This window comes from Anoplopoma fimbria, chromosome 5, assembly GCF_027596085.1.
Source record: "Anoplopoma fimbria isolate UVic2021 breed Golden Eagle Sablefish chromosome 5, Afim_UVic_2022, whole genome shotgun sequence".
NCBI classification, from domain to species: domain Eukaryota; kingdom Metazoa; phylum Chordata; class Actinopteri; order Perciformes; family Anoplopomatidae; genus Anoplopoma; species Anoplopoma fimbria.
The window spans coordinates 16,832,522-16,976,700 of record NC_072453.1 but is presented as its reverse complement, the minus strand read 5'-3'; the positions used below and the strand labels follow the sequence as shown (position 1 = coordinate 16,976,700).

Sequence of the window (144,179 nt, the reverse complement as noted above, 5' to 3'; positions counted from 1 at the left end):
GCTCCGTTGTAGCTCCTCCCTCCAGAAAGCAAAGTCTGCTCTGATTGGTCAGCTAGCCCGCTCTGTTGTGATTGGTCAACGTTTCGCATTTCAAAAAATTCTTCCTCCGGAGCTTCAGCTCCGTCCCTCTCTTTTGTTGTTTGAGAGCCAAACTAGCCGGAAGCAGTTTTACGTAACTTCCGTAACATTAGGACCTCATACAGTTACATTATGACCTCAAAAACTTACAAAAGTGAAGGAGAGAATTCAATGGAGCCGTTTCTGGAGCTCAGGAGCTTCTGACGGGGAGGGTAACTCCTTTTAGGCGTGGACTTCAGGTTTTACACTCTACGGACCTTTGTACAAAAATATATATAACACACTGAAGAAGAGGGAAAAAGTGGAAAAGCATAATAGGGCCACTTTAAAAAGACCCAAGCTTGAGCATTATTTTCCCCTTAAAATGAAGGGTTTTTTTCTCTACAGAGTTCAAGCTGGGACAAACATGGAGTCCAGCTCCCCGTGTTCGGTGCAGAGACTTATGCGTTGCCCCCTCTTTGCCCCTGCAGTGGATTAACACAAGAGTTGACACTATCATATGATCCACGTGGTGCACATTTCTCAATGGCTTTATTCCTAAAGCGATCGAGCGGCCTGGGTCAGAGCTAAGCCAGGTAACGTTCAGACTAATTGGACAGGAATGACCAGCTATCAGGCTGATTACTGCCACTCCTCATCAGGTAATGGCGACTCAACGGGGGACCGACTCTGTCTGACGTGCAGCACATGATTGAGAGTGCAGTCGCTGGAGCAGGGGGGGAGGTGAAGTTGCAGTGCCTGCTGGCAGGGGCTGTTCTGGGGTCAGCCAGCGAACAGGGACTTTACTTCTCATCACTGTCAGAGATTTGGATGGACCCCTCCCATTCGGAGTGTGTAGGCCTCTTGACCGAGCGGCCCAGACTCCTGACAGCCTGGCACATCAAGACGGTTGGAAGGAGATGTTTGTATATTTTGTGTGCGCTTGTTGGAGAGACGGAGACCGTGCAGGTTCAGCGCAAAGTTCCTTCCACTGACTCGCCCTTTGAATAGTAAAGCTATGGGCGCAAACAGATGAAGATAAATTAAAAGATCGGGTTTCACCGCCCCCGTCCCCCCCACCACCACCACTCCGCGGACCCCAGGGCTGACCCGGTGCTCTGAAGACGCTTTGAAGCCTGATACATCTGGCTGCCTTTGACTGAGGGGCTCACGGAGAGGCAGAGGTGCTCAGGTTGGACTAAGCAAACCCCCTCACTGTTCTCGGCCTTCTCTTTAACCTGTGTTGACCCCGCTGCTGTTTGCTCATCAAGACTGATCCACTTGTTTCGCCAAAGGCCAGAGACCTGAGGACCCCAGGGTACCAGACCATACTCGGAGTCGGCCAATCACGGCCGTGGTTTGGATCATGAAGTCGGGGCATGCTGGATGGGAAATTGGACTTGACAGCCTCATGCTTCTGATCAGATTGGACACTTATATGTTGGTTGGACCTGCTCTGAGCAGAAACAAACAAAGTGTTGGTTACCTATGAAGTGCATCAGTTATGGTTATGGTTTAATGTAGACCAAGTGATTATAACAAAGAGGAATGTCGGGCTTTGTTAAGCCCAAAATAAGTCATCCACAAACCATAAAAGGTCCTTTATACTTCTGTTACTGCCTTTTGACTCAGCCTTCTCTCTTAAACTCGTATTTATATCAATATCATGCATGATGAGATGAGCCTTAATATTTCACACAATGATATATCTCTTGCCCTTTCAGTCCACCCAAATCAGAACATTTGATAGCCTACTTTTAAATACTGATCGTACTTTATGTGGCCTGTAAAATGATAAACCAAGATATGAAAAGAAATCAAAGAAACAGGAGGACTCGGTATTCGGTGTTATATTTCCCGGCTCCATCTCTTCACATTCTCAGCTCTGTCAGACAATAACCAAGCCTTACCTTTTTGCGCACCAACTTCCCATTACAATAAATGATTCAGCTGCACTCAGAAATAACTCACTTAGTGGCAGAAATTGGACTCAGAGCTGACCTAGATTTACGCCGACCTTTCCTTCTCCATTTCTCCCCCCCTTTTTTCTTCAGGAAGAAGCATGGGGGAATGTGAACAAGGTGGAATGTGATGTTAGCTCAGCACCAGAGCTGTGCGTGAGGTGAGAAGTGAAGATCTGCCAGGAGGAAACTAGTGTCTGGACTGGGACGGATGGAACGTGGGAAATTTGTTTTGTGGCCTGCAGCCTCAAAAGACGGCCTTTGATCATATCTCATCATCTACTTCCTTTAAAGGGGAATTCTGGGACATTTACCAGTTGTCGAAAGCTGGTATGAATCCATCCATCTGCTATTATATGTATTGCCTGATCTGTCATCTGTTATATAGAGGGGCTTGATGCAATGATCATTCAAAATGATGATAACAATGCAAACTTTTGAACACGTTTTTTCTCAAAATGAATAATAGAGTTGCACTTATTTGTAGACACAACACAGATGGAAGTCATTGTGTTGATTATGAAAATAGATAGAGAACTTAGGATTTGGCCTACTTTATTACCCTTTGCACATCTGGTTTTGCATTAAGTTGGCATGAATGTTTGCTTTTGGGGGTTTCCACTTCTCCGTTTCTGAGTCTGACAATCCAGATTGGTCCGAATTCCTGAAATGTTCTGCTGAAATCAACCTCGCCACTATCAGCTAATTCCAGCAAGTTTGCAGGGTCAGCAATTCTGCTCCCAGCCCAAAGCAGATGATACTAGTACTCTTTATACAATCAACACTTCCTCCACTGCTCACCACTGTGACTAACCCTTATCACAGAGGGCAGAGAGGAATAGCAGGAGGAACCTTTGAATGTCCGGTTTATGGGTTGTGTTGGGTTCACTTTCATGGCTCTACTGTCTCCGTCTCTCGGGCTCAATATTGACTCCTGTAGCCTGCAGGCGGGAGGGGGGGGTGTAGTTGTCTAGCTGGGAATGGCAGGAGGTGATTTGGGGACAGAGTGTGAAATAGCATCCATGCATGAAGCAGATAAAATAGGAAGCTTGTGATAATTCAGATAATAAAATGATCCTCCTTTCAGCCTCACTTGTTTAATTTAGTGTAAAATTATTCAAATGAGTCAGATCCCTTTACTGGTGCTGAAACCGTAGATTAATGGATTAGTCAATTAGTTCAAATTTGGTAATGGATTAATCATAAAAGTCATTTACAAACCAAATATGTGTAGCTTTTCTGTGTTTTATATCACTTTATATTAGATAAATAATTGGGTTTTGGACTATTAGTTGGGAAAAAAGCAAACTGAAGACGTCCTCTTGGGCTCTGGGATTTATTGACTAATTAATGAACTGTTTAATCAAAAAGACAGAAAACTGACTGATAAATTTATCAAATTATGGTTAGCTGCAACCCTACACTGTACATAAGGATAGTTACAAATTAAAATGTCAAATTCTGAGACTCAACACCATTCAAAAACCTCAAATAAACATGTTTTTAATCCATTTTTTTTGCATGTGTGAGAGGGCAAATTAAAGGGGGTTAGTGTTTGTGAGTGTGAACGCTTAAATGTCAAATTGCTCTTGCAGACATGGGACCAGAGAATAGCGTAGCTTGTCTGTTCAGGCCTGTGTGAGCATATAAAGCGGGGGCGATGCTTGGTTCTCTGCAGACCTCTGGGACCAGGGAGGCTGGAGATAAGCCGCCCGGCATCAGCACCCCTCATTCTGTCTCTGCCTGCTCATGTCAAACCACCGGGGTCCCCTGTACTGATAACCCCCGGCAGGAAAAGAACCTTTAATGTCGCCTGTCTGAGCTGTTTACCATACCACACACACACACACACACACACACAGACACAGACACACATCTATGCATATATAAATATAGGGAACACATCCCATGCTGCCACCTCAGAGAGTTGTTTCCTGCACAACACACAGGCTCAGTGCATAAATCCTTAAAGACAGACAGCACGGATAATAGAGGGAAGACACTAGCTAGGTGGTGTGAAACAGCAGCTAAACAGCGAGCGTTGGCCCGAGGCTGTGGGTCAGAGTTCTCTCGAGGTCATTCACAGCCAAATTGACTAGCGGAGACAGAGAGAGCGAGGGAGAGGGAGAGGGAGGGAGAGAGCAGCAGTCTGGGAGGATGAGAATGAGCGGGGGAGACAGGGAGACAGGGAGACAACCTCCGGAGCCATTGATACGGCCCCCAGGTCCCTTTGATCTATCGCCGCCAGCTTCCTGAGGTAAACACAGGCTAATTGTCTGGATCAGGTTGAGATGCTTATCTGCGTTCGACTGTCTGTTACCGCGACAACGCTTCGATACGTTTCTTCAGCGACACGGGCGGAAAGCCAAGGCTTGTCAGTCCCAATCAGATTCCTGGAGGTACTAATGGTTACAACCATCATTTAACGGCCTCAAACCGCCGTGCACGGCTCAGTCCAGCGTTGACCCCCCCGCCTGCGTATCTCTTGACCTTTTAATCCAACAAGCGCCTCACAATTAATGCTTACCTGATAAAGAACAAGTTAGAGAGGCTTTTTAAAAACCCATTTAATTGTGCTCTAAACTTATCTTTTAATTGCCTGGTTACTTTGCTTATAAAAAGGAGTTGGCTTTGTTCCTAAAGTTTTGATTACAGTTAAGAATCAACCTTTATCTTTTATCGTATTTTTACTTTTTTGTGAAGGGTGTCACATTTGCTTAAAGTTGGTTTTTTTGCTATTCCATTACAGCTTTTTTTGCAATTTAATGGTGAAAAGAGAAGAAGAAGGGCAGGAAGATCAAGAAACAGACATAAAGGCAGAAATAGGAATATATGTATTTTCAGAGCTTTGAAGTTGAACTTTTGGACAGGAGGTACTGACAGGGAGGCGGGGATGACAATATCCTCCTTTTGAACTCCCTAGCATAAATATCGGCGCTGATGTTGTAATGGGGGTTTTCCTCATGACCCTCCTACACCACAGACCTTCCAGAAATCCCTTCATGTGGATTCTGTTTCCCCTCCCCTGCACCTTGAACCCACAGGGATCAGACACTGGGGGTCTCCGGGGGGAAATAGCTCATCCAGTGATGACGCTACTCATCGCAGGCCTGATTGGGTTTAGTGATGCCTGGGGGGGGCGGCTGAGGCCAGATAGTAAAGATATATCAATATACCATGGCTACTGGGGCTACTGGAAACACAGCATTGCCTTGATCTTGGGAGAATTGGTTTCACGCAGATGGTCGGTGAGGGTTGTGTCGCTGAACCTGAATAAAGATACATATCTTCTTTTTTTAAGACATTTTTTGGACACATTTTGAGCCCTTTCTTCTTTACTTTATATTATATATTTTTTAAATAACCAGCATCTATCTGTCCCTCCGATTCCGATATGCAGCAAAGGTAACAGCCCCACAATGATGGTGGGTATGTTCTGTGTGTGTGCAATTAAGAGAAATGGAAAAAAGCCAATGTGATTTACACAGCTGAGAGAGGGATTTGTTTGTGTTTTGATGTGGTGTGTCCAAATCAGATTGATCTGAAATCCAATCAAGCTGTATTTGTAAAAGCTTGTTTTATATATAGATTTATTTTACAGTCCCACATAAAATCTAATTTACATCTTCATCATACGCCTTTAACAGAGCCAGAAAAATGAGTTTCATTATCCATTTAGTATTTTCTCTTTCAAATTTGTTTCCACTTTGTTCCGCACCAGAAAGAGCACATACAGTAAGGAAACAGTTCTGTCTGTTTGCAGATACATGTGTGTTGATGTGTACAACATGTTCATATGAGCATGCATTTAACTGTGTGCATTTTTGTTCATTTGTATGCATGTGGGTGTGCGAGACAGAGATACAGGCCTGCCGCATCACGGACCGGTCCTCTATCAAGAAGCAGCATCGTTCTCACCCCGGGCTCAGGACTCCACTCTGTCACTCAGGGTGACACATGGTGAGGCAGCCCCCTGCCCGCGGCGTTCAGAGGGGATCACCGCCCTGTCACTGTCTGTCACTCCGGCTTTGTCCCCTGTCATGCCCCCACGCTGGCAGGTTGAGGGGAGAGAGAGGGGAGGGGGAGAGAGAGAGGGAGAGAGAAGGGGGGATGGCATCATGAACAGTGACAGACTGACAGGTGACAGGTGAAGCAGGCCAGACAGCAAGTGCCACAGACACTCAAACCTTCATACATTACCCAGTGTGTGTGTGTGTGTGTGTGTGTGTGTGTGTGTGTGTGTGTGTGTGTGTGTGTGTGTGTGTGTGTGTGTGTGTGTGTGTGTGTGTGTGTGTGTGTGTGTGTCTGTGTCTGTGCCTGCATACAAACGCGTACAGCTGCTTTGTTTAACACCACTGGGATGAGATTACAAGGTCCTTTTGGGTTTGAAATGACAGGATGAGACCTGTTGTATGACTGCTTAAACTGCAGAGGTATCAATCTGGATGTCAGAGATTCTACAAAGGAGATACTAAGGGGGAAATCTTAATAGTTTTAAAATTCAACATGGCTCTGCTCTGCCTTGTCTTGTCTTCTAGAATCCCAGTTCTGTAATGATCTTCACCTCCAGGCAGAATTGCGGTTTCTCCCTGGACTGAAAATCTGTCTCCAGTGACTGCACTTCACCTCCAGCAATTCAGCCAACAAACAAGGGTCTATATATTTTAAACCTTTGCACACACACACATATTCTAACTGAATCCTCATCTGACATTCACTTCTTTTTTTTACTGATTTTACTTGATTAGCATTTTCATAGGACTATGTGGCTACTTTAAAAGGAAAAAGGTTAGCTTAACTTAGAATAAAGACTGTAAGTAGGGGGAAACAATGAGACTTGCTTCATCCGGAGGTATAACCAGTATCTCTGCATCTCAATAATGAAAGCATAACATCTCTTTTGTCTGTTCTGTACAAAAAACAAAGTTTAAAAACAATATGTTTTGGTTTTATGAGAAGTTATGTGCTGGAGTGTTTCTTTGCCAGGTGAAGTGACTTCTTAAGCCTCGGTTATACTCTCCACAAGGACGGTCACACACACATGAGCAGACGTGGAATCGTGACAAGGAGAGCTTTGGATCTTTTATGCTGCATGCTTTTTTCTCCTTCCATCCAACATTCTTAAAGCTTCTGAAAATTCTCCATTTTCTTCACCCATCAACGTCCACAAAAACCCTGGCGATGTGTTGTGTGTGTCTTTTTCGACGTCACTTGCATGAATCATGCTTTGTCATCACTATAAGGTATCTAGGCAACCATCTCCTTGCACCATATGCATATTTGTCACACAGATATGAGATTGGTATCAATCTTCTCCTAACTCTTGGTAGAAGTTCATTTTCCCGAATGTCAGTCAAACTTGTCTTTTAAAACAAATATGCTCAATAATGGCTGGAAACTGTCCAAATTTTACACTGTGACTGTACTGAACTGTACATTGTAAGGTCACCATTATACTGTATGTACTCAAACACTGTAACCATACAGTACAGATCAAGTTACATAGAGAAACACATTCAAACTTTGCTTATGAAGAATGCTCACACTAATACCGATGCCTCAACTGTATGTCAACAGGGGCGGCTGTGGCGTAGTGGAGACACTTAACCCCAAGTTGCTCCTGAAGGCTTGCCATCGGTGTGGACTGGATGATGAATGTTAGTTAGAGTCTGATGGTGGCACCTTGCATGGTAGCCTGTCATCAGTGTGTGAATGGGTGAATGATATGTAATATACTACTGACTGTAAGTCGCTTTGGATAAAAGCGTCTGCTAAATGACTGTAATGTAATGTAATGTAAAAGTACCAGCACATACACACTCAAAGAGTCCAGCATGCAGGCATATTTTCAAAAACATATACACACGCAGCAGCATATCATCTTTTGATCGCAGTCTGCCCTGCTTGAGTTAAAACATACCCACTGCAGTGATGCTGTTGATGCTGTCAGATCTAAGCAAGGACCAAAAGTGTGTGTATACCTTTGATGATGGAATACGCTTTGGCTTATATTCAATATTTCATGCTAGAAAAGTCAAACACAAAAACTACATGAGCTGAGCTAAATATCTGGTTTCATTTTGGGTATTTATTAGCCCAGCTACTGTTCCGATGAATCTTCTGTTCTCTTTCGAAATCAGTTTTGTGATGGTGTTGAATAATTGCTGAGAAAATGCAATGAGACGTCAAGTTATTTATGTGTAACCGAATTACAGCCAACATATGTGCTCGGCCCAATATGGGATTAGATTTACGGCTCTCTTTGTCACTCGATGGACTTTTAATGACCATTATTGCTGCTGGTCGACGTCCCAAACCGAGCACCAGACCTTCGCTGTGGCTTGAATGTAACCCGGTGCCAGAGGTTGCACCCAAATCATTCCATTTGACCTGAATCTCCCATTCCATTACCCAGCATTCCCCTGTGGGCACAGTAGTGGTCCCTCAACACTTGAACCCCGACCCCGGCCCCCATCAGGAGAAGAGCCAATAACAGTGAGGGAGGTTTTATAGGCACCCAGGCTATCTGAATTGTCTCGCCTCGCGTCTCAGAGGACACATGCAGTCATAACGATGCCCTATGAGGTTTCACTCTGAAATGTGATTTAGTTCTTATTACCTACAGTCATATTGTGTGAGGCAGCGTTCTGGAACATTAAAAAGAATATAAAGAATATTGATAGTAGACTTTACATTAGAAATATAGATATAACATTGTTTTTCTGATAATGCTCTGGGCTTCAAAGGGTGTTCATACCTCAGTTGTTGGGTTTACAGCATCACAACTGTTCAAATGGAGGTCAAGGCAGGTCAGTGTGTCACAGACCAGTTTAATGATGTATAATTTAGAGTCCCATCACTCAGTATGCTCCTGTCTCCGCCCAAGGAATATGACTTATTGGGGCTTCCATGCAAGTTTCTGCTCTTGGTTTAGGAGTTTTCATTTTATAAATCATGAGTCAATATTGAGAATTCTGTTGTGTCTGTAATTTATCTGCAATCAAAAGCTAAACAAATATATTTACTTAATTACATTTAATTACAGGAAGTTATTAGATATTTGCACAATACTTGGTTGTGATATTTGATAGAAAATAATTTCAAAACAACTTCGGGTTAAATATATAGGGCAGCCATGCTGTATAGAAAACAAAAACTGACTTAAGTATACAACAGTCAACACGTACACAGCCGTTGTTCCCACAGGGCTTTCAGAGAAGCAGCGGTTGTAAACTCAGTCACAGTGGCACAGTTTCATCGCAGCCTCAAAGAAGGGCTTTGTTGGTTTGGTAAATAGCAAGATATGTATAAATAAAAACAGCACAATAAGAGTGACAGCAGCCTTGTGTCAAAGTATGTCAGAGAGAGAGGCAGAAAGTGGGCAATCTCATCACTCACTTGTGATGCAGTTGTGCTTTGGTTGAAACGCACTGGCACTTTCCGTTTCCTCTCCCTGGCCAGGCACAACGGTAGGTAAAGGAATGTTATGCAGGCAGATTTAGGAGACTGTTGAAAAGACTTTACCTTAATTGTGTTATTTAATAACCTTACTTATAGAGCGCTGCAAGGATGATGTGTTTTTATAGCCCAACCCGGAAGTTCCATCGAAAAAAATGATAATATTTTATATTGGATTTTGGATTTTTGTAGAAAATAAACTCTGTGGCAAACAAAAGAATTGTGATGCGTACAATTATGCTCATCAAGATAATCTTCACGAATGAACACCACTTTTATGATTTGATAGCGTAAATACAATAGCCAGAAGTAAAACACATAGTTGCGCTTTAAACAAACTAAACCACTGTTGCATGACTTCATGTCACCAACACGAAGCCAAAGGCGGACAAGTGTTCGTCGTGATGACAATTAGTAATCTCATTTAGCAACCATAAGGCTTCAGAATTCACGAGTGGGGTATTACTGACGTATTTTATGTCGTATAACAAAAATGGTAAAATCTCTTTAGCTTCTGTTAACCAATGACCTTGTTCCGGGCATCTAAAAACCCTCCAAAAACCCATTGACTTCCAGACGGAGGAACAGGAAATGCAGAAAATGCTGACTCGTTTCCAGGTTTTAGAGCAACAGCTGCGACTGTTTCAGGAACAATCTCCGCTATCATCCACTGTAGGTTAAAACAGCCATGCAGCTTTAAATGTATTCTATGATGGTGACATTGACGCAGAGAAGGTTTACATGAGGGTCCCAAGAGTTAAAGATACTACCATATCCCATATCATATACCAATACCCGAATGCACCATCACAGGTCAGTCTGTTTGAAGAAAAGTTCCTAAAATGCCTAACAACATCCCAAATGAATCCATTATTTGATTGGGTGGGAATAAATCTAAACCCTGGCATTGTCAACAACACGGCACCAGTCTCCATTTACTCTGCTTCTTCGTGCAGTGTGGATGTCAATGTGAATTTCATTAACAGAAACTTATCCGTGGCTAGAGGAGGACAGCAAAGACATGTCTCATGCGGTGGTGCCTCAGTGGAGATTGACAGACTGATTACCTCCGCTGATCCACAGTTTGGGACCGTCCCGCCTCATGCTCATACTCTGACATTAATATCTGGCAACCAGAAGTAATCCTCTCCAAAGTTTAGTTTCCTGATAAATTAGTTCAGGAGAAGGGGGAAATGGAAAACTGACACAAGCATATTCAGACACACGACTTCAGAAAGCACTTAACAAACAACACGCTCACTGATGCACACGGTCACATCCCACCCTTTAATGAAGAATGAGTTGTTTTTAGTACGATGGCTGGCTGGTGTAAAGAGGGAATAAAAGGCCAGCTACAAAGGAACGGAGGGAAGTTTAGAAGAAAAGGGAGAGAGGAGTCAAAAGAGATATGTTTCCACCGTTCACCGAGTCCATGGCGGGCCTGTGGGACTGGCAGAGATCGGTGGGGATATGAGAGGAGAAGCACTTGAAAGCCCAGACAGGAGTTTAAGATGTTCAGAGGGAGTTATTGGTCGCAAGCTCTTCCTCTCCCCTCCTCCACCTCCCCCGAGTCGTTTCAAGCTACAGGCCGACAGACTCTTTCTTCTTCTCTCATCCCTTAGAGCCTCAACATGCATGACAGGTACAAGAGGAAAAAGAGAGACCGCAGAGGTGTAACGAGAGGAAGTGGACGGGAGAAACGGAGAAGGGGAGGAATACAGGTGAAGGATTACAGACAAAAGGAGGGGGAGGGAAAGAAAGTAGGAGTGAAGATGAGAAGTAGATGGTGAGTAGGATAAACATTCCCTTATTCATCTTATTTGGTGGCATTTCTGGGTAGGCAGTTTCAGCCCACAAAGCTGTCTCGTACAAAAGGAAACATAAGAAGCGTTTAACACCCTTCCATAACCATATCCTCCACTCTTCTGGGAAGCACTTCCAAAAGATTGACGGGTGAAGTAGAAAGGTCCTAGCACACACATTTTGGGCTGTAGTCCTTCTTTTGGCAACAAAGTGTACCCTTTTTAGGATGTAAAAAAGTAATGACAAACCAAAGTCCCTGAAAAAAGAAACTCTAAAAACAAGCTGAAAACGGCAAATATGTAAACCAGGCATCATTATACAATACTCGTGAAACATAGCTGTGTAATAAAGCAATTCTCAGAAGATAAGATTCAGTTTCTGAAAGGGCTTGTTAAATAGAAAATATGAATCCATATATCAAGCAGAGCAAGTATGTGGTGACGTACAGGTGAAAAGTATTCTTTTCCAGACTTATGATTCTTTCATCCTTAAAGGCATCCTCCTGTGAACCCCACTCAGATTTATTAGCTCTTTGAAAAGTGGTTTATCTCAAAGAGTGATGTCATTTTCATTCCCACCACTCCCGATCCCAGTATCAATGAAGTTCAGGTGTGCAGTGGAAAGGAAGACACAGGAGTGCTGTTTTTAGTTTGTAAGGATGAGTTATCACTGCCATTTTTTAGCCGTATAGCAATGATTTGCAAGACAGGCTTGTAATGGTCGATGAGGTCACTGGAAGGGGGTTTAAAGCAACAGTGCTTATGGTTAAAGATAATAAATATTGCTATGACAAGATGAGAGTAGAAATGACAGATGGTAAGAGGGCTTTTTTCCCCTTCACAATGCCATGTGTGTCTTCTATCAAATAAAAAAAACTTCTTCCAAAAGGGTGAACGATGAAAGTAAAGAGGTTCAACTCTGGCTCAGAGACGAAAAGGGGAAGAAAAAAGTTTCGCTCTTTCTCTCACAGGGCTCTTTCATAACCATTAACTGTGTGGTGACACCAGCGGATATTCAGATTGATTTACCATCATCTGGGGATCACTTGGCTCCGCGCAGAAGTCTCCCATACCAAAGATTCATTCGTGTCCTTAATGAAAGGCTTCCTGCCCCATCGTTTCTTCAAAACCAAAATCCGACTATTTTATACTTGACTTTGATTGCTGTAATGGCCTTATTTATGAGGCCACTGTGGAAACGTCGGTAGTTCTTTAGCCACAGAATGGGCAGGGAATTCATCTTAAATCCCCTGATCCGACCCTCATTTTTCAAAAAATGTAGCAGTGCCCCTCAAAATCAATGAAGGAGTTAAGGAACGCCAAACTTCGAGATAAAGGACAAATTGTCTGGAAAGTCTTGGCAAAACCCTCCTGTGTAATATAGAAGAAGAGTACCTCAGGCAACAGATGAGAAGGCAAAATACCACTTATACCATCAGGACCGTGTGTTAAGCAATTACTGTCCCATAATACCATTATTGATGCTGACATATTCGCCTTGTGGAGTAGCCTGAGAGGTAACATCAAAGAAGTCATCGGCGCTGACCCTGACCAGGCCTCCGGAGTGGAGGAGGCATCAAAGCCGTAGAGTCGCTGTGTGTCAAAAGTAAGTCCACAACACTGGCCTGATTAACACGTCACAGGAAGGTGGGGGGTGTGGGGGGGTCCTCTATAATCAGCCTGCAAAAGGTGATTAGGCCCCAAAGTCCCAAATCTCCCGGAGCTGAGGTAGCCGAAAGTCTCAGTTCGACAAACGGGTCATTTAGCTCTCCTGGCGAAATGAATGTAGACACAGTGTGACAGTGAAGCATGAGGTTATGGTTTCTAATCATAGCCGGAGAGGAAGCTGACGGGCACAGGCTGAGTGGTTGAGAGAGGGAGCTGAGACTGGGGGTCGTTTTACAGGGAATCAGTGGGTTCCCCAGTCTCTGTTCACCTTTGACCCTGTGGGGACGGTGACCTGTATATTTCCCAACGGTGATTCATTTCCTCTTTTCAACTCCCAAGACCGCCGTATGTACACAAAACACATGCCTGTTGCTATGGAGACAGCTGAGGATCTGGATGGGGTTGGGGAAGAGGAATTCTTGGACCAGTGGCTGGACTGGTTCCAGAGGAGAGGCCTCTAAGGGCGTGTCATTAACCCTCGGGGCAAGAGCAGCACGGAGTGAGGCCGATACTTACCGCTAAGAGTCGAGTCAATCGAGGGTATCGACACCGTTATGGATTGGGTGTCGGGAGGGTAATCACTCGCATCTTGGCCAATAGTAACAGAGAATGGCCTTGAGCTGCAACTAAACGTAGCATCGCCTGCACTAAGGCATGAAAGGAAACAGTCAAGGGGGTTGATACTGCATTAAAAAGAGATCTATTGTCAGTGGTGCTCATCAGTGTTGATCATGGATGGGATTAAACTAAAACATTTAGGCATGACCCGCAGAGGGACTATCCGAGCTGTAGATGTGAGACTTGATACCTATATTAGATAAAGCCATAAAAATGAGGATTTCAGACTCGACTTGGACCCAAAAATCAATCAATCAGTCACCTAATTGGCTGTTTGGAAATTTAGTTTTCTAAGATTTCTTTGGTCGATACATTAATTTCTTAATGCATTTTGAATGCTGAGTAACTTGTTTGATTAAAACTTGTACACCATGAAACTTCTAAGAACATCTCTGGTTAACACAAAATTTAAAGCGAGATTCATTGTAGAGAATCTCTGTTAAAGAAATTCTTAGTTGTCTAGCACTCATACAATTTAATCCACTAACTGATTAGTTGATTTAATTAACAGAGTTCCAAAAACCTGTAGTATATTTGCACGGTTCAGTGTTCTTGAATAAATTCAACATCATTTGACTGACACATTCTTCAGTTGGTGATGGTCCATTCCCTCTGAAAGCTCCATGAGGCTGTACTCCAAATAATGAGTCATCCATTAATGGAGCCTCCATTCCAGCTACAATCAGGACCAGAGAATCCCAAGGCCATGTGGTGGAGTTGCGCTGAGGAAGGTCTGCCCAGTCTAAGCCCCCAGAGTTACAAGAAACGGCCACAATGAATCCCTTCACCCTCATTCTAGACATGCATTATCCTCCGCTGTCATGAACTTGGCTGTGGTGAAGATTTACAGCTGCCTCGTGCTATCGCTCGCATGGCTTTCCATCCTAATTGTCTGTGTGGCCAAGACCTTGACCGGTGCTTTTTCTCATTTGAAGAGTCTGAGATCTACAGATTGATTGCCAACATTTGCTAATAATAACACAATCTCTTCACCCTTGGTTTACTGAGGGAAGACAAGACTGTACTCCTGATGGCGGCTTTGCAGGAAAGCCAAAGTAATTAAATGATTTTCCACTAAATTAGGATGTCTGTCGAGGAGCGTATGCCAAACTGAAGTTAAGCAACCTGGGATTAAATTGGAATTTGCTGCCAATGAGCTGCCAAAGTTACACTAATACATTCCTTAAGTGGAGATAGTCACAATGATTTGTTTAACATGCACATCATTAACTGATAATCTGTTTTCAATCTGAAGAACAGACATGAAATACCAAAGATATTTGCAGAATAATCTCCTAGAGTATATAATGTATGATTTGGCTAAACAATATGCCATCAGTTGAATAGTTTCCGTGTTGTTATGATGTTTTCTCTACTGATGGTAATGTTGTTGCTGCTGCTGCTTCTCCAGCACATTGATCACATCACTGAAAAGCCCGGCTTCAGCGCCAATTCAGTTAGTGGGAAGCAGCAGCAGATATGTGCCAAGGTCATGAACCGGAGGACATCAGCCCTTCTGATAACGTCCGGCTGTTGCGCGTCCTTGGCCAAGTCCTGCTTAACCTCCGCGGATGCGATAAAGCACAATGACCTCCGCTGACCTCGTCATGGATGAAACACTATGTCCATAACAAGAGCCTTCATGACCAAAAGAATGGAGCGAACAAGAAAAGCAATCAAAGAAAAAGCTTAGGACCCTGTTTTTTCATAAAGACAGTCACGTTTTTTTGCGAAGAGTCATTAGGTAGAAAGACTGCAGACAATGCTGTGGCTTCTTGGAATAGATTTTATTTCCTTCTTTTTTTATTCTGAATGGTTCAGTGAAATTTCATTTTGGCTCACGAATAATGGAAAGTGGGTGAAGAGCCGGAATTGTGGAGGGAGGGGAGGGGAGGGAGATTGGCTTCTCGAGTGGTGATTTCAGTTCCAAGCTCACCTCTCATGTACTCACTCGCTTTAGCGCATATACGGTGCTATGTATGGTTTAGTCTGTGGAGGATTTACAGAGTAATAAAATTAAGTCCATACATGAAACAGAGGATGAAAAGCAGCAAAACATTTTTTTTTAGAAATTTTTCATTTTTTACTTTTCAATGGTGTGTTTTTCACTCATTATTTTTCAGAATTTCAGTGACTTTTTTTTAAGGATTTTTGATTTAAATGATTACACATAATGAAAAGTTATATAAAGGAATATATTCAAGCTGCAAACCTCTCAAACTTTGTTCACAAGCCCTGCCATTTCCTTTTTTCCAACCTTAACTTTGCTGGAAGACAAACGTGAGCTCAGGTGTCGTAAGCTAGGGGCTTAAACAAAACAAAAAAAGAGACACCCATTTCTTAACAATGCTCTCAGTGGCTGATTTGATGCCATTAAGTAATGTTTCCCAGTAAAGAAAGACCGCTCCCCTCAGGCACAGCGCTCTGCCGCAATTTGGCTGATTAGATGAACTGGTCTGGTATTTATGGGGGGATTTTGTTTGATCTGTTGGCTTCAATACATGAGGACGGTGGTGGGGGGGGGGTGGAGGTGGACTGGAGGGGGAGGAGTGGACAGAGGGCAGATGAAGGGACTGGAGTCCATTTCTGCAAGACAAACACATGAAACCCTTTAAGAGAGAAAGAGAGAGAACAAAGTAGAAGAAGAGGTCTGCTGGAGATAAAAAAAAAAAAAAAGAGGATGGAGGGGAGATGGTGAGAGAATGAAAATAATCAGGAGACAACGAGAGAAAAGGAAGATAGAGTGACGGAGTGCGAGAGAGAAAAGAGGGTGAGGAGAGCTCAGGCTTCGTTCTCATTACAAGTGAGCGAGGCACAGGGCAGCTGAGGCTCCTGTTACTGCTGTGCCATGTGTCTGATTGCACGTTATTACAGAGAGGCCACACCCACCATCGCCATCATCATTCACTGCTTCTCCGAGTCTGTCTACCTTTCACTATTTTTCCTAGATCCTAGTCCTTGTCCCTCCTTGACCTCGCTTTAACTCCCCCCCCATTTCTTCCTTTTCCACTATTTCTCCCCTCATTTCTATTCTGTTATAGTAGGGTGGGATCCAGGATATCGATATGATGTTATGATTCATTACTCATCTTTCCTTTTCTTTCCCCATCTCTCCTTTCCTGCGGATGGGACATATTTCCGTACCTCCCGCCCGCTCAGACCGCTACCTCTGGTGGTCTCGTCAGCGTGTGTCAGCCCTGTGCGACCACCTCCATTGCTTAAGAGCGATCCAAGTAAAACCACAGCCTTTTTTTTTTATCACAGACCCTCACTGCGCTTTGCACCCCTAACCCCTCTAGACAACATATTTTTCCACCTTAACTGCGGGGAAGGCCTTGCATAAAACAGCATGCTCTTAAAAAGCCAGACATTTGATAAACAACATGCTTCTAATACGGCCCCCTTAGCCATTTATGATGTATAAATAAGTTGCACAACACTATTAATTAATCAGCAGCAGCCTTTGCTGCTGGGTAATAGGTTAAGGGGAGGAGGCTGTTAAAACAGTGCCACCAACAGAGAAGACCAAAGACACAAAGGGAGCCCACACAGGCTGCAGGTTGTCTCTCCGTCTGCCCCGAGGACAGAGAAGCCCATCACCAAGCAGTGTTTACATGCATTCCAGACCGGGATGCAGCCACTGCACTGTTGGAGCCACTATGTAGAAACCCAGTGGGAATCAACATGTGACCAATGCAGACTGCCTTACAACAAAACCAGGCCAAGTACAATATGGAATAGTGGATCACCTCAAACGTTCAGTACAATAAAGATATAAGATTCAAATTTCATTCCTTTCTATTCCACCATCTTCACTCTTTTCCTTTAGTCAGCATTCTTAAACCACCAGTGTTGGTCAAGTAAATTTAAGAATATACTCACTAAATTATAATTATTCATGTAAAAATAAATATGTCACTATCTTAGTTTTAGTCACATTGCTTTTTACATTATTGTCCTGCTTGTTGCATTGACTTACATTATGATGTGTTCAAGCTAAATTAAGTAAGAATGAGTATAAGGTAAAGGTAAATTACAATATAATCATGATCTGTTCAAGTCTTGTTTTTGTGAAACCTGAATAAACACAGTTGATTGAAGGAGATGTTTTCACAGCAAAATGAAATAGATTAAAGTGGGAATTACAATCCTTTTATCTTCTTAACAAATAATTAAATCTACTAATAAGTTTAAATATAATATAGATATAAATATTACAACAATGTATTTTCTCCTTTGTATTAAGTAGGCTTTTTGCAGGGAATCACTAAATATGACAGTAGCAGTGTAAAAGGAGAATATACTTTTTTTTTTTTTTTTACATTTGTTTTGATCCAATTCTCCAAATCCTTGTTGATTTTACTTATTTTATAGTGAGTACATTTTCTATTTTGGACAAATAAGTTTGGCTATAAGTTTGGTATAGATTTGTTGTTGTGCCTTTCGGGCGTGTAGCTATGACGTTCACCTGTTAGAAGCCTGTAGACTGGAATTAAATGTAGTTTTACTTCAAATCACTGGATACTACAGTTACACTAGTTATAAGTAACTGCAATGTATTTACTGAAATTTACTGAATTGTAATTTCTTACACATTGAATTCACCAACACCACTACGTACCATCTCTCGCCCTCATTTTCTCTCTCTAACACACACACACACACACACACACACACACACACACACACACACACACACACACACACACACACACACACACACACACACACACACACACAGCAGTGAAACCAAATCTGCAGCAGAGCTCATATGGTTTGCAGGTTTGTCAGATTGTTAGGAGACATAACACTTATTTCTTCCCCACATCTGAAGCATGGTTAGCGGTGAGTGCCTGCTCATCTCCAAAATAGCCTCCAACAGGGCCACGGTTAGAAGAGAAAGGATACCAGCCCGGCCACAGCTAATCATCATGTGATGAATCATTTGAGCCGAAGCCCTTAGCTGTGGCTAAAGGATCACAGATTGCAGCTCTTGTCTCTAAGGGGCCTCTGAATCTTCCTGATTTATTTGGACTGTGCTTTTTTTGATCTACCATACTGTCTTTCCAAAGCCATATGTGCAACTGAAGGTGGGGTTGAGATGGCATGAAGAAGATTACAATATGCAACTCTTCAGGAGCAAAAATAGAGAAAGGAGATGTATGAAATGCGACAATGAGCTTCTTAAGTGGTCAGCGGCACCATCAGCCCAAATCTGTCTTTCAGCAAGCCTTTGAAGAAGGAACACAAACAGTAAGAGCAGATCATGAATTAAACAGGACGTGGGAAGTTTCAGTATGCAGGATTATCCATAGGTCTTCTTTATTCTTTGCTTCTGATGTACAGTCGACTTAATTGTCGGTATTGAGTTATATGAACATGTAACATTGTGTACTATACATAAGGTCTCTTTGGATCTGACTGTAATTCTACATACAGAAATAGCTGCTTGAATTAGATCAGTTTTTAATGTAATATACTCTGACGTAAGCATCTCCCCCATGAGACGCTAGCTTTACCAAACGATGGCAGAAAACAAACAGAATCTGTGTAATTTGCAATTTTCTTTTCTCCGTTAATGATTCAGGGACCCTGCGACACATGCACACTACCCCCATTAATTCAAAAAATGAGGTAATGTAGCGAGATAAGGTAAACAGCAGCTGGAGACGAGCTTACGCAAAGCCAATGTCATGAGGCGCTCTGGCGACAAACGGACCTTTGCTGCCGTACCTTCAGTCCGCGCCGGCTGAGAGACGGTAGCGCTGACAGAACTGAAACCTACGAACCACTAAGTGGTAAGGTGATGCTGGGCCGCCGGCTGAAATGGAAACTGTGTGCAGGGTAAACATTTACACAGGCTTGATGAGACCTCTAGCATCCGGCAAACCGCCTGAGCCATATATTCCAATCACATGCTCCACGCCTGCACGCTCCCCCGTGCTGTGAGCTGACACCCACTTTGGCTCAGCGTACCCCATTTATTTAACTGCAAATGGAGCAAAACACTTCAATTGCAGCTTTGGCCACACTTTGGCTGCGACGGGCCCCGCAGTAAAACAAAAAAATCTTGACTCTGTTGATTGCCTGAAATAAAAAATATAATAGGCAGGAGTCGGAGGGGAAGAATATTTTTCCAAATTCTACAAATGAGTGCCTGTGTACTTGAGAGAAGGTTAGATTGTGGTAATTGTTTAATTGCATGGAGGAGGGAGGCTTGAGGCTACCTGGCAGCCACTGACGGACAGATGTTGTGACGGCAGGTGGTAGAATTTGAAGCAACATGTAGGCCTATTTATTTCCCCCCCTTAAGCTTTTTGGAAGATTAATTAGATAGATTTGCCTCTCATAATCTAGGTCAGAGTTGTCAGTGTGTTTTAAGTTGTTGGTTAACTTTTTGTGGTGAGGGATCAGTAGAAAAGTGATGTCTGTTTATGTCTTTATTTCCTCAGAATAAAAAGGAAGCATCTCGATAAGAAGGGTTGGGTCTTATTCGTATTTTTTCAACATGCAATGTGCACTGTGCCCTTCATGCGGATTTCCAGCTTCATGTTCTGAGCTCCCAAATACAGAGACCAAACCACATTAGTAGATTTAATCAGGGACACAGAAAATTGGACAGGCACTTAACATCTCCCCTCCCCAAAGTAAGACGGCTAAATACATAATCTTAGTGTTGAAAAAAAGCAACAAACTGCCATCAAAATGAATATTACTGTGGACATATTAGCCAGAATATTACAGCATTTTTTTTATCAGCCTTAAAATCTCCATCTCTGTGATTAAAATGTAACTCATCTGCAAAACTCAAGTGGGTTCGAAAAGCTACACGGGCCTGAGTAACTCATGAAAAGAGACATTAAATCGTATTTTAATATTCCTATTGGCTGGAAAAAGGCTCCTGTTGAAAATATACTGCACATCAGTGGAAAGAGAGCATGGGCGATGCCTTTGTTCTGCACAATGAGCTCTCTCAGAATTACTCACTATCTGATGACTGGATACTGGCTCAGGCTTTTGTTGGCAGGAATCACGTAAATGGAAGTACGTTGAAAAAACGCAGGAGTCTGGAGGAGCTAATCCATCATAGAGCTATATTGCACTGTAAGGCAGAATCTTATAAGGAACACACCGCTGAGGTGTTGCAAGAGAGCCATGTGAAGGCTCACCATGATTATGCAAAGATTCAATAGATGAGAGTATCAGAGGCAATGAGATAAATGGAATTATGCACGTGTATGCATGTTAAAGTAGATGCATGGGTGTGCAAAAGGTGTGTGTTTACATGTCTGTGGGCTGAATAAGTAGCGTTTTTGTGTGCTTGTGCACAAAAGCATGCATAGAAATGTTAAAATGTTGAAGGTCGTTTCCGAATTTTTAGAAAAAAACAATTGAATATTCTTCGTGTATTTAGCTTTCTGACCTCTAACATGCTGCTCAAGTCTTGGTGGATGGAGTTACAGCACAGATCTGTGATGAGGAGGCGGAGGTATAAAAAAAAAAAAAAAAAAAAAAAAAAAGCTATTAAACCTGGGCATCAGCACAAAAAGAAGGGGGTTGGAGGGCAATCTGATACGGGGCTTCCTCCAATCAGCCAGAGGCTCCACACTCCCTCAGGCTAACAGGATGCTAAAAAGTCTTAGAAATCACTCCTTGTTCACTCAAAAAAGAAGCAAGAAAGAGCAAGAGAGGGACGGAAAATGTGTGTGTGTGTGGGGCGGGGGGTTAGACAGCCAGGGGCATCTAAATAAACACAAACCAGATGCAGAACACATAGAACATGTGTGTGAACATGAAACAGGAGTGTGTGGATAAGTGCTTTTAGTAATATGTTTACTGCACATGGGGCTGACAGGTCTGATGATATGGGCCGGGTGGACTGTGCGTGAGTGTTGTTGTTCTTTTACCTTTGGAAGAGACCAATTTGACTTTGAGACACTGAGAGTGAGGACATTTTGTTTGGTCCCATTTCAGGGTTAAGAGTTAGTTTCATGGTTCAAGGTAGAGTTATGTTCAGGCTCATGTTCAAAGTCTTCTCCTGTATTGTCCGTCTGTGGTCGAACGAGTAACCAAACTCGATTCACTCAGTAGAATTCCTTTCCGTCTTCAAAATGAGCATGAAGAACTACCTCTTCCAAGAGTATTTACCCAGCCAATATGCTTTTTCTTTGTCTCTCTCTCTCCCTCTCTCTCTCGCTCCTTCTCGTCACCCATAGGTCACCCCTAGGTCTGTACCTAATTTGAAGCCTTGACTTTGGCATTTTGGACGTCGCCATCTTGTTTTTGTGACAATATTTGCATGAAAGGCTGGCTAAAAAAGGTGCATCCGTACTTCACGTTAACTGTGATATCAATTGGGTTGAGAGTTTGGCCTAGAGAAAACTGTGGGAAAACAGAATAACCATAAAAAATAACGGGGGACTTTGATATAGCTTTCCGATCAGGCAGGTTGTGAAAAAACAGCTGAATTCCGATCTGAATCACAAAAAAATTGCATTGAAAAGACAAACGAAACCACGGCCTAAGTCTCTGCAGTATGTGTCTACTTCCTGTACATCTCCTCAACCCTGAGAGACTGTAAAGCTTTCCATAGTTTTCAGAGTTTTTCTAAATCTCAAATCCCCCGTGGCTGTTTGAGTGGCACAAGGCCTCGTGTGGCACAAAGGAGCCAACGGTTTATTCTAATGTGATGTTTAAGCCTAATCCCCATCTGCCCTTTGATATGTGATAGAATAATTCTTTTTTACCGAGTGATCTACTGCAGCAATGGAGGCCATGAGGGCAACTGCTCCTCACTGCTGCTGCTTCAGTCCTTGTTGTGGTTCCTGACACTGGACCAGAGAAGATCTGAGGCCGGCTGACGGAGAAAAAGACACAGACAGATGAGCGAAGTCCAAAGATGTCTCTTATTTTCGGTCTCTTCTTCCTTGAACCGTTTCTGCTCTCCCTTTTTTCCTCGGAGGCTAGCTGACAGCTAATAATGATGTCACCGGTAAAGTCATGGCTACCGAGCAAAGGCAAATCTCCCGATGAGTGCTGCGACGACGAAGGAGAACGTGCAGCGCTTTGAACGTAGGGTGTGGCGGTGTATGTTTTAAGACATGTGTTTTCTACCAACCAGTCAGCCAAGCAAACAGCCGGCCCCGCCCTTCAGCCCTCCTGAGAGGCCCACGGTAATGGCTCTCAAAAGTGTTTGAAATAGTTGGAAGGATGACACACACGAAAGAAAAAGAATGGCGGAGCCAAAGTAGCATGAAATAAACTGGCCTCGAGGAGAGACAGAGACCAGAGTGCAATTTGTTCCCCCTTCTGCGAATTACAGACCGGAGCCAGCCACTGTCTCTAAATGGGAACCAGCTCGGTTCTGCCCAGACACCACTATTTGGGCACAGTAAGTGATTTGAGTAGAGAGAAGCACCAGCCAAAACCCCACGTCTCCTCTGGGCTACGAAGCCTGCCGAAAAATTCTTGGGTGTTCCTTTTAAAACAATCTCTGAAAAGACTTACATAAGTGTACAGTGGAAATATCTAATATGGTGTCAGACATCTTAGGCGTCTGCTTTGTTTTATCGGTATTGTGTTTGTATAAGTGGCCACGTGTCGTCCTCAGGCTTCTTTTTGCACAGAAGAGGCAAGAGCAGCAAACAAGAGGTTTAGCTACATACACATACAGTGCTTTTGCCCACACGCATAAGCTCCTCAAGTTTCCTTTATTTCTTTTCTTACTAATATGTTGATTAAAAACAACTGAGGAACTTTTCTCTTGGCCCTTGCTGATTGAAATCAAATTGTGCGGATAAACAGTTCCCGTCTCTGGATGATTAGATGTCTACAAGATTTTCAGCAACAACTCCACAGATGAGGGAACTTTCAGTCCGTTGCAACAAACTCAAACTCAATGCAGAAATGGCATGGGAGAGTTAAATCCCTTCATTAGCCGAGCCCACTGATTTCTCCAGACATGAGCCAACACACGGGACCTCGGGATCGAATACAAAAATGTTCTTATCCCGAACCTATCCGACATTTCTCTGTGAGGTTGGCTCGTACATGTGTTGCAAGTCAGATTCACCAAACACTCTTGGCTGCACAAACTTGTTGTAAATTGCTTGTTTCAACTTGATGAAGGCCACATGAATCAAGTAACATTGTAAGATGATATGACAGAGGATGTTCCTCCAAACTTGCATTAAAGGTATTGGAGAAATAGAATTTTCTAAACGAATATCAAATGGCATAAGTTTAGTTAACATTGCAGAATTTTGCGAATAAAATCATTAAATCTCATTAAGAAACAATATTTCCACCATGAGAAGAAATCTGTCTGACTGGTCCTAGCCCAGAATTCGGAAAGCATTTGTTTATAGTGCCTGTCATGACACTGGGCACAATTGGAGAAAAAGATTAAATCAAAAATGTTCCCCCCATATAGTAGGCCTTCAGGCCTTCTTCCACTTTTATTATGTAACCTGATCCTGCAAATTTAACCCCAAAAAACATTAATATTATTTGAATGTTGCAGAGTTGAGTTGGTTTTTAATTCCCTAACTCCCTAGGATGGACTTTCAGTCTGTCTTGAAGCCATTTCCATGAAAAGTTGAATTCATGCAGGGATGGCGAATGCGACGATGTCCTGCATCTCGTCTCTGAGGTTAAAAACCTCCCTGCATGAAAGCGACATTAATGTTGTTCCCTATGAGGTTATTAGACGTTAGACGCTGCTTTCTATCATTTCCCACATGCATGACTAAACGTGTTTGCTGTGGCTAATGGCACACGGGTATTAGATGAGTCATCGGCTGGACGGACCAACTCCAGTTCTGCTGAGTTAGCATGTCAATCAGCGCATGTATTACATACGAAGAAAGCACGCGCACACGTGCAAACACACACATACACGTAATGACGTTGTGCTGCGTCTGGTCACCGATGTCAACGAAGCATAAGCATGAAATCAAAAGTATTAAAATGGGTCCGTTGAGTCTGTTCTTTCAACTGTACGGGTGTTTGTTCTGCATGTGGATGTGAGAGAAACGACCAGCGTTGCTACTTCGGGCGGATTTCGCCCAATGGCAGCCAGTTGGTTCGGTTTTTCCCCTCACATCCCGCGCCCCTGTGGCCACTTAGCTCATCTTGTCCTCTGGAAAGAGATGCTTATTCAAATGGATTGATCACCAGAGGGGTCCACTTTGAAGACGCGCACAGAGACCAAATTGAAGGGGGGTACAGTAGGAAGACGGTTGGAGGGAAGTGGATGTGAGGGGGACGTCGTAGCCAAGGCAGCAGGGAGGACTTCAATAGCAAACTGTTGGCACGACGACGTGGCTTAAGATTCCTGGCTTTGCCTGCATGTCTTCAGGGGGCCGTCTTTGCGTGCCCACCATACTAAGGTGGGCCAAGACCCCTCAGAATCCAGCCCATATGCTCCCCCTCTCCCTACCCAGCAGCACTCTGTGCCTCAGCCAAAGCACACAATCTGTCCCGATTACCGGCCTCCCCCGGCCCCCCCCACCTCATCTTTGATACTGGCCTCATCTAAAACATGCATGTGTCTGGTTGTCTCTGCTCTATAATAACTCAGCTGCACCACAAACAGCAGAGACCCCAGCTGCCTTTACCGCTGCCTTAATGCCGCCTTTACTGCCGGCTTCCTTGATCTTTGACAAATTATGCCGAACGTGTCCAGCAGCTCTGATGTCATATCAACAAAGTCACCTTGTGATGTTGCATTTTTATTTATTTTTTAAATCAGATTACAAGAAAAGAGAATTCCATCACGGAGCTTTACTATGGTTGAGTCGCAGCACTGAAACTTTTTTCCATGTCCTTAAATCTGGTGTTACATCCATCCTTCAGCAGGGGTGTGACATCACCACGCAGGGCCGTGCTGTTCCATGCCAGGCCTGAAGCCAGGGCCAGGCAGACAGTAGCTGCTGTTTTCATGGTGCCTAGTCGCTATATTGGACATTCTTGGCTGGTTGTTGGGATGAGTGCAGCTGCAGACGACCCAGTCCACAGCGTGCTGCTGATGGCTGTTTATTCAGTCAGAGTGCCCCACTAATGGCCTGCCACATGTAACCAGGACGAGCCAGACTCGCACTGCGGTGGCCACATGTCTCTGAAAATACTGATGGTCCATATTCGGCCAAATGCTACTCACACTTGGGCTGCAAGTATGGATTATTTCATCGTCAATTCAACCGTCCATTATATTTCAGTCAACCTTTAAGTCTATAAAATGTCAAAAAAGTATCAAAAAAAATCTTGACATTTTCAAATTGCTTGTTTTCCGACCAACAATCCAGAATGTAAAAAGATATGTATTTAACAATGATAAAAACAGACAAAAGCAGCAAAAGGTCACATTTGAGAAGCTGGAACAAGAAATATTTGGCATTTTGGCTTGATGAATGACTTGAAAATGGTCAAAACAACTAATAGTTTTTCTCATTCCACAATCACGCTCATTCAAACAAACATATGCCCATGCATTTAGGCACCAAAGTACACTAGGGCACAGATATATGAAAATAGAGTATTTTCCTTACTTCCTCATATTAGGCTATAAATGGGTTTATTGATCACATTTCAAAGCAACACAACAACCAAGTAAGAAACTATAGTGACGTGTTTACTCATAATTAAATTCAACCACAGTGCAAACAGCCAAAGTAATGCAAAAGAAAAGTATGACAAATGCACCTTGTCCAACAAACCTAATGCCAGTTCTCTGTTCCTTGGATTGTTGTTTACCTCTGCTGAACATAGCAACGCAAGACGTGTTTGTCTTGCGTTGGAGATGATGATGATGATGATGATGATGGTCGCATAATAGACTCCAAGGACAACAAACAGCCTCACAAAAGTGAGTTGAAAAGGGGCTAATGAGTAACTGCAGGTCAAACATTGGGGAAATATGGGCCCGGTCCTGACTGCTGCCTTGTGCTGTGCCATGTTGAAATACTTGCTGTGCTCTAACATGCTTTCATTAGACCCAGAGTGGTCATTAATCACAGCACCCCTGTTGGACAAGCCTCAGTGAAACAGAGGGAGAGACTTTAACGATGGTTTATAGCGAAAAGAACTCCACCTGCATTGCAGAAGAGGCAGGCATACAAATGTGTGCAGAGACCCAGGCCGTGGTCACACGTGTCTTTTCAGTGCGACTTTCATCAACGATCATGCCAGGACGCATTAACCGTCAAGTCGAGATCGAGATCGGATCTTGCCTGCCTTGAGATCCGATCAGCCAGACCACATGCCCAAGTAGCCTGGCTCGCATTGAGATCAGATCTCAGCGAAATATGGACAGCCTGTGGCACAATATGGACGATTTATCAAACGTAGATCTCACTGGTTTCTCTCCCGAAGAAGAGGAAAGAGAAGAGAGGAGGAGAACCAGGGCTGGAGCACAGCTGAGACTCACTGTCTGAGTTGTGTTATGTTAGGGAGATTTCCTAATGTTGCTGCTTCAAAATAAAAAGCTTTTTAATAACCAGGGGAATTTTATTGTGAGGAATTTATAGAACCAGGCTAAAAGAATAGGCATTATGCTGTGTTGCTAGCCGGCTAACGTTAACGCTGTGGTCTTGTTGCTCCCGGTTGTTGAGGTTTTCTCTGGCAAGATATTCTTTACATATGAACACCACGCATTTGTTTTCTGAAGCGTTAATGCAAACTCCAGAAGTAAGAAGCTAAATTCAAAGCCAACTCGTTCCTGCAGCCGTCTATAACCGATCACTATTCGATCCGACAGGTCACGTTGAAGTGTAAGGCTTGCACACACAAATGCTGACATAGCCGAGTTCAAATCTGGCACATTTGATCACAAAAGTCACATTGACAAGGCAAGTGCAGCCACAACAACAGATAAATACATCGCAAAAACACAGAGTCAAAATTTCCACCTTTGCATATGCTTCCAAGTGCAAAATCGTATGTCGGAGGAAAGAGCTATCTATCTGTGACAGACATCTAACCACCATAATTGATGTGAAAGGTTCAGGTTTCTTCCTTTTGGGGAAGTTCCTCCAACTCCTCCAACAAAACTCAAACGATGCTTCAAAGTCCACCCGTTCTATGAGACGTGATCGGTCGTGACGCAAGCTAAGACAACATCTAGAAAGACATGGCAAGCCTTTAGAGAGGCTGATGGCAAAGCTTGTTTTGAAAGCTTTTTTCTTTTGGGAAAGAATATAAAATGAGCTCATCTGTGCATCTGCATAACAAGTCGGTGCTCATGCCGACACACCACGCTATTTCAATTTCAAACAGAGTGTTCATTCTGACGTCAGCAGCGGACAAACTTGGATTTTTTTCTCTACTACACCCTTGTCCAACGCATCATTTAATGTTAAATCGTCAATTAAACTTTTTTAGGCCCTGACGGTAGAGAAAGCCACAAATCTTCAGCTCCATCTTTTATTCATCTGGCCTAGTTTGTGAGATACCTAAAGACTTGTGGTATACAGACAGACTGAGCTATCTATTTCTTTTTCTGAATTTTTAACAGTCTGAGGTAATATCTTAATGTCCCCTGATTGGATGACCTCTTTTAAGGTGGGGTGCTACATCTAGGTCACCTTGGGCGTACTCTATATGTGTGTGTGTGGGTGTTTTGTGTGTGTGTGGGAGTGCTCCAGTGAAATGGAACAGAACCAGTTAAAGACTCCAGAGATGGAAGTTTGGGAGAGGGTCCAAAAAAAAAAAAAAATCCCGATGTAGGTTTAGGAGTCACACCACATCAATTCAGAGAGGAATCTGCTTCAAAGCTGATACCTCACAGCTCATTTACCTCCTCAGTCATTTTTCATTCAAGGAATCCGTGACAGGCAGCGAGGAACAGGCACGATACAAACTCACAGATGGACACCCTTTGACATTAAAGAGGGATCTAGATGCACTCTTAAGAGCATTCATTTTATATTTTACAAACATTTAATAGCTACCAGCTGTCCGATACCACTTTACAATTTGAAAAGATTCTATTCAGATTTAACCGACCGTTGCACTGATAGTGAAAAATGTGTACGAAAACCATGTAAGAATCTTTGGGGCTTTCTACTGTATGAGCTGTAAAGTACGAGTGGAAAGAATTTCAGTCCGCGAAAACCTCTAGAAAACGAAAACACATTTGGAACTTTGGAGGGTAGAATCTTTGAAAAAAAAAAAAAAAGAGAAAAGTTTGTTCATACTTATTGGCACAGTAGGCCACGGGAAACAGAAACAGAGAAGTTCACATTCCCCGTTTGGAATCCACCCGAAAGCCTATATCCATCCGTTATATTGTACAGCCATAAAAGTCAGACTGGGAAATAAAATCCAGAAGCACTTTTTGAGAGACATTTGAGAGCAGAGCTGATAAAAAAACCAAATGTCCCATTTTACTCTTTTTTTTATTTCCAGGAAAATAAAATCTTTATCACACTTTAAATAGAAAGACATGCACAACATTGTACGAGTGTGGTTAAATACCTCAGGGAGCTGCTGTCACCTCTCAACCTGTATAAGATGACAAGAAAAACCTGTCTACTGTTAGCATAAGTGAAAGTATATAGGTTTTCCTCCATCTGGAAGTTTTTCTCAGTTAATATCAGATTAAGTTTTCAATCAAAAAAACTGTTAAATAAATAGATTTTCCAGAGAAAAAAAGTACTACCTTCTGGCACAGTCATTTGTAGCGAACCCCTTTTTTCCAAACAGGTTAAACCGAAATCCATGAATTTGTCTGCAAATACCATTTTCCTCGGCTCAAACTCATGGCTATATAGCACATTAGTGAAAAGTCTCCAATGGGACGGATCAAAAAGAAACCATAAAACATAACGGCTCATGTTAAATGCAAGGTGCATTAAATTATCTTTTTTTAATTTTTTTCCTTTGTCCATCCACGGTCAATGTTACTTAGCTTATGCGTCACACTTTTAGTGTATTGTATGTGTGTGCTTTTCAAAGGTGAGTGTGTGTGCCATGACATTTCTTCCTCTAAAACTGTGGGCCGTATATTACCAGCACCATTAAAACCTGTAATGTAACTCAGGAGATGATCCAACAGCATTACATCCAGGCCACCCAGCAGAAATACCCCCTTTAACGATGGAAATGGAAGAAAAGGACTGATCAAACCGCCATTGGGTTTTAGAGCATGCAGCGCCTTTGATACAGGCCAGCCAACTGTAGCAACGACTGAAAGATCCCATTTTGCTCTAAGGAGAAAATAATGCAAACCAGTCACGGGGAGGGGAGGGGAGGGAGTGAGGGGAGGGATGGGAGTTCACATACGTACGTGGAGATCTGCCACAGCGGAGAGAACTGTCCATGCTTCAGTGTGATGAAGACATGAAGACGTGGTGCCGAATCTGGGGAGCGTCAGTGATGACGAGCAGCCGCAGCCGAGGACGCCACCCAATTCATCTCTATTAACTCCTATCCACCTCGCCTTTGATACGTCATCTGACTGGATGGAGCCTGTGCATGTGTTGCCAAGCACCATGGGTCTGTGTTTACAGTACATCTACTGTCTGTGTGTGTGTGTGTGTGTGTGTGTGTGTGTGTGTGTGTGTGTGTGTGTGTGTGTGTGTGTGTGTGTGTGTGTGTGTGTGTGTAACTTTATGCTCTGTTAGTATACCCAGCCATCTGAATTTCATTTGATAATGACTACATCGTTCTTAAAAATAATGCTGTCACTGGTTTTTGTTTCTGTTGTTACCTAATAACTGCCTCGATATTTCTTTTGCAATAATTGATATTTTTAAAATATTTCTATAGTAATATAATAAATAATCACAATATAACTTAGTCAAATTAACCAATTATAATTTTCACTGGAGCTACTGCAGTCAATTGACAAAAAAATATAATAAATGACAGAAATGTAATGATAGATTAAACTTAAAGTGAGTCGCCCAAGTATTAATTTAATAGTTTACGTCAAAATGGCAAATATTTCCTACTTCCAGCTTCACACCGTGTTTTTTTTTTAAACTATTTTGTTTTTGTCAAGCTTTTGAAACTCATGCTTTTTTGTTCAGTTTATGCTTTACAGGCTAAGTTATACGTTTTGCAATTACTGTTCCCATAATGCTTTGGTGGATGAAGATAGGAAGTATATATCATCATGGATTCAGCAAGAAATGCCGTGGCCAACAAAGATTATTTGTAATAGATGTCTTTGGAGAGTCACACTGAATCAAAGTATGTGTGTGATCAGATTTGAGTTTCATTTTGGGGAAATGGTTGAATAATTAATTGAGTACTAGGGAAAATAACATATAAATGATAATGGAATTAATCATTAGTTGCGTCAGTTTCCCCCCATTATTGGTTACTTAAAATATTAAAATTCAGTGTGTAAAATACTTCTGTCTCCATTGCTTGAAATACTTGCAACCGTTCTGCTCAATCGAGTCCCTCTAGAGTAAAACTCAACTCAACACCTAAAATGCACCACTCTAATGTAGTGGTGCAGAATGTCTGAACAACAGCGTCTGCTGCCAGAGGGATGATGATGTGTTAGTTGGATCAGTAGCGAGGGCGAGTGATGATCCCTGTGAACCATAATGGCCTGTTTTTTCCCCCATGGACCCACTGAACAGGAGCCTAATGATCTCTGAGACCAGATGAGACACATCAGGCTCAAGCCTCCTGTGTCTGAACGCACAAACACACACATCAGCAGACACACCAGCAAAACACACAATTAGAAACATATGTACACGAGAACACAAAGCATATATATACAAAGGGATGCGAGTACTTGGATTCTGATATTTTGCACCAGTTTAAGTTAAATAACTCAGATCTGACAGCCGCTGGTCCCACTTTGTGTCGCTGAAATGATCAGCATCAGTGCTGAGCAGAGGTCTGCGGTGCCAGTGAGATGGATTTGTTTTTTAAAGGGGTCCAGTGGGCAGACGAGTGCCCCGACTCCAGACATCCACCGTCTGTCCCCTCATCCACTCCCCAGGATGTCACTCCATTCATCATCCCACCGCACGCCACACAGCTCCGCTTAGCCGCATTCTTCAGTTACAATCAGGCTTTCATACTCATCCTCTGATGACTAAGCCAGACACTAGAAACAGACAGAAGCTCCTCAGTTGGCTCTCTGTGGCAGGAGATTTCAGCAGGCTGATACGTCTTTCCTGCTAGCAACCGCCCAATCCATGCGTGTAAAACTATATCTACAGAGATCTGTGAAGTTCTTATCAGGTATAATCTGGAGGGAATCTAAAATGACTGTGAACAAGCTCTAATGATACAATAGTCTGGGCAAGAGAGTGAAGATCGTTTGATAAAGTACATGAGAAATCGGTTTTGCCAGACAGGGGGCAAAAAAAAGATTCCAAAAGCCCATTTATGACTCAACATTTATGGAAGTTGGATTGATTTCCAGCTGAGAGAAGCTATACAATACAATGAAGAAAAAAAAAGGTAATGCCATAAAGGAAGATGGACGTTTAGTCCGTCTTTGGGGTGTATTTAGTCTATTTAACTGAACGGTTCTCAGCAGTGAGCCCACATGGCCTGGACAGCTTAAGGGTGTGTGTGTGATAAGTTTCTTATCAAATCCTCCACAGAAAGTAATGTATTTGTATTTGACAAATACACAGAAAAAGTAAGTAATTGTTCTGCTGCAATACATAACGATTTAACTATTGGTACTTGAAAAAGTCAGATGATTTCTATGCCCAAATGTCCATCCTGTCCTCCCCTCTCCACTCTGTAGTCAAACAGTAGAGAAAGCTAATTCTAGATGTGATGGCATTCTACCATAGACTGTATACAATAAGTGGACGTGGTCATCGTGACGTCACCCATTGTTTTGTGGCCTGCTGTTTTGAAGCCTCTAGTTCGGCAATTTGGTCGTCACCATCTTGGATTATGGCCGCGGCCATGTTGGCTTTTTGCAACCGTTGAATGGAAGTGACCATATTTGGACCGTTGTTTATCTGATGAAGAAAAATATAATGCTTCATTGCTGGCAATATACAGACACATAGGTTGAGGAAATATTTTGTCATATTATGATATTGATATAATATTAATATATTGCCCAGCGCTATGCCATTGGTTGCTTGGTCTATAGAATGTCAGAATATACAAGGATATGTATTCGCTATTCTATAGAGTAAAGAAAAGTGTATATTCTCAATAAAAGAAGTTTGAGCCATCTGTTTTTTGGCAATTTTGCAAAACAAACAACAACAACTTTAAATGCTATTCAGTATTTATAACTGTTTCAGCTCTAAACACTTTGTTTGTGCTACCATCCAGTGCTGCGGTCTACAATGCAAAGTGGTCTTTATCATCTCGCTCAGCAGTGCTGCTTCCTGATGGCTCAGTCAGACTTCAGCCTCTACTTTGTTTTTGTTTCCTCAGTGGTGGACTGTGGTTGCAACATGTACAGCATGACATATGGCGCAATGCAAAGTAATTAATAATGTCCCATATGGATATACACTGGGAGGCTATTTTAGCAGAACAAAAACCTGATTATTGACTGAGCTCTCCAAGGAGCAGAGAAGAAAACCAGACAAACTCTTCTTGTACTCTTTCCCGCCATAACTCGACAGGAAAGATGACATCAGTCGATGGCCAAGGTGCAGAAAATGTACAGAAGAGAGCATTGTTGAATTTCTTTGGACGCTGAACACATCCCCCCTGTGATTAATAGATGTTATAAAGATGAAAATCAGCAGTGCTCCTGTAAGTAGCACTGTAGCACACTGATCCCTAGTAGCTCTGAAAACCAAAACCAGAGTCGTAAAAATCCTTCCTTGGACGGTTCATTTTTAAATACTTGTCATCTGAAGTTATTGTGAAAGCATTCTAATGACAGCCTGTGTAAGAAAATCCTTTCATGAAAAACCTGCTGTGGTTCCAGCTCTTTCACACAGTAAATGGAGAAGGTAGCCGGATCCCCCTACCTGTCATATTAAGAACCCTTTAAAGCTCTCACGATGTGTTCCTCTGAAGGTGATTCAAAGTTGCAGAGCCAAAGAGCCTCCCGCAGACAAACCCAAACAAGAAGAAGATTTACGGATACCCCCGTAGCTCGGGTGAAGTTTCACATGAGGGACGAGAATAAAGAGGCTGGAGAGGAGATTATTTCTCTCAACACAGATCGAGAGATTAGAGAAAGAGAGGTCTGCTATGCTGCTTTTCTCAGCATCACCTCCACATGACAGCGTGCGGAAAAATATCTGTGTTGGATCACCGAAAAAAGAGAACCAATACGAACTCTGACATTTCCTATCAAGAGGCGTAATGGATTGATTCTTCTGGAAGACAGGCGCAGAGTTTCACAAAAGGTGCACATGTTGAGTTTATTCTATGCAGTGACAAAAGACTTGTGCTGAATGTGGAAAAAAAACAAAAAAGACATTCAGTGCAGAGTAGGTCAACAGCTCCATGGTATCACCTCAGGAGTTCTTTTTACAAAGTAAGATTTTCCTTCCCAGTCTTATTTACCTATGATTATTCATAGAACTTGGGTGGTTGGGAGGCGGTGTACAGGGAGTTGGGTAGAAGGTGAAAAACAAGAGTAGAAATGGCCGAGGGAAATAATTACCAGCTTTGACTTGACAAGGGGAAAAAGGGAAATCCACAGTAGGATTCCTCAACTGGAAACTTTGCTAAAGGGGATGTTTCCGTAATTAAGGAATTTACAGGAGAGGACTCGTCTCCAAGAACATGAAAAAAGAAAACACCATTTCCTAAACTTACTTCTACTACGATACTTTGAATAATAATAATAATAATAACCCAAGCAAGATGGACTTTTGAGGCAAACATCAATATCAAATATAAACTTGATAACCATTAATAACAAATGTTCTTTTTTTAACAAAAACACAGAACTTAAAACAAATATTTTTGTAATGGAACCTATGAATTTAGCCACTAAATGCACCTTATAAAAATGTATTCTGAATCAGAACTATATTAAATTATACTAATAAACTTTAGATGAAATAGTGTGTGGTAGGGGCGAGCCTATCAAAGGCAAAAGGGGCTTCCACCAAACTTCATGTTTTCATTTAGTCTTCATATTATAATCATTATTATTATTATTAATATTATTATTTACAGCAAAGTTTTGTTTCTGTCTATGTAGGGTGGGTTATAAAATCTAAAACATTTTCACAGTAAAATCTTTCACAATAACTACGATCAATTTATGAGATTTACTGTAAAAACCTGATGATTTGTTTCATTATTAGAATTCGATCAGTTTGGTCCAATAGCATTTGGAAAGTCTAAAAGAGACGCACAATTTAATTATTTTATCCCCATTCAAGTAAGTAATGGGCTTACTGGTTGTTAGTTATTTATACATTTTCAAAATACTCAAATACTGTGCAGATATTCCAATAGTTGTATTTTTAATACAGTTTCCATCACAGTCTGTGGTGCACATTCTCAAAAGTAGCATGCAGCAGTGAGATGGCCAACTAGAAGAGAAGTTTATACCGTAATCAACCTTTATGTTATGAAAATAAATCATTCCTAGTTATAAACCATAATTAACCTTCAAAAATATTTAGTGTTTTTTCCTAGGGATAAAATTGTAAATTGAACATTATTAATATTAATTATATATTGTGATTATTATCGGAATCGATGACAATATTGTCATAACATTTTGGGCCACATCGTCCATTCATATGTCAATGTGTCGCTACTAGAAATATTTTCCCACCAGTATTTATGTCAACAGATTGAACTCCGACCAGAAGCATCTTTGGAGGGAAAGCTTTGGACGGCGATTTGAAAGGAAGGAGTGTGTACGTGAATACAAGCCAACAGCATGACAGCCTCACAGAGCGAGGCCTGTGACAGGTGGAAACAGTGGAAAGCACTTAGCCTCCGTCGTCATAGCGATGTGCTGCTGCAGTAGCTGTTGACATCTCCTGCTCAAAACTGAATAACAGCAAAAGAGCAGACTTCCAGACGCAGCCTTTTTACTCTTATGCAGCTACAATACGAACAGAATCTAGGATCAATTACAAACTCTCATATCTGCTCATTTACTCAGACACTTTCTCTTTCTCTTCGCCCAAAACAATGTTTCACCTGTCCGTCTTTTATTTTCTTTACTTCGCAAATACTCTGACCACTTTTTCCCTCTTCACCGACAAAAAGTATCTGGCTCTAATTCCAAATGTCATAAGAGTGGATAAATGCTTCGTAAAAGTGATGTTAACTCCATGACAACTTCTAATATGATGATTTATCGCAGCCAAATGTGTGCATGGGCATACGAGCATGTGCTATTGGCCTGGCTCGGAGTCAGTGTCAGCTCTGATTACCATTTCCTTTTGCTGATGAAAAAAAGATTCCCATACCTTATCGATTACACCGCTGTTGATGGCATGCATGTGTGCGGAAGAAATACCTAGTCTGAAAGGATCCACAACAACTGCAGACAAAATCAGTATCAATCACTTGAAGGAAAAATCCACATCATGTCTGTGGGTTTTGGCTGTCCGAGCTGCAAGAACCCCAAAGATCTGAATACACACATTGATTCTTGCTCTGCTCGACAACGCTGGCACATGTTGGGATCGCCGTTCATTTTCTCCAAGAATCCTCACCATTTATTTGCAGTTTATGAGAAGGAGTAAATAGAAAATGGCAAAGGGAATTTGGAGTTTTGCTACTGTTGATCTATTAGGTATCTAAGGTATTGTGGTTGGTTTTTAAGTTCTACTGAAATGACTCAGAGCAGGCATGGAGATGTGTGGTGAGTTTGGAGCCTTTTCCACACAGAAATTAAATAACTTAAGATAAGATAAGATAAGATAATCCTTTATTAGTCCCGCAGCGGGGAAATTTGCAACTTCATTGGAAATATATATTTTATAACCATAGTGACTTAATATATCTAAAAAGTGAAAATCAAAGTCCTGCAAATCCAATAATGCCATTGAGTTTTTTCTCAGTTGAGTTTTTGGAGTTTGTCATGTGTTGATTTATGGACATAGAATGCTAATCCTCCTCTGATATTTCTACCTGTCGAGCCCTGTATGAAGGACCAGATCAGACCAGCTGACCCTCTGTCTTCCTGTTCAATCCGGGTCCAAAGAAGCCACCGGCTCCTGCGTGGGCTTATCGGGCTGATAAGCACCGCGGCCTCCTTCCTGTGGAACTCTGGTGCTGTCGGGCCCCGAGGGCTCTGGAGGCGGATAGAGGCTGCCTCTCAGGTCTTATCTCCCCCTTCACCCGGCAGCACAGAGCCAGAGCCAAGGCCAGCCAGGTGGGCATCCCTGTGAGGCATGTCAGCCGCATGCAAAAACCCACCCACACACAAACACACACACACACACACACACACACACACACACACACACACCGCTAGCACTAGCCTGGGCTTCTTGCCCTGTTCCCTTCCATCACTATCTCCACTTGGCAGTCAGGGTCAGAGCCAAACATGGAGCGGATATTACTGATATGTGGGAGGCTACCGACGAGCCATGGCACCACAAATGTTTACTCCTCGACAATTTCTCATTGTCTGTGTCAAAACTGCTACTGACTATTCTGATGCCGCTACAATTCCTCAAGGTCCGGTTCATCCAAATCACAGAAAAACATATTTTCTCAATCACCAATAATGTATAAAGTATTTCACATTGTTTTCGTTTTATTTTCTGAGATGCTGTGAATGTAATTTAATATATGGTGCCGAAAGCTTTGAAGACAAACAGACTTTCAAACTCTGCTTTCAAACCCTGTTTTCATATGGGGACAGTGTTTTTTGGTAGAAAGTAGTAGAAAACAGGAAAAAAAAACAAAGATGCAATTTTAAATCCTTTCAGCTCCATAAACAAAATTCCATTCATCTCCATTGTATTGCTGTGGTGGCAAAAATACTGTAATAATATCTGAAAACCCGGGCAAATGACCGAGCCCTTAAATATAAACATATTCAATATTTCTCCTGCTATTTTACAAGATGCGCTGTCATCTCGTCTGCACTATAAAGTCCTGTTTCAAGTGTGTGAATCCTGTATGTGTGATGTGCAGTCACAGCTGTCTTTGCACAGTGATTCTAATTTGGAGTTTCCTCGAAGCAACTTTATTAAAACGAATGAATGCACGTTCAGATGACGCCTGAAAATCACAACAATGTGTGGCAGAGCAATAACGAGCGGACAAGAAGAAGATGCAGCCATTCCTCTGTATATGCACAATCAGCAAAACCTAACCTCCACACTGAAACTTCTCCAGTGCTACTTTTTCCCTCCGGGCTTCTCCTCAAACTTACTTATTTCCATGGAAATTTCCCTGAAAGTCTTTCCCTAATCAGATAATGTGCTGAATATTGGATTTTAGAGTACGGTGAATGTTTACACACGTGGTAGCGCTGATTGGCCCCCTGGAGTGGCTATTTGTGATTAGGAATGAAAGAGGTTCATTAGTGATCGGAGCCAGTTGTTAGCCTTTAGGGCCGAAGATGTTTTGCAGTGGCGTCGACTCAGCGGATCACCTGAGGTAGCTATGAGGAGCAGATACATAAAATATGAAATGTTGGTTTTGGGTTTTGCTTAAAGGGATAGGAAGAGACACGAGAGCTTTTGTATCAAAGAAAGATTCATATAAAAAAAACAACAGAATCAAGGAAAGAATCCACTCCAACAAAGACCTGATGAATCCAACTTCAACATCCACAACCACAACACTTAAAGAAACCGATGTATGAAATCCAGAAAACATATCAGGGAAAAATGTCCACTTTGTCAGCAAAAATTCCAACATTTTGAATTCAAAATTATTAATTTCGCTGCAAAGAGCATGTCTCTGTGTCCTGCTGGGTCAACGCCTCACAGAGTAAACAGCTGTTTAATGATCTGCCAACAAATCAACAATAGTGTCTCCATATAAGTATATTCTGTATGTAGATTCTATACACATTTTAGTATTTTACATTTTCCCTCTGAATCATTTATTGAGCTTGAAATAAAAATAAATAAATAATAATAATACATATTCTTTCCCCATTATCGATTCCTTTGCGGATTAATTGCTCAATTAAATTTACTGTTTTATCTTTTAAATAAATGAAAAATGTCCATGGTGACATCTTGAAATTGATTATTTGGTCTGATAAACCGTCCAAAATAGAAGAATACAGTTTGCAATGACAGAAGAAGACAAGCAGGAAATGCTTACACTCAAAAAGATGGAACCAGCAAATTTGATTTATCGATCATCAAAATAATTGATGATGGAAAACACCCATCATTTAAAATAAGGCATATAGGAATTTAAGACAAATAGAGAGTTGTCTCGGTGACTTGTGTGCACATTTTTAGTAGATACTGGTTTAATTTGGTTACCACCAGTAGGAGGAGCATCATTCATGCAGTTCCATCAAATACTTTTAACACACAAGCAATCTGTCTCTTCCCTGTGATCCTACAAACCAAGCACATGAAGTCGCACATGCGAGCCTGCACAATGACCATGACCATAGCTCCTCGTGCCTTTGCAGCTGTACACTCGCCATGTGCCACGAAACATAAAATGCAGCCAGGCAGAAAGCGTTCCCGCTGCCGTTTCAACCTGTGTTTACTTTGCTGCAGATCACATTTCCACTCGGCGGAGGAACAGAAAGCACACAAACCTGAGGAAAAGCTCAGGAGACATAATAAATCATAATGAAGTGGCCTGCTGGTTTGCATATTTTATTGTCGGCAATGTGCATCACGCAAACTTTCAAACATCAAATTGATTTGGTTTGATTTACTTCAAGTAAAACAAATATACATATTGGAAAGTATGCATATGTAAGCTGGGAATAACACATGAAAGTAATAAAAAAAATACTTATTTCCAGTGTCAACTTCAAACCTTGAACACATTACACTCCTGGCCAAGTTTATTGGAGCTACTTCGAATATCGTGGTTGTACTTTCTTCGAGTGTGAGTTTCAAACAAACGTGTGTTTTGGCTGCTTTACTCTGCGTCTCGGTGACCGTTCAGAATCTGTTTGTTTATCACGAATGCTGCCAGGCTCCTTACATGCATCTGACCAATGACCATTTTCCATCACAAACAACCGGAGGTAATAGGACATTTTTATGGTTTTGTGTGCCACAATATAAAAAATAAAACAGAAACCTAGGATTTTTCAGTGGCATTCAATGGCACTCTTTTTATGACATTCCCGCAGAGTAGTGATCCACAGTAATCATTGGGGGAAAAAACAACATTATTGTGCTGGGAAAGAGCCGGGGGAGGATCTGGGCGTGTGCACGCAAAGGGATTTAATCACATGACAATCAATCACTGCATTTTCTTTGCCTTCTTTTTAAGCATGCGCCCTTTTCTTTTTTAAAAATAACATTTTCTTATTATCTATTGCACGGCACTGACCAAAGACAAGTTTAAAAAAACCCTTAGGGGTCCTCGTTGGCTTGTTAAGATAGCTGCCCTTGCACCTGCCTGAGCATTTCATCAGGTGTCAGTCAAGGAGACGGGTGCGAGGGCCCCACGGTGGAGGTGGAGTTAAAGGGGGGTGGGTCGGGGGCGTCGGAATGATGTAGAGGGTGGTGGGAGTGGGCGGTGCTTTTGGGGGGGGTGCACACTGTGACACCTCAGGGAGTTTGATTGACAGGTGCAGACAGGGATCGCGGCAACAAGTGGACTGCAGTTACTTCAGCTGCACCGTGGAGGGTGGTGGTGGTGGTGGGGGGGGAGAAAGCAACCTCAGCTGTGACGAATCCGTGGGCCCTCATGAGTTCAAAGGCGCCAACTCATAAAGGGGAATGAGGAGGTTGTGTGTGTGTGTGTGTGTGTGTGTGTGTGTGTGTGTGTGTGTGTGTGTGTGTGTGTGTGTGTGTGTGTGTGTGTGTGTGTGTCGGGGCAGAGGTGTTTTGAGCTGAAGAATGCGTGTAAGGCAGATAGTGATCTATAAGGAAAGTCTGAGTGTTTCCTTACAAAATGTATTCATGCAGACGTAACACAGAAACAGCTTTTCTGCACTTAGACTGAGGACAATTTAAAAAAAGTCAGACAATGTGCTTTTGGTTCAGAGTTTCACTGATGACTATGCTTGCACCGTAGATTCTATTACGGCTCCAAATAACGATTATTTTCAATATCTACTAACTTGAATATTCCTTCAGTGTCTAATTCCATTCATAACTAGCATCAAAATGTGTTCCGAACTCATGAAAATCTTAAGGATTGTAACTTTGAAGCTCTGAACAGCCGACAGCGTGTTGGAAATAATCTTGAACTGAGCTAACCCGCCAAGCGGCGTGCACTATCAAGACCTGTTTTCTTTGTAAGCTCATCTCCAGCAGGCGTTCAGATACTGTATATGTTCAGCTGTCCTCCATTTGTTTTACATTCGCGAACCTCGAGTTTAATAAAGACGTCATGTTTTCTTGTCATTTTTCTCAGACGTGTAAAAAAAAAAAAAAAAAAGAGGTGGGAGAGGTAAAATCAATTTATTTTAATTAAAGAAAATCTCACATTTCTCAGCAGACATGCTCACTTGCCTCTGATAGGATCAAAGAATAGCATACCAGTCTCCCACCGCATACTTCTCTGACACAGTAGGCTACTCCGACGGGAAAAAAACACCAAATAACTCTTGAAACAAATGGGAATTTGAATTATCTGTTCAGACAGTAAAATTTGGATTAGGGTTTTCCCCATTGTTTTGTTTGGCCGGAGTGCCGCGATCCTATTACAGAACCGCACATACCACTCTGTGCGGTGGGACGGAGAGAACCAGCATTTGGAGGTGGGGGGGAAGCCAAAGCCCCCAGAGGAGAGACACCTGAGCAGGGGGAGGTGGGCACCCCTGAGGTCTCTCCCGTTCCAGCTAAAACACAGACTATTTAAGAAGGAATAATAAAAACGCCTAACCTTGTTAAGTATAAAGGGCAAGTATTCTCATAACATTCCCATCCAGAGAGGCATGGGGGGGGGTTCAGTCATTGAATTGGTTATCGGGGGCTGAGCTCCCATCACGGCCGGTTTGACTCTCCACGTAGCCTGCAGCAAGGCCAGATTGCATTTCCTAAGCTTCCCAAATAATATAGGCTAGGCGGTGCGAAATGGCAAGAATGTTCCAATATGATTTGACATAAGGGGAGGATTGTTTCATTTCAATCTTTTCTTTCTTGCTCTCTCTCTTTCTGTCACACACACACACACACACACACACACACACACACACACACACACACACACACACACACATACAGTCAGACATGGTGCCGGTCCTCTGAGACAGGCAGTAAAAATGGCTGGCAGTTGTTTCTTTTTTTTCATTGGTTTGGAGAGTTGTGTGGCGTGTAATTGGCAACTCTGGTCTCAGGATCTCTGAGCAGATAATAACTGTCTGTCTGAGAGAGGGTGTCTCGGACCAAATGTGCTAAATTCATTACCTGGGACCATTATTCAATTACTCCACTCTATTAGGGCATCAATTATTTGCTGTAGGTCGGCGCTGGAGCCAAGATAAAGATGAGCAGCCGGCTCACGGGTAGAATCTGTCTTCCATGAAGGCAGATTAGTGTGTGAAAGACTAATAAGGTAGGACAAAGTGAAAAGGTTAAAAAAGCAAGGTTTTTCTGAGTTGACGTCACTTATTCTTTCCACGTTTTGGGATGTTAATTGTGCAACGGCTAAAGCAGCACTACACAATGTTGTTTGAGGAAATCACAAATGGAAAAAAACAACACAAAAGGGTGAGTGAGAATTTCCTAGAAAAAAGTTTAAGTTTTGATTTTCGTGACTTTATAATGTATTAACTCTATAAACATATTCACTTTAAAGCCAAGTGTAGGATAAGAAGATTGCTGCCATCCCATGTCAGTGCTTTAGGTAAGGAGCTCGAGACTATTAGCCTAGCTTAGCATAAAGACTGGAAGCGAGGGGGAACGGTTAGCTTGGGTCACTCCGAAGTTCAAAACTAGAATTCTCTAGATCCAGTAAAATACTGAATTGACTTTGAAGATGGACATTGTAACTTCTGAACTAATAATAATAATAAATAATTCATTATTTGATCCTCTTACAATTAAATCAATGAATTCCTAAGCAATAAGCTCCGCCCCTGCTCTATAAAACACACTCACGGGTTTTGTCGCAGTAAATAATGGTGTCTAATGTGACTCATTTGACTCATTGAACGTTTCAGAGAGATCTTTCTGTCCGAGTCAATCCACTCACTTTACGACTCTTATCTGCTTGTGCTATTGTTAAAATAATGTTTCTGCGTTTATCTTTTTCCCATAATTACCACTCTACAGCAGCACTGTTCGAAAAAAGTTACAAAGACTTGATTTCAGTTAATAATTATTTTGGGATTCAAGACTAAAACTTAAAATACTCTTTACTTTCTGAGACTCATGGACTGCTGTGCCCAGGTGGCGGTTTTCACCGGCTGGCATGGATATGAAAAACTAGCTAATGGAAGCGAGAGGCGGCCTACTGGGTAAAGCTGGCTCACTGTCACGGAGCCCCAGCGGACTGCGGGAGGGAAGGCTAAGGCGGGTGGGTGTGGGCTGTGTGGGGTGGGGTGGGGAGGGGGGGGGGGCAGATGGTCACGATGGTGCAGGAGCCACACAATTTCATGGCGTATTTTCTGCAGATGTGTCTGTGGTAACTCATGCGAGGGTGCAGTTTGGCCACTGACAGGGGTGATGGATAGACCCCGAGTCCCACTGTGGCAAAAAAATAAATAATACTTTGTCTGCTCTTCACGCTTTCTTTCGTCTTTGGCAAAGAAATACTTTGTTTTATGAAAACAAAAACTGTAATCCTATCTTTAATGTTCTGTCATAAGAAAAAGACAAAACGCAAACCAAACGAGACTAATCAGCATTAAAGGATCAGACAGTGTTGAGGACGAGTTGACCATAACAATGCGCAGACAGCTGCCTGGGGAAATGTTTCACTCTCCCTCAGCTGGGAGCTCCATGGACAGACTAAATTGCCTAATCAGTGCATTGATCACTTTTTAAACAAGACCTAAATTAGATCCAGGCCACTCACTAAATAATCCATAAAGGCTGTTGTAAACCGGGGAAGTTTGATGGATGGACACTCTTTGTGACATTAAAGAAGTAATGTTTGTCCTCTGAACCTACCGAGCAGCTAAGGAAACATTTATAGAACAAAATGACAGTTTTACGTTCTCCAGCGTGTGATTTTAATAAAGCTGGCTGTGTTTTAGAAGTTTTGAAAAATGACCAAAAGGAGATCAGGTATGGGGGAGGGCTGGTGGGATAATAAGGTACATGTGAATGATTTCCCCATTCACCTGAAAGGCGCTGTGCAATTTCCCCCTAAAAAGATGGGAATTTCCCTCAGGACGAGCCAATAACATGCTTGTGATCCATGATCGATGTGATTCAATGGCTGATGAAAATGAAGCAGATGCTTTGAAACGGAAACATTCATCATGCCAGATATCACGCAGCTCGCTCGGAAAGGAGCGTTTTGAAGGAATGAATGAAATTGCGTCATACAACATGAAGGTAATTGCTCCCAGGAATGGGATGAATATTTTTTTATGGAATCAGACTCCAACCCTGCTGATCTGATTAATGGTCACAGTATGAGGCTTTTAACATGTCTGCAGGGAGTCGCTCATGCAGTGCATTTTCTGATTAACTCGTGGAATTGTGTCTGCAGTGTAATGTGACACACGTTTACATCCGATTGTATGCAATCACACAATATGCAGATGTGTGATTTAGTTGTATATTTCACCTGTAGAAACCCTCATGTCGTGCTCTCTGCCTGCTAAAACAAAGTCTGGGATTTCCCCACATTCCCAGCGCTACCTCTTTATTTCCGTTCAACATTCCCTCAGGCAAAAGTGGGACGATACTCCTGTGTGCTCGCTTCCAGATTGCCTTTATGATCACATCTCCACAGGGAAAATCTCCAAGACCACATACAGATAGAAACAAACCTCACATATTAACTGTTTGTTACCTTTCTAGAACAATTTGAAGGGGAGGTGATCTGAAAAGTGAAGCCAAGGCAGAAGTGCCCTGAACTTGCATTCTCTCTCATGGCCTAGCCTAACCCAAATTCCCAGATTCAAAAGTTCTTTAATAACATAAGGCCGTGCATTGGTGAACTCCATTCTATGTTTCAGATACATTTGACAATATCCTCTTCAGAAACATCCCTTTGCTCCTCTGACCGAGGTGTATTGACTATTTCTAAAACCAGGCAGAAATCCAACTGTAATGTTTGCAGCGAGCGTCTGCAATGTTCCCACCAATCTGTCGTGTCCATCCATCCTCTGTTGTAAACCTTCCTGCTCCTCTTTTACTTTTGGCAGAGCTCAGACCACCGTACTCTGGACACCCTGCTGTTTGTAATCTATCACTGTGGACAGATATATAGATATTTTGTGGTCTTTGTTTTTATGCCCCGCTGCTGCACATCACCTGACTGATTCGACCGTCTCCTAGAGAGGCACAGATCAATATGAAGTCTCCCTGCTCCTTAAATCAGACACATCCTTATTCTTTATCGAACATATAACGACATGAGAGAGTTAACATCTGGTAAAAGCCAGCAAGATTAGATTTACAAATGAAGCTTGTCGTTAAAGTATTTTCTTTCATAAATCTGATGTTTTTGCTCTTTTATCTCAGTCTCAAAATGAAATTGTGGCTGCTTGTGCCCTCTTCTTCACATGCATGTCAGATTAAAAAACATCTTTGACAAATGACGCGTCAAAATTTCATTCGGTGTGCAGTTAAAAGAGCTCAACACTGCATCATTGCATTAGCTGAACCTTACGCCATCAAGTCGGCACGCATGCATCCTGCAGGGCAATTCTCCAACTCAACCAAAACCCATCTGCCCCCGTCAGCCAGGACCCACTAAGGCCCATGCAATCTGTTGCCTGCCACTCAGAGAACTGGTCAGTAATCTCCATGAACCTTACTGGTACAGAAGCAGCCCTCAGCTTTTCTCAGTGTGGCTTCTTTGTGATGATAAGACTGAATAGTCCCCCATAAACTGCCCCCCCCCCCCCCCATAAACCCACAACCCTGCCCTCCCTTCGGCAGGGGGCTAATCAGCCAGACCAGGGGAGCTGAGGTAAGAGTCTGGGGCTGGAGGGGTGAGGAGACGGGAGGTCGGCTGGGGAGAGGTAGCAGCCAGACAGCAGCCAGAGACCCCGCTGTAATCACCAAGAGAAGGAGATGACGACTGTACAGCAGACGAGGAGAGAAGGGGGGAAATAGAAGGGGGAGGAAGATGGGAGTGTGACAAATTTCACTGCTGACCCGAGTTGACGGATAAGAGAATGAGTGACTGCGTAGGATAAGAAATGTGCAGAAAAGGTAGAGCATTACAGGAAAAGAGGATATAATGCCAATCAGCGAGCCAAAGGGCCCTGGGCTACGAAGACGAATTTCCTCCAGTGTTTATCGTAATGCCTGGATTTGAGGTTCAGGGGGCTGGGAAGAGTTAAGACTACTTGGGGTTCATAAAAGGACAGCCTGGGAGGATTAGACAGCTCAAAAAAAGTCCCTGTTGCTGCTTTACGTAAATCTCAAAATACAAAACTAACTTCAGATTATATCGGATCAAACTGTACGTCTCCAGCCTCAAACCAAGCATATCCATTACCACTGATCCAACAGAAGAAGAGAAAGCGTGAGAGGAATATTGATTAATATTTAACATAAAAAAACCACCCGCAGTTTTGCTGCTTAATTCAGTAGCTGTTGGTCCACATATTGGAGCACATGGGGGAATTTGTGGGAGGGAGAGATTAACATTTGTCCCTCTGCTTGTCCATCTGTACATCCATCTCCGCTCCTACATGTGCTGGCAGGTCGAGAGTCCAACCTGTTCACCCTCGCGGAGATATTCAGCGTTGGAATTAAATAGCATCGCATAAAGTCTGAGAAAAGCTGCATTTACTTTTTTGTGTGTAAAGGAAACAATCACCTGGATTGCTTTTATCTCTGGTGTCTACATTCTTTTGATGCAAGATCTGTTTAAAGAAATATCAATAATCCAATTTTAGTGACTTATTTGCACAATTTTCGATGCATTTTGCACCAAAAAGGTACAAAAGATAACAAAAATATCTGGGTTTCAGAGTGTTGGTAGGACAAATTAGGCAATTAGAAAGATGATGCCTTGTGGTTTGGGAACAAGAGGAAGCCACTCAGTATAATTTGGTCCGGTAAGCCCGCGGGTGTCTGCAGGCCTGGCCAGATGGCCGTCCACCTCTCAGCACTTCCAGCTTGTGACAGGAAATTTTCTGCCCGCGGCCAGGATGTGATCAGTGTCAGCACCCGGGCTTCGCTAGCCGCTCATCAGGCCAGCGGCATGCCAGGAAACGCTGAACCCAAACGGGCTGTGTGAACTCCGCTTTAGCCACATCGGCGCTGATGCTTCACCCTCTGTTTGTTCTCATGGTTACTTTTTAATGACTAATGCACCGCCAGAAGGGATGAAGAAAGTTGGAAAAACCCAAAAATTCATTTCAAATAAGTCAGGAAAGATGTCAAATATCTGTTATCTGCTGATGAGTGCAAAAAAATGACTGCTCGCTAATTTATGATCTATTTCTATGAAGAATACTGGGAGGATACTGAAGGGACTTTCCACTCCACTGTCGAGTGTACAGGACAGTGTTACAGGGAAGATGGGACGATGTGAACTTTGCCGCTGGCTGGAGATGGATTCAATTAAAAGTCCAGTTCAGTGTGGAAGCCACCTGCTCTGATTTCCGTGTGTGTGTGTGTGTGTGTGTCTTGGTTTGTGTTCCTTCCTGACTGTAATATGTTACAGATGTTGTATTTGTTGTTTTGTGTGTCTCGTCCCTGTGTCAGTGGAGGTGACTGAGCACGGTTTTAATTTGTTCTGTGTTTTTATTCTTGTTCTGGTGCCACACGCACAGGAAGTGCACATCGAAAGTATCTTTCCTGATCGGCAGACATCGGTGGAACGTCTGCTTCGTTCAGATTGGGGTGATACATTCACAAATTAATACTAAAATAAAAACCTATAAAACAAACTAAAATCATCCTTGCTTACACTTTCTTTGCATTCTTCATATAGTACACATTAAAATAATTTGTTGCATTTTAAGGATGACGTGTGAAGTGCATTTTGTCATTTAGGCTTATTCTATGTGTATTTTTTTGCACAGTTTTACCACAAAATACCAATTTCTTAAGGAAGCTGATTGATTTAAACAGAGTTTTCACAAAATCTCATCATGTTTCAGTTTACATCCATGTCCGTTCAAAATGTCATCACTTTTTTTTCCTATTAGACGCTTGTGTGAAATTGCCATAGGCAGCATATGAATTCTTGAGGTTTGGCAAAAAAACATGTTTTGTCAGAGCACAGTGACCTTTTACTTTCAAAATCTAATAAGTTCCAAGTGGACGTTTGTGCCATATTTGAAAAAAGTCCCTCCAGGCATTCCTGAGATATCGCTTTATAAGAATGGGACATTGTTGAGACGAAATTGTGTTTATTGATTTATTTTAAAATGGGATTTGTTTATAATAATCACAATAAATACCTATAAATTCATGGATTTGGATGAAATCAAATTTCTTCTACTTATTTAAAATAGGTAAACACATTTATAACAAATGATATCAGTGCATATAATAATGTAATATGTGTAAGTACCATGTGTTGGTCAATATCTCACACAGCGTACCTCTTAATATTCAATAATTTGTAACCTTTTCTCATTTCAAAGACAATATTTTTGGCAGCAGCTTCTTTTCATATGGAAGTCCTGTGCAGCACACAAAGCCAATAATTGTAAGAATCTGCACCACACTGCCTTGCCTCCACTAAACAGTAACATACTGTATAATAAGGATTTATCTTACAGGAACTGGTAACATATTAATGGGAAATGCTTTAACTGGCCCTTAAATCAAGAGGATTAGGAGCCATATGTGAGGTTCTCTAATCTCCTCTGGGAGGGCCCTCGGCTCACTGTGCTGGTGTGTTTTACATTAGCTGCATCAAATGCTTCATGCCACTGAGAGAGAATACAGGACAAGGGGTTAGTTTATAGGAAGCACGGAGAGCGTCGCCAAAGTGTCAGATGAGAAACTGGTTGCATAGATAGAAGTGAGGGGGCTTCCTTTACTGGTGTACAGTGTCTCGTATTCCACCATTCCTGTTATGCTTACATCACCTGTCCCCAGCGTCAGACACAACCGAGAGAAGCATTTAAATATTCATAGTATACACGTATTAATAGACTGTGTTTTTTCTGCCTAAATTAACCGTATCTCATCTTGAAGGGTTTGCTCATGCAGAAGTTATAGCATGCTCTATATGAATATTTCAGTGAGCTTCACCTTCTCGGCAAGTTCTGAAAGTATCAAAAAGTTACCGAGAGGTTTTGTTGACTGAATGCAGATAAGCTGGGATCCATTAAAGTTAAAGCCATTTACATGAATCTCAGATGAAAATGTATTCAATTTTCCATCAATAAAAGCAATACAAAAATAGTAATCCCCTTCTTTAGAATACTGCTCTGAGCTGAAAAGCTTTCATTTTAAAATAAAGTTACCCTGAAATTAAAAAAGTTGGATGTATCATTGCTGCCTAGAATAATATAACAACTGATGTATTCCAGCAGCAGTTATTGTTTGTTCAGACCAAACATGAAGCAAGCTTTTGGTTGAGCAAAATGCACTTTTACAAGTCAATGCAAAGATGCGAGTTATGGAACTATTTCTGCATATTTTTAACCTGTTTATTGCAATTCAATCAGAGCAAAATCTGGGCATCTAGCGTGAATAAAGCAAATAAAGAAAAATGATCACTGGGTCGAACTAGCAGGGGTAATGCAAGGCGAAAAATGTCCTTTGCGGTAAGTGTGAACACATTTAGCCTTGCGTCTTTGTTATAATTTATCCATGCAGGTGCATTTTGCAGCTGTGTATGAGCTGACTGGCCTATGGATGAGATGTGGGAACGTTTTACTGATGGGAAAGTTATATAAAATTCTAGAGTTAAACCTTTGGCATCTTTAATTCAATGAACTCAGAGGGGAACAAAGCGAAGGTCAGCGTTTTGACATCATAACCGAGTACCATTTCTCCACTTCCTCTTCAAAATGAGCTTGTGAGACAATGAGCCTGTGGTGAGATTTGTTGGAAACTTGAACGCCGACGAAGCAACGAGATCTTCAGAAAGGAACAGATTAGAGTTCAGGTCTGTCTATCGACACACTAATAAATCTGAAAATGTATTACTCTTGAAGAAGAACAGCCAACTCTGTTAGCTCCAAGTTTGGAAATGAGCTGGAAAATCAGAGCCACGTTAAAAAACTATTCTGGGATGTGTCTTTACTTTTATTGGTCAGGAATAATTAGCTGAGGGCAGACAAAAATGACCAGATGATTCCAAAGTCTGTTACGGCAAACTAGTTTGTGTATGGAAAAAAATCAAAGCGTAGCCAATTCCCATTCCCATAAAACAACTCTTTGTGTAACTCTCACTCACGCAGCCGGCTGTTAAAGTGCCACATAAAAGTCACCCTCACACTAGATGAAGGGGCTGATTTTAGCTGCTGAAAATACTGTATAAAAAAAGTATAAAAAGGAACGCTGTCTGCAGACGGGCCATATTTTTAGGAACATTTCCCCTTTCTACCTTCATCTTGTTGAAACATATAAGATTAGATTCCAGTGAAGTTCACATCAAACTGTAATGATGCCTGTGGGGGAATTGGACAACAGAAAAAAAAGAATTTGATACAGATAAAAATAGAGCAAATAGAGCCACCATAGATCAAAACAACTGATCACTGCAATAACAGAAGACAAAACTATGCAAAGGACAAAAAAAGAAGCAGAATTTACATATATCTTATTTTCCATTATCAAATCGCTCACTTCCTATATTTCTTACTGGGAAGACACAGGAAACAGGGTAAGATCAGCTAAACAAGGCTCAGAATACGGACATAAGGAAAAGTATTTTACCAGAAAATAAAAAGCGTTGTCTGGATGACATTAAGGACATTAAGTTTGATTGGACAGAACAGGAAACACAGATTTAAAGGATGCAAAGAACACAAAGGACGTACAGTGAAAGGTTGGGCTGTGACCAAAAAATCGTCTGGGGCCCCAGAGAGCGAGGATTTGGGGGCTCCTCAGGTGTTTTATCCATTATGGGAGCCGGAAGAGTGGAAAGGTGAAAAGGCAGGAATTATAGCATGACTTGCAAATCGGTCTGTATTCCCATCGGGAGTGACAGACACAATGTGGGAGAGAGTCCAGTGAGGCGGATTGTATTTTGGTTCCCACTTTTGAGTGAAGGAACACAATCACAAAGACACAGCATTCGCAGTTTTTTACCAGCTACTAGCACCAAAGGAGGTATTGTTTTTTTACCTTGTGAGTCTGTGTGTGTGTGTTTGTGTGTCATCGTGGCAAAATGTGGTCCAGAAGACACCCACTGTAACAGGAACTACCACAGAGGCCATTTTGAGTGCTTTTCCAGGTGTCCATAAGTCTGTGGAAAGATTTAGTCACCACGGTAGCATCACAACTGGACAAGACGCATTCACACAACTTTACAGGTGTGTAGTTGGGATCGGAACGAAGGCGTAGTTTGAAGATGGGTGTGGTCCGAGCAAGATGGGCGGAAGTAGGGGGGGTAGAAATTGTCGAAGGCGCCACTGTGAAGCCCCTGGCCCAATATGGGCCGCGCTCGAATCGTCTTGTTTGCTTAAGAAGGTTCCTAAATGAGTGAAATGACTCGGAAGTATCAAGTAGCAGAACTGGTGGAGTTCCCTTAATGCTTAGAAAAGTTGCTTCGATGCTTCCCTTTCGTATCTCCTTTAGCATAGGGCCACTGGACCATCCTTTGTGAAAGGAAAGGAGATAATCCAGCTCTACAATTGCTTGTAGCAGCAACAGTTAAATCGAAAGTCAATAACATCCCCCGCCAGTGTTTACTTGTACTCTTTCTCTATATGTTATAAATAAAGTTCCATAGTGTAAGTGCAGATTCTCTGAGCACTCTGACCTCATAACGTTATCCATGGAGGTCAAGGAAAAGTGGCTAAGAACAGACATAGGACATCTATTTATTAGACCACGACCTCATATAGAAATATATAAGAACATCCACTATCCACGATCATATGCATTTCTGAGCTCAAATGACGTGTCCTGTTATTGGATTTGTGAAGTGTGGTTTGAAAGGGAAATGAATCCTTAACACAGACTTTATTCTACATGTGTGTTTTACATCAGAGTTTATTCTGTTAGCTGCTTTTAGAAGGCGTAGAGCAGTGAAAGGCGTAAAGTGGCAGGTATGTTATGAGCAAAGGAAAAAAAAAAGATCAGATTATGGAATTTAGGTTGCTTTGGACTACTTTGACATGTCAAAAAGAATTTGCCTGCACAAAATGAATTAAAGAAAATTAGTTTCTCCTTCTCCCTTTCATTGTGAAATGAACCGTTGTGACCATGATCACCTCTGTTACCAAATCCGTTCCCACAACCCCCCACGTCACTGACCACTGTCCATTATTCTGCATACCAATAAAGAGTGGGTCACTGCTGGCCACTGTCCATTCAGGACGCCCTGACCCCGTCCACCCCCTCCTATTGGACCACGGAGGGTGACCACAGGCTATTGTGGACCCATTGTAATGGTCTCCAGAGAGGGGACCAGATTTGTGTGGCCACCCCTTCGGTGATTGATGCTGGCCTGACCCCAACCGTGGCCTGTCCCAAAGAGTCTGGTGGACATGCAGCTGCAATTAGCCTGAATTTGTCCCTTTAAATGTCCTCATCAGCCACAAAAGGTATACACGGCATAGAATATAGATTCAACGAGCTAGAGAAAATAATTTAATTCTCTCTGAGAAAACAAGAAGTGAAATTTAAGAAAATTTGGCAACCTTTTATAGACCATTTTAATGGTATAGAACTTTCTGACCAGACTTCAGTGGATCCTTTAGACCTAAAGAGTAAATACAGAAATGTATAAGTATGTAAAGTAAAGAACTCTCCCCCTCCAACTTAATTTAATTTATCAATGTATTATATATTTAGGTTTTAATATGATTGTTATTCCTTGTTTTAATGTCTGAACAAAGATGTGTGTATGTATATGTGCAGGGGTTTGAAAGTTCTGTAAAATAACAATAAATAATATAGATTCAACGAGGGGCTTTTCTTTCTTTTTTCTTCTGTCTCCCCCCCCACACACACACACCTAAAGAAGTCCTAGAGGAAGAGCTGCTATCACTTCCTATCTGCTTCTGTCTCCTGTCCTGGGGAGAACTGTCAGCACTCCTCCCCTCGGCCACTAATGCCTCCTCTCGCTGTGTTTAAAGGGGTGATAACACCTCTCCCGGTGCCTGTCGTCGGGGCAGCTCCACAGGGTGCGGTGCAGCTGACTCCATACATGGCTGTGAAGTGACGGAGAAGCCCTGGGACTGTCAGCCGGCTTGTAGTTTACTTCTCCCCCATTTCTACCTCCATCTCTCTCTCGCACCCCGTCACACGTTCTGGCACCTTCATCAGGGGACACTTCAAAAAATAAACACCAGCTCTTCTTCCTCCTGGCCCCATTCGGTTTCTCTCGAACATCTTACTTAAACCGCTGAGGAGATACTGGAATCATGTACATCTGAGTTGTGTGAGAGTTGGAGGGGGAAAGAACATGGTCTATAAAAAGACTACACCAAACTTTGACTTAATAAAACACATCTACTGGGAAACAGGTACATCTTTTTCCTTTAGCAAAAAGTAGAGCATCCCATTACACGATCAATCCAGCAGCCAGCAAACCAGTCATTAAAAAATACTGAACTAAAAAAATAAGTATTGCTTAGATTTTTTTTACCACCAGGGGCAATACTTTTACACTGTTACCATTAAACCCCTAGCTTGTGTTGAAAAAAGAAATATTCTAGTTGCTAGTGTACTTTCCACAGCAACCGCCGTACCATAGCAACCGCATCTCTTAGTGCAGTTTCTATTGTAAACATTATTTATCATTTACTAAAAAGAAACTATTTAAATTGACATGTGTCTGTAACTTTTATTTCACCATTCCTGATGACCTTTCGCATTATGGAAGGTCAACGCCCCTCAGCTGTAATAATCACAACAAACCACGGCCTGTCATGAGCTGATGCTTCATTACATCAGTGGCTTGACGTGATACCGCACAGGGTGGTAATGCATACTGACGGTCGGTTCTGCCATAAAAAGGGAGCAGCGAAGAAGAAAAGATGCCTGCAAGCTGATGTAAACAATGCCGATTTGTTTTTTGTGATGTTAAAAATGCATTCAACATGTTTTCAAGGCCTTTAGGATACGCAGGATGTGTTATGGTGAGAAACAGTGGATGTAAACAGAACTGTTTGTTTACACTCTAATCCTCGGAGTACCCTTTAAGTTTAAATATTTTTTATGGAATAGTTTCCTGCTATGGTTCTGGATGCTTTTTTCCATCAGATGGATCAGATTGTTGTCGCTGCTTATGTTTTCCCAACGGGTTGCATTAGAGATCGACTATATTCGGCCTGTATAACATCCGTCAAGGAGGAAGAAGGACCTCGGCTTTGACATGATGGATTGAACCGCTGACACATGGAGCGTGGACTATGTGCTCTCGCTTGACCTTCCATTGGCTAAAGGTCCGAGCAACGCCACTCAGGCCGCTCTCTGAGGACCAGACAGGATCATCGACGTCACGGATCACACATGGCACGACAATTTAGGGACAACAATTTCCGAAATTGGTCCAGTATTGAGCGAGAGGACTATAGACAGCAGCCGCTCACGGGCTACAATGTAATTGTTCGGGGCAACATGTCACCGTCATTTACTTCCACTAAAAATCCTTGGTTTTGCCACTTACATGCTCTGAATGGCATTATAAGTATCAACATAAAGGAAAGACTCTCTCTTAGGAAGAAGTCTGTTCTGAGATCTCGTGAGGTAAAGTTTTGCCGGAAAAAGATCAATGGAAACACGAGTGCCAGTCGGGCAGAGTTTGTTGTGTTGGACTACATAAACGTGGCTTGTTTTTATCTAAAAGATTCTCAATGTCACGGCTGAATATTTAGATGAGTTTCACAATGTGAAAGGTGCACTAATATAAAAACAATGCAGGTCACTTTGACACAAAAACATGAGAAAATAGGGTCAGTAACCCTTTGAAGGTTTTAGGTGTGAACAGATGTGTCTGTGCCTTTATTTTCTTCTCCTTTTACAGTGCTCAGGGTGAAAAATGCCAAGTTTCTTTTGAAGATGAAGATTAATTGAGCTAGTCCTGTGGCTTGCTCCAACTGCCTTCTCACGTCAGTTGGTAGATTTGTCACCTTTTGCTTCCCTCTCTACTACTTCAAATGTCTTCTCCTTTGCTACACCCTCCCATCAATCTCCTCCAAACTCATCTTGAATATGATTTTCATGAGTGAAAAATGATCTTATTTTGTAGCCAAATTATCAACAAATCTGATGCATTCAGAGTCCTGGGAAAATCTGAATCCAAGTAAGAATTTGTGTCTAAATGCTCTCTTTCTTGCTTTGTGCTATAGGTTTTGTCTTTTCAATGCAAATGCAGTTGTATATTGATTAGATATTTATCTTCCAAGCTGTTTGGGGTCCTGGCTGGGGTCTGCAGGGGCATGAAGAACGGAGGCCCCATGAGGCAGAAGAGAGGGCCCCCGTCCCTCAGGTCACAGATTGGATCTCCGTTATCTGAACATGGCGCATACACACACACACACACACACACACACACACACACACACACACACACACACACACACACACACACACACACACACACACACACACACACACCTGCCTGTTGATCACCAGGATGCTGGTTAACACTGATCAGCAAACGCATCACAGTCTGTATAGGTCCAAGGTCTCATTTACCATTGTGTATAATTTCAACATCTGTGGTAATATCTTTGCCTTTTAGTTAACAAACCTGTTCTAGGTGCACGATGCACATCAGGAGGGTTGTACATGTGAGTCCTGGTGATGGAGGGAGGAAGGGAATGATGAGACAACAGGGGGGCCTTGACTGTGCTATGGAGATGCAAATGACCCCAGAGATGTATGCTCACAAAAAGGTGTAAATGCAAATAAATATAGACAACACACACACACACGGAGAGGCATCATCTGACCTTTCATGCCAAGGCCCCGTGGTCTTGTGACACGACCTCAGCATCTTATGGGGATTCCTTCGCTGAGTCAAAACAATCAGCTCCCCCACAAATCCAATCTCATATTTTGCCCTGAACTCAAGCTTGAAGACAACAAAGGGATAAGTGAGTGGGAGAGGCATACGAAGAGGGGCGCATGCATCCACGAGGGTCTCCGCTCAGTGTGACATCCTTTCTAATGATCGGCGTAGCAGATGGCGAGAGATAAGACGCACATATGTGCCACTGTGCGTCTCAGGCTTGTGTCGCTGTCGCTGCTGCACCGGCGCTCTGTTGGTTAGCTTCTGAATTTATCTGCAGGATTACGCCGCGTTAGGCCTGCACAACAGGACTTTTACTATCTTCTCCAATCACATCCTACTATCAGGCCTAGAATTTAAACACCTCCTCCATCCAGGCATGAATGACGAAGCTATACACTCCATGCTTTGGGAAATAATCAGCTTTAGAAAACGTCAATGCATGGAATCAACTAAAGCTGAAACAATTAGTTGATTAATGAATTAGTCGATCTACCTATCCTTCGAGTCAGCAATCAAATAAATAAACGGCAAACGTTTGCTGTCTCCAGCTTCCTAATCATCTTCTGCTGTTTCCTGATTGATGTAATCCTACTATGAATATCACTGAGTATGGGACTGCTATTTGTCTGATGAGGTTTTTTGAATGGTAGTTTTTCACTGTTTTATGACACTTCAAAGACCAAATGAACAATTTAATAACATGTTGAAGCCCTAAAAACAACATGTCGAAACATTGACCAACTAATATCAAATGACATTTATCCAGAATCTTCACATAATGTGTTGATTATTTGATCTCTTAACAGGATAGTTGGTGTTAAGCGTAAGGGGGTAAAGGTTAAGAGTTGGACATGTTTTTAACAGAGTCCACAACTTGAGGTGTTTGTTCTCAGTGTTGACTCTGGCTGTCATGATGAACACACACACACACACACACACACACACACACACACACACACACACACACACACACACACACACACACACACACACACACACACACACACTTAAAAAAGAAGACAGCAAGGGACTCATTTGTTTTGGGACCCTGATTCATTTATTTTTCTTTCCCAGGAGAATTAATTCTCAACTATTTTGATAATGGATTAGGTCGTAAAAATTTTAGAGCAATTTATTTAGAAAAAGTAATTTTAAAAATGTCGAAAATCTCTGATTTCAGCTTTTAAATGTGAAGATTTATTCACATTTTTTACTCCTCTATGACAGTTGACTGAGTTACTTTGAATAGTGGACAAAAAAATACATTTGAGGACGTCATTTTGAGCTATGGTAAACACTGATTGGCATTTTTCACAGTTTTCTGACATTTAATAGACCAAACAACTAATTGATTATTCCAAAAAAAGATTCGACAGATCAATTGACAGTGAAAATAATCGTTAGTTGCAGCTCTACTTTGAATGGGGAGGGAGAGAAAGATACAGTAGAGACAGTGGACACACAGAAGTCAGAAGCCAGACCCTGAGTCTGTCCCGTCTCTGCTGGCTTCCCGATGCCACCAAGGAGCAGCAGACGGGGCCTGGGGGGAACGGGGGGGGTTAAAGCCTGCCAAACCCCCATAAAAACCCCACCCCCCTATACCACACACACACACACTCTCTCTCTCTCTCTCTCTCACACACACTGAGTGGCAGCTCCGTCTGGGTCAACAGTGCACCCTTTGACATTCCAGCAGTGAGAGAGATATGGGGGTGTCAGCTCACCTGGTTTTGGCTGTGTGGCATAGCAGAGGACAGTAGGGGAGCAGCGCGGCTGTCCACAATATTTGTTTAGCTGTTCGGGGTATCGGTGATGTCTTAATTTACCCTCCTGTTTGCAGAGCTTGCAAGTCAGGCTACAGCCAACACTAAGGCAGTTAAATATAAAAAAACCTTTTCAATCAGTGGAGATCTTTCCAAAAATGCACCGAACAAGGTGGATGCATTTGAAAAAAACAAGTTGTGCATTTTAAAATATACAGGTCTTATTAGATTAAAGTGCAAATAAGACCGTACCGATTCCTGCTGAACCGAAGGGGACTTCTTCCAACAGCAAGATGAAAACATTTATGTTTATTTGTGTTGTTTTTTATACAGAAAAAGCTGAAATTACTCACATTTATGAAGCTGAAAGTAGCGTTCCTTTTGGACAGAAACAAAGTGCTGATGATGTCAACGTCTGTCATGTAATATGTGTCCGAGAAATCCCGACTTACTTATACTGGAACATTGTGTTCTTTATGATTACGGTGCAAAGAAAAGAAAAGCACTTCAGAAATGGTGGAAAGCCTCCTGGTTGGATATGACCTAAAGCAGCATTTCGGAAAGGGATCTTAAAACCAAAAACATCTACAGCATTTTCAATCTACATGTGTGGACTTTACTAAAGCATGCGTATGCACATCATGTATACACTGCGTTCCTTCAGAGCATTGGTTGTGCACATGTGCAGAAATTAATGCTGCATGTTCACTGGCTCTAGCATAATATATACATCTTGAATCCTCCAGGTACACTGGAAGAACGCAGGCGAGTGTGTGAACAATTAAAAAAAGAACATGCATTCATATATGTTGCATCGCTGGAGGTATTTTTAACCCCTTCGCAGTGCTTCTCCACTGTTAACTTCACATGGAGCTGGGGTGCAGATAGCTGGATGGTTGTCATGGCACCGTGATCTTCTCCTTTTACAGCACAGGGTTTTTGTATTAGACACTTCTCCCCTCCCCCCCACCCCGATTTATGGGCACCAGCACTCCCAAGTTCCTCATCTTTTCACAATGAGCTTAAAGTCTAAAAGCCGAACAGACACAGACATCTAGCAGAAGTCAAACCGAACACTGTGCCCTTTGGACGAAGGTGCAATCCAGCTCTAAAGCCACCCGTGTTGACTTTATTTGCCTTTGCATGTATTGATCTATTTATTTATTTACTCCAAGCTTGATTCCTCCCTCCTCTCGCCTTCTCCGTCCTCTCCCCTCTCATCTGCTCCTTGTCCTGGCAGCCAGGGATCCCTCTACTCGCTTTAATAATTCATGAATGTTCGGGCTGCTGCCGTAATCCTGACTGACACTAAAAGTCTGTCTAGATTTAGCGTCATGAAATTTTCATCTGTAAATGTACAGTCGAGCGCGGTCTCTTCGCCTCCCTCTTCTTCTTTTTTTTTTTTTAAGGGGCACTCTTTGCTTTTACCGAGAATCTCTCTACCGCCAAGTTTGCATGGCTAGCCTCATTCTCTCACTCACGTGCACACTTGTGCGCGCATAAACGTATAAGGGAATGCACAGCGACAAGTTACACACTGACACACACACATATGCAGAGGCATAAATAGAGAGCCAGACAGAAAGAGACAGAAAAGAGAGAGAGAGAGCACACACACCGTCGTTCCACTTTGCTCCATCTTGATGGGGATATTTACGGTGTCACATCTGGAGTCTTTTGTTTGTCTCTGCAGCAGCTGAGGAGAGGCGTGGACCCCATGAGTACAAAGCGTCTAACAGAACCGTGAGTGGATATCTCAGTGTGGAGGATTCCCCACAGGAAATCAACATCCTGACTGAGTGTCGGTGTCACGTGACACTGACGGACAACCCAAAACACTTCCGTCTTCTCCCCTCACTGCACTGTCGAACCCTTGATGTATCGAATGATGTATTGAAGGAGATTTTTAACATCACACCCTGAGTTTTTACAATCTGTAATGGCAACAACCATAATAGCAAGCTAGTTCTTAAAAAATAGCATCATATTGGTGGATGTATTGCAAGATTCCGCTTGCAGAAGTATACTTATTCCAACCTCATCGGAATAGATAGAATGTTGATAATCGACAATTCTGCAAAACCACAGATTATATTCTATATTTTTTTGCTTGCTTGTTTGTTTGTTTACTATTGGGTTTTGTTTGGCAAAGGTTAAATCTGCATGTTCCATTCAGCATGTTAGCAGGACCGTGCTGCTGACCGGCTGCTAACAGCTTTTTTCTCGAGCCCTGATTCCTGAACACCTGCTTTACTGTAAAAAAAATTAATATAGCCACTTTTCCAGAATTCTGGCATCGACTTGGTAGCGAACTATCAGTTATCGTGACAAACGGAGACCTCCGATGCAGTGTTAGAATTAAGAACAGGCCCAACAGAACAAACAGAATTACCATGTTGGTTAAATGTAAGAGAAACTAAAGCTACATTTTAATAACCGACTTCTTGGTTTACTTTGGATTGTATATCTTAAGTGGTAGCATATAAAGTCTCCTCCAGGCTTCATTCATGATGAATGATAACCTCATAGTCTGTACAAACCGGACCTGTTCCTGTAAGCACTTTAACTCTGAGCACAAAACTTGAGTCGAGCTCTTATTTCACTTTATCAATAATTGGAGTTATACAACTGTGAAGCTTTAATGAAAGCCTAATAACACTTTAAGAGGCTACTATAGAAATGTCAATCAAGTTTTGACATTTGATTGTGATGTCACATTTAGCATGTATCCAGGGGCGGCTGTGGCACATGAGGTAGAGCGCTTGACCCGCAACCACAAGGTCGGTGGCTCGAACCCTTCTACAGGCAACATGCCGAGGTGTCCTTGAGCAAGACATCTAACCCCAAAATTGCTCCCTGGGCGCTTCATTGCAGCCCACTGCTCCTCCGGGATGGGTCAAATGCCCATTGTGGGACTAATAAAGGCTTAATTATTATTATATCCAATCAGTGTAGAGCTATGCACACTCCTACAAACCTTTACTCCATGGCGAAGACCAAAACAGAGAACGACATTTGAGGAAAAGACGAGGCAGCTTGTTGAACAATGAAGGGAGGGAAAATCCTCCACCGATCATCACACACACACACTCACACACACACACACACACACACACACACACACACACACACACACACACACACACACACACACACACACACACACACACACACACACACCGCCTCAAACCAGCAGTTTGTACGAGGCATGAGACTATAACTCCTCAACGCGGTTGTTAGAATTTATGACAGAGCTCATACAATGTACGCCAAGGGCTGTTTTTTATACTTCACAGTAGAAACAACTCTTCCCTTTTTCTTTTTCATTAAAAATGCACTTGATGGTTTTTTTTAGAGAGTAATCAGCTGATAAGACGCCCGGAGCTTAGCCTCGCGGTATCAGTTAATTCTTTCTAAGAGAAAGAAAGAAAGAACCGGAGCCTCGGGGAGGAGTTGATAAACTTTCAATGCTCATCGACAGGCATTCATCGCCAGTTAAGTACCAACCGTTGCCACAGTATTAATAGCCCTCTTATCGGGGAATGAGAAAAGGCCCTTTAATTGGCTGCCGGGGTCATTTCTCTCTGTGAAAAAAAATAAAAACTTGCCAGTATCAAAAAAACGGAGCAGCAGGAAAAGATGCACGGATAACCCTCGGATGACAGTAACGTTTCTAATTACCACCCACCTCTGCTTCCATTACTCCCCTCCCCTCCTCCCCCACTCTTGCATGCTTCAAGAGGGATAAGTCAACCTGAAGAGAGAGGAAAAACCACAGTGTGGAAAAGCACCACTCACACTAATGGACAGAATATGGTAGGAAGGAAGGGAAAAAGGCTTTGCAGACTCTCACTCCCCCCAATTTCATATTCCTCTTTTTTTTGCACTTTATTTTATGTCCTACTTCTTTCTATCGCCTTAAACACTTCTCATACTATCTACTTCATTCTGGAAGAAAATTTAAAAAATCAGGAGGCACCTCTACCACGTCTTCTCACCACGTGCACCTTTGTAAACTCTGTGCCCTCTCTAGCAGCTGAACAAATATGCATGGCAGCATATCTTTGGTGATATTTTTTAGCCAGGGACACTTTTTATGCAGGTTACAAAACCAACCTCTGACACCTATAAAGACAAAAAATATATTAATTCTATCTCCCCTTCACCTTTTTAGCCCTGCTGGAGGGCAGTGGAGTGGAAGCTGTTATATCAGCAGTCTGGCCGCTTGCTTTTATTGGTGCTTATTAAAAAGGACATGGAGCATCATCCAGCAGCATTGAGGTTAGCATGCTCTTCCATGATGTCCTTTTCTAAGTTTGCTGCTGGACGAGCACAGTTTAATACATCTTTACATACATGATTCCATCAAGTATACATTTTATGCTGTTTCTTTAATCTTAAAACAGCGCATTAAAAATTTAGTTTGCTGCTAAAACTGGGACGAGCTCTGCTACATTTGCACAATGCCACGGGCTTTCCATTTGGAGAAGCGAATGTTCCTCTTTGCTGGTTTATTGACGTTGGTTCAGGAAGCTCTGCAGCAGGAAGGCATTTGGTGGAAAAACTGTCGAAACCATTTCCAACAAAAAGAATGAATCAGATTATTGGGTCTTCTTTTTTTGTAAATCCATTAGGCAATTATTATTTTCATTACAGGAAATAAAACTCTTTGTGTGTGTATTTTGGGGGCAAAAAACACGGTCTGAAAAAGCTGCCAACTGCAAAGCACAGTAGCCTGATGATTGAGCTGACGTGACTGGTGTATCTTATATTCTTCTTTTTGTTAGCAAACCCCATGAAGAGAAAAACGATGCACTTTGGCTGACCTTCCTTTACTTACACAACCCTACCAGTTTCATTTTAAAACGCTAACTGACTGTTTCCTTTGGCCAAAAAGCTACGCTCCATTTTTCTTGCATTTCCTCAGCTGTCACACTCACATATGCACAATGACATGATTCAATTCTCTGTGATGCTGATACTATCAAAAGCGTGATAATCAAATGCATAACCCCTTTTGATGTTTTTTTTGTCTTTGAACAAGAGTGAAGAATCCATTGCCCTGAAGAAAAATAATGAAGGAAAAAAAAATGAACGTTTGAACCCGGCTTCAAAACCCGAAGAGGACGAATTTAATCTGGTGAACTATCCATGACTCATCTTTTGATCAGAATGGTAACTAATGATACAGAAGATAGAAAGAATTGTCTTTTATCCGTGAGGTTCACATAGAGCCTGGTGGTGTCTGCTCAGAAGCACCGCCTCCAGTGTCTCTGCAATTATAATGGCGGTGGGCAGCAGTGGAAAGATGAAAAAAAAAAAAGCTACATAAAATCTACCATGTAATGAAGTGATCGCATGTTTCATATGACTTGTTGATGGCGGGTTACATACGCGTCTGCTGGAGCGGGAAAAAAATAAATTCCATTACTATTCAATGGCGGCAGTGGCGCGATGGACAAGACGCTAAATACAGGTATGACTTGGTATGGATGGGAGGCTGCTCAATGACTTGAGCTAATGTGTTCATTTCATTCCCGTATTCATGGTGCGTTGATGGCATGCCGCCAAATCTTTGTGTGTGCGACTATGTGTGTGTTGTGGAAACAATAGCAAACACACACACACACACACACTTTCGGTCTCTGGCCCCCATTTGAGGGAGATGATGCTCAGTGGGCAATCTCAGCAGACAGATGTCAGCGCCTTATTAAAGAAGACAGGGGGGCGGGCAGAAGGCTATGAATAAATTTATGACATTAATGTACTGACCTTAAAACTGTAAGTGACGTTGAAACGCTGCCGTGATGCAGGCAATTGATGTAATAGTCATTAAGGGATGGGGAAAATGTACGCAGGAAGAATTTCCTCCCCTCGTGATATGTGTCAATTCCTCCCTCATTGACCATCTCGCCACATGTGAATATACGCTGCAACCGCGTCAGCTCCGTCCACGCGCCTCCGGAGGAAAACCCTAAATGGGGGGGGGGGGCCCTGTTTCCATGTCAGGGCTGGGAAGGCACGGTGGCTTAGGACTTTCCAGCACCTCCATCGCCAGCAAACCACCTCAAACAGCCCCTCAGCCCCTCTCATCAGGGCCCGATTAGGGCTGTGAGTGGGCCGCTGGCCATAGACCAGCGGGAGGAAGTGGCAGAGCAATGGTTTCCAGACTCTAGAGTGGTAGCCATGCGACTGTGCAGGACTGGAAGCGTTACCATTGAAGTCTGAACGTGACATCACCTAAACAAAAGATGAAATGTGGCTCTGTTCTCCCCGAGTTGGAAGCAGTGGTGGTTTACGGTGATGCCAGCACGGCCGCATGTGGAAACGCTGCTGTGCACACATGTGCCCACGCTGCACACTCACATGCCCACATTTTCCCTCTTTTCTTTGATGCACAAACACACACAACTTGCAACCACAGTCAGCTTTGTCGAAGGAGAGAAATATCCATCAGAAAAGAACAAAACTAAATCAGCCACACAAGTCTAGCTCAAAAGATTCTCAGACATTCTTCTGTCTGACTTCCAAAATCTCCTTTCAAATGATTCTTATTTGCTTTGACATTAGATGAACTCTTAATTCCTGATGACAGAATGATAACCGTTAGATATCAACACCACTGAAGCTGAACTGATGTGCTGGAATCTTTTTAGATTTTCTTTGCTCTGATCACCAACAAACTGACAACCCCATCACCTACACCCAAATCCACACCCACCCACACACACATCCACACTCACTGTCTGCATCCTTCTCTTTCACACATTATCATGCCAACAGCTGTGCTAGGACCCCCTGCTGACAAACAGTGAGATATCGCCTCATCTCTTAGCGAATCCTTCCACCATTATAAAGACCTACTTTTCTTGCTCAAACACCCAGGCTGTCTCATGCAGGGACCCTTAATGTTAATAATCACGCATTAGATGAGACGATGGTACACATTCATAGACTTGGACAAGGCTAGTCTGGCAGTGGAGGGTGTTTTTTCCTACTTCTCTTCCTCATCAGAGAGTTAATTGAAGCCATCCGTCTGCAGAAGGCTTCCTGCAGGGACAGACCCCGTTGTCCCTGACGATAGCGGATCCTCCCGCGCTCACGTGCATTATTGATGGCCATCCGTCGGCGTGTGTCTGACCGCATTTAAGTGTCTCAGCAGGGGGGTTGGTGCAGTAATCAAAAACAAACACACACACACACACACACACACACACAGCGCTGTCTCCCGTGTTGCACATCATCAAGTGTGCATCGACCATTGCAACTGGCACTCACAAGTGATGTTTTCATGCAAACAAACACACACATGGATGAGCTGTAGGGGCCTGTTTGCCAACACATTTACACTCTACACCAGTTGGCTGAATTTTGTTTTTTGTTGGTAAGCTAATTATTATTCACCGCGCTCGTCTGCATGTTATGGCAAGATATTTTTACATTAAAAGTTTAAAGCAAATTTCAGAAATTCCTGCAAAGCATTCCTGATGCGCGTCTACATTTATGCAAATTATTCAAGATGATGTTACAATATTACATAATTAATAGAACTCTGATGCACAGAATACTGACTGATACATTGTATTTTTGATGCAATAAACTAGCCAGTTATCCGGTTTATTACAGCACAGAACCACAATAATACGTCACAAATTTAAGAAGTTCATTATTAATATAAGTTTATTATTTGTTTCCCACCTATACCCACAAGCATTGGCACATAAACAAATCCATGTGTTTGCTATGTGTCACAGATGCATTGTACAACCACATATATAGAGAGAGAGAGCTGCACCACTGCTGTGTACACAGCATACAGCATGTGTGCAGCATATACAGTGCACAAACATTACCTATGGACTAGGGTAGCACACTGGGGCTGACACAAACAAGGCAGCAGCTATAAAATGCTTTAAAAGGCAAATAAATCACACATCAGAAAAAGCGATGCTTTCTTCTTGAGCGAGGGGTTCTAAATGTACTGCACACTGACGCTGAACATAAACAGGGAACAGTTAAATCAGTCAAACGCAAATAGAAAAACCAGACGCAGTAAAAAAAATAAAGATCACATAGCGGTGCTGTTCCCCTCGTACGGAGGCAGCTCTTGCAGGTGTATCAACACCAGCCCAAACATCTGTCCAACATACAGTTGTTTTATTCATTCTCTTTAATCAGCGGAGCCCACCTGCCTTCTTCTCTGCCTTTTACATTTTATTTTTTTTACACAGCGCCCCCCCCCTCTTGGCCGCCATGAGACCGACAGGTGTGTGAGCCAGCTTGCCGTTTCCTGCGTCTGCTGGTAATAGAGACACATCTATAGAGCCAGGAGGGGGGGGGTTCATGTGACCAGAGGGGAGGGTCTGAACCTGTGTAGCACACGCTGCTGCTGTCAGATATCCTGTCACCAGAACGGCAAACATGAACCTGCATTCGGAAAAGAGCCGATATGACAGACTGGGAGAAAAGCAGCACTGATCCAACACCGTGAACTGGTTGTCCGTCTGCTCTCCAGGGCTTCAAAACACAAATCAATCTCTTAATCTTCAACAATTGTCTTCATAATTAATAAAATGTATTACATATAACGTGATCCTGGAGTTTCCTGTGAGCTCGTATCCGAATTCACCTCATCTTTTCATGATAAGATGGGAAACACTGAGGACAAGCCAAAACCTGATCTTGGCTTGGATTAAGGCGACGGAGGTGAGGTTGTATTTGACTGATCTGAGGGAAGCAAAACCTGATAGGGCAGCTGTAAAGGGCCCCACTGCAACACCACCTTTGTTTAACCGGTCATTACCCCCGTGTAAACCAGCACGGGCTTCTCCTCAGGTGCGTCGGCTAATCTCCTTTTATACCTGCGGTGATAAGATAGCCTCGCTCTTGATCCCCCGTGTTTCCCCTCTCTCCATAACATCTCTGGGGCTGAGCCTGTCGCAGCATGTCTGACATCTGTCAGACAGAGGAAACAGTGGGAGGGGAGGAGGGGGACTGGGTGGAAGGGGGAAGGGGGAGTGAAGCAGGAGCCTATGGGGCCCCGGATGTAGGCGCTGTACTTGGCATGTGGCGGACTTTACAATCCACCTGAGATCAGTTAAGTGAACTGTTAACATTTTTGAAAAATGATAATTCAACGCATTAGAGGAATCTTTATATTCTAAATGTGGATTTAAGCTCCAGCCAAAAAACACACCTTTCCTCTAAAAACTGACTTGTATTTCACTTTTTGATCTCTTCTGCTGTTTTGTAGACGCGGGGAATTCCACTGAGACAAACCGGCCTTTTTGAATGCCGTTTCTATTTTTAGCTTCATGTCATTTATGTCCCTTACACGAATAACATCTTCTATAAAAGGATGAAGCTGATTCAGTTTTAAAATTAAAAACAGAGAGGTACTGCAGCGCACACAATACAGGAATATGTTGACACATCATCATCAGTAAAGAAAAGGAAAACAAAGTCGGAAAACAGCAGGTCTGAGATCAGTGTTATTTACCCTTATGCTGCGTTCCCACCAAACACAAAGCAAATTTTTCAGCATGAGGCTTCCAACTATCACAAGCTAATGTTAACTAGCAATGTTAGCTAATGTTACTGATGAGCCCTGTTCAATCTGTGTTATCACAGAAACTACAGACATGGTCAGGTGTAAATCCCAACCCTAAAGCAACCTGTAGATGCTTAAATACATTTTAAAAACATAAAACTAGGGGGCCCATTTAAAGTGCATCTTGCACTGCTGTGACGCCTTCACATTGGAAAATGTGTCCACAGAAAGACAGACATATTTACACTTAGTACTCAAACTACCCCTCTGTGGTCGTTCCCACTACAGTTGATGTCGACTGTAAGACAACATCTTGCCGTGCTGCCTCACACACAGACTCACAAGTTGAAAAATATACCAGCGCTGCAGGAACATAAACCACAAGAGGTATGATAGAAAATGTGTTTTTTTTCCATATTGGGTGATATCACTTTTGGTAAACCGGCCGAGGAGGCACAGAAAAGGCCAAAGTGCAAGGTTGCGTGTGAAGCAACCACAGCTGCACCATGGTGGGCTCTTAAAAAAAAAAAAAAGGCGAGCGGGGTAGACAGCTAAATGTTTAATGCCCCTCTGCCATGTTTCCTACCATTGTGACAAGGCTGTTTGGATATTGCTTTGCAGCAGCTTGAAGCTAATATGATCAAACACGCCGCGTAGCGACCTGCTCTGGAGACGGTGTCGAGGGACGGGGGGAGAGAGGGGGGGTTTGGATTCGGGGAAGGAGGAGGAGGAGGAGGTGAATAGGAAGAGTCAATAGGGGGTTCGCGTGTCTAGTGCTGCCAGGTGTCTGCTCCCATCCCAAAGCCCCGAGCAGCAGCAGCCGCCTGTACCCAGAACAGCCCGGGAGGCCTCCGCGATGACAATAAGACATCATCTGCAAACGCTACAATTACCCCCTGTCATCCCGCCGAGCTGCTCCGTTAATTACACAAACCATTTCCTTCAAGATGGCTCGCTTGGCTGCCGGCCCGGGGAATCCATCATTCCTCTATCTGTGTCCGTCTGATCCATGAACAGGTTAATCAGGTCAGTCGTGAGTTAATACAGGTGGCTTGGTTTCAGGGAGGACAAGCTGGACGCTCGCCAAGAGAACATGCTCCACGTCAACCTGCCAAGCTTGGCCCTTTTTCTTTTTTCCAGTCTTTTTATCGTCATTCACACCACATCCTGTTTGTCTTCCTCTCCGGTGTGTCTGTCAGTGCTCCAGCTGAGCAATTATCCCGCTCCAGACTTGTAAATATCAAACCATGATCTCCGATGAGAGGCAAGCCACTACCTGCGTGTGGACCGCGGAGAGGTGGGCTTTGAAAACCGCACGCTGCTTTGCTTCAATGGATGCTGATAGCTCTGTTTGCACCGGATCATATTGTGCTGTTTACTTTTGTGCAATACATTTTCCAGTGAGGTTAAGTGGCTCTTTGGAGACCCAGTGTTACCAGTATACACCTCCCCCACAGCGGCATTAGACAGTATTTCCAACTGGAAGTGTCTCGGCCACATCTGTGTCCTTGTTTGGACATCTGCATTGTGTTGTGAGCGACTTTACGTCTTCTCTCTTCGTGGAAACACAGTTACCTAATGTTAATCTTAATTTATCCAAGGCATGCTTTTAGAAAAATGTATGAATATAGCTTGGTTTTATAGGGAGATCACAAAGTTCGTATGTGGAAATACCGCAGATACTTTTATTTTACTGCATATTAATGTTTTTATTCCCTTAGGATGTCTGTGACTGACAGGAAGGAAATGGTTTACCCACCTTTTTATTTGCCTCTAAATCACAGCATGCATGCTGTGGGGATTTCTGCTATGTTCCCCTCATTACAGCCCACCTCTTCCTCGGGGGTTGGAAAGCATGAACAGGACTATTCGGTGAGTTTAGCCAATGCAAATTGGGATGGGAAGTTTAATTGCTATAAAATGTTATATTCCACAAGAGCCTGCCTCAGTAAAGAGAATTTGGACTTGCAGATACAATAGATTGTTGCACATTGGTTACATTAGAGACATATATCAATTTATTAACTCTTCCTTATTTGAATAAGCCCCATATTGAGTTGCAGCAGCAGGGTGCTTTTGTTGGTTTTGTTTGCACAACCTTAAAAAGGGAACACAGAGACAAGGAGCAGGATGTGTCAGTCAGATACAGAGCATCTATACCCATGAGAACAAAAAGAGAAAACAATGGTTCAGAGCTAATAATAACTTAAGAAATCTAGATCAGTCCACACTATGACGGTAGAATGAAAAATACTGTAAGACATCTTCGATATGGCTGCAGGAAAATAATAAAATGCAGATATTCTGACAATTTTCTCCTTTAAATTGATTTGATTTGATCACTGCAAAAGGTTTTCTTATTTTGTTGGGAAAACTGACTTGCAAACTTTGACTCCATGGTCTAGTTGCAGGAACATTTTCTTAAAAATGAAGTTATGAACAAGTCTCTAAGAAATGATGTGCCCACATATTTTGAAACGACAAGTTGCAAACAGGACAAATAGAAATAAATGATTTTTTCTAAATATTTTCAAACCACAACTTGATTTAATCTGTCTGAGTGTAAATACAAATATAAAAAAGTGGCATAACTGTCAACAAATTCCTCTGCACTGCTCCATGTTGTGATCTGTAACTCGGTGTGATATTTATCTGTTGGGATACATTCCGGCGTTTGAATTGCCAAAATCTCCACGACCATGAAAACTTCACCCGCAATTTGCTGCGGATGTCAACATGCCTGTCCGTGGACATGTTTGTAGATACATCACCTCTGATATATTGTGAATGGGGGCCTCTGTTAATACACAGAGGTGTTTCAGAGGCTTGTAAATAAACAGCTCCGGAGGTGTATCTCATTATGAGCCACAAGGAAACATTGGCTGCTTTTACAGGGAGTGAGGGTGTGGGTAGAGGGGGTGGGGGGTGGGGGGCATTTCCGATAAGCAGGCAGACCCACCACCAAACCTCCCACACAGCTATGGGTCACCTGAAACCACAAAGACCCCCCACTTCCATAACCGCCAGTGCCAGGGCCGAGCCGGAAACAGAAAAACTCAAAATTAGCCAGAACTTTTTTTATTTATTTTCTTGCAACCACTCCACAGAAAGCCAGAACGTCACACACACACACACACACACACGCACACACACACGCACACACACACGCACACACACGCACACACGCACACACACATCGTCTGCGTACACTGGTTACTCAGTCACACCGCATGAATTGAACAAGAGGCTAGCTTCAAATCTTGTTTTTGCACGCTTTAAAAGAAGAGTAAATATTGAACTGACAAATGTTCGCAAACATACTGTTCTCAAATGTGAACAGCAACAGACAGCTACAAACCTTACTGGACACATGCAAGCCTTTATAATTAATTATACACATTTTAAAGCAAAAAGGTGGAGCAAAGTTACTCAAATATTAACTATGTTTTGAGAGTCTACTACTGTTTCAATATGTTTAGATGTCCTATAAAACAGCAAAATAATAATTAAGTATTATCCCTAAATCCCTGCTAAATCTAAATTAGGGATATTGATGCACAAAAAAAACATGAACATACATGTAGGATATATGTAGATATATATATGTAGATACATGAATAAACATTGAATATATAATGTTGAATATGACACATACTCTCTGAAACATTGGTTTGGTGTGTCAGCATCAAACATGTCGCAGAACTGATTCAGCCCATAACACTGAAAAATGATTATTTATATTTTATCAGCACTTTGATGAACCGCATGAAAGTTACATAACATGCCAAAAATAAATAAAAAAACATGCTAGTCCACTAAAGAAAATGTTTATTCACATAAACTAAGCACATAGCTAGACACACAACCAGAAGTTAACTTAATGTTAAAATATAAAGTAACTAAAAAGAGCAAAGACTCAAACTCTAACATGCATGATACCACGAGCAGTAACTTGTAATGGTGGAGCAGAGGTCCCTGGTTTCACCTGCAGGAAAGGTTTCCTGGCAACAGGTTGCTACATCATGGACGACTTCAGGTTTGAAGTGCACCTGTGTGGCCCCCAGCTGAAGGTATGATGTAGAGGCTCCTCTCTGGATCCAATCAGCAGCAACAGAGTGTCAGAACGACATAGTTTCCTCCAGGAAGTCATCTTGAAGTGATATAATCAGACCTTGTGGCTAGCTTGCCAATTAAATGCGATATTAGTGAGCTTCTAGCAGCCATGCAGAGTCAAATTGGAGTGGGCGGGGCTTATGTCATGTGACAAGTGTCAATACATTAAAGGGTCAGTTCACCGAAACGACACAACATATATGTCTCACTTCTACAGGTGTCTGGCTGTTCAGATGGTTTTGGTTAAATTGACCCAGGTTTCAGGAAGTCTTTCTCCTCCACCAAACCAGACACAGGTGAGTGGAGTTATGACGGTGGTAAACACAGCGTTGATCCAGAAACAGTATGCCCCCATATGTATTCTTGCATTTTAACATACTAAATCATGAATCTTATTTTCACGAAATTATTATTATTTACACTGTCTTTATTTATTGTGCTTTACATATTATTGTGCACTTATTTATTTTATTTTTTTCCATATTGCAGTATAAAGCACATTTAATGCACATACTTTTACATAGTTCTTTCTATTTTAACAAACATGTACATATATATACATATATATATATATATACATATATATGTTTTGATTTGTGATTACTCTAAATGACCCAGATAAATAAATAGAACAGTTTAAATAGGGGTTATTTCTTTTCTAACCCAAATGTACTTTTTCAAAGCTTTGGGCACCACAGAATATATCCCATTATCTTTAAATTACTAGGATGGGGGGTTTGTATTATTGTTTTTGCAATTTGGGTAAACCTACCCTTTTATATCCCAATGATTTATCTGCACTCATACTCTCAGTAAACTCAAGTAAGACAATGGACACACTCAAGTTGTTTATTTCTCCAAACCCAACAGAAGTACAGTTAATGCCAGTTTCTGCTAGTACACTTTATGCCAAGGATTTTATGAGATATTTTATGAAATATAACCTTAGTCATCATGACCTTTAAAGGAAGTACTGATTTTAAAGAATGCTTACTTTTGAGGGTGTAATTTTCCAACAAAAGTAAAAAAGACTTCAAAAGAGAACCAAGGAAATGAAAGTCAGGCACAAGAGGATTTGGTAAAATATATACTTTTTATTTATTTCTTCATACAAAGAAATATTTTGAATGTTCAGTATTTAATCATCTAGAAACATCTGTTCCATTTTACTTTTGCATTGTGTAAAATTAATTCCTTTGATGTACATACCACAAAATACTTGATTTACATGTCTTTTTCATTTTTGTACATACAGATCTGCTAGACTAAATACATATTATATGTGGGGTAAGACAAACATTTTTTAACATTTTTAGATCTCAAAACAGGTTGAATAAAACTCAACCATAACCGATGCAGCAACACGAGTAAACCCGTGAGTGCGAGTTGTTTGTTTTGTTTTCATGAATCCCTCAGTTACATGAACTTGACCGGAATTTAAATGCAGTTCTCCATCAATTACAGGGGAAACGTCAGACTTTTCCTTCCAGAATGTGACAGCTTGCTGAGAGAGGTTATCATAAATGCTTTTTAAATAATCAAACATTGCACTGAGGAGAGAAGGGGGGATGAAGGCTTTCTCTACATACATTCTCACTGAAATGAATGAAAGTAAAGGACAACAAGCCTCCATCTCCCCTGCTACCAAACATTGGTTTGAGGCTAAACCAGCTAGCTGGTTTCAACTGGAAAATAAGAGAAATAGCTGAATTGGGTTCTCTCCGTCTTAATGACAGGAGCAGGCTAACTGTGTTGTATTCGATATTCAAAGAGGCACAGCATTTTTTTTTTAACTTGAAAAAGAAACAGAGAGACAATCACATGTAACTTTAAGTGAGTGACAATCTGACCTTTGAACTTGATCTGAGGGTCTTTTAGTGTGAGGGTAGGTTGTACATTCAGTCTGGGCCCTGCTTAAACACATGAAGCCTCTGGATGCTAATAACCCCTTCCCACTATCCCTGCATTTTCATGATGGCCACCACATTGAGCATGCATAGCATAGCATAGCATAGCATAGCATAGTGTAGCATAGCGTAGCATAGCACAGCATAGCAATAGCTGCCTCCCCCCTGCGCCTTTATATATTAGCGTGCCAACCGCTGCAAAGGGACAGTGCAGCACATCAAAGAGTGATAACTATGCGTTCTCTTGCATATCAAGAATTCAAAGAGGCGATGCAGGGAGGGGTGGGGGGGGCAGAGATAGCGACTCAAGCTGTGTGAAACGTGATATCAACCCGAAGGTTTTTTGTTTTTTTTGGCAACGAGTAGAGAGTTGTGAGAGGTGTGAGGATGAGTGAATAAGGCATAAAGTATATCGGCCATGGACGATGGCACATGAGGTTTTTCTGACGACTAGAGAGGTTAGAACCCCCCCCCCCCACCCACCCACCGACCACCCCGCCTGAGGCAATTCTTGCCGTGCTGAGAGTGCTTCACACATAACCTTTCCTCTTCCTTTGATCTATTTAGTCTGGGGCTTGGTGGACTTCTGTTTGAAGGAGCGCTATTTCAGTGAGGCGAAGCCAAGTTGTTGTCATCTTTTCTATCTTTACGCTCGACTCCTGGCAGACATGCCTCTGCTACCTCACGCAAAGAAGTTTTTGGTTCTTACAGTGAAAACAAGGCACCCACTCCCCCCCGCACCTCACCACTCGGGCTCTGCTCTACAAATCAAATGCCTCTCAAGGAAATTTGATTGAGACTTTGTGTGACCTTTGAACTGAGCGGATAGGGCGAGGGCCTGGCTCTCAGCCAGCACTGCTTCTAATGGGGAGTTAGAGAGCGGAGGCCTCGATCGATCTGCCAGTTACCTTTACCCGATTAGCATAATGTTAACATGGGCCCTTATGTGGTCCGGGATGGGATTTACCGTTTGATGGATGGGCCATTCATTAGAGCAGGCAGCAGGAGCACTGAGAAAGGAAAGGGCAGCTGTATACTTTAAGCATGAGTGACACAATGAGGATCAATTAGGCCTATTGATCCAAGTGTTATTGAGTGGAAAGGGACATGAGATCTGCAGCTAAGGCCTATGCCAGTGCAGGAAAATTGGATTGCAAAGTAACTGGAAGGTCTGCGTTGCGGTGAAACGCACGTTATAGAAGAATCGCACTCTCAATGAGGGGGTTTGAAAAGGATGAAGGTATGATGCATATATGAATGAGGATGCACATGGATAGGTGTTCTCCACTTCTCTGTGAGCACTCTGTACCCGTAATATGGTGCTTTTGACATTTTTTCACCCTAATTTCTACTTCAGTCATCGCTGATTTTCTGCATTACGAAGCACCGATGAATCCGCTGAGTTTACAGGACCCCGAGGGAGGGAGGCGAGAGAATTCAGAATTAAAATGAGGAATGTTAAAAACAACACGTGGGCCAGATGTTATGTACAAATATGGTTAGGCAGCTTAGTGAATTAATTGCTTAGAAATAAAAATAAATTATTATAAAATAGATTTCTGTACATTTTACATATATATAGCAACATCTCAGTATCTTGCCATTGAATTACAGAGGGAAAAAAAAATAACTTGTCGACAAATTGACAAACAAAAAGCAGTCTTTCATGACTTTCACATCAATCCCAACCAAAGTTATGTCCTGTCATCTGGTAGAACTTCATGTTGAAGGGCCTGTAGAAGTCCCGTAGCCTCTGCACCACCTCGGGGTCAATGTTCGGATGGGTCCTCCCTTTGGTTTTGCCCAGGCAGTGGGGCTTGCTGCTGCCCTCGGCCTTCTTGAGGCACGGGAAACCCTTGGTCTGGTTGAAGTAAAAGTGTTTGTCCGTGATGATCCTCTTGAGCCCCAGGAAGTCCTGCACGCGGCCCAGCTCTCCGGCCGGGTCGCTGATCAGCCGCTCGCCGCTCACAAACAGGATCTGCTCCATGGGGAAGTACTGCAGCCAGTTGTCCAGGTGCTTGGCGTAGATGCCGATCTGGACGGCGCTCCACGAGGTGTCGATGAGCCCCGTAGTCCTGTTTTTGAAGGTGAGGCTCTCGAAAGAGGGAATGTCGGGCTTCTTGGACAGCGTCTGCGTGTAGTCCGAGATGGCCCTGGTGACGGGGTCCCTCACCACCACGATCAGCTTGGTGTCCCGGGACATGGCGGCGATCCTGGCTGGAGCCTCTCTGGTCACAAAGTAGCTGGGGGTTTTCTCCATGGTGATCTGGCCCTCCAGAGTCTTGGGCATCAGCTCCCTGCAGACAACAAAAAAAAGACTGAGGTTAGGAAAAGGCTGAGGTGGAGCAACGTCTTGCACAATGTAATCAAGTTGATGGTGCGTGTTGTGTCCTGTAATCAATGACTCACTGAGCCTTATTATAGGGCTTGAAAACGAACAGTATTAGTGCAGGCAGCTCGCCAACATCAACATGCTCACTCACTCATAAGACATCTCACATCTGACAGGAAACTCTTGTTTACTACATAATCAAACACAGGGAAACATTTAGAGGAATTTCAAAACATGACCGACCCTGACTTTAACCCTATTAGGGATTAGGAAACTGAATTCCTGAATTCTCTCTCATCATTTTGCATCTAACCTGCTATGTTATTTAATTAATTAATTGATCATTTTCATTATAATTTACCTTTAATTAGCATGTTAATTCCATTATGTGATTTGTCTTCCCTGAGCTCGTCTTTCCTGAAACCTCACTGCTGGATTTAATGTTCCAAAGTGGTCAAGCTTAATCAAAATTCCCCCCCCCCCCCCCCCCCTCTTTAGACCATTGGAGCAAAAAAAAGCACTCTCAATCTGCATGCTAACTCAGGCATAATCGTTTCATGGAGCCCCGCCCATCCGACCAGCAAAACGAAAAAAATCAAACAGGCATCAGTGCTGAAAGATGATTAGGCTTGTTTCAGAAAGGGATTCTGTTTTTTTTTACCGGAGGGGGTTTGGTTTTGGGTGAGAGACTGGCTGATGGGCTTCACACGGATATGTTACACGCAGACATATAATCAAGAGGCACTTGAGAGCAACTGGTTTCGAAGGAGAAGTGAGTGCGTTCTGCTCTCTCAGCATTAGGTTTCACAATTGGTGGCAAACCGCAGCGTCTCCATTATGGCCGAGGCATTAAGAGCGGTTTGACTGACACCGGGACGTGGATCACCTTCTCCTCTTTGGCCCCCCGGCACCAGGAACAAAGCTATGTGTGATGTTTATGTGTTTCTGGTGTTAGATGGATGGGAGGGGACTGGAAACAGTCGAATCAAAGAAACAAAAAAACTCTAGGACAACCAAAAAACAGAAAACATGCAGTTTAAAGCACTCAAAGGAGGGAAAAAACAAAAGGAAGGACGAGATAACCGAGGGCACTTATCAGGGTGAACACGCTCTCACAGATAAGAGTCCTGGTAGCCTGTTGTACCCTGAGCCTCGCCTCTGTTGTTAAAGCTAGGTCACCGATACACCATTGTCTGCTGTGTAACCCTACAGAGCATTTCCACACTGGGAAAGGTAAAAGACGTCGAAACTACAATGTTGGACACATCCTGTACACTCAGAAGTCTGTAATGCTCGATTCTTCCCCAGAGCTTCAGCTGCTCAGCACAAATATCCTCTAAAAGCAGGAATCTAGTTCACGTCCATCCAGCTCATGGCTAATTCATGGAACATCGGCTCTCCATCAATGCACATATTTGTGTGCAGAGAAAGAGGGAACAGTGAGGGAGGAAAGAGAAAACGCCCTGGGTAACGTCAGGTAACCAATAAAAATCGCTTTGTGGAAATAGTGTTGGCAGATTTGTGTAATCCTAATGCAGAGCCAGTGATCTAATTATGATAATATCTTCTTGATTGCTGACACATCAGAGGGGTGAACGGGGCAGACGGGAGGGAAAACAAAGATGTTTCCCAGAGCTCATTCAGCGCCAGACTGCCATCGTAAATAAACAAGCCGGGAATCCAACGGCAGCCGCGCTCCTTTAGTTTTATTACCAAAAATATCCAAGTGTCTTGTGTGCGTGCAACAAATTGTGTGTGATGACATGCAAAGATAATACCATCGGGTTGAAGGCAGTGTTGGGGGGGGGCAGACTGTAGCTTCCCAGTGTTGATTTATACATTGTATATAAAACAAACTCGACTTCAACTGCGTGCTTTTCCCTCATTCTCTCTAGATGCACAATGGTGATACTGCCTGCAAGCTTGTCGTCATTCCTTGTGCTAACATAAAAAATAAAAAAAAGAGTCCAGAGCCGACAGAGGAGGCAAATGGCTTCCCATCTAATCCGATTTCAACATGACAATACGGCGTGGAGATAGGGAGGAGGCCTGAGTTACAATGTGCATAGTGATAGATTATGCTGATCCGAGCTCAGGGATTTTTAAACAAAAATCAAGTGTTGGGGGTTGGAGGAGCATAAAACAAGGAGATGGTTGGGCAGCGAGGGAGAAAGAAAGTGGTGAGGAAACCCAGAAAAAGCGCCAAATCCACAAGAAGAGACCCCCCCCCCCACACTCCCCTTATAAAAAATCTCCACCTCTGACTTAACCCGCTCTCTCTGCCAAAGAGGCAAAAAGAGAAAAGAGAAGAGAGGAGGGGACTTTTAGTGGGACAAGTGGCTCTTGGCTGAACAATGCCTATTATGCTCCTTTTTGATTTATGAGGTGCTGCTTTTAAAGATTCCGTCAGCAAACAGGCAATTCTGTGACACCGGCCTCCTCTTTTTTCCTGCTTTTCTTTGAAAGTGAGCCATTGTCCCCGAGCTGAGGGGTGAGCGGGGCAGCGGTCAGGGCAGCGGGGCGGGGGGGTTGGGGGCAGGGTGGAGAGGAGGGGGTTGATAGAGGAGAAGGAGGAGGGAGGGTGGTGCTTATGGAGGGCTGAGTGGAGTCCTTCTCAACCTCGAGTGAGAGAAGCCTTTTGGAGGGCTCTTGAGTGGAACGTGTGCCAAAATTGCCCCGCAAACATCCGCCCGTCTCCCTTAGATACCGAGGCCTCCACAGACGTAGACCGTCCAGTAACGGGAACGGTAAAAACTGTAAATAACTTGACCTCAAACGTCACAACGCTAAACTTTTTCCACGCCTTTGCTTGTGCTTCCCCGTCAGCTTTTCTTTTTTTACCCTCTTGCCTCTCTGCACCTTTCGCCCATTGAGAATATTCCCCAGTTAAAAGACATGCCAAAAACAGCGATAAGACACAAAGCAGAAGCCCTTGTCACATGACGGCATCAAACAGGGGGGGCCCCCGCCGAGTGGCCCTTTGGCCTGTGTTTTTTCTAAAGAGCCCTCATCCTGCTGGAGATAAACGGCAGGCAGGAAAAAGGGTTATTTCTGTCTGATGCCTCTGCCTCCCTCCTGTCATGTTTGATATGACGATAACGGGCTGCCACGGAGCTCACGCAGCATCCCTGACAAAATCACTGGTTGTTGCCCGCAGACAAAAGGATAAAGCTATTTGGCGCCCGTCACGTCGATTTTTCTGTTCGATACAAAGGGGTTTCAATTGTCTCACGTGTCTGGATGTTGAAAGCATTTGAATCTCAAATTAGGGTTTGTTTATTTGAATACAGACAAATCAGAGGGCACTTTGTATCCACCAGCAAAGGGAGGGTGTGGCTGTGCTCATAAGGGCATTTAATGCTAAAGGTGTCTTGTTTCTATGGCTTGAAGACCCTGGAGCGAGTGTTATCTCCCCGTGGGAGGTAACAACACCAAAAACAACAGCGTGCACTGAACAGTGTTCTAAGTAGAGGCCGGATTAACCAAAATAATCAAACAAATCCGCTACGGTCGGCTAATCAAGCGGAATTGACTTTTACGTCCTGAAATCCAGAGTTTCCTTTCCATTAAACCACCCAGTCTCCACTCTTCACCCCGTTCTCCCTCCCATTGATCCCAGAGGTTCCCCTGACCCCCTGACAATCAGGACCGCGAGGTCCGATAGCAAAGTGACACTTCACAAGTGGGAAGACGGAGAGGGAGGAAATGAGGGAAGAGGTACTGAAAGGCTGCCTTTCTTTTCCCAGGGCCCCTTTGCCCGAGCCCTTCACATGAACCAAAGCGGTGGACGTACGAGCATTTTCAGGAAATACAAAGAAGCATCTTTATTCCTCATTGGATGATGAGGATCTTGAGCAGCACTTGTTCGTTCATGGTCAAATCGCGTTGTAAGTTTGATCTTTTTGCCGACGGAGAAAACAAGCATTTTGAGTGCAAACGAAATGCATACATTTCCAAAAACGATTTGTGGAAAAATCTCTCTCCTGGTGCTGAAAACCCAGCGGACAGGATGATAGATGATACTTGCAGATATGGAGGGTTCCTTGCATGAATTTGTGGATGAGTCACCAGTAAATAAAAGCAGTGCTCATTACCAGCGCTCCCTTTTAAAGCTTGCGGCAGGAGAAGCCTACATGCTATGAAATGGAACTGAAGTGAGCAAAATGTTTATGTAACACACATACCGACGCATGGACACACACACACACACACAAACACACTATGGGCACTACAAAGAGGCTGCTGGCTCACTGAATATTTTTCAAAGTAGCATTTAAGCTCATACAGAAAACCAGGCATTTTGAAAAATACAGTCTGACATTATATTTAACCACAGAGCTTCGGCTTTGGCTGTAAATTGAAAAGAATAGAGAAGACGGTTTATGACGCAGCCATAGTTACAGAAGCTTCATCTGGTCTTCTCCTTCAAGCCCTCGGAGTGGAGTCCAGGTGTTAGTATGTGGCCACTTAGAGCTTTCTGACAGTTCATTTCCTGGCTGAGAAGAGCCAGAGACCTCTGCTTAAATCTGAGACCTCGCAGGAGTGCAGGTTGAAGTGGGGTCTGTGTGTATCTGCATCTCATACGTCTTATCCACAAGTGTCCATCTACATGTGTCTTTAACACCTGTTTGTAACCCGATACCAGCACGATGAGCCCAGAGTGATGCTGCAGCTCCATCAGCCTGATCAGAGTCATCCGTCAGGGCTCCTCCCGAGCCCGAGGTTTCAAATGAACAGGCTCACTGAATAATGGTGTCACTGGAAACCTCTGGAAGGTGGCTGAGTGGAAGCCCCTCCGAATCATCCGTCTGCTAAAAGGATTAATAATGCAGGCCGGCCTGGTATCACACACACTCAGACCTGGATGGGATGCTGCAGTTTTAAAGGAGGGGAGGAAAGCTAAATGCCTCCTCCAGATTATATGGGTCAGTGTCCTACGGAAGTAGTTTAAGGTGCTAACGCTAGTATTTCTATTCCTTGTTGTTTTTCCATTGTTATATTTTAAGATACTGTTGGAGGTATACTGTATGAGCACAGAGAGAGAAAGTTATATTTTTGACAAATTTAAGAAAGAATTTGGTTTGGATCTGTCGGTGTTGATCAACGTAGCGTCATCTCTGACGCTTCAATTGGATTCCTGATATGTATCTGATAATGTATACCAGAGGCTTTGTACCCAAGTCCCAAGTCAAGACAGAGTAATAGATTAAATTTACAAAAATCATGGAATGCTTTATAAAAATGTGTATTTATCTGTTAAAACAATAGCAAATGAATTGAAACATAAAAAAAAGTACAATTAATTTGTTGCACACTTTTTTAAGCTTTGTGCTTAGGGGAGGGTGTTTTAAGTCAAAAGGCATCGTCATCTGTGTTTAAGTCCCAGTTCCTTTTGATTTTGTTAAGTTGAGTCTAAAGTCATCAAATTTGGGAGAGGGATCCAATTTCTGTAGATCCTCCAATTCTAAAAAGATGAATAAAATAAAATAAAAAAGCCTGAAAGCCAATGCTTATTTACCCCAACAGGCTAACATGTAAAAGGACAAGTTACAGAAGATTAGAACATTTCTACAAACGAGAGAGAGAGAAGGGAGTCTGGGACAACACGATCTAAGGTCAAAGTATTACGCAGCGGCTACCAAATGAAGCTTCTCCAGAACGGACTGGTACGAGCCTTCAACTCGTTTCTCGCTCAGTGACACTTTGACACCCGGAGTCCTGATCTGGTTGATAAATGCAGCTCCCAGAACCCCTTAACTCCATCAAGAAGTTGCACTGTGTCAAAGCAGCCTGGGAATCTACTGACCCTCCGTGTAAACAGAGCAGTTAACCCGGCCGACGCTAACCCGTCCATCCATCATCTCTCACTGGAATCAGGGAGTCATGCTCCGCCAGAGTGGACCTTTTTTCTTTATCTTAAATGTGTGTTTGTAAGAGTGTGGAGGAGAGGGAGACTGAATGACGGAGAGAATGTGAGTAAATGAGGGAGGAAAATACAGAGAGAGGGGGAGTCGTGCGGTCACAGACCATCCAGACCTGGTTTTGGGCTCAAACCCAGCCTGGTTTTGGAGGCAACATCAGACGCTATCGAAGTAGAATAAATAAATAAAGAACTAACCACCACATATCATGTCATGGACTACATGGGGTCAGACACCCAACAGCATATTACCCCCAGCCACAGCTTCAGATACCCCCCTCCATCACCTCCTGAAAATACTAAAGTGAAGCTGAAACATTCTACTTATGTGGTTCCTTGTGATGGGCAGCATCGCAGAGGCATGACAGGCACAAGTTATTCAATTTGGCGAGTAATTATCATTCCTCCCGCTCGGAAAATCTGTTTTTGAGTATATTTGTTGCTGTTTGGCACGTTGGGAAAACAACACAGCCATAAGGTTTTTTATTTTCAGGGCCTGGAACCACATCGGCCTGTGGCCAAAGACGGCTGCAAGGAATAACCGAGTGTTAATAACCCTGCAGTGAAGCGAAGGAGTCCACCACCATGTGGTATAAATAAAACAGAGGAGCTGGTGAGAGGTGGAGGGGAGAGAACGTGGATACTCCTCCTCCCTTTCCTCTCATGAATGTGCAACAGCATGCCGACTTCAAGCTTTTAAAGATGTCCGTCCCTCCCCCCCCCCCCCCAAAAGAAAAGCATAATTTCTTCTGGCTTAAGAGAGGTGAAAGATCCCATCGTTTTTAGCGACGCTTAACTCAACATCTCCCCGCTTTGTCACCTGACGTCAGGCTGAGACACTCGCTCTCTTTGAAATCCACCACTTGGTGACAATGACCCAGAATTTGTTTAGCGCTTGTAATCCTCACTAATCAGTGTGTTTGCTCTGGGTGTTTGCTGAAGGTGTTAGCCCTGAAGCTAGGCCACACATTCCAGCGCTCCATCAGGATCGGGGCGCGACCGGCTGACAGCGCGGACGGGGAATAAAACCCATGAACCGTGACAGGATAAAAAAAAAAACAAGAGGGGAAAAACAACAATGAAGGGCTGCAGGTGGAGCATGGGCTTGTGTGTGTGTGTGTGAGTGTGTGTGTGTGTGTGTGTGTGTGTGTGTGTGTGTGTATATCTGTGTGTTGTTGTGCAGGCAGAATCAGCCATTCTGACTGATTTCCTGACACTTGACATGCACCAAGAGGCACACGACTCCTTGATCTAGCTACAGAAAAGATGAATAAAAGATGAAACAGACTCAAGAAGAACATAGGCTACATGCCACCACCCCCCACTCCCTAGACGCACACACACACACACACACACACACACACACACACACACACACACACACACACACACACACACACACACACACACACACACACACACACAGATGGAGATGGAGAAGGCTGCTTTGCATCCTGTTTGAATTGCCTGTCATCCGTAACTGCCTGCACACCTTTTTGAAGACAGGTGAACTACAAAGTGTGTTTGTGAGGAAGAGGGGATTTCCTCTCCACTGTATGTCACTCAGTGAGCTTCCTGCCTGTTTGCACTCTTATTATTATTATTATTATATATTTCTTTCGCTTCCTCACACTGCAGCTGTTGTTGCAGGTTAATGGTTTACAAATTCCTGAAGACGACCTGCCTCCCGAAGCAAACGTGTAATTAGCCAAATTGAGTAACGATAGCACCGGTCGCGACAATTAACATGCTCCTTTCAGAGAAGGAAAGATTGGCAGCAGAAATCCTCGGGCTATCCTTCAGTTTTCTTTGGATTCGAGCCTAGATCTTGTCTACTGCAATATCTCGGAGCGCCGCGAAGACAAGATAATTACTGCTAAGAACATCAGGCCATGTTTTAACCATTTCTGCCACGACGTGCTGCCAAAAGACGTCGACATCAGCGCTAGTTTTCAGTATTTCATCTTCAGGAGCACGACGGCAAATGTTTTCACCCCTCCGCTGCGTCTCTATCAGCGAGCCTCTCGGTCAGAAGTGACACAGGATCTGCTCTGACTCTGTGCCAGAAGGCTATTTTGTGAAGGGAGTAGAGGAGCGATATTTGAGAAATGCCAGATTCAAACTATACGTCTTCTCTTTGCCAGAAGACTTCAGAAGATGTTTGTTTTCAACAGCAAAACAAAGTATTTTTTCTTCTGTATCACTTTGTATCCACTTAGCTTTTTTCCAGAATTAGAAAAGCACTAGCATACCATAGCCAAGAGTGAGCAGTGCTCCACATTTCTCAACTGAGATTTCAACTATGATTTGGATAAATGTGCCAGATTTCTTTTACATTTAAGTAAGTCCAGTAGTTTATGAGATAACTGCTGATACAGAATGCTCAACAAGGTCCTATTCACAATGTTAAGAGAGAGAGAGAGATTTTAAAGAGGAAAAAAATAACCCACACAGACACCCTGCTTGTTCCTAAACCCACAACTTAACCTTTTGACACAATTTTAATGTTGCAAAGTTTTCGGATATCCTGCTCTTTTTTGGTTGTTATTGCACAAACGTAGCAGTGTGATAGTTTCTGCTGCGTCCAAGAGATACAGCCTGTGGTTTCCAGATTCTGATCAGTTCAAGAACCAGGGGAGAGAAAAACTATACTCGTCGGGTGGGAAAATAATTGGAAGTGAGTTGAGTTTGGCCAAGTTGTCTTGGAGCCGGGGCTGAAGTGTTCGGCTCTTATGAGGGAGACCAACATCTCTACGGAGAGAGTGACTAGTGTCGAGCTGCCGCGGCGCAGGGAGACAACTCGGGCCTTATAATGAGGCTCTGCTCTTTTACTGCCGGGCTAATGGAAACCTCGGGAGACCTCCGCCGCTCTCTCTCTCTCTCTCTCTCTGTCTCTCTGTGTGTGTGTGTCCTCTTCCCAGAGGCAGGCACACTCTAATGGCTACCTCTGGGACTTAATACCTGGGACAAGTGAAGCTTTACAGGTTTACTGTCATCACTTTCTCCTCCTCCTCAACCTCCTCCTCAATTACATTTTCTTTTTCGTTTCGGAAAGCAGTGAGGACCTCCCTGCCTAACCTATCTTTAACAGCGAATGATTAACAAAACCGTATTAAGAGTGTTGCTCCGAGCCTCCAGGGAAACTTTTTTTTTATGCGCTAAAGAGGGTTTATTTAGCAGCAATGAGTGACCATTAACTCTGGAGGGAGGATGTCTGGTTGTGTTCTGACATGTGCAACAACATCCAAATTATCACCTCATTAAAATGGAACCTAATTCACACGAGGGAGCGCAGAGGGAGGGTTCGTGCGCTTCCTTTTCTTCCTCCAATAATACTTCATTACACTTCTTTATGAGTATTTTTCAATGTTGTCGATAATTGAGTAGAAAAGCAAAGACGTTCCGTGGCAGCAGTCACATGAGGCCGGAGTGAAGGAGAACAGTAGTCCACACTTAAACGGCCGTGTGCATGCCTTGTGTTTTTGCTTTTTGAATCCAGTGTTTGACAGCAAATTCCTCTAAAGCTCTGTGGCCTTTTATCCTCAGCTCCAGCGGGAGGTTCCTGTCTTTGGCGGCCATATTGTCTTCACTGGTGTGGGCAGTGCTCACTGGACACCATCAGGAGGTGGAGGGGGTGGGGGGGGGGAGGCAGGGCCACCACAGTCCAGCGCCGCCACTCCCCTCTCCACAGGTCTCCCCTTTCACAATTAACCGCTTGTAATTTGGGGGATGAAAGCTGCCTTTTCTCCGTTTCACTCTCCCTTCTCGGGGTGAGGCAGGCCAGCTTAGGCGGTGAGGGGGGGGAGAGAGGGCCTCCGTCCCTCAACGCTGACCAAAAGCCACTCGTGGTCAGCGAGGCCCAGCAGCAAAGCCCCCGCCTAGGATCGGGCAAACCGAGCATGTGACACTATTCTTGCACACCAGCAGAGCGAGTGCACAGCTGGAGAACGGCTACAAGAAGCCCATAAGGGAGGGATTTGAGGGTGACGTTTTGGGGGAGGACCTGGGAGGCACTGAGGGGGGGGACAGGCTGCCATTAACAAATAATCCACTCATCTGGGAACACAAGGTGGTAAGTTTAGCCAACACAGAGGCACAGTTTCAAACTGCCTGTTTTTCTAGTTGGCCGTTACGGTGGAGGATTTGGGTGGAGGATTTGGGTGGAGGATGTGGACCTGCTGTCAGCTGGTCGGTTGGACGGCCGCTCGGTCCCCGATGAGCCGCGGAGTTCCGGGAATCAGGAAACAAACAGAGCGCCAAAGTATCTCATCATCTGATTCCATCTTTGTCCTCTCTGGAGCTGTAGCTGTGTTGGAGGCTCTTAATGTTTAGGTGCTGACAGATTCTGTCAAACGCAGAGTTGTAAAACCAAACATCATCCATAAATCAGTGTGCTTAAAAAAACTCTGATGTCACACTTTTGTTTCGTGCGAGGGAGCGGCTATAAAATCCCCAGCGGGGCTCGTTGGTTCCAGCAGCTTTCTGTAGCTCTGCAGATGGTCATCACACAGACCCTGTCAGAGAACAGACGTGGGTCTGACCCCAGTCAAAGGCCCTTAACCCATCTCTGCACATTACCTCCAATCAGGCCTGACCGATCAATACCGGCCATCCCAGAGGAGAGAGGCCACGCTGACATGTGTGCACGCCGTCTGAGCGTTTTCATTCCTTTGTGACTGGAGAACACTCGTACTCGCGGCTCCGCAGCTGAGCTTGTCACAACACTTTAAATGTATCGGGTTTCAACATAACCTCCCATGTATGCAAACATCAGCGCAAGAGGGGGGTTACGATTTGATGCCCTTCACTGGGGCTCCAAAGAACCAGGTGGCCTCTTTGGGAGGAAGGAAGGAAGGGAGGGCGAGGTCAGTGGCAACAGAGAGTGGATGGGTCACCTACATGGAAATAGGAGCACCCCCCGTGGTGAGCGGATAAAAGGGGGTGCACCCATCCAGAACTGTGCCCGACATGGCCAGGAGCAGCAGTCTGACTCAGGCTCAACAACCACCAGAGGGGGGGGGGCTTTAGATAACGCCTTTCAAACAGCGCAGACTTCCACAAGCATTATTTTTAATTTTTAAAAGAGCCTCCTTTTCAACAATGCCCCACTTTTTTTCTGTGTTGCACTATAAGCAGCGTTGACTGACTTTGCTCCGTCGGTCTGTTTACCTCCACTGTGTTTTATCACGGACTAGATACAAAGGTTGACCAGAGAGACATCCGGCTCGGGGATGGCGCCGGTTCCAATCCCACCAGTCCCTCGACAGCGACTGAAGCCTAACCTTTGATCACAAACCACATCACACAAGGGCTGAAGATTGTATAGCTCAGTGTGTGTGCCCAACGTTATATATATACTGCATTCTTATGGCTCATAAGCTCATAAGTATTTCACTTTTAAAAAATGTCCTCCAATGGAGATCAACAAATGACATTCCAGAAACACAATCCTACAGAAACAACACCACAGTCCTCATACCACCCATGTGGCCGTTGAACTGTATGACTACGCTCCCTCTGTTCAACGCTGAAGCCCCTCAGAGGGGAGGAGCAACGGCGTCAACACTGCCGGGGCCTGACAGCGAGCTCAGACCAGAGCCCACGACACGACAGCAAAACCACAGCACAGTAATTATATATCAAAGCCCCTTCATAGCCAATGGGGCTAAATGGAATATGAAGAGAGCGACGTGCACCACAGCCTGACAGTCAACAAGAGTTAGGAGTAAATAAAATGCCCCTCGCTTGAGAGAACCAGACTAAACTTTTAGATGTCCGTGTCACAGTTTGTTAAAAGTGACGTGACTTTTCCAAAAGACTCCAGATATAGACACAGATATGTAATGAGCCTGGGAGTCTCACATACTGCTGCTAAACTATAATTAATGGTGATTGTGCTTTTACTTTGGTGCAACTTCCCATAATGTCTAAAAAAATCCTGCATTTCTTCAGGTTGTTTTTTTTTCATGATTTTATAAAAATAAATTGTGGTTTATACACTTTGTCTACTTGTTTTGAATATGTGTCTTCTATATCTTTATATGCTTTCTCTTGTTTTGAAAAGTGCAAAAAGAATGCTTATAATTTTGCTTTTATTGCCACAAATTACTTAGAAGCTAATTATGTTCTTTATTTACTTATTTTATTGTTTATTTTTGCAGCAGTATTAAAACTTAACTATTAAACCAGAGTTAGCTAAAAGCCAATTTGCAACTGTTGTCCCTGGACAGGTAGACAATAAGTACAATACATAAAACAACAGAAAACATAATAGTCCATCAGTGTGACATAATAAATAGAATCAGCAGGATAAATACAATAATAATAATAATGTTATTAACACAAAATAATAATTTTGTGCTAACTTTAGCCTAAGCTTAAGGCTGGTTTTGCAGCAAAGCTTCAAAACATACACACTGCTGACCCCGAGCTCGATTATAATCTGTGTATGAATTATTAATCTTTTCAGGAATCAACATTAATGTATGTGCTGAAGTTAAGTACATTTTGACTTATCAGTTACCAACATTCGACAAACCACTAAACAGGTGCAAACAGAAAAAGAGAAATAATGAAGCGAGGTTCCTGTTCACGCTCCGACTCTCTCTCTGTGTGTGTGTGTGTGTGTGTGTGTGTGTGTGTGTGTGTGTGTGTGTGTGTGTGTGTGTGTGTGTGTGTGTGTGTGTGTGTGTGTGTGTGTGTGTGTGTGTGTGTGTGTGTGTTCCTTGGGGCCGGTTCATGCATGACCTCACTGTGAAAATGTGTACCTCCTGATACAAGGACCCCTCGGTCAAAAGCATGAATCGTGTGTTTGTCTTTGGCACAAATAAAAACTGTCAAAGTGCATCAGAAATCAATAAGACTTGTTATCGCCACCTCCATTCATTCTGAACACCCCCCCACACACACACACACACACACACACACACCCCACACCCCGAGTCTTTTCCTGCTCCCTCTGTGGCTGCATTGACTCGCTGGAATTCCAGCTCTAAATGTGCGTCCATTTGATGGGAGGGGGTGGAGGAGGGGGGGGGGGGCAAAGATGGTGCAAACTAGTTACTAAAGTCGACGGCAGGGAGATTGTGCAAATGAACAAACAAGGAGAGGTGGATTGCTCAACACACACACACACACACACACACACACACACACACACACACACACACACACACACACACACACACACACACACACACATATAAATGACCGTGATTGGATCATATTCCCACAGAATATATTTCAATGCCACGCGATTGTGTGGAACATTCCGGCGTTCATCTCTAGGATCTGGTCCTAATGGGAAACTCTAGAAGCTCAGCAATGAAAGATTTCCTTTCTCGGTCCATCGTCGCTCGAGAAGTAGAATCAGTCAAACTGGTTTTCTTTCTCCACTATGAGGACTGCTTTGCTAACAGCAGCTGTCTCGCTTTTTTTTTTTACTGCAGTTCTTCCGTTAAAGTGTGTAAAAACCCATTCAAGGATCACTTCTATGAGACACAAACAAGTTAATGGACTTTTGTATGGCATTAACGTCTCTGTTTGGGTATCCTGTTGCAGCATGAAATGCCTCAAACCACACAAATGATCTGCAGTGTTCTCAAATAAGTTTTGCTTTCAATGCCGAATCAAAAAAGCACAGTTGTCTGTGTATTTCTGCGAGTCAGACTGAACATATTAGGTTGTTTTTTTGGGACAGCAACAGGAAAGAAAATTAGTTTTCGCTTAAGACAATACGCTTCCATTCCACCTCAACAGAAAAACCTCCAGTCAAGGCTTCTCTACATGGCTCAAAGGGAATTAGATTTCATGGCCTGAAAAACTAGCAGACAGCTCTTCACCCAGAAAAGTTGGGAAACACTTCATGTGGGAGTTAAATAACAAACTCTAAACCCAGAAGTAAAGCTCTGCTTCTATCAAAGGAAAGTTTCGCACAAATCAAAGAACAGTGTCTTTAGTTTTTAATGCTGCCAACACTTGCTTCCTCTATTCGGCTCTTCTTTTTGTGTTTTCATTATGTGCCACATTGATGGGGCCCACGTCGAGGTCTTGCATATTTAACGTGTAGGAAAAAAAAAGCAAATCACAGGAAACCTAAGTTTATTTATATCAATCTGCCAGACGAGCTACTTTAATACTTTTGACAGTTTATACAATATGAAGAAGGGAATATAATTAGCAGATTTTAAGTGGAAGTCGAATAGTCAATTAATGCATTGATTTGGTCATTGGCGTTTTAATATCATAACCTTTGCATGTTTATTTGCATTTAGAATAAACTGAGGAAACGACCTGTCTGATGCATTTACATTAATCTGAAACATTAGCACAGAAATCAAACTGGAGGATGAGAAACACTCGTTTTATTAACACTTTGAGATGTAAACGAGGAGCAGAATGTTAGTCTGTCGACCTCTGGAGATGTTAAGCGGGTTTCACTCTGAGTTTGATGCAGATCCACATTTATTTTTTGTCCCCTCGCACCGTGAAGCTTCAGCTCTGTCAACATTATTACAATAATGTAACATTATTACAATAATGTTGAAAACACTGGAACTGACTTTTCTGTTTTTTTCGATTCTCATAAAGTGAAAGAACAGTTTGCAGACATGATTTAGATCTCATCATCAGTCTGGAATCACAAAGATTTGTGCATTTGAAGCATTAAATGACTTTACAGTCAAATGTGACATTAGTGACCATGAAGGCCACACAACCCTAACAGGAGCTCAAATGTGTCCCATAACGCCAGACCATGGTAAATAAATAAATCTGATTTAATTTATAAAATATATAAATCCATAAATGTGCATTGTGACCCGACAGAGACGCAGCTGCAGTGTTGCTCTGCGTCCAACAGAGATCACTGCGCGTCACACAAACAGGCTGATCTCCAGTCAGCCCAGTACTGTAACAAATAGCTCCAGACACGAACAAACCGGTCTGCCAGCAACACTCACAATTAACAAATGCAATAAATAAAGTAAATTAATATGAGCCAGCAGCCTGAGATGTAGAAGGACTGAACACAGAGTCACAAATATGTCACCGTGTAAAAAACATTTAAATAGTTCACGTTGGGAATAAACTTCAAACTTGCTGGATAATTATAATAATTCAAATAGGCTATATATTCATATAAATCATTTAAACTTTTAAATGAGTTTCCTTTCAAACCAATTTGGAGTGAATGAGCTCCTCAGGCTGCTCGTGTTTCTGGGAGATTAATAAAGAAATAAATATACATTTATTTTTTGCAAATAACATGAATGATTTAATGACTGATGTCAGAAATATGAAGGAGAGAAGCCTCCATGTTTTTATGCATATAAGAAGTGAGTATGAAATATTGCTGACATATGGAATTATAATACATAGACTTAGATACAAACACTATAAATTAAATTAAATGTCTGGCCGGTCAGTGTCAGATCAAAATCTATTTCCAGCTTCATAAAATCATCCAGAGATGTTTCCATGTTTCCATCCTGCACACATGCATTCATCATGCATTCATCATCATCATCATTCTTCATCATTCTTCATCATTCTTCATGCATTCTTCATCATTCTTCTTCATGCATTCTTCATCATTCTTCATCATTCTTCATGCATTCTTCATCATTCTTCATCATCTTCATCATCATAACTGGGTCTCCGGTCCTACCTGTACCACTCCAGCCCGTTCTCATAGTTGCGGTCGAAGAAGTGCGGCTCTGCTCCCACGGCTCTGATGTCTGGATGAACCCGGAGGAACTCCAGCAGAGCCCGGGTGCCTCCTTTCTTCACCCCGATGATGATCGCCTGAGGCAGCTTCTTGCTCCCTGAGCCATTGGAGAAGCTGGACATGGCGCTGGGCTCCGGAGCTCTCTGCCGGACCTCATCCCAGTCCGGCTCGTTATCCAGAAGGTCCCTGGTGGCCCCGGTCCTGATGGACGGCTCCTCATAGTCGCTCTCTATATCCTCCCAGGGCTGAGGCTTGGCCAGGAGTCTGGACACCAGGTCGGTCCTGAGGCTCTCTGTCCTCCTGCCCCGGTAGCCGTCGGCCACCAGACTGGGCATGGTGGCGCAGTAGCCCACGCAGGAGTAGAGCATGTAGAGCCAGACCAAGAACATGATGCTGAGCAGGATGAGCTTCTTCTTCACTGGGCTGGGACACAGGCTGGGACACACCGGGCTATATTCCATAAGCCTTTCGGTTCAGACTCATCTCCCTGCGGCGCATAATGGCCCAACTAGTCCTGGTGGCACCTCCAAGGTCCGCGCGTAATTACGCACATGCTCTCCAAAAAGAAAACCCAAATAAACCCAAATAAACACACTTATGATAATGTATAAGCTCTGCTGTCTATGTGGAGGCTGCAGCAGAGAGGTCCATGGCTGTGGCTGCTCTGTGGAGCTGCTGGTCCGGACGCATCTCAGGTCTGATCAGGACTTCTGCTGGAGGAGGAGAGCTTATAGAGAGACAGGAGCTGGAGGGACAGCTGGGGCAGCCAATAGGTGAGCAGGAGGTGGATGTGAGGACCAATGGGAGGGAGGAGGGGGCGGGGCCTGTCGTGGGAGCAGGAGGTGCGGAGACTCAGCCTGGAGAAGTTTCTTATTGAGGCTCGGACGACAATTAACTCTCGTTTCTTAATTATTACAAACGAGTTTTAAAAAGTTTTTTCTGAAATTGTTTAGATTTTGCAACTTTTTTTTTTTTTTTTTTCCCCAGTTTTTTTTTTTTTTTTTTTTTTTTTTAATTGCTTTTTATTTGTGGCAATAAAAGCAAAAATTTTAAGCATTTTTTTTTTGGCTTTTTAGCTAACTCTGGTTTAATAGTTAAGTTTTAATACTGCTGCAAAAATAAACAATAAAATAAGTAAATAATTAGCTTCTAAGTAATTTGTGGCAATAAAAGCAAAATTGTAAGCATTTTTTTTTTTGCAGAAGAGAAAGCATATAAAGATATAGAAGACACATATTCAAAACAAGTAGACAAAGTGTATAAACCACAATTTATTTTTATAAAATCATGAAAAATGTACTTATTGTCTACCTGTCCAGGGACAACAGTTGCAAATTGGCTTTTAGCTAACTCTGGTTTAATAGTTAAGTTTTAATACTGCTGCAAAAATAAACAATAAAATAAGTAAATAAAGAAATAATTAGCTTCTAAGTAATTTGTGGCAATAAAAGCAAAATTATAAGCATTTTCTTTTTGCACTTTTCAAAACAAGAGAAAGCATATAAAGATATAGAAGACACATATTCAAAACAAGTAGACAAAGTGTATAAACCACAATTTATTTTTTATAAAATCATGAAAAAAAAAAAAACCTGAAGAAATGCAGGATTTTTTTTAGACATTATGGGAAGTTGCACCAAAGTAAAAGCACAATCACCATTAATTATAGTTTAGCAGCAGTATGTGTTACATATCTGTGTCTATATCTGGAGTCTTCTGGAAAACTTTTCACTTTTAACAAAAATCATTCTCATCAGGAGTTTAGAAACTGGGAGGAAAGAGTTAAAGAAAATATACCAGCAGAGCGAAATCATCCATTTAAATCTGAACACAGACTGAAGGAGAAGTTATGGAGACGTCACAGATTATCATTTTACTCCTTTATACTCATAGAACTAAACAGAGAAACAGGTCGTTACAACACATTTACATTGTTTAAGTTATGTCATTAATTATATAATTATTGTGATCGTTATGAAACAGTTAAACGTGGAGGAATAATAACTAATGATAACATAATAGAACACTTTTCCCCCAAAGAGATATTGCACCGATAATTGATAATTTACACATTTAATTTAATTACATTTATGGCAAATAATCTATTAACTAGAACTACTTTTAATGCACTTTTAAAACTTGTGTTTTGTGCTGAACATGTGTTCTTTACGGCTAAAACACAGAAGAGTATTATAACTTATTCAATATGGGAAATAAATATATACTTATTTTGATATTATCACTATGAAATAAAGGCTTTGTTGTTTTGTTATTGCCTCGTTTGTGACATAACATGACACACTGGAGGAGTCTGTTCAACAGGCAGCACATTAGCAGAAAGGCCAAATAATTATCTGCCTTTTATTTATTTTCCTAAACATTGAGTGTGTTTTTGCTTGGACAGATATGATATAATATAATCACAGAGAGAGTTCTCACAGTCCTCAGAAAACTCTCCGAGATGAATCTAAAGCCCTTATAATTATAATTAGGTTTTATGTTGTTTTGGGGACATAATTCAGTCGTGTTCCAAACCCGGACTGTTATACAAAGACCAACACAGACCAGAGCCCAGAATACAACACAGACCAGGCAATGAGGATATGCACTTCATTTAGAAAGAGAAGGAGAAGAAGGAGAAGAAGGAGAAGAAGGAGGAGAAGAAGAAGAAAATAAACTTGAAGCGACTATTTTTCATCCGAGACTGGAGATGAGTCAACACATCTAAACCGAGAGGAGCTGCAGCCCGTTATATATATAAATATATATATATATATATAAATAAATATATATATATATATATATTAAATATATATATATATATATATATATATTTATTTTTTATTTTGTTTGTACAATGCCTGAGTCATTATAATAACACTAAATAAAGAGAGAATGTGATCGAACACGTTGCCAAACTTCATGAAAAAATAATAATAATATATTTTTTTTTAAACAGTTAATTCTTCTGTTAATGTGTCAGTTAATGTCTATTTCGACCAATCAGAAGACCTGTTTCGTTTTTTTATTTATGCAAGTTTTTCGTACTCTAAAGTATTTGCATGTATTTCTCTAATATTCTTTCTACTGCACTTAAAGAGGAGTTTCATATATTTGGTTGTATATTTCAGCTGCTTTAAGGTTTCCTGCAGCTCTTTGCATTTTTTTCTATTTTGCAACAGCCAAACCTTTAAAGAGGCCAGAGGTCACACACACACACACACACACACACACACACACACACACACACACACACACACACACACACACACACACACACACACACACACACACACACACACACACACACACACACACACACACACACCTTCTCTCTCTCCTGTTTACAGATTTGTGCAAATAACATGAATGATTTAATGACTGATATCAGAAATATGAAGGAGAGAAGCCTCCATGTTTTTATGCATATAAGAAGTGAGTATGAAATATTGCTGACATATGGAATTATAATACATAGACTTTTTGAAGTTTTTCTCCAATTTACATGAGTAAATGTGCTTCATCTTAAGTGCCGCAATGTTTAAATCCCCTCCAGACATCTTTTAATATATATCATATATTATATGATGTGAATAATAATGAGTGTAATGTTTACCCCAGTAAAAAAAAAAGATTACTTACCTCATTAGAATTCTTAAAGTGACTCCTCAACCACTGAGAAGAAGAAAAAAAAATCAAGTAATATGCAAATATTTATCATTTCAAAAGTTTGGACACAAGCCATCTCCTGCTTCACTGTAAAGTCCATTCTGAGTGTATTCGTACTGGAGGTTACAAGCTTCCACTTACACACAAGTTACATATCGAACCACGAATCGCTCCCACACTACTGTGATGTCACTAGATCACGATCGCACGGCGTCCACGCTGTAAACTCCAGATTTAAAGGCGAGCACAGACAATATTCCAGCAGATGGATTAGAAAAAAAGGCACTTACATCACTCTGCACAAGGAATACAAGTTACAAAAAGTAAAATATATTCTTGAGTGCTATGGCCAGTAAAAATAAAACAGTTGTTAGTTTAAGTAAAGTCCATGAAGTTAAAAACAACTCTGAGAATAAACGCAAAGGCTCTTAGTTTAAATAATGGATGGATTTACCTTTCATCAGAGCAGCAGCTCGGGGACATCTCTCCTGGAGAGTCTGAGGAGGAAAGCCTCTGCAGGTTGTGGCTTCATAAATCAAGCACCTGTTGAGAGCTCAGCTATTGGCCTTAATGCTGAAAACTAAATATAATGCATACGCTCAACCATCAGCCACAGAAGTAGGAGTAACAATGAAAGCGAATAACTCCAGAAATATATTTTAAAAAAAAAAAGAGAGAAAAGCTCCTGGCTGATAGGACAAGACAGCACCAGCACTCCACCTCCACAGCAGCGGATGTTGTAAGCCATCACGCTGAGCCCTGGAGGTTGACATTCAATCTCCATACAGGTTGTGTGTGTGTGGTGTGTGTGTGTGTGTGTGTGTGTGTGTGTGTGTGTGTGTTTCCCCCTCATTTTTCTCTCAAGTGTAACAGCTGGCTCGATCGCTCCCCTTTCACCCTCTGATATGAAACTCTGTATCCGGTCAGACACTTTACGAGGATGTCGAGCCGTTTCAGGTCTCCCGGCCTTGACTAAATCCCACAGTTCCCCCTCGTTTTTTATGGAGGGACGATGGCAGCGAAAGGGAACAAGGGGGACGCTGGTTTCTCCGAGTGCGGTGATGGAATTGTAACCAAATACCAAAAAAAACCTAGGGGGTAAAAGGGGCGGGAGGGGAGCACATGTTGACTGACAGGTGCGGAGGTGGGCTGCTAAATAGAGCTCATTGGAGGGACGGTGATCTGTGCTTAAAGCGAGCATATCCTCTAAGGCTATAATTGAAACTTAAATCCATATATTATGCGGACGCGAGGCCGGCGCCACCTAACAAGGCTCCGTACGAGGCCTCTGCACTCCATGCACCATTTAGAACCTTTACACAGAAATGATTTAACACAAGAGACAGGATTACAATCACAAAGCTTTTATTGTTAGAGAACATTCGCCCTCGTGTGTCACAGAGGGGTTAGCCTTTCCCTTTGTTTTGGTGGAGGTGAACCGTGTTGAAGGAAACCGTTATGAAAATGAATGATGACCCATCAGTGCATTTGCAGAGTAGCAAAATACAGTGAAGCTAAACTTACAGTCAAGTCACAGGCATCAGGTTAAAGAGAAATGAACAGAGCCGCTTCAAAGAGTTTATATTTGTCCTATTTTTATACACAGACTGAAATCAAACATGTCTTGTGATTACTGGATGTCTTCACGTCCTTTATATAGCCTCTTCTTCTATTTTGCATTTGTACAATGCATCGATCTGCAGACGGTGATCCCTGTGTGGATGCATAGAGCACACTGTATAAGATATACAACATCAGTCATGTACAACATGGAGAGGAGCTGGCGGGCCCCCATATAAATAAATACAGAATATATACAGCGCACACACACATCGAAATGATTACAGCATGATGTAATAAATTCAGTGTGGTTTCTGTAAATCAGATATTTTGATCCAAATCACATCCAGCTCATTTCCTGATCCGCAACGAGCACCAGCGGCTTCAATTAAACAGATAAAATAAAGTGTCCGTCATCCGGAACCGTCCGAGCACAACGAGTGGTTAAGGGAGACTCTGAGGGTTGAAGTAAAGCTCTCAGGTCTTAGGAAGTCTTTAGGCATCTTTGAAACTAGTTAGCTCTGCAGTGCGAGGGCTAAAGAGGCTGCAGGTGGAGCTGCTTCCTCCTGCTCCGTCCGAGGCTTCTTGCACAGGAGCGCCAGCAGCAGCAGCATGGGGAGGTGCCACAGGCTGCAGAAGAACAGCTTGCGGGCGCTGCTGCGGTCGCCCTTCCGGTAGAAGCGGAAGGCCAAGAAGCTGATGTACAGGTTGATGGGCAGGGAGATGACGGGGAACGTCCAGGTGGTGACGTCCAGCACGGGCGCCAAGGTGGACAGGCCGATGAGGCCCACGCTGTGGCGCAGGGCCACGCGCTTACACATGCCGGGGTGGGTGACGGACATCATGCGGTAGCCGCCGCGGGAGTAGTCCTCCCTCAAGTTCCAGCTGAGGGCGTTGAAGTGGGGGAACTGCCAGCTGTACAGGAAGCCACCCATTAACAAAGCACCTGGGGAGGGGGGGGGGGGAGACAGAGGGAGGGAGAGAAGAATGAGGACGGAGGGGAGTAATGGTGCAGGACTAAGTTTTATGTTGTGAATCTTTGCGTAAAAAGTACTTGTTTTTAATCTTATGATGGTAATAAAAGATAGCACTTCAATAACTTAAACACATTTATATCTCTTTACTTTATATTCTAAAAGATATAATATTTAAAAAAAGGAGTTTTGACCTTCACAAAAACTAGTATCACCAAGTTTATTCCATCAAGAACATCTGGTCCATTTTCTAAAAGAACTACAAAATATCGGGTACTATAATAAAAAAACAAGCAATGCAACTGACGTCTTCATGTATAATCTCATATTCAGACCTCCCTGCTATTCTTATGTCACTACTAGACATATTTTAGAACCATTTTATCCTTCAGAATTTGCATATCGGCCGATACCGTTAATACAAAACATATTATTATCTTTAAACAGGCGTGTACTACTAACCCCGTATGGATAAATATGGATATGTATGGTTAAACCCTTTGTAAAATATAAACAAATGCATACAGGGAATGAATGCCATTGAAGTCTCTTTTATCATCTAGTTTGACAGATTTCCAGTGTAAAATATTTCCACATTGTTGGCATTTTGCTAGCCCTGGCTAATGTTACACTCTCTTCTTGCACCTTCTCGAAATGAATTGGTAATGCACATGTGCAACCCTCAAAGAAGGGAGATTGCTCACTTGTTTGTGACTCCCATCATTCATTTTGTACACAGTGTTGTTCCTGTGTAGCGTAAATGAGCCGAGCACAGAAAGCAGCAGAGACTCAGGTTCTCTTCTGCGTTGCTTTTAGTAAACCTGTGAAATCCTGGATGAAAACAGTGTGTGATAGTGTCCTCCTCTCTGAGGGTTCATCTATAGAGATATATTTAGTGTAATCATTTGATAACACGCAGTTCATCCAAAGGGCAGGTTCATCTCACAGGCTCATCCACAGAAAATGCTAGATTGTTATTTTTAAAGCTTCCATATTGGGGATGAGTTACTGTGGAATCAGGGGTCCTTTAATGTAGCAGAACTGCTTTCATTTTAAAGATGAAAGGCCATTAAATGTATTAAACATAATGCTGGAGGAGCAGACCATATATCTGGAGCATTAAATATGAACCTATGTGAGCACTTCTCTGGGATACAACCTCAACATGATGGACACACATTTCATACAGTTGCCATAACAACACTTAATGTGTCCAACAAAAAGCTGAATAAGCTCCTCGGCCTCCGTCTCTCCACTAACTTAACGTCTCTTTCGTTTGGCGGACGCTTTTGTTCGAAGCGACTTACAATCAGTGCATTCAAACTCCACGGAAACCAGGAACAAGAGCTAAAGAGGATCAGTGCAGGAACACAGTGAAAGCCCTGGTTAAACCACATAGCTAAGTTCAATATTTATTTATGTGTCATTTAGTCTATAGCTTAAGTTTAGTCTATGAAATGATTTTAAATAACTACGCTTTGTCCAACTATTCAATAGCTGCTCAGACTGCATATTTATGAGTCCATCCATTGAAAATAAACAAACAAAACACTGTATTTCAACGAGCCTATACGCTTATATGAACATTTAAAAGCTCTATTACGTATACAGCAGCAGATCTTTCTCCTAGACTGGAAATAGCAGGGCTTTCAGTAATGAATTAAGCCCACTTTAGTTTCCTAGAGCCCAAAATGATGTTTTCAAATTGCTTGTGTCATCCGATTAACACTCCAAAACCTAAAGATTTATAATTTACATTGATATAAAACAGAAAATCAACAAATGCACCCTTTTAAAAAGGGCCTGATCAAGGGAATATTTGGCATCTATGTTTGATAAATTTCTTTAAATTTAAAATGTCTTTTAACTGATACTTCTCTTGAAGCCACCTTGACATACATGTGTCCTCTAATACACGGGGTATCTCTGAGTCGTACCTGGCCCCAGACAACCGGTGGCCGCCGTCCAGCCCATGACAGGAGGTATCGCACCCACCACCGCTCCCACCCAGGTGTTGGCGATGCTGTGCCTCTTGAGCGGAGTGTAGCAGCAGGTGTACAGGAAGATGTTGAGGGCGCCAAGGAAGCCCGTCAATGGGTTTACCACCAGCGTGAGGAGAGCCACTCCGGGAATCCCACAAGCCAGAGCGAAGGACACGGCATGGAGGGGGCTGATGAAGAGGGGGGGGCAGTAAGCAAAAAAGAAACAGAAGAAGACAATATGAGAATGAGGGAAGAGAAAGATAAATATAAACAAAGGCAAGTTACAAAACACAGACTGAGGCTCAGACAAAAGCCCATAACTGCCACAGGAACTATGGGATGATAAAGTTTTGTGGGCTTGTGCAGACACCAGATAAGACAACGATAGCTCCACATGTTCCACACACACACACACACACAACACAGTCACATACACACCAAGGGGGGCCACACACCAACAGTCAGCAGCCGTGCATGGCTGAGTCTCAAAACGGGAGGCTTAGAGGAAGCTCATCTGATAAGAGTTTGTCGGGGATAAAAGTAGCCCTGCAAGATGAAGAGCATGTGCACACGCCAGAGATCAAACCTAGCTGAAGAAAACCACCGCGGCTCAGGCTTTTAGCCGGATGAAAACTTCCTCCTCCTCCTCCTCCTCTTTTATTGAAAGCAGTGATGGCAAGGTCTGGTTCAAATTCACCAGTAAATGCTCCATAAATTAAAGGGAGGGTAGATTCAAATCTTGACCAAACGCAGACCCCTTTTACTTCAAAAAGCAAACAGGGGCTTTTATTTTGGTGGTGTGGCGGAGCGGGGAGATTGGTGCATTAATGTGATTAGTGGTGTTGTGTCTGTTTTATGTGGGCTGAGGTGGGGCCGTGCAGGCTGGCTTTGGGCTGTCGACAGTCTGGCTGTGGGCTGGCTCGGTGGGGGTCGGGGAGTCACGTGACCTGAGGTGTGTTTACTGTCCTTCACTTACAGTCTGAGTCAGCCGCAGTCACATTTTAGGTTGGTAAAGTCAACACAGAGAGCCAAAAGATGTGGCCCTCTGGTTAGACCACAATCACGGTCCAAGGATCCAAATATAAACATTAGGACTTTATCCCTTAGGTTAAAGAAATAAAAGGATTTTTCTTAAAACGTAGTTACCTGTTTTATATTTTAGTGGTCAGAGAGGGCAAAACGTTATGTGGAAGCATGGCCTACAACACGGGGGCTTCAGGGACTGCTGTAAAACGGAGAACAGACCCCACATAACTGACTCCTACAAAGACTAGACATCGCACACATAAGGACTATTTCCACAAACGTACACAGTTAATGTATTAACAGCCACATTGGAGCAAATATAAAAATGTAAAAATTGAAAATGACTCTTGCTGCAAGATCATTATCCCAAATACCCAATATAATAAGAAACAAACGCTGCAAATTTGTGCAGAAAAGGCAAAGTAGTTTGGTTTAGATGTTAAACTATGCAGAGATCAGGGGGTTAAGTGACATTAATAAGAATGAAGCCAACTTTAGCTGAGATGTGGCTCTGCATAAAAAGCTATTAACTGAATAATACAATAACTCACAGCACACTGAATTGTTTCACAGCGTGCTAACCCTTTTTTGCCATAAAAAAAAATGTATTCTCTGGCTACATGATTTTGACAGGACAAATTCCTGTAAAAAAAAACAACATAATAAAACCAGTTTAAGTTCATTCTTGACCTTTTAAATAATAGATTGACAAAGTTAGCTCAATAGAGCACTTTTTCCAATGAAGACAATGAGATGCAGCTGAAAGAGAACTAAATCATTACTAATCTTCCATGTTCCCTCTCTTACCGAGCTGAAAGCTATTCAGCATCACCACATGTGGAATCCTCCAGCTCTGCAAAACCACTACAGAAGGACTGTCAACTGTCAACCACATTTTCCAGAAGAACAATAAGAGGTGGGAAAGATGATACACTATTGTCGTCCAGACATGAGATGACAAACTATTTCCGAAACTCTCATCGTGCCGGGCAGACAGACTTCCTCCAGTAACACAGATGTAGAGGAGGGACGTCGTGCGGCTTATGCAAAGCCTTGTCCTGCAGACAACACGGAAAATGTGTCAAATCTGGCCTTCTGATGGTTTGTTTGACAGAACGGTCCAGCCTCCCATCTGCCCGCTGTCTCTACACAAGTTTGTATGTGAGAGAGAGAGAGAGAGAGAGAGAGAGAGAGAGAGAGAGAGAGAAGACGGGAGAAAACAAAGAGCCAGAGATCTTGTGTCTCGGTGCGCCTCAGCGACAGACGGACACACACCTCCTCTCCTGTCAGGCTAAAAGCCAGAGAGAAGAGGCTGTGTTTAGATAGCGAGAGAACATCTTCAATCACCAGCTCAGCAGCACGAGAGTCCACTTTTAAACAGCATGTCAGTGGGGAATTCCTGAAAACTGGGATGAGATAGCTGTGGGTCAAGGTCCAGCTGGGGGACTTACAAGTTTCAGTCGTAAAGTTGCCTGTGTTGCTGGTTTATATCAGAAGGCAACAGAGGCCTTTTAGCTTCCCCTTGTTAGCTGCGCATGGATTGGACTGTTGTGGAAGGCGTTTCATCCTCTTATGTCAACAGGTTGTTTGCTTTCGTTCCAACTGAATTAAAATGAAAGGAGAGACCGCGCTCTTTTCCTGTAAGAGTGAAACGCAAAGGAGGCAGTTTCCTGGCACTGACAATGGGTGAAGAGTACACGCGGTTGGTTTTGTGTTTTGTTGTTGTTTCGGTTTATGCATCAGTGAATGTGTGTGCCTGCTGCTTAAGGGTGGCAGCTTCCCAAAGGGGCAGGTAGAGACGGGTGTATTATCCAGTCAGTGAGTCAGCTTTGCAGGAGCGTGGCGATGCACACGGTTCATCGAGCGCCAATGCCGAGGTTATCTGACATCTTAAACAGTGGAGGTAGCAAAATAAGGGTGAGCAGGTAAACTACACCCTAACATCCGACCTCGGTCCTCCCTTAAGCATGCATTCCACCTGACAGGTGTACAGGCTGGCATGGCATTTCTGTTGTTGGCAGCTCCTGCTACTCTGCATACACAGCTGCTGGACTGTTTCAGATAGCTCAATAACTTAAAGTGGAACAGAAGGGTTATAAATCAGCATGGATGTTTGCTCAGTGCTACGGTTTCATTAAAAGGTGTGGTCATTATAATAATGCCAGCAAATACCCAAATGCTTTGATATCATAAGTCAATATGTGGTGTATTGCCCTTTAGAAAAATATCCCTCATCAAGCCTGGACAAGAATGAGGTCAGTGATAAAGACAGCTTCAGCAGACTTTCACATTTGTCCTGTATGAATTGCACATAAGGCAGTTTTGGGAGTAGCTTTCATGTAGTTTTGCTGGGCTGCCTCTATACTGAACTGAACTCCAACTCTTGCTAAGCAGATGAGGTTGATACGCCAAATGTCTCAGACAGAAGACCATGTGGACAAATGCTGTTAAATAAGCACAAAGACAGAAACGGTACCTGATTTGTCCTCTGACGAGCGGGCGGTTCTTTGTACGGTTCATGTTGGAGTCGAAGGGCACCTCGAAGTACTGCGGAGACAGAAATACAAACCGGTCAATCATACATCCTCCATGGACACACATTATATCATGAACTACTTCGAGCAGCAGGGGAAAATTCATCACTTTGGTTTCGTTAAACTGAATCGATGGCGTCGCCTTAAATTCAACTGTGGGGGTTGTTTTATGTGTGGTTCTTGAACACCTCCTACAGTACAGCTGTGGTTTGGTTCATTTTCAGAAATGTCGAGGTGCAAAGGTTGGGATTGAGATACAATACTGCAGGCAAACATAGAAAGAAACAGCCACTGGGGTGCATTTCTCTCCGATGTTGATAGTGTTATAATCACAGAAATGTGAAATGTAAATTCCTAAATATCACAGGACTTCCGGCACTGCTGCCTCTGTGAGTCTTTCTACGCAACATCTGCAGAGAAACAATGTGAGGGGAGCCGCTAGAGGCTCGGTCGTAGCAAACCCCTGAACCAAATGCTCACCCTGCACTTTGGAGAGTAAATGGACGTGGAGGTGGAAGGTGGAGGCAGCGAGCTGTTGGGTGGGAGGCGGTGGAGGTGGGTGGTGTGGGTGTTCTGGGATACAACTATGTGAAAAACTACTTATACTCCTGTTTTATGATCTGCTCTGGAGGAGTATGCTTCAAAGTGCTCCCATGAGATTGGCAATGTGTGACTAAAATGCAAACACATGGGGTGCTTAAACGCAGGAACTAGCTAATCTGTGTGTGTGTGTGTGTGTGTGTGTGTGTGTGTGTGTGTGTGTGTGTGTGTGTGTGTGTGTGAGATTGTGAGCGAGCAAACACGTATAGATGTGTGCATTTTGCTTGCCTCCATAAGAGCCTTTGACTAATGAAGAAAACAGATAAAGCACTTAGACTCTGGAATATCGAGAACCATCTCTGGTGAAATATGGCTCACATAAAATATCTAATAAACAGATAATCCACTTTTCTCTTCTTAAAGCTCAGTTCCCAGATTTACTGCACTCGTAACATCGGAAAACCACCATATTATTAAAAAAAAAAAACTCCTGGTGGAAAAAAAATTGCATTTCATTTCGTATAGATTTTTATTCTAAAAGAACATTACAGAGTCGGGCTGCAACATTAGAGTCTGATGCACAAGATATCAAGAAAACTTCTCTCAATACTCGACTGAGACCGGGAGTTGAGATCCGAATACAGATCAGGAAGTTCAGACATGCTCCATCACAACTTGGCCGTCTTAGATGAGGTTTTGGGAGGAAGACTGATCCTCTCAGAGCCGGAGGGTCAAAAATACTCCAAAACCACGGCTGAAATGGCCAACCTCAATATCCATTTCACCCTTTAAGTTGTCAGTCATTTTATTTCATGTTAATTTGCATGAGCCATTAGTCTGACTTCTTGGGAATCCTGTCCAAATAATCACAGCAACCCAGTACAGCAAACTCTTAGTCACAGTGCAGTTATGCTACTTTTTTTTGCAGACAAAAAATAGCACGAGTAGTAAGAGAAACCTTTGATGGCCGAGGCTACAACAGCTAGAAAAGTAGGTAAATATATCTCCTTATTTGGCCCCAGTTATTACTGAAATAGCAATTGCACTAAAACCCTTTAAGACATAAAAACATGCGGTCAAATAAGCTCCCTCCATACGCTGCAAAAGAAAACCTCCTACTTCTCCATCTTTGGTTCAGTTGTGGTGGAAGCACTAGCTAGCTGGACTGGACTGGGCCGAGCTAATGGACAGCTGTGTATGCGGCTGTGGGACCCCCAAGGCCCGGGCCGAGGTGTTAATTCTATTTCCTGGGTCAGGAAATGCGTCAGGAGGTCAGGGGCCGCATGAGAGAGAAAAATGCACTTTGTGGTCCGGGGCCAGAGCAGAGCGGTGCTGAACCGGGCCTCGGGCAGGCTCAGGGCCAAGCCCGCTGCAACACTGCTCACATTAAAAAAAAAAGAAAAAAGATCCACTTAGATTCCAATAACATCATCCCACATGTTAGAAAATGAAAGACTCTGATATTGTGCATAGCAGCGCTCTGTGTATTGCGTCCCCACAGCGTATAAGACACCTGTGCAGTAAATACGAGAAGAAGCAGAGGTCTTTCCAAACAAACAGAAGTATCTAAAAACACATGTTAAGTGTTGACATAGTTTGGATGAACCTGTCGTGCGTGTACACGGATGAGTTGACTCAACGTCGCCCGCTGCGTGTGCTGTTGTCATTTCACAGTTTGTCCAGTTCTGCTCTCGTTCCTTCTCCTCTCTGCCTTTTAAGAAAGTCGTGAGTGGCTCATCTGGTTCGCATCAGCGGCCCTCTCAGCCTCTCGTGTCATTATTTCCGCCCCGACGCTGCCATGTGTTACAGTGAGTGAGGGCATTAAAATGATTGGGGGGGGGGGGGTATTTGTGTTTTGTGTGCCATGCATTGCACGTGTGTTGCTACAGGTAGGTCTGAAAGGTTTGGTGCAGTTTAAATACTGACACGTCATCACCTGCGTTGAGTCGAGGTGACCTGACTGTGTAATCAGCAGACATAACATTCGGGGTTAAAGCGTTGAGCGACAAGCTCCATGTCAGGTGTGTACATTTACAGTGCCATTACTAAATGCTAATAACACTTTTTACACTAATTGTTATAAAAAAATTAGGCTTAGTCAAAAAAAACTCACTCTACAAAAATACTAAATATTGTAAAAGGTGAATATGATATTTTTAATAATGTTACGTGTTTCTGTTACTATTTATGCCGATACATGTTTTTTTTTTACAATCCTTCAAGGCCAGAAAAACATAATATTAATAATAAACTTTAAATAAAACAACTTTTCTTAATTTCAAGAATGATTTTTTTTTCTCCTTTATGCAACACTTTTATTTACCTATTATAAGCAATAAAAAAAAAAAAATATTAATAATAATTTGTAGTGTCAGTGGGGCTTGTTGCAGCAATGTTTTGACAATATTTCTAATCTTTGGCATGAACTATATATATTTGTGTTCAAATTCAGATTATGTTATGACGTGTTAACGCCTCTGGCAAGAAGACAATTGTTTGTGTTTTAGCTCGATGACACATCATGACATATCTGATTAAAATTGCAGACCATTTGTATTTTTGAACCTCTGCAGTGCACTCATGATTCACTCAATAACAATGCCGAGCAGTATAATGGCTCATTTCTGATCCGTGGCGTAATTTCATCGATAGAGAGGCAGCTGTGGGACTGAACCGGAAGTTATGGAGAGTCTGGCTGCTGCTATCAATTATGAACCCCAAACACATACACACACACATAAAACCCATAACTGTAGGGACAATTATCTGCCAGATGAGGACGGAAAACAGGCGAGACCAAAGTGAGAAGCGAAGGAGAGAGGGGGGGTGTACGGTTGCCAGATCCTCCGTGGCCTTCAAAGACAGAACGTGATCCACCGCCAACCACCAGGGCTCAGCTGATAACAGGCTACAGGCAGGCACTTCCTCCTCTTGTGTAGAAGCGACGGGAGACTTTGTGGCACATGATATCATTTATGGCGAGACATTAGCAGTAGGAGTTTAAAGACCACAGGGAATGAAAAATACATTTTCTCAGTTTTACTCCTGTTTCCATGTGTTAAATTGTTCATTTATCTCTTGTTATATGCCAAATATATGTACAATTCTTATTCTTTTTAAATCAATCCCTGTCTTTCCTCTTCTGAAAAACAGTTTTAAATGTTTTGAACGAATTAGGCCTCAGCCACATTTTGTAAACAAATATCCAAACACACTGTCAGCAACTACCATCCAAAGACAGTGTGGTGCGGCTTTATATTAGCGGTGTGGCTAGCTAGTCGCCAACGTTTCAGTTGTTTTTCATGTTTTTTTTATTTTATTTTATGACACCACCAAGTCATCTGAGAATCCTTACCAATTTCAACACACTGTGTCACTGCTTCAAGATCAGCAACGTTTCCTTTTCATCTCTCCCTGCGTGAGGAGCCAACAGTCCTCTGTAGCTCCGTATTGCACTAAGCTTGCCAACGTTTTAGCGGTCCAATAAAATGTGAAGGATTTGATTTAAAATCCTGATAAATGTACATTGTGAAAAATGTTACAGTACAGACGTTTAAGACGCTCTAAATTGCGTTTCACTGGGACTGTATGACGAAGTGTGTAAAATGTTTGATTTCACTCCACTAACAATAAACGAGAATGAACAAGACTGAACATTTGACAACCTTATACTTTGTTTTCTGCATCTGCTCTCATGTGGTGGCTTATCAACCCCACACTTCCTATCCTTCTGCAAGGGCAACAATAGGAAGTGCAGTGAAGATCGGAGAGCAGCGATACAGTAACTACACACTGCATTTACTGTGTTTACTCAAGAGGCAAGAGTGTGCCTAAACACAGGCACAAGAACACACACACACACACACACACACACACACACACACACACACACACACACACACACACACAGCTGAGCAGCTGTACGGGTTTGGCTCACAGGAACATCAGCTGGCCTGAACACCACCTCTCTCTCGCTATGCAGAGGAAAAATCCCAGGTGCACGGGCTAAACCCAACAATAAGACCAAGTCATCACTTGTCAGAATGTCACCTGTTTGCACACTGGAGTTGAATGGCGGGCTCAAACACCCAAAGGGGGGGGGGCTGGGGGGGTAAGGGTGGCGCTCTGCAGCACGCGAGCCAAGTCTGCTTGAAAAAGCACGAGAGCTCTCAAAGCCCCCCTTGAACACCGGCTGTGAACCGTCTCTGATCAACCACTTGACAAACAAGCAGCCAAAGATTTACATAGATTAAGCTTTTTTTCCTCAAAAGTCAATTCAGCGGCTCTGGCAGACGTTCATTTGACAATGTTTTGAAGTCAAATGAAAGAGCGAAACACACTTGGCATACAACCTGACTAGTCACAACGCAAAAATGCTGGAATGGCAGATTAAGGTTATTTCACCGTAGATGTGGGACTGCTGTTCTGTCACAGAAATGCTTCTGATGTCTCTCGAGTCAAACCAAATAGTCTTGGAGCTATGTGAGCAATGCTGTGATTTAACACTGCTTCTCTTAGGAACCTGCTGAACACCTCTAAAAAGTACGTGTTAAACTGTTAGCAAGAACCTGCGTGGGAATGAAAAAACAAAAGAGAAAATAAAAAAAATAAAGACATAATTTCGAAATGGAAAGTAAGAGAAGATATGACGATGCAGGAAGATGAACTTAAAAAGCAGAAAAGAACACGCAAGTTGAGAAAGAGGAGAGGCTGAACACAGACACTGAACAAACACTGTGCATTGTAATTAAAGATGGGCGTGTGGTGGTTTATAACCAGTAGAAATGCCACTCCAGTAGAGATGTGTGCCATGATACGGACTCAGCTAAACAGAATGGATTTCAATTGTCACATTATATTAAAATTGTATCATGTTAAAATGTGCAACTAATAGTGTAAATTTCCCTTTTATGTTAAAAACATAAAGATGAAATGATGCAGGGCGCACCAAATGATAAAAAGGTTATACAACTAGAAACTGTTTTTTTGGCAATAAAGTGTTTATAAAAAGAGCTCAGAGGACATCTCCATCACGTCACTCCCGTCACGGAGAAAATAGCAATATTTAGTTCACACTATCTGCAGCGGAGGTGCAAGATAAAAAACAGGAGACATGTGTCCGTGTCTGGAATGCTGCGTACGGACAGCTGGCAGATGTTTCTGGGGTTCCTCGGCTTCTGAGATCCTTTGATGTGATGAAATGATAGCGGATCCACTGGTGTTATTAGACATGAAAAGCTCAACTTGTTCAATTCATGAGAAGAAAGCTTAAAAATAGAGCCGTCCTCTACCAAAGAAATGTTAGTCCACTCATTCTAATTGATTAGTTGATTTAACAGAACAGATACGCAACACTGAGCTTTTCCACAAAGAGTCACACAAAAGCACCACATAAAAAACTACTTATTGTCTAAATAAATCTTAAGTTGACTGGGACCAAAAACACTGATTAGTCTACTAACAAACTAATGTCTGCACAGAGACTCGTGTGTAAAAGGAACATTAGATATTTTTGCTTCAGGCTTTTAAAAGCAGCCAAGTTGGAACTACCTGTACTCCCAAACACTGTACAGACTGCAGTACTCTGTCCGGCCAAAGAGTGGATCAACTCCCCCTTTCAGCTGCGTTCTGAACCCTCACCTCCTCTTTCTCTCTGTACAGTTGTCTGTGTAGAGCTGTAGGCGGCGGTCCAGCTGGCACAGCCTCTCCTTTGATTGATATCCTGAGTGTGGGACAGTGAAGTGCTAAACTGTCCTTATGTTAATCAGCCAATTAATGCCGAGCAGAGCCATAATCAGTCTGTTTGCCCGCAGAGATCCTGGTCTGGATCTGTGAAAAAGCTTAGTGCAGAGCAGAGGCATGCTGTACTCTCACTGTCTGGGCCACGGAGAGAAGGGAGGACTGGTGGAGCAAAAAGAGGACAAAGCATGAAACAGAAAATGCTAAAAGTAGAGGATTATTCTTACATGCTGATTTCTTCCAACTCATCTGATCAAACGGAGGCTTTGACAGCTGCGGCTTTGGCTCCAAAACAACATAAAGAAAAAGATTTTTTTCTGTGTGCATCTGAAAGATATAAATGTTGTCTATTTCTGTTTTGCGTAGAAGGACATCTCGGCCGCAAGACGCACTGCCTCGTGTGTCGGATCGTATCACCCTTTTCATCCGTAATGCTGAGTCGCGAACAGGCCACAGTGCCTCCTGGTGTGAGGGGGGACTCGGGTTACAAAGCAAGCTTTCAATGGACGGCAGCGAGCACGGCAGCAAATCTTTTGGATCAAGAGACCCTCTCTCTCTCTCTCTCTCGCACAGAGATTTTTCATCACAGGGAATGTTTGTTTAAAGTCACACTAAGAGCACCTACCACTTATGACCTCACGCCTTAACTCATGAAATTGCCACTTGAGTCAAAATACGCGTCACACCACAAGAATGTTATACGTGATAGAATCTTTGGAACCAATTCTTTCAGTGTAATGACTCGAGGTTCAAATATTAATCTTCATTTGTATGAAGTGTTTTTGTATAATTTGCTACTGGACTAGACACTAGGTCGCGCTGGCTGGCTGGATGGCTGGCTGGTACATTTTCAGTCTACTGTAAACATATCATACTGTGCAAACAAGACAAATTCCTTTGTTGGAGTGCTGGCAGGCCGTATCTCTAGTCTGAGCCTGATAAGGTAACGTTCTTACTAATGAGGGCCTTTCACTCCAGTTCCTGATTACATTTAACTTTGCACACACTCGACTGCTTTCTCTTCAGTCTCGCATACTGTGGGAAAACATATCAGTGAATGGCCAATACATAGAACTGGGCTGTGTGTGTGTGTGTGTGTGTGTGTGTGTGTGTGTGTGTGTGTGTGTGTGTGTGTGTGTGTGTGTGTGTGTGTGTGTGTGTGTGTGTAAGCGTATGTGGTCACTTGTTTAAAGAGAAATAAACAGCCCTTTCCGCCATCAGTGGGCATTTGCAAATAACTGAGGGTGTGACTGACATGACGAGCAGTTTGAAAGGCTCAACAGTTTGGGTGCAGTTGAAAAAAAGAGGCATGTGCATGACTGTGTGTATGTTTGAGAGAATGCGAGTGTTTAGATTTTTTCTCGTCTGCAGCTGTGTCTGACCACAAGGAGACTGGAATGGATGTGAATGTGTGTATGTGTGTGTGTGTGTGTGTTGGCTAATAATACCGCTCTGACACGGCTGGTACCGAAGATCTTGAAGAAATGCAGTCCTTGGAAATTAGAAGCGATAAGGTGCGGACACATATGAAGGCCCTCAGTGTTCTCTGGAACATGACAGCAGCCGTCAGCACCTCAGGCAGATTTGTATTTGCGGCAGTGACCCACGGCTAAACCCGCCCCTTCATCTAGACGGGCTCATTCAACAAGCCTTTCAAATGAAAATGATGAGGACCCCAGAAGAAGAAGACACATAGTGAGGTCTGGTTCTCTGTGTGCAGACGGCGTCCCCCCCCCGCTCATCCACAGTTTTGCCTTTTAAGGATATCAAATCTAAATTCTGGATGAAGGGCAACTCAACTCCACTTGGCAGGAAAAGAAACCCTTTTAACGACTTACATTGTCAGATGCCAGTCATGACGCGCACTGTTAGGAAACTTTCAAAGGGAAGTTAAGCTTGGAAATTTGGGTTTGATATACAAATCATACCTTTAAAAAGTGGACTTATGTTGGGGGAAACATATATATAGTTTCCCCCAACAGTATATAGGGTTGCTACATTTTTAAACAAATGTTAAGAGTCAACATCATTTACATTCAAATCAATTAAATTGATGGGGTTCTTTTATCTCAATTGGAAGGATTTACAATTATGTCTGCTTATGACATGGTAAAATATTTGTTTCTATCTGTATGACATAGTAATAACAGTCTGAGCAAATAAACTCCATTTTATTCCTGTTATTTCCCATTCATTTCTATTAATTCCCATACGTTTTAATCTTGAATATCTCTGGAATTTTGCAACCCTAGTAAAGAGCAAATCACATAGCTGTGATTTTTAATATCTAACCGCCAATTTATGTATTTTATTACAGTTAATCCCATCTTCAAACGAGACGGAAGGTCTTTTGGTAAAAAAAAAATCATAATCCATCTGATTCCGCCATACTGTAGGTAAACTAAAGTCTGTTAGTTATTCCTATTTTATTTCTCTGTCTTGTGCTGAACACTCTGGTTCTGCCTTCTTTTCCTCCCAGGTGAATTGTTCCTGAAAACATCCTGCACGTCCAACAAACTGAACACGGAGTGACACAGGCTTTACATTGTTCAACCAGCATCTTTGTTCTCCTTTGCTTTCTCCTCGACAGAATGTTCTGTAAACAAGACGTCCGATAACACACATGCAGCCAAGGTTGGTGCGGTGCACGGCAATTTGCGTCAGGGACAAGGCCAGGGAAAGACTGGAAAGATTATAGTATTCTCCCTGGAGTGAAATATGTGAGAGTAGAATTTCAGGCTCTGTCTCTTCAATCTCTCCGGTGAAGTAAAACTGCAAACAAACTAAATCACACCCTACAGAGCATCACAACCACCTCCTCTTTCATCTAAATCATAGACTGTCATAAGAAGTGGCTGTAGTCACAATGACATCAACCACTGGTTTGACACGTAAGTGACACGAAAGGGTGGAGCAAAGTTCATCCGAACGCTGAATAAGATATTCTTAGGCGACCAGAAATGTTATAATTAACTTTCATGAACTGAAAATACAGTGTGCGAAGGTTTATGTTGTAAGAATAAAACGAGGACAACTTCTAGACCGGATAACGCCTTGGTAGCGATCTGTCAATCACAAGGTAGCCCCGCCCTAAAGCTTACCCTGCTTTATGGTCTATTTTACTCTAAATGGGAGCATACTTCACTAAATGAACATCCTGTTGTATTGAAGAAGACTTGAAACTAGAAAACTCATGTTTACAATGTTAACTGAAGTAATAAATCAGGTGGGAAGTAAACTTCTTTACAATTAAACCAGAGGAGTCGCCCCCTGATGGCCATTAGAAAGAATGCAAGTTTAAGGAACTTCCGCACTTTTCAGACCCGGAGGTTTCCGCCTGATCCAAATAAGAAAAGACAAAGAGAGCAAATTGCCAATCAATAAGTAGAGGTGAGTACTCCTCAACCATCACATTAGGCTTGTGCTAAATACCATGAATTGCCATCCAACTGTTACATATCTTATAATAAACTACAAAGAGCTGTGGTTTTCAGCCTATAAACTTAGTTTAGGATCAGTGTGCTAACCTCTTTCTTTATCATTTCAGGTTTGAATGACAGGAAACAGAATAAGGAAAATATTTAACCATGTTTATATGGAGGTGGAACATTGGCTGACACACTCCACTCAAGGGCACAGACAGTAAACAGTGGCAAAAAGCAGCAGGAGTAAATAATTTACCTGTGATTTTCAATCTTGTTTGCTGGGGTAAAGTGGAGGAGACTGTGTGAACAAAGTTCCTGTCAGAATGTGTCCTCCTCCACTGCCAGAGCTTTGCCCCCTGAGACCCATCCTCCGTTCTGCCATATTCTCTGGATCCCCTTCGCATCTCTCACTATCACACTCAAGTGGAAATGAAACCGGTTAGCTTCTCAACGGGTTCTGGGGGAGCGAGCTGTCAACCATCTGTCTTGTGAATCTAACAGAAATTCTTTCTGTCAGGATGTGGCTTGAAACAGCTTCCAGTTTGTCTGAATAGAGAAGAGTAAATGCTGGCACATTTCCTAGGGTTGGGTCGCAACCCGAGCATGACACTACGTTAGGCTAGATTACTGACAGACAACTGGAGTCGTCCAAATAAATATCTGTAAAATGTCACTTTAGAAATTAATTGAGTTAAAAAAATCTATATACATGGCTACGGGTTCAATGTTAATGTTTTCTTTCCACTTGTCCTTTGGGTCAGAAATCTGCAAAAAGTCAAATGGTCACAATACACCTAAAGAGTCATAAATCCTCAGCGACAAACATTGTTGCTTGTGAAAATGATATGCAAACTGCACAATACATAGTTGGAGTTTTGCCCACATTCTAACGCCTCCAAAAGAAACTCCTTTTTCTGAGATAATTAACCCTAACCCTTTGTCTTTACCTGCAGCCATTTTCTCACCAGTGCCCAATATGCACTGAGCATGTGCAACTCTCTCAATAGAGATGAGGTGGAAGCGAGATGGCCAACTCTTTTGCTTCATTCATCATTAGCTCCGGGGAAAAAAACTGTTCAACTTTATATTTTTTGGGCCAATCTTGCTAGATTTAAAAAGCCTGAATTGGCATTGTATTTGCCATCTGCAATCTTTGTTGTTGAATCCTGGGATTGTGGAGTTAAAAGATAGATTTCCTTCTCAAATTTACAGCATACTGTTTAATGAGCGTAAAATAGTCTTTAAACTAAGGCAGATATTTCAAAGTGGTAAAGTGTCATTAAAAATTGTCGGGCTGGTGAAATTGGAGCCACTCTTTCCCGACCCACCCCGTCTCTTCAGAAGCAATTACTGCAAGAGAAGCATTCAGATAAAAGGTCTACAGGAGGGAGAAAGAGCAAACGCACAGGACACAGCACCACAGACAGCGGAAATGTTTAATCCCCCGGATCTCGGTTACTGAAACAAAGACTTTCCAAAGTAACACACACACACACACACACACACACACACACACACACACACACACACACACACACACACACACACACACACACACACACACACACACACACACACACACACACACACACACACACACACACACACACACACACACACACACACACACACACACACACACACACACACACACACACACACCCTGATGTCTATCATTCTCAAGCTGATTACAGTTGTGTGGGAGCTAAATGAATGGGAGCACAGCGCTGGCTACTTGAATAAATGACTGTATGGTGACATTTATGGCATTCAGAGTGAGACACGTGTTGCGTTTCAAGGTCTTGTTTTGTGTGTGTTCATGGCTGTTGTGTTTGAGGCACGTGGGCAGGCAGACAATGCCGCAGAGGACGAGTGCAGCATGAGAATTAGTATAAGAGGTCTCCTTTATCACATGCAAATATGCTTATGGGAGGAGAATCGAATTAAAATGCAGTTTTAAAAGCAACTTTGGGAATGTATAAACCAACACAGCCTTATTGACAGAGGCCCCTTTAAAGCACAGTTAAGTCATACAGCCACACTTACAGAGGACATGTCCCTTTTATTTGTGAGCTGACAACGCTGCAATGTTTCTAAAAGCTAGCTTACAGCTGAGCCTTAAGAATGAGAGAAAACAGTAACTAAGACGTACAGCACAGAGGGGTAAAGTAATGTTATGCTGGAGACATAAACAAAGCAGTAGCTTTATAATCCCTATGTGATCCCAGAAGGGGTTACCCACAAAGCACTGCCTTATATATAAAAGAGTAGAAAGGGATAGGTACAGCTAGGCTTCAGAGTCGAGCTGCACACACCTAGAGACACACACACACACACTTTGGTCTGCCTTGGTAATCAACAGTTAGCCGACTACATGAAAAGACTGCCATGTCATCATACAGCTCAAGATCCTTTTAACTAGCTGAAGTCTCTCCTGTGACACAGAGACAGACAAAAAAGGTCCACACCCAAGCTAGCAGGATGACTTTTTCAGGTGGGACAGGAATGGCTTGCAGAGAACAGGTGGACCAACATGCTGATAGAACAGGAGTAATGCTACACTGGGGCTGAGACACAAAGGCAGACTTCCGAAGTCTTTTGTGCTCTGTAGAGCCGCTGTCACGTATAAAGGGCAGTAGATGTTGTGCGGCTCCAAAGAATTTGAAAGAGGGATGTTTGAGAAGCAGATCTGTAGGCAGAACTCTGCACATGAGGTGGAATTTGATGATAAAATATGAATCAAACAGAGGCAAATTGAACCCTGAGTATTATTAAAGAATGTATATATAAACATGTTTTGTGGGTGTGACTACTTTCGCCATGTCATCACCTTTCATATCTATACAACTAATGTGTTTATGATTAAAAATGTTACTAGAGCAAAGCATTGTTAACAAGAACGCAACATTTTTGTGGATCTAGCCTCTAAATTTTGCTCTCAAAGTGCAAAAATATAATGCAAGCTGATGCACACTGACTGAAAGTGTGATTGTTTGAAAACATTGGGCTGAGATTTTAATCACACAAAAAGCTATTAATGTTTGAAAAAAAAGAAAAAAGGTCCAGGGTAAAATGGGGACAGCAGGCTTTTCACAGCCTCATTTCAGATACGTTCAATGCTGAGATTAGAATCAGTTTTAATGAAACAGAAATAATGTCCAGGCAGTGCAGCTGGCTTCATCTCATCACCTGAAGTGCACCCGTAACATACACAGTGAAAACACACCCATTTCCTGTGTGCATATGCATTTAAGGGTAGATAACATGAATTACAGGAGGCGAAACAGTGTGGCTGAGTACGCATGATCAGCAGATTTGTGCATGTAAGAGAATGTTTTTTTTTATGTACTTGAATACTTTTGAAATCTCAGCAGCAGTATACATATATTCATATAGTGCAGGAAATGTAAAACTAGAATATATATATATATATATATATATATATATATAATATAGAAATAGCTTTCCAAAAGCTTTCCAAAAAGGTAAATACATTTTAATTTCCTCCAGCTCTGACACATATTCCTGACAATATAGCTCTCAAGAATATTCCTGCTATTAAATAAGACTATTATGAGCAGAACCACCAAAAAAAACCCCATAGAAAACACAACCTTGTGTGTGTGCTAAATATCCCCTGTAGCTTTTTTTCCAAGTGTTTAGTGTATGCTGTGCGATTACATAACGAAGGGCTGAGGACTTGGGTGGCACTTAAGATTCAGGATATTCAGTCTGAATAATAGTCATTGGAGACCAGGCATTTTTAAAATTTCTGGTAATGAGAGCAGAAGCTGAAAGCACGGAAACCATTTCTTGCACTACAGACGGTTGAGATATGACTGGGAATCTAAATCTAAAGGTACCTGGTGATAATGTGATGTCTTCGTAACGCTCATGCGATACAGATGAATTTAGAAAAGTCTAGCAAAAGGAGCTCTGAGCATTTTTCTTCAATAGATGAGGTGAAATGTAATGCATACATATTCAGAGCAGCCCTTTACTTAAAACAGCGGAGCCAATTTCTTTTTCCCTTGGAGAGCCAAAACTAAAACTTAATAATGGACCATAGGCCAAAAGCAAAAAATAATTCTATTGTATGGCATTATGATCACAAGTATTTGTAATGGAAACCAATCTTGCCCATTTGCCATTTGGCCCTCAGTCACAACATCTGGAGGGCCAAATTGAACCTTATGGTGGGCCAACATTGGCCAGCCATGACTTAAAGATAAGATGGCCTTAGCAATCCATAGTGATGCAGAAAAAATATTTAAATCAGTCAAAGTTGTTGCCAATAAAACTAAACTGCACTATTCCCTTCCGAATGTCAATTTGTCAACATGAACACAACCAGCTGACCATAAAAATCCTCATCTGGGTTTAACTAATTGCCACGAGCACGCATTAAGATAATACATTCCTCTTTGGCAACTGGCAAAATGTTAAATAAATGTAACCCTTCATGTGCCACTAGAAAACAGTTCAATGGGAAAAATAGGAAAAGGTCCTACTGTAAAGAAAGTGTGACAATGAACTAAATAAATATGACTTCTAGAACATGATTTTAAGAATATGAGACACACCCATGGCTTAGTGAAAGCCTTTGTACATGTCGGTAACCATTTTGTTTTCCAGCAACGATGCCCCTGCCCTAAAAGCTTTTGGGTTTGAATCACATTAGCATTCAGCGTTGGCTCGCGGGCACGCTGTAAACAGGGCTGCTTTTGTTAATTATCCACGGATCTCAGCGTTACAAAGAGTGTTCCTACTCGCCTTTGGCTAAGTTACCTTCAGATAGAGAGGGTACACTTGAGTTTATAGGGGGGAAAAAGGGTTAACGGCACACAAATACAGAAGCGTGATGCCCTAAATACACTCCGTTTTCTACTTGTTCTTTGTGTAGCTTCTGTAAAACCAGTGGCAAACTTCCTCAGTTTTTTTTATTAATTTCAAGTCTGGAATAGGTTTAAAATAAAAACATTTGTGATGTATCAAATTATAGTGTGCAGATATCAGTGAGCCGAGGAGCAGTTATTGTATTTATGTGTACAATTATCTCTCGAGCAACTAAACAGAAGAAGGCCGGCCAAACAACAGAAATCTAAATAACTATTATGTTTCAGCTCAGCAGAATGACAGATCATTTAATGACATGTTACTCAACACTCTGTCACTCATTTTAATGCAATACAGTACCACGCATAATAAAAAAAATCAAGTATGCATTCATCTGACTTCCATTAGCATGACAAAAGGCATCCTGCATCATTGCTTTTAATGGTCATATTCCTTTCACTTTCTTCATGTCAAAATGGGTTATTTTGAGCTGCTCAACTAAACCAAAAACATTTGGGCAAAGCCTTGGCACGTACCAGTGATATTACATCTACTGAATAGGCATGCAAACCTCTGGCCTCTGTCTGCTGATGCTCAGCAGGGCAAGTGATAGATGAAAAGCAGAGAGTGACCCTTTTAAAACGAGTGCATCTTCAGCAACCCATTACCACTATCCGCATTAAGCTTCAGAGTGGCACGATAGAGCCAGAAGAACTGTTTGTTGATGCCCCTGTATGTCTAAGAGGACACTGACTGCCACCACAATGCATGCTGGGGGTGTCAACCTGCCACTATATGCTTTGGAGGAAAAAACAAGTCCAGAATGGTTAAAGGAAATAGCATCAATACTGGTACACAGAGCTAAATAGGCAGCTTTCCGTACAGATGGGTTTAGACAGTTATATAATATGATCCTCACCTGTGAACCATCAATATTCAGACTCTACTTTTAACCTGCAGAAACGACTGCCACAAGAACGAACAAGTAAGAGAGAAAACAAGAGAATCAGATGGAGAGTCTTAGTTGGTGTAACAACATTTACTCAGCTTGCATGAGGTCAGCCATTGCCAAAATGCAGCGTGAGAGGTGTAGAAAGGTTCATTGGTGCCAGACAGTGCTGAGGTGGGTGGTTTCTTTGACTCAAGTCTAAATGGTGTCGGCATCTTGCCTTGTTGGTCACTGAAGCCCATAATCACAGTGTTTTGTGAAAAACTAAAGGCTAATCAGCGAGGTGGAGAGGAGAGGCCCCACCTGCCCATCAGTCAGTCATGTTTCATGGCCTCAGGTGACGGCAACTCTATTGTGGCGAGGAGTGTTTGCTCAAACAAGCTGTGGCATTGAATGCTCGGAGGAGACACTTTGCGTGTGAGTGGTAAGTGTGATCTTCAAAACAAAAAAAGATGACGACATGTTGTGTACAACGCCGATGAGAAGACATGTTTTTCTCTTCCTTTGAAGTTAGGACACCCTGTATTTGTTGGTAAAGGCTCGAGTGTACTAGGATCCAAAAGAATAGTTGGTGAAGTGAAAAAGTCATGTATATATTAATATGTATGATGATGCAATATATCTTGAAACTGTAGGATTCCCAATAGATTTGTTTTGCCCTAATGGGAAATGTATCCTTTATGCTAGCTAGAGTTAGCTTATGTGTCCATAGAAGGGGAAGGGTTTAATTGATTTTGGGGGAACTAGCTTTTATACACCAATTGTTAACGTTAGTGCATAAAAAACAATGACGTTGTATTTCAGAATTAAACAGTTTCCCTTTAATATGTGAATAAATTATCCATCTTAATGTTTGCCTTATAAAAGTAACATTACGGTGTAATCACTGGAGTCTATAAAACACAGAGCTTTGGTTTGTTATTATTTTATCTTGTATAATTTAATACAAATGTATTATTGAATTGAAGAAGTGATAAAAAACTTACACTAAGAGAGACCTTGACATAGCAGTTACAAATATTCCTCTGAATTCACTCCGTTGGACTCATTTAACTTGTAAAGGCAGGTTTTATTGACTGCATGAGGTGAGCTGCTATTTGAAGGATTCACATCAGTAGGAAAGCTGTGCTGCTGAAAAAATAAATCAACAACCTACAAGCACTTTACTAGACCACTGCTGCTGCCAACAGTCTTTTATAGAGAATCGCCTCTAGTGAGTTTATCCTGCACCTTTAAAGGTTTTAATCCCTCCATTTTGATCGAAATATACCAAATGGACAATGCCAATAGCTACATCAAAGTAAGTTGTTTGATGAACTCTTCAACTGGATTCAACATTTATAATCAGAACTTTATCAGTGGCGCTTTGGCATACATAACCCCTGTGTAAAGCACAGACTTGGCCAAACTCAACACATTAAAGTGATATAAGATAATGAATAAAAGGTACCGTTCAACTGCAAATTGATGCCAAAATCTTTTCCAAAAGAGAGCAACATAAAATAAAAATAATATAAACAATAAAAGAAACAATTGGAAACCAGCGTATCATGTTTGTATCTATGCTTGACTAACCCCCTTTGCCTGGCAACAGTACTTGCTCCCTGAGGCGGTGTCTTGGGGGTGTATAATAGGTGGATTTACCCTTCATGACTTTATCAGAGGAAAGCATCTGTCTCCCGTCTGCGGCTGAAAGAGATCCATTTGTACAGTTGGAAACGGATTGGCACCCCGTGGCTGATAAAGACAAAAGCCTTTAAAGAAATTAACTATTTAACAGGGCTGCCTAGTTAAATATTCATTTCAATCCAGACACCCATCGAGTCCTTTTTTTTTTGTTGTGCCATCTAGCTCGGCAATTAAAAAGGAATTTATATTCCTTCTCCCGGGCTCAACGAACAGCTTGGTGAAGGCCGTGGAAACAAAAAAACTCAAAACGATCAATGTCAAAGTTCAGCGCGCTCTTTTGTTTTAAATAAGCTGTTGGAAAACAAGAGCTTAAGAGCAGCATCTGCACGAGGAAATGATCTCGTTTTCTGGTTAAATTTGGCTGAGCCTCTGATGTATTTGACCGTTAACTCTAAAAAATAAAATTAAAAAAAATAAACATAATCCTTTGACAGACAAAACACATTCTGAACAGTCAATTACAGTTCATAGCCAGTAGAACTATTATGACAAGCACTGATACTTTTATAACTCAATCTGTCTAAAGATACCTTTGAAGCTTTTAACGCAGGAAAACAAGTACAGTACCCCGTCAATATGGGGCTTGTTTTGAAGGATTCCACTGCAATTCGTCAACTGGGTTCTGGCATGAGAATGGTGGGGGGTAAATCTCCAGCAGAATGAAAATAAATTGCACAAGAAGGTCGGCGATGTCATCATGCAAGAGGTATTCTACAGCACCCCCGTTTGAAAGCATATCTTCTGTCGCTGCTTCTCAGCGGGGAACAGACACAAATCCAGTGGTGGAAGGGTTTCATTTTCTTTGAAGAGAGCAGTGGATGGTGGGGTTTTAGCGGCCGTGAGGTCTAGTTACAACTAATGATCCTCTCAAGAGGTACCATGTTACGGGAGGTGCCTTAAACTACAATGAGAGGAGCCCCAATCCTGGAAAATTGTTGCACCAGCCTTGACTGTTGAGGAGCAGCAATTGTGCCCTGCCGCCGTTCCCAGCCTGAGGTAGACTGCTACCACCTACTGCGCTGCTGAAGGACCATTATCTACATCTGGAGTCTGTCTAAAGCAGACAGAAAACATCTCGGTGAGGTGTAGAGGGCAGCTTCTCTGTGGTCACAGCCTGAGAGGTGAACTGTTGTCTACAATACTGGTGTGCAGACTCCTTAAAGGAACTAAAATATATATTTTAAAAACAACAAAATGTCCTTAAACAGCTAATGCCTGCAAAATCTACCCAACATGCTCACTTTGAGTTTGCATGTTATGATGCATACTTTGCACGCCATCTTAAAAAAATGCACTAGGAGATAACATAAGGGAGAAGAGTTTTCAAGAGAAACCTAGAAATTGATTATGACAAATATTGAGATCACGATTTTTTTAAACGATTACTCACTGACTTTGAAAACATCGTGCATTTATTAAGCTTTAAATAAAAACTAGTCTGTTTAACAGTGGATTTTCTTGAACTCTATAATTCTTACACTGCAAACGATAAAAATAGGAATAAAGATCACAAATGTGCCAACAAGCCTGCATTGTAACAGTATGTGCTTGAAGTAGTTTACTGTGCTATCATTAGATTCTGAGGATCTTGAAAATCCTTTTTTAAGATGAAAGCATGAGCTTCCATTAGATAACGTGGCTTTACATAATGCTTTACACAAACACATTGTGTGTTTAGAGCAAAATATCAGATGCAACAAATTTGAATTAGTTTACATCATTCTGCTGACTCAAAGCTTCTACATGTAGCTCAGAAATCATGTAAATCATCGTCAAAAATCCTGATTATAGAGCTTTTTAATACAGATTTGGTGTTTAGTGGGTACTCTGTCGTCATGGACCGTTTTTTTTTCTCCAAACGTTACAAAATAATTTGACCTTGGTTAAATCCAAAGAAAATGATCTTTTAAAACAACCCAGATTTGGATCTTTTTAAAAAGAATAAATCTAACACAAATATGTACTGATAACTGTCTGTATGAGCTATCCCCGTGTTCAGTCATGTACCCGAACACTCCAAGGAGCTGACCAAGATGTGCACAGAAGTCGGCATGCAGGAGGGTAAATAATGCATGCCTGCACAGGACGAGAGAGCAGGGCGTAGCTTGAAGTGGTGGTGGGAGTGGGAGGAGTGGGAGGACTGGGGGGCTTGTGGGGGCTCGCGTGTGCGTGCCAGCCTCAGACAGCTCACCACAGGAGAGACGCAGACACAAAAGAAAACTCACTGTCGCAGTCACCAAAGCAGAGATGACACTGGGCAGCCGCAGAACAAGCCAGCTTGAATTTTCATCAAAACAAAAACACACGCGAGCCGACACGGTGTGACTTTCACTACAGCCGCTGTCAAAATAGTCGGGCGGTGCTCATTTTGACGGTAAAAGGCCATATCGGGTCTTGTTTACACTGCTGGGGACCTCAGACTTCCCAGGGGTCTTTTGGGCTCCAGCCTGGAACTCTCGTCTGACCCAATTATCCAATTAGCCGAAGCAGTGGGCAGACCGGAAGGTGATGACGGCTGGAGCACCTGCGGAGGCCGGGCCTGGTGTGGGGCCCAGGGGTCCTGACGACCACATTATCCAGCACATTTAGGAACCAGGCTCTCTACAGAGTATGACTCTTTTCAGCTGAACACCTCCACGCAGGCTTTCATGGCGGTCTTTGCAGCACGACGGAGGTGTAAGCGAAATGCAACATGCTGAGAAAAGTTGATAATTGCCAACCCATGAGAGCTGCTTGAACTGGAAGCTCAAATAATTACATCTCTCTTTGCTGTTGGAGTTGACTGTCTCCTCTGATTGTAAAAGGCAGACATGACAGAATGAAGCCTTTTGACTGTGGTGAGAAACTCTAGACAGTGAAATGCCATTGTTACGTGACTGCAAGTGCTTACACCCTTCCGTCAGTTTCCTAAATAGAGTCACATTTTTAAAAAGAAACCACAACATTTCTGTTTGCCCTACGGGTACTTCCCAATGGGACAAAGAGCAGCCTTGGTGTTTGACAGCTCCACTGAAGGTCCGACTGCCACTTCCAAGAGCAAAAAGCGCTTCAGGCATTTTCCTCCTTTGCTCAAGGTAATTCAACAGTTGTGCGGTCACATACTTGCACACTCCTCTTGTCTCTTGAGATGCCGAGCATTAAGGGATTAGGACTGAGCTGAATCCATAGGAAGTGATCTTCACAAGGGTCTTTCTCTGCTTTTTATCGTTTGTCAAGCTTTTCTTTGATTTTTCATATTAAAAGAAGACATTTGATCACATATAATCAGGCTAATCAAGAAGCCCCATTTTTTTCAAGATGAAAGGGAGCACAAATATATATATAAAAAAAAAAGAAACTGGCACCAGATCTGAGGGCAGGATGTTTTTCTTCTCCGTTCCACTTTTTTGGGATTATGAAAAACAAATGTTTGACCTAAAGTGTTGAGATCGATTACACACAGGTGAGGGTGTGTCTTTGACAAAAAAAGAGCCGACAGAGTGCGTTAGTTCAGAGTCCAAGCCACAGTGAGCAATTACCTGTCACCTCTGTGTGTGTAATTACACTGAAGAAAAGGTTCTACAAACAAAGCAACACCAACAACTACTGTTACACCGTATGCAGAGAGGCACATGCTTTACATACCAGACGAGCAGAGCAAAACAAGACGCTACCAACTACAAATAAGTTTACCTTCCTAATGATGTTTATCCTTTTAACCACCTTTTAAATGAAATGAAAAATGTGCCCTTGCACGACTTTGTCTGAGACAGGTGGCTGATTTGTCTGAAACATTAATCCCATCTCCAATTCTTGCAAATTAAGACTATGATGACACGCAAAATGGCCCCAGAGAGAAAGAATGGATAAGGGAGCAGAATGACTGACTATGGTGAAGGCTCGGGCTCACATACCAGCTGCTAGCCACAAAAGAAGGAGTTCTTGGCCTCAAACAGAGCGAGCACTGATGAATTTCTTGGAAACACACACACACACACACACACCCACACTTTGTGCAAACAGAGAGAAATGTTAAAGTAATATTCCACCAGGACCTCTTTACAATGCACCGTATATTTATCTACAGAAACCATGTGAAGCATTCCCAAATACCATACATTCTATTAGGGAGCCCCTTTCACCCACATGTATAATGCACAATGAATATTTTATATATATTTACACAATCTTCCTCCTTCATATAGTTACTATCTGGAGGGTCCAGTTATACAACCAAACACATTACTATTCTTGACACTTGAGCTTTATGACTCTGATTTAATGCATAATGAAACACTTAATAAATCCCATGACAGTGAAAATATATATAATATTAGAATAGAACTTGAAAAGTGACACGAAATGGTTGGAAACACTTTTGGCTTTCTTAATTCTGTCATATTATTCAAATCTCTCCTGTAATTTGAATTTCAGTAAAAAGAAAAAAAAACTTAAATTGACCTGCTTCTCAAAAGACATGTGGCTTTAACAAAAGGCCTGGGAAAGATCAACTTCTCCATAATTTCCAAATTGATAGACGTCCTTACTGTAAGTATTTCCTGACGGATTTAACACACACACTTATCTAATTTGCAACTCGCTACATCTGCTCTGAAATTCACCTTTTGCCCACGCCTCACCTTCACTGTAGGTTGGAAACTAGACCTGACCGGAGGAGGACGAGAGAAGGGGGCACTGAGAGGCAAATAACATTGTTTCAGTGAAATATGGAGCCGGGTCGTATCCTGACCTCAGGCTGAGTTAGTGGGGAAACTGAAGACTGACAGCGGTGATGTGAGGGTGGGCCCGCAGATAAAGGGACACCCAGGGTACAGACAGTCTCTTACATCACTCAGCGCTCTGAACGCCCTGGAGCTGGAGTCTTGGCTCCTCTGACTGGGGGACATTTTTCAAATACCTGAAGGATATTTACACACCTGCTCAGTGTGAGGTAGAGGAGCAGGGAGGAGTTGGGAGTATGGCTCTGTTTAGAGACAATGCAATATTAACCCGAGCATTGGACTGATTGGCACTATTCAGACCTGAACAATAGAAGCTAAACTGTGTAAACATTTGCACATTCATATCCATAGATTCTTGGAGGTGACGGGGCTCAAATGTACCTATTTTAGAGAATGCAACGATGATCATTGTCAGTCCAAACTACATTTGTTGGACTTGGTTGGGCCCTTCATTATTGTTGTAAAACAATGCAGTTGGAACGTTGCTGTTGAGAGTAGGAGGGAGGAGGGAGGAGGGAGGTTGGCCCTAAGGGCAGGAACTTGCAGGGTAATCAAAGCCTTTGCCAAATTACAGGCCAGAGACACTACTAAGTAGAGTTCAATGCAGGGCTGAGGTAAAGGTCTCCCATTATACTAATATTCTTGAGTCACGGAGCAAATTCCTATGTAAAGCGTCAACACTAGACAGCGGAGGGAGGCCCTACTTATGCTAGGCATCCTAAGTCTCCAGGTCCACTAGCTCACCTTCGTCTATAGCTTCGAAAAAAAGCTTTCAGCTGGGAAATAATAACAGCAGTAGTCAGCTCAATGCATTTTTCAGATGCGTAGAGAAAGAGGAATGTAGAGTGGGTAAAAAAAAAGGGGGGATGTGCTGGATCATTCAGCATCTTATACAACACATACATCACTAAAAGGAAAAACTGTGGATGTGAGTGTCTGTCAACAAGCATGTTCATATTTGTAAAACATATCAACAAAAAAATGTATCACACATTATAAGAACAACAGATATCCTGCCAGCTCTGAGAGACACTTTCTTTCCAAAAGCAAATTGGTACTTAAATAATAAACAGAATAAAGACCAGAAACATCTGTACTATTTACTGCAATTCTTTAAACAATTGCACAAGACATGTGTTTGTTATTTTCTGCATCATAGGACCTTTGTAGTTTGAGTGAACAGATAGAGGAATCTATTTTCAGCCCTGATGTTAGCATTGCCATGGTTCATTCAACACGGGGATCTTTCCATTGGATTATTGCAGAATATAACCTCCGAGGCAAACTAACTTTAATGATAGTTAAATGATAATCTGCAGAAATTTTATGATGATTGTTGAAGTGTAAATGCAATTACCAGAAGTAAAAAGCTAACATTAGGCTGTGAACAAACTAAACCACGGTCGCATGACTTCACTGAACTACCAGAAAGATGAACTAGTGTTCAGCAAAATGACATCTAGTAGTCTTATCTAGCCACTTGTTAGCAACTTTTTTTTTTATTAAACATATTTTATGGCGTAGGAAAAAAAACATTAAAAAAATCTCGGGAGCTTGTGTTTTCACAGACCTTTTTTCAGGCATCTAACCAAAAACCCGTTCAAAAAACCCCATTGACATTGAGTCAAGGGAACAAGAAGTACAAAAATGCCTCAAGTACTCTATTAGCAGCTGTATAATCCTGTAGCAACTCCCATCTATGTGAAGCTTCTTAATGACAATGTGTTCCAAGAGGTGTTGGTTAACACCACGGTCAAAGAGTGAAACATTATCGAGCTTTACATTCAGAGGATTTGAGCCGTGATCGAGTCTGAATGTTGTGTCCACAGAGCCAAAACAAAACACCATCTCACAGACACAGAAATAGACATGCATGGCCTTGTTTGACCTCTTTTTTGAGGATAACTTACCTGGTTGATTGAATTGGCAGTGCAAGAGGCGAGGCCTGTTCCGAGGGAAGCGACGAAGAAAAGGAGGGGGTCAAAGGGCACCGGAGCCATTGCAAAGCCGGCCGCTGCACTCGTAACAACCAGTGCTGAAAAATACCAACAAAGCAAGAATAATAGACGAAATTAAAACAGGAGTTAGAAAGTTTATTTTTTCAGGTAGTACTTCTTAATGAAACAGGCAAAGAACACTGCATATGCTCTGCCTTATTGCTGTAGAAGGATGATTAAATATTAAACAGGAGGAGAGCCGAGGGGAAGGAAAGAAGATAACAGCACATTATCAAAGTGCAAAATTAACTTGTTTTGTTTTATTGAGAACTCGTTAAAATCAGTTCATTGCACCACACATCTTACTGTATGTTCAGCATGTTCCCAACAACATTTATAGTTTCTCAACAAATGGGACTAAACATTTGGTGCCGGCAGCACATGTAGACGTGGAGGCCTGTAGCTCCCGTAAACTTTGCAATTTTTTTGTTTTAATTTGTTGTATTTTTGTATTTATTACTGTAGCATGTATGGTATATGACAGAGATAAAGTAATCAACATCAGAGAAGCTAAGCTAAGAAAATCCAGCTAAGACTTAAGGCTTCTCTACTACCAAGCATACTCCTGGTAAATTTTTTGTCATGTCGTGTTTTTAATGTGTAGCATAAATGGAGCACGCTACAACTGCATGCCTTTTTACAACCCTGTGTTTCAGAATGAAAATAAACAAGCTTTTTATCCATAATTGTATCCATAATTGCCAGGCTATAGGCTCCCCATAGCTCCACAGCCCCACCGGAAGTAGCTTATTTCTCAATTTCTATATTGAAAAAACAGGTTGTTTGAAATATACTGAGATCAACAGTGAAGAAGCGGATTGTGGTGTAGGTCTTATCTCCTGTGACAATGACCAACACCAAAGACAACAAAAGCAGACTGATGCCTAGCAACCGGTAGTAGTACCATAAACTTATTTAATGAGTAAGCAAACTTTAAGGTTTTCTCTGACACATTGCTTTGCACTTCTATGAAATCTCTCCTGCTTGTGTAGTTCTAATCTGTAGAAGCAGATATGTATGTAAATGAATGTTCATTAACATCTTTGTATTTGCTTCATCCAGCTGCCGTATTTACCAAGCTCTGGCATATTTTCAGTGTTATATGCTTCAATTTCCTTATGCAAGGAGTTCATATTATATGGAAAAAAGATGTGTTGTGTACTCTACCTGTGAGTTTGATTTTAGCAAGCTTGGCATAGATATCTGGCAGGTCAGCCACATCGACCTTCAGCTGCTTCCACTGTCGGTCTAGACGTGCCTCCCTCGCCTCGTCCGTCTCCACATGGACATGAGGATGCTCATCTGAACTCACACCGTCACTCGACGAAGAATCTTTCTGTACTGCTTCATCGTCTGCACTGGGCTCCGAGGTTGATATTCCAGGCTGTGCTGTACTGGCGATATTCTCTGACTGTGAAACAGTATCCGTGACCACAGGATCAATAGTTGGTATTCTCTGCACCTGTCTCTCGATGCTGTCGTCTCTCTCATCCACAATGGTCAGGGATGGAGCCTGTTTCGGGTTGGCACGTTGGTGAAGCTCGCTGTTGTTCTTCGTTACATACTGAAAGGAAACCAGATGCAGAAAGTCAGTTTAAAGATAATTTATTGATCTAATAATAAAACTGACTACAGACACGCCATGTTCAAGGCATGGTTTGATAACAAGCAACACAACATTTTCAAAGGAAGGAGATACCTGGCGTTTCAGGAAGTTGAGGTGCTGGTACGTCAGCCAGTTTGACGGGTCTCTTTTGTGCAGCTGAATGAGGCTGCGAGCCGTCTGGTTACACCGAGGAACATTTTGAACTAGTTTCTGCTTCACGCTGACACCAACCAAACCTACAAGAAAAACAATGTGAAAAAACACAAGGTTTAGTCATTACAATAAACACTCACAGGTTTAGATGAATTCTGTTTGGTTCAAAACACACATTACACATGCACACACACACACACACGAGGAAAAGAAGGAAAAACAAGAAATAAAATCATGCATTGGTATCTGGACTGTGGTCGTAACACCCACTGCTACTACCATTATTATTATTAGTCACATTACTAATACTATTCCCTATTTCATAATTATAATTCTGCTATAATAATTGCTGCCGTTATTATAAGTAGTCTTAATTTTTTCCTTTGTTACTCTGCTTACTACTCTTATTATATGAATCATTTATGTCATAAACATTGAATGTGTTGTATCTGTTATGCTGTTCATTCTGTACACATGACGTCTATTGACTTCTGTCCATCCTGGGAGAAGGGTCTAAGGACAGAGGATGTGAGGGTCTAAGGACAGAGGAAGCGAGGGTCTAAGGACAGAGGATGTGAGGGTCTAAGGACAGAGGATGTGAGGGTCTAAGGACAAAGGATGTGAGGGTCTAAGGACAGAGGATGTGAGGGTCTAAGGACATAGGATGTGAGGGTCTAAGGAGAGAGGATGTGAGGGTGTAAGGACAGAGGATGTGAGGACAGAGGAGGTGAGTGTATAAGGACAGAGGAGGTGAGGGCAGAGGAGGTGAGTGTATAAGGACAGAGGAGGTGAGGGTCTAAGGACAGAGGATGTGAGGGTATAAGGACAGAGGATGTGAGGGTGTAAGGACAGAGGAGGTGAGGGTGTAAGGACAGAGGATGTGAGGGTCTAAGGACAGAGGTGTGATAAGGACAGAGGATGTGAGGGTGTAAGGACAGAGGAGGTGAGTGTATAAGGACAGAGGGTAAGGACAGAGGAGTGAGTGTATAAGGACAGAGGATGGTGAGGGTCTAAGGACAGAGGGAGGTGAGGGTCTAAGGACAGAGGAGGTGAGTGTATAAGGACAGAGGATGTGAGTGTATAAGGACAGAGGATGTGAGGATGTAAGGACAGAGGAAGTGAGGGTATAAGGACAGAGGAGGTGAGGGTATAAGGACAGAGGAGGTGAGGGTATAAGGACAGAGGATGTGAGTGTATAAGGACAGAGGAGGTGAGGATGTGAGGACAGAGTAAGGACAGAGGAGATGTAAGGAGAGGATAAGGACAGAGGATGTGAGTGTATAAGGACAGAGGAGGAGGACAGAGAGTGAAGGACAGAGGTGTAAGGACAGAGGAGGTGAGGACAGAGGAGGTAAGGACAGAGGATGTGAGTGTATAAGGACAGAGGAGTGTAAGGACAGAGGATGTGTAAGGACAGAGGAGGTGTAAGGACAGAGGATGTGAGTGAGTGTATAAGGACAGAGGAGGTGAGGGTGTAAGGACAGAGGGGGTGAGGACAGAGGAAGTGTACAGATTGTAAAGCCCTCTGAAGCAAATGTGTAAAAACCAGAAATAAAAGCATGCATTGAATAAAAACACTAATTACAAACATCAAGTTCCATAACCAGAACACACCCTATCAAAATAAAAGCATGCTAACACCAGAGTCTGCTAACAGCCCCTCTAAGGTCACAGCTAGCCTGTTGCCAAACACACCAGCTGCTACAGCTAGCTGCATGCTAAGCTAGCTGCATGCTAAGCTAGCCTGCTAGCTTTCATGGAGCTCATATTAAAAGAAAGACTTTATAAATAAACCCTCGTGGTGTCGGTCAGGGTACCTGTCAGTCTGCTACAGGGCGTTTTGTACATGTTCTCCACGCACAGAGCTCCTGTTTCCGTCTCGACCCCTTCACACGCTGCGCGCCGCCATTATGACCCCGGCGCTGCAAGAGAAGCACTTCCGGGTCAGGTGACGTCACCGAGGCTGCGCGCTGCAGAAAGAAATAACTAATTAAATTTATTACATAATTGTATTTATCGTTAATATTACCAGATTATTCTATTGTGATGTTCATTTATCATGAAATAAACGTAAAACTAATAAGTATTTAAAAATATTAGATAATTAAAGATAAAGATAAAGATGAGATAAAGATAAATATAAAGATAATAAAGATAAAGATAAAGATAAATAAAGATAAAGATAAAGATAAATATAAAATAAAGATAAAGATAAAGATAAGATAAAGATAGATAAAGATAATAAAGATAATAAAGATAAAGATAAAGATAAAGATAAAGATAAAGATAAAATAAGATAAAGATAAAGATAAAGATAAGATAAAGATAAAGATAAAGATAATAAAGATAATAAAGATAAAGATAAAGATAAAATAATTAAAGATAAAGATAAAGATAAATAAAGATAAAGATAAAGATAAAGATAAAGATAAGATAAAGATAAAATAATAAAGATAATAAAGATAAAGATAAAGATAAAGATATAAAGATAAAGCATAAAGATAAATAAAGAATATTAAATAATTAAAGATAAAAATAAAGATAAGATAAAGATAACGATAAAGATAATAAAGATAAAGATAAGATAAAGATAAAGATAATAAAGATAAATAATATTAAATAATTAACACAACAGAGTAACATTATCCACTAGAAAATGAACTATAAATTGGTAATTTAACAGACTTGAATATTTATTTAAATAATATTCCACTTTTACAGAAGCAGCAGTGGGATGTATTTAAGTACATTTCTAAAGAACTGTACTTTTTGAGGTACTAGTACTTACTTGTGTCTTTTCTTTTCACTTCTACTTCTACTTTACTACATTTGAGTGAAAAAAATGTATTTGCAAAATTTGAAAGAACTGTCTTTAATGGTATGCTATTGTAATGAGTTGGTGCTATAGTTTCAAGAAGCATCCAATGTATTCCCAGCAAGGCTCCTTTTTAATAAAGGAATCCAATCAGTTGAGCTGAATTAAAGTAGTGTGTAACAACACATGCTTTTTTGTAGCAAACACCAGTCAGAGTTTTTATGTTTTCACAAGTCAAGTTACCAGAAAACCTCTGTCACTGTCCAATAAATCTTTGCTGAAGACAGGATTCATTTTCATTCAGAATCGCTGTCTAATTCAATGTCTGGCCTTTTGCCTCCTGCCCTTGTACGTCCTCTGTCTAGCCTCGCCGTTTGGCCTGTTATTTATGTGTATGATCATCTCGTTGGCCCTGGCTGCCACGGCCAACAAGATGGAAACCTTCTGATTAATGCCCTCTCTGCTGCTTTCACTTTGCTTCCTGGCTTTATTCAAACAAAGATAATGAAACAGTATGATTGTCTGCTTCAGCGCAGTGTTTCATTTTCTTTAAACAATAACATTTTACAGATGCAGGGGGACAATTATTGCTCCTTTGATTGTTAAGGTCATAGTCTGTACAAGGACGAAAAACATTCCTTAAGGTTTATTTGCAAGTATTTATTATTTGCATGTACTGTAAGTATGGTATTCAGTATATACACAGAGTCATAGGACATGCATCTTTTGTTTTATGAATGGTTGGGTGCAAATGTCCTTCACAATCACATGTGTTGTCTATGGGCTCAAATCCTCACTGCAATCCAATCTGAGCATCCAATTCTCCAGATTCATCTCATTCATTCCACTCCACTGCCAGCTCCTCCTTCCATGATAAGATTACACGGTGTTATCTTCATGCACCATCAAGATGCTGGGAATAGTGAACCCCAACAATACACTGGAGGCCATCTGAGATTCAGCACGGGAGCACTTTTATTACGGGAGATAACCATTGTGAGCTGTTCATTCCGCACTGACCCGGTCAAACTCTTCAGGTTTGGTTTTTAATATGAGTGCTGAAAGGGAGGTTTAATGCTCGGTTTTTACACCATATTATTTATTTCCAGCGTACTGTTATACTATTTCAATGTTCCATGTTTTTCTTCATTTTGCTTCTCCAAGGCTGAGGAAATACAGTCTCCGGGGGCAGGATCAAACCTGCCAAGTTTATGGCTGTGCAGGGCACGGCGTCAAACCATAATCTGTTGTATAGCAATCTGTACACGGCTACCACTACAGATGACTGACATCCTCAGCAGAATGTCAGGGCCTCACATTAACAAACAGGCTCATTCATGAATATACGCAGTCCTTCTCTGGACGGGAATGGAAAAATATTTGTTTAGTGCATCCGGTTATAGTTTAGCCCCCTGCCAATGAGTGGGAGACTAACTCAGGGGAATCAATTTGATGGAACCAGCCCTCCTTATCCCTATGCCTGACCATCAGCCTGACAGCTGGGGCTAATGCATTACGACTATATAATTTGGTGTTTTACTCGTGCATTTCTAACCTGTAACCTTTATTTAAAGGCGGAAAATACAATTTGTTTTTGAGGATTAGTGGTTAAAACCTCTTTTTATCACTGATTTGGCAAGTTGTTGCCTGTTTGTCTTTGTTGACAAAGACAAACAGGCTTTGACTGCCTGCTGTCCATAAGGTGGACCAAAAGACAGGACCTGAACAGCAGATGGACAGAATGGAGTGGAATGGCTCAGTCACAATAGGAGGAGTTTGTGAGGTCTGTTCAACCCAAAGAGGCCTTTTCAGAAGAGTCTTTACAGTTATTTTACCTCTGGTGGTGGTCTCAGTGTGAGGGCCTTTTATCACGCTGCTTTCACTGCATCTTGAAAAAATGAAATGGCTGTAAACATGCTCTCTAGAGAGAAAGAAAGACACAAAGGAAGGCAAGGCATTGTGATGTGAGAGGGCGAAGACATACAGTTTATCAGAGGGAAAGCAGGCTGATGTCAACAAGGGAATAGTAGGCCTGAAGTACTGAAAGTTACAGGAGGGGTTTGGGATTTTTTGTATGTGGTGTAGTAGTAAAATGCAATTTAGAGTAAAAATATAGCAGACTTTTAATGTCTGTAGGCTGGGAATGGTTCTAATAAATGAAGACCGAAGTAACACATAGATATGGCTTCACCAAATAACTAATGATTGCTTGAAATACTTTGTTTTCTTGGCTAAATTGTTTAAAAATAACACATTTCACTTTCATGGAAAGCCAAGACAAATGATTCAAATGTGGAAAGCAAACGTCAGTAAGATTAATGGTCTAGCACTTTGTTAGGATCTCTGGCTGTCTGGTTCACTGTGGCCAGAGGAAAACGGGTCTCTTTAACGATTTCAAGGGTCCAGGAATTTACTCCGTTTTCTATTTAAAACACAGCTCCTTGGCACTTTGTGGTGAAAAGGTGACATGTTGAATCAATTGAAGGTAGCATGGGCCCCAGGTTGTGTAAGGGTCATTAATAGACACTAATAAGAAAGGCCTCCACGCAAACAGCCTGCTGCCCACATATGGCCCTCACAAAACGGCCAAATCAATTTTTAAGCTAGTTTTACATGTCTCACACTGGGGAACGCACTAAGCGCCAATATAATGAGACACCCCCCCCTCCCAAGAAGCCCCAATAAATGGTGTGGTCAAATAACAGAGGCCTCCCAGACCTGTCATCGCCCCAGTTCATCTGCTCTGATTTATAAGCGCTGTCCCAGAGGCTTTAGTGCCATCACTAATCCCACAGGGATGACCAACTGAATGGCAGTGGAGTCAGACCCTCTTAAAAAAACCAGAAGGAGGCAGACAGTGCTGCATAACTCCAAGCAGAAACAGATGCAGAGACGCTCTCCTGTTTATAATTGATTTTCAAGGGCAACATCTTGTTGTCATAGTTTGTCTAACGAGCCCCCGGCTGGCGCCCTGTTGCTCGTTTACCACAGGGTGTCAGATGGAGCAGCCCTCCACCAGCCCCGCCCCCCGCTGGGGTGGCACCATGCTGGAATACTGACATCGCCCAGAGGAATTTTCCCTGCGAGACTTTTAAAATCCTACCCGACTCCTTTTTTTTAAAGCTATTTTGAGTCGGCGAAGCATCCAAAACCTCCAGAGGAGAACTGTTGTCTTCTCCCAGCTGCCGGCCGGAGACCTGCCCTCTTTCCACGGACAGCAGGTATCATCCGGCCCTATATGGCCGCCAATGTCTATGTCTGAGATCACGGGTGTCTTTGTGGGCCTCCAAGGCTAAGCCTCTAATTGGCCATGGCTCATCAATCACACAGAGCCACCCCTTTCACCCAAAGTCTCGTCCAAACAGCTAAGAGGAATGAGACCTATGGAATGGACTCTATGTCTCCCGAAGGCCTAAAAGTAGGCTTTGGGAGGGGCAAGTGGTTTCAGAGAAAAAACCACAACGTGTTCCAAGTTGATGTCAATGTATGTGTCTGTCCTTTGTCTTCTCCTGACATGCTTCAACCACTTCCCCCTCGCATTACACGTGGACATTTTTTTAAGGGTGTCACCCCGGTAAGTGATGCAGTCGAGGAGCAAAGGGTGCTTTTTTTTAATAGTGCACAAGATGCTCAGACTGGCAAACATGCTGTGTTAACCAACTGATTGAACCTCATTACATCAGTAAAAGCGTTTGTTCAAAGAAACAAGACAAAACATCTGGCTTCACTTGGTTTCTTATTTGCTGTTTTCACTTGAACTTGACCTCACTGTGATTTATTGAGCAGGGCGAGAGCACCAGCATTTCCTTCATTCCACTTTATTACTGTATCTCGCTTTGGTGGCGGGCGACCGGCGAGTGGGCGGAGAACAAGGTGACACTCCGAAGCTCTGCTGTTTAAGTGTGTCTGGGACCATAATCCAGAAGCACGCTCCAGACAGGGTCATAGGGGTCATAGCAACTCCTCAGCCATTGTGCAGCCATTATTTGGTTTGGCTGAACTCTCAAAGTCCAGGATTTGGACTTTGATTTGGACGGCAAGCCCACAAATTTGTCAAGCGGAATAAGGAAAAGTCCACAGCACATGCGGTTTATGGGGTCAGAGCAAAGCCTCCACATTTCCTCACATCCAGAGACGGCATGTGCAACACTCAATGTGTTTTTTCCATCAGTCTGGGTGTGTGACTTATTTATTTATTCTTTCATTCCTCAATCCCTTCATTCATCATTCATTTAACCACAAGTCAGGTTTGTGCGTTGTGTTTGTCCATGGGAAACGTGGGTGATGGAGGTCATGGAGGTTTGATGAAGAACAAGTCAAACAAAACTGGGTTACTGTGCTTCCATTCGCCATATCATAAACACAAATACACACAGTGAACTTCCCCCGGAGCCGGTCCATGTCCAATTCTCTCCAGTAACCGAGAGTAATCAGCTGTGTCATCCTCGTCATAAATCTCCAAGTACGGCAGTGGCTCCCAGCCCAGATGGGAATAGGCCTTGTTCAGTCGCACTTGCCTCCGCATCATAAATCCATGGCCGTCTTCGCAGGAGCGGTTTCCTGCTTTGCTCGTATCTCCCAACAGAGGAGTACATGGGGGAGGCGAGGATATTGCAAGACCGCAGCCTACTGAAGGAGTCAATTTGCAAAATGGACTGTCTCTTCCTCCCCTGCTGAAATAATGTAGGGTTTCCAGGCAATTCTTTTACCATCACATGCAGATTTGCAGCTTGGTCTCTGGTGTCTGTGAATTAATGGGAACAAATGACAACCCTAGGTCAGACATGCTAACATTTTCAATCTTAAACTCTTCATGAAATGATTTAATCGTAGGTTTGATCATTTATTACTGTAAATTTGATGGCAACTGAAGCTTTTTTTATGAGGGAAAGATGGAAAACAAAAAAATGTGTGCTTGTCTATTTCAAGCCCCTCTGGTTAACTGGATTTGCAGATGGTGAATCTATGGACACAAAAGCATTCAATATCATAAAATGTTATTTCTATTGAAGAGTTGTCCCCAGTCTGTCTGACATTTATTGGTATGAGTGGGAAGTAATTTCCGCTTGACCTTATCATAAACCATAACCTATTTCTGCTCCAAACTCTTGCTGTACATTCCAATACAAAATAAAATACAACTGGTTGTTTAACAAAATAAACTTAATTTAAGAGGTTCTCCATACGATATTCAGAGCATTAATATAGCTGCAAACAACTATTTGCTGTGTAAAGATATAGAGGAGTTAACTCTCCCTCCGTGTGTGTTGTAATCTGAGTTTCTCTCTCCTATGGCTGCACGTTTCTTTCAGGCCACGCTAGTTCATGTTAGCGTTACGTCGGCCGCTCTGCACTGCTCTCATACAGCGTTAACAGCTGATGAAGCCGGCGAAAGCATAGCACCCGCCTTACAGTTTCCCCTCAGGTAAACAGCGCTCGCTCTGTGAGCACAGTTGCCGTTGTTTGCTATCTTAAAGCTGTTAGAGATGCCATGTTGAGAGCCGTGTGGAGGCAATAGATATGCCCATAAAATGGAGCGACCTTTAAAACGTCTTAAATATATATTCACAATTTTTATATTCAGTAGAGCTGAACTCAGCTGTACACTTGATTCTTGTCGTTGTCTTTGCACTTTCTCTTCTTTAGAGTCCACGTACTGTAACAGTCTCTCTGCCGCATAAATTGGCTTGAAACTACAGTATACTAAACCAAGGCCAGAGGAGGACCTTCCTGACTGCAGGTCAGTGTGCATGGCTGGCTGGATGACAGAGTCTTGGCAGCTGTGGTCTAACGGGTCTTGTAAGGCAGGAAAAAAAATGGAACATTCCTTATCTATGGGGGACAAAGCGGTTCCACACATTACCGTGACAGTGTGGGCCGCCAGTTCTGCTCCCAGCCAACGCCCTCCACCCACCCACCCATTCTGGGGTTGTAGCATAGGGAGAAGTGATAAGATTACACTCTCCAATTACAGTAATCATAATCCACTTCATAATGATGATGACATTATTTAAATTAGAACCATTTAATAATCAAATTATAACTAACAACTCATTAAATATATTGGAATGAGGTTTTATTGAAATAAACAATTAACCCAATCTTCTTGTGTTACAAAGAAATAAATCCAAATATGAATATTCTTATAGATTACATCCATTATTGCAATTAAAAGCAGCACCTGTAATAGTTTTTTAAGCAATTGCATTGTGAAAGGAAAGAAAAAAAACAATAAAGAAAGTAAGAATTTGACCACGGAGCTTGTTCTGTGAGCGTTCTTGGTGTTGCAGCGGATTCCCCCTCCCTTTTTGGTGAAAGTGCCAAAATGACAAAGTGCACAAGAAAAGCACGGTGGCAGAAAACGAGGGAATCCTATCAGTGCATGAATTTAATTACCACTCAGTTGGCTCCACATAATGAGCAAAAGGTGGATGTGCGAGAGACTTGCATAATTCATTTTTTGCTTTTCTCATTTAAACCGTGCCCTCAGACTCCTCACCACTCCTCTGTGTTTCCTGCCCGGTGCCACGTTTCTCTGATCTATGATCAATAATTTATTTTCAACTTAAAAACATTTGCATGGAGGGAATTGTCTGTGCTGTGTGCGCCGCTGAGAGAGAACTGGCACAGCAATTTGGAATAGAGTTGGTTAAAATCAACTTTCCTGTTCACGCGCTCTCTCGCCTCCTCATTTTTCTTGTCCTGCTGTAATAAATGGCGGTGCAGCACCTCAGCCTTTCCACCAAAGTCAAGACTCTGGAATACCAATTATACCAGGCGCCTTTACACCAGACCTTGTAGGCAATAAAAGGGAAAACAGTCCATTTTCTAATTAGGTAGTGATGTCATAGGTGAACTGAAAACATGACCAACAGCAACAAATGTACAGAATCAATCTGCTATAATTTTACAACCCAGTTGAAAGAAAAAAATATGGCATTGTACATTTCTGCCACTCACAGATACGCTGAATATTTGTTTCTGAACAAAAAAACCCATTCAGCTTTGTGTCACACTAACAGAAACACAAGGACACAAGGGTAACATTGTGAAACATTGGTTAGGCTTAGGCAATAGAACTTCTTGCTTAAGGTTAACAATGTAACGTAACAAATGTAACGTAACAATGTAACGTAACAATGTAACGTAACAATGTAACATAACAATGTAACGTAACAACGTAACGTAACAACATAATGTAACAACATAACGTAACAACATAACGTAACAACGTAACGTAACAACGTAACGTAACAACGTAACGTAACAACGTAACGTAACAACATAACATTCAAACATTTCTTTCTTGGTGACTCGGCTGAAATTCAACAAAAAAAAAGCAGATTTTGTTGCAGTAAATCAAACAAACGTGCTCGTTAACACAACAAAAACTACAGGATGAAGACCCCACGCTGTTTCTGCATCTGCAGCTCAGGGAAGCTTTAATCTCAATGTTCCCTATGCTTAAATCTCAAATGGTTCTCAGCGACATTCCCGTGGGAGGCAATTTCCAGTAAACAAACTTATGAATGCTTAGGATTCTCAGTGTTTGCTTATCACATCTTGTTTACTAACATCAGATATTGCATTTACCAGCAGTACATGAATAGTTTCATGACATATTGTCATGAAACTATTCACAAAAATGATCAACAAGCTCCTAACACTGCACAGAAGCTATCTAGTTAATTTGCACAAAACAAAGTTTCCATCCCCAGATATGCTACTGTATGTAACCCTTTATGTGCTATGAGACGTTAGATGGTCTAACAGAAGCTCTGCAGCGGTCCATCTCCATGAAGGTCTTTCAAAAGACCTCTGGGTTCATGTCACCTCATTTACAGAGCGTTTAAGCTTTCACTAGGCTGAATTCCTGAGTTTTTACAATAAACCACCAATTGCTTGACGTTATGAGGAACATGTCTCCACACTAAACCTTTTACACATGCTTTTCAGTGTGTTTTTGTGTGAACGTTTGTGCATCTAATGCATGCACATACACTAGAGGAGTCAGTTTGTGGGATGACGGGACTGGTTGTTTGAAACTTGACCCAGGGGCCAGTTGGATTCATGAAGGGCCTCTTTCATGTCCCCTTCCCATCCGGTGTCTGACTTAAATCGTCCTGCCTGAATCAAGTGCTTCCTTATGTCAAATATTTACTCGGCTGCTTAAGAATATTAAACAGGTCTTTCTGTCAAGGGGGAGAAAAACACTGTCGATGTGTTGCTTTTATGTGTTAAGGTGTCAGTCAAACTGCCTGCGGCTTTCGACAGAAAATAGACACTCTGTCATCTTGTTTTCCTCATTCCTCCCCAAATCTCCCACAACTGACCAGTCAGAGACGTCAATCCAGAACTCCAGAGAAATCCATACAAAATCGTTTCATTCGTGTTTACACTAAATCAGCCTCGGCGTAGCGAATCACACTGATTTATTTTATTTATTTTCCCGACTTGATTCTGTTTCTTTTTCAGAAACATTTGTGCCAGGTGGAATAGTCATTATCTGGCATTGGAGGCAGCGCTGTTACTTGGGAGCGGGAGGAAGACGAGAGGAATAGATGGACCCTCAGGAATCCAGGGATACTTTATAGGACTTTAGAGCTGTTATGACGGTCTCCTGCAACGCAACAATAAGTTTAACCGTCAGCATTCCCGCAGCAAAAAAAAACAACACTCACAAATGGATGCTGTGTCAAAGTTGTGAATGGAGTGAGGAAAGGAAAAGGATGTCTACAATTCCAGATGGGGAGAGAAGAAGACGGCGTTTTGCTTTAACAAAGTTGACTCTGTCGACAACAACACGGTATTCTATAAGCTGCATTTTGTGTGTCTCTGTAAATGTGCGTCCCACCTTCATGGAACACCCTGTGCAGGATGGCAATCGACAGTGTGTGAGCAGCTGTGTGTTGTGGTTGAAAAAAAAATCTGTTTCTGTCCAGATTCAGGTGTGTGCGCACTTTGAAGGGCCTATAAATACTGTAAGACTAATTTGATTTAAACTAAAATGGAAACCATATTTTGACCTCACAATGAAAAACAGCTGTGTGCTAGATGTGGTAGCCAGGTTTAGAAGCTATCTTTTCAGTGTGTGTGTGTGTGTTTATTCCCCAAGTGGCACATTGTCTCCAGCTGGATACTTTTTAGCACAATGTTTGATAGTCTGAGGCTTTTGCTACTCTTGGTACGGCTGGTCAAAACTTAGTTTTGAGAGCACCAGCTTGCTGCTCCCATTTTAATGAGGAGAAATGACGCTGTTATTTATGATGGATTCCTCTTTTGCTTTCCTTTTTGGTATCATTAAGACTTGAGAAAGAGTAATGTTCAACATTTGTCTTAATCTTTGCAGGCTTATCGCTCAGCTCGGCCGCTAGGACACAATGTTGGCATTGTACGTTTCTGCAAACCACAGACACGTTGAATGTCTGAGGTTTTTGCATTCTACAAAGCAAGGTGCAGAAAAAGTGACATAGTATACCTAACAACCGTTGTTAAAAGTTGCGTGGCATGATAATGAGTATAACAGGATGAGAAAGTTCACTTAAGTTTGAGGGATCTTACGAACACAGGAGACCGCTGTTCATGTCCCTCTGAAACCAGAAAGAAACGTTTATTTTAAGCTTGTTACGTCACGTTTCTTAAGAAAGTTAGAGGTGATTATTTTAACACAAACTATGATCTTTTTTTCTTACCTTAAGCAAATACTTTTCTTGCCTAAAAGATACGATCTCCACAAATATGCCAAATCAAATTGCCTCTGTGGCTGCATTTACTCACTTAATTCTAATCTAAAGCCTCGATTTTCTTCTACAAAATCAAATTTACTGATAAAGCTCTGAATCTGCCACGGCCATTTCACTAAGCAAATTAGATTTGTCCATGTCCAGATCAAGATGAACGCACAGTGTGTATGTGCTCCCTCCTGAGACACACCAGCAGCATGCCGTGTGGGAAATATTACCCCCAGGACCTTTACTGGCCCGAACACGACCCCTCTGGGAACGACAGAGGAAACCACGGACGAACGTTCATATTTTTTGTTAAGATGTGTTTTGACCTCTGCCGTTAAGTGTGAGGAATGTCAGTTTGACACAAGAAGGATTTTATTCCCTCATGGCAAGTGTTTCTAATTTCACTCAGCAGACGTATGAGAACACTTTGATTTGTTTTTCCCATGGGTGGTGTTTGTCTTTGGAGTGGAAGCAGACGGTGATGCTTTTATCAACTTCTATTATCACTTCAACATTTGTGTACTTATTGACATCTTTTGTTGTTGCTTTGAGGTAGATAATAACGTCCGGTCAATCAGCAACGCATTCTCACACCAATGCATATCTTCCAGGTCAGTTTTGCACGTACAGTTATGGCATGTCTATATAAGCTTGTTACAAAGTGTCTTTTCAAAATAAACTTCAGGCGATGGCAACAAAATCACTTATTTAGGTTTATGATCGTAGTCGACTCACATGACTTGTGTGTTACTAACGACAATTTACGTGATTTACGAGAGACTACCGACTCGTATGACACGTGACAAAGGACACTAACGACTCACGTTACTTCCAATTGACTAACGACTCACGTGACGATCAACTCACGCGAGTGAGGACGGGTTGGGATATACTGTCTATACACTGTTGTTTTTGTTGTTTATGCAACATTTCCAGACATAAAGTGGTTCACATAGCTGGATTCTTCCCAGAGGTTTTTCCATAAACAAAGTGTTTACTGGCAGCTTTTCTAGGGGAAAAAAATCCTGAGGTCACAACTCCTAGCCTTGAGGACAAAGCAGGAAGAGATTACATGTGGTATATCACAGAGAAAGGGTGAAACAAAACAGCCGCACATAATGGGACCGGGATCGAATTATATCCATTTTTGGACATTTTGTAAAAACTAGCAGTGTGCTTAGGAGCAATAATTGAGGGAGAAAACGCCAAAGATCAACTGAGGGCAAACCGCTACGTGAGCGGGTATCACTGGAGCAGCTGAGTCTTTTTAATTAGGCAATGCACTCTTTGACTGCAGCTGGAATTCCAGCCGGTTCTGTGCACACTCCCATCATTAGGTGTTGGAGGAGTCTCTGCCAGTGGTTTGGATCACGTTCAAATGGAGGACTGGAGAAGTTTAAACAAGGAAACAAGGGTTGGGGGAGACAGTTATGTTTAAGTCAGGAATGAAGGTGTGTTACCATCGACACTGAACCTCCTACGCTCGCACTAAGTGGTATTACCTTTAGGGAGGAAATCTACTTGAAAGTATAATAATATTGACAAGACCAGATTGGCTTTTTGACGCTTTTGCTTGCTGATGTCTGGGCTCATTATAATAACATCAATATAATATTATTAATATATCATTATGATTATATATCATGTGGATTATTGAGCATGTTTCCCTTAAAGGAGCAGTGTGTAGGATTTGGTGGCATCTAGCAGTGAGGTTGCAGATTGCAACTAATGTAAGCTTTAGTTTGGTTTGTCCATTCTGGGCTACCGTAGAAACATGGCAGCCGGCTCTGTGAGCCATATGTAGATATAAACATCTCATTCTAAGGTAACGAAAAACATAACATTCTTATTTTCAGGTGATTATACACGAAAAGAATACATACTTATTAATATTATATTCCATTTCTGCCAATAGATCCCCTTAATGCTACAGAGTGTACCTTTAAAGCTGTACATAAAGTACATGCAGATGTGTCCACCTAAAAAAAACATACTCAGGATTCGTGCATCTGCGTTTGAGCTGACTGTGTCAGATATCGATTCTGCTACATGGCATGCATGCTAAACACTCAGCACATCTTCATACCAGAGAGTCTCAACCACCACACGCTTGTTCCATCCAGCTCGTGAATAACTCAGCCACTGGTCTCATGTTTAATTCAGCCTCAGAAAAGCTGTTGACACATGCTTTATGCCAACTGCCCATTGCTGTTATTACACTTTTATCACCACTTTGAGAGAAAATGAAGTGTTTCTGCAAGTGTGATCGTTACGAAACGACTCGGTCAGCAAAGGGAATTCCTTCTTGCTCTTTCTGCTGGCTTATTTTAATTATGCTATATTAGATTTAATTGTTTTAGTGTGAAAGTAAATATGCTTGGGCATGATTCCATGAGCGCAGACATGTGTAAAACTACCTCTCCCCTCGTGTTCCTATCCGCTGTATATGTCCTGTGGAAGATGGAAAGCAAAATCCTATGAAAATCATATTTGGCTTCATGTCAAAAAGGAGCGTTTTAAGATTAAAGTGATAGTGTAAGCATTTGTCTTCACGTGTGCTCGTGTGTAGCTGCAGCCGTGGAGACACAGCTAATGTATAGATATTGTTCTGCTTGGGTGGGCTGAAGACCTCTGGGTAATCTCTGTCACGCAGCTGCCACCAGTGGCGGATAAACTAGCGCCGGTTAAACGACCGGTTGAACCCCAGTATGGGGGGTGCCATATTTAATACCCTCATATATCAATAATTGGCTGGAAAAAATAAAAAGGAAGGAGCCATATGTGCAGGAAGGGCTCAGGAAGATCCCTAAAGATAATCTTGTGTACATTTAAAAGCCCATTTACCAGCATTAGTCCGACAGTACTCTGCACCACATGGAGCCAGTCTACTCCTCATGAGGTCAATCAGACTGCTAATGTCTGTTTGACCTTTCACCTTACAGGCAAAAAGCGAAGATTAAAAATAAAGGGAATTATATTGAAGACAAGATCGCCTTAAATGGATATGCTACTTTTCCATATCCCTACTGTGTTTATGATAATGAAACATCACGATATCTCACACAGGTAGACTCGATTCAGTGACACAGATATGGAAAATGAAAGTGTGAAATAAAAACC

The 144,179-nt window shown here is 42.3% G+C and overlaps 2 protein-coding genes across 2 annotated transcripts; both read right to left on the bottom strand.

Moving 5' to 3' along the window:
• Positions 1 to 72,301: 72,301 nt before the first annotated feature.
• Positions 72,302 to 91,797, bottom strand: hs3st3b1b (heparan sulfate (glucosamine) 3-O-sulfotransferase 3B1b). Its single transcript, XM_054598524.1, has 2 exons — positions 91,054 to 91,797; positions 72,302 to 75,431 (listed from the first exon to the last, which is right to left on the bottom strand). The coding sequence occupies exons 1-2, from the start codon at positions 91,572 to 91,574 to the stop codon at positions 74,813 to 74,815; spliced, it is 1,140 nt and encodes a 379-aa protein (XP_054454499.1). The 5' UTR covers positions 91,575 to 91,797; the 3' UTR covers positions 72,302 to 74,812.
• Positions 91,798 to 96,143: 4,346 nt separating this feature from the next.
• On the bottom strand, positions 96,144 to 130,449 carry LOC129091072 (protoheme IX farnesyltransferase, mitochondrial). Its single transcript, XM_054598523.1, has 7 exons — positions 130,331 to 130,449; positions 128,454 to 128,596; positions 127,922 to 128,318; positions 126,668 to 126,792; positions 102,801 to 102,871; positions 99,254 to 99,486; positions 96,144 to 97,288 (listed from the first exon to the last, which is right to left on the bottom strand). The coding sequence occupies exons 1-7, from the start codon at positions 130,359 to 130,361 to the stop codon at positions 96,858 to 96,860; spliced, it is 1,431 nt and encodes a 476-aa protein (XP_054454498.1). The 5' UTR covers positions 130,362 to 130,449; the 3' UTR covers positions 96,144 to 96,857.
• Between the last annotated feature and the right edge of the window lie 13,730 nt (positions 130,450 to 144,179).

What these genes read in the sequence shown, in the direction of transcription:
- hs3st3b1b (XM_054598524.1), bottom strand. Translation starts at nt 91,574, where the DNA reads ATGGAATATAGCCCGGTGTGTCCCAGCCTGTGTCCCAGCCCAGTGAAG. An exon ending in AACGGGCTGGAGTGGTACAG is followed by an intron (nt 75,432 to 91,053) that starts GTAGGACCGGAG and finishes TGTTGTCTGCAG; the next exon opens with GGAGCTGATGCCCAAGACTC.
- LOC129091072 (XM_054598523.1), bottom strand. Translation starts at nt 130,361, where the DNA reads ATGTACAAAACGCCCTGTAGCAGACTGACAG. An exon ending in TGCTAAAATCAAACTCACAG is followed by an intron (nt 126,793 to 127,921) that starts GTAGAGTACACA and finishes GGTATTTTTCAG; the next exon opens with CACTGGTTGTTACGAGTGCA. An exon ending in CACCGGTTGTCTGGGGCCAG is followed by an intron (nt 97,289 to 99,253) that starts GTACGACTCAGA and finishes CCCCCTCCCCAG; the next exon opens with GTGCTTTGTTAATGGGTGGC.